The 141,509-nt window shown below is 44.2% G+C and overlaps 12 protein-coding genes and 3 long non-coding RNA genes across 25 annotated transcripts in view; 3 read left to right on the top strand and 12 right to left on the bottom strand.

Annotated features, from left to right (window-relative positions):
- Positions 1-2,878, top strand: part of LOC112569160 (endoglucanase E-4-like) — a 9,269-nt gene extending 6,391 nt beyond the window's left edge. The window contains exons 8-12 of the mRNA XM_025246879.1: positions 1-139; positions 723-864; positions 1,225-1,405; positions 2,006-2,199; positions 2,459-2,878. The exon at positions 1-139 is cut by the window's left edge and continues 12 nt beyond it. Coding sequence (XP_025102664.1) covers positions 1-139; positions 723-864; positions 1,225-1,405; positions 2,006-2,199; positions 2,459-2,526 — 724 coding nt within the window. The 3' untranslated portion in view covers positions 2,527-2,878. The remainder of the gene's footprint in view (positions 140-722; positions 865-1,224; positions 1,406-2,005; positions 2,200-2,458) is intronic.
- A 1,074-nt stretch (positions 2,879-3,952) lies between these two features.
- On the bottom strand, positions 3,953-13,263 carry LOC112569163 (microfibril-associated glycoprotein 4-like). The gene is made up of 10 exons (XM_025246885.1): positions 13,209-13,263; positions 11,730-11,818; positions 11,318-11,388; positions 10,677-10,817; positions 9,780-9,932; positions 8,977-9,084; positions 7,460-7,512; positions 7,046-7,142; positions 5,844-6,008; positions 3,953-4,576 (listed from the first exon to the last, which is right to left on the bottom strand). The coding sequence occupies exons 1-10, from the start codon at positions 13,215-13,217 to the stop codon at positions 4,485-4,487; spliced, it is 978 nt and encodes a 325-aa protein (XP_025102670.1). The 5' UTR covers positions 13,218-13,263; the 3' UTR covers positions 3,953-4,484.
- Positions 13,264-15,008: 1,745 nt separating this feature from the next.
- LOC112569162 lies at positions 15,009-23,945 on the top strand. 3 transcript variants are annotated; one of them, XM_025246884.1, is made up of 9 exons: positions 15,010-15,253; positions 16,598-16,720; positions 17,127-17,450; positions 17,930-17,965; positions 19,002-19,055; positions 20,214-20,303; positions 20,684-20,911; positions 21,394-21,498; positions 23,320-23,945. In XM_025246884.1, exons 2-9 carry the CDS (start codon positions 16,666-16,668, stop codon positions 23,379-23,381), a joined length of 954 nt encoding a protein of 317 aa, XP_025102669.1. In that variant the 5' UTR covers positions 15,010-15,253; positions 16,598-16,665; the 3' UTR covers positions 23,382-23,945. The 3 variants fall into 3 exon arrangements, with proteins under 3 accessions (XP_025102667.1, XP_025102669.1, XP_025102668.1); XM_025246882.1 differs by lacking the exon at positions 23,320-23,945 and having other exon boundaries at positions 15,009-15,253; positions 21,394-22,108; XM_025246883.1 differs by lacking the exons at positions 15,010-15,253; positions 23,320-23,945 and adding an exon at positions 16,060-16,325 and having other exon boundaries at positions 21,394-22,108.
- A 4,878-nt stretch (positions 23,946-28,823) lies between these two features.
- On the bottom strand, positions 28,824-36,009 carry LOC112569165. Its single transcript, XM_025246888.1, has 7 exons — positions 35,748-36,009; positions 34,905-35,216; positions 33,812-33,844; positions 32,515-32,574; positions 31,999-32,088; positions 30,933-31,139; positions 28,824-30,143 (listed from the first exon to the last, which is right to left on the bottom strand). Exons 1-7 carry the CDS (start codon positions 35,815-35,817, stop codon positions 29,968-29,970), a joined length of 948 nt encoding a protein of 315 aa, XP_025102673.1. The 5' UTR covers positions 35,818-36,009; the 3' UTR covers positions 28,824-29,967.
- A 17,744-nt stretch (positions 36,010-53,753) lies between these two features.
- LOC112569167 lies at positions 53,754-57,272 on the bottom strand. The gene is made up of 7 exons (XM_025246891.1): positions 57,157-57,272; positions 56,752-56,874; positions 56,190-56,507; positions 55,788-55,829; positions 55,600-55,644; positions 54,815-54,904; positions 53,754-54,472 (listed from the first exon to the last, which is right to left on the bottom strand). Exons 2-7 carry the CDS (start codon positions 56,870-56,872, stop codon positions 54,312-54,314), a joined length of 777 nt encoding a protein of 258 aa, XP_025102676.1. The 5' UTR covers positions 56,873-56,874; positions 57,157-57,272; the 3' UTR covers positions 53,754-54,311.
- Positions 57,273-60,212: 2,940 nt separating this feature from the next.
- On the bottom strand, positions 60,213-64,295 carry LOC112569168. Its single transcript, XR_003100318.1, has 4 exons — positions 64,256-64,295; positions 63,902-63,998; positions 62,798-62,962; positions 60,213-62,457 (listed from the first exon to the last, which is right to left on the bottom strand). It is a non-coding gene; the product is annotated as an uncharacterized LOC112569168 (long non-coding RNA).
- Positions 64,296-64,624: 329 nt separating this feature from the next.
- Positions 64,625-70,325, bottom strand: LOC112569164. 2 transcript variants are annotated; one of them, XM_025246886.1, is made up of 8 exons: positions 70,121-70,325; positions 69,068-69,947; positions 68,840-68,896; positions 68,276-68,343; positions 67,747-67,808; positions 65,557-67,223; positions 65,082-65,234; positions 64,625-64,849 (listed from the first exon to the last, which is right to left on the bottom strand). In XM_025246886.1, exons 3-6 carry the CDS (start codon positions 68,858-68,860, stop codon positions 66,415-66,417), a joined length of 960 nt encoding a protein of 319 aa, XP_025102671.1. In that variant the 5' UTR covers positions 68,861-68,896; positions 69,068-69,947; positions 70,121-70,325; the 3' UTR covers positions 64,625-64,849; positions 65,082-65,234; positions 65,557-66,414. The 2 variants fall into 2 exon arrangements, with proteins under 2 accessions (XP_025102671.1, XP_025102672.1); XM_025246887.1 differs by having other exon boundaries at positions 68,840-68,878.
- Positions 70,326-74,117: 3,792 nt separating this feature from the next.
- Positions 74,118-80,590, bottom strand: LOC112569555. Of its 2 annotated transcripts, XM_025247365.1 has the most exons (7): positions 80,444-80,590; positions 77,820-78,137; positions 77,114-77,155; positions 76,605-76,658; positions 76,088-76,177; positions 75,221-75,418; positions 74,118-74,830 (listed from the first exon to the last, which is right to left on the bottom strand). In XM_025247365.1, exons 1-6 carry the CDS (start codon positions 80,526-80,528, stop codon positions 75,225-75,227), a joined length of 783 nt encoding a protein of 260 aa, XP_025103150.1. In that variant the 5' UTR covers positions 80,529-80,590; the 3' UTR covers positions 74,118-74,830; positions 75,221-75,224. The 2 variants fall into 2 exon arrangements, with proteins under 2 accessions (XP_025103150.1, XP_025103151.1); XM_025247366.1 differs by lacking the exon at positions 76,088-76,177.
- A 4,016-nt stretch (positions 80,591-84,606) lies between these two features.
- Positions 84,607-91,925, bottom strand: LOC112568772 (15-hydroxyprostaglandin dehydrogenase [NAD(+)]-like). The gene is made up of 7 exons (XM_025246250.1): positions 91,441-91,925; positions 88,203-88,326; positions 87,572-87,678; positions 86,966-87,062; positions 86,551-86,627; positions 86,044-86,186; positions 84,607-85,604 (listed from the first exon to the last, which is right to left on the bottom strand). Exons 1-7 carry the CDS (start codon positions 91,531-91,533, stop codon positions 85,406-85,408), a joined length of 840 nt encoding a protein of 279 aa, XP_025102035.1. The 5' UTR covers positions 91,534-91,925; the 3' UTR covers positions 84,607-85,405.
- A 7,917-nt stretch (positions 91,926-99,842) lies between these two features.
- On the bottom strand, positions 99,843-103,128 carry LOC112569258. 2 transcript variants are annotated; one of them, XM_025246999.1, is made up of 3 exons: positions 102,940-103,128; positions 102,162-102,508; positions 99,843-100,588 (listed from the first exon to the last, which is right to left on the bottom strand). In XM_025246999.1, exons 2-3 carry the CDS (start codon positions 102,223-102,225, stop codon positions 100,041-100,043), a joined length of 612 nt encoding a protein of 203 aa, XP_025102784.1. In that variant the 5' UTR covers positions 102,226-102,508; positions 102,940-103,128; the 3' UTR covers positions 99,843-100,040. The 2 variants fall into 2 exon arrangements, with proteins under 2 accessions (XP_025102784.1, XP_025102783.1); XM_025246998.1 differs by lacking the exon at positions 102,940-103,128 and having other exon boundaries at positions 102,162-102,609.
- Positions 103,129-104,013: 885 nt separating this feature from the next.
- On the bottom strand, positions 104,014-109,696 carry LOC112568572. Its single transcript, XM_025245904.1, has 5 exons — positions 109,594-109,696; positions 106,401-106,718; positions 105,965-106,027; positions 104,732-104,824; positions 104,014-104,467 (listed from the first exon to the last, which is right to left on the bottom strand). Exons 1-4 carry the CDS (start codon positions 109,673-109,675, stop codon positions 104,739-104,741), a joined length of 549 nt encoding a protein of 182 aa, XP_025101689.1. The 5' UTR covers positions 109,676-109,696; the 3' UTR covers positions 104,014-104,467; positions 104,732-104,738.
- A 3,544-nt stretch (positions 109,697-113,240) lies between these two features.
- LOC112568829 lies at positions 113,241-120,875 on the bottom strand. Of its 5 annotated transcripts, none has more exons than XM_025246333.1 (4): positions 120,169-120,875; positions 119,338-119,574; positions 117,755-118,319; positions 113,241-117,621 (listed from the first exon to the last, which is right to left on the bottom strand). In XM_025246333.1, exons 2-4 carry the CDS (start codon positions 119,417-119,419, stop codon positions 117,174-117,176), a joined length of 1,095 nt encoding a protein of 364 aa, XP_025102118.1. In that variant the 5' UTR covers positions 119,420-119,574; positions 120,169-120,875; the 3' UTR covers positions 113,241-117,173. The 5 variants fall into 5 exon arrangements, with proteins under 5 accessions (XP_025102118.1, XP_025102117.1, XP_025102120.1 ...); XM_025246332.1 differs by having other exon boundaries at positions 120,174-120,875; XM_025246335.1 differs by having other exon boundaries at positions 120,190-120,875.
- Positions 120,876-123,643: 2,768 nt separating this feature from the next.
- LOC112568751 lies at positions 123,644-139,075 on the bottom strand. Of its 2 annotated transcripts, XM_025246220.1 has the most exons (6): positions 138,820-139,075; positions 134,427-134,741; positions 132,996-133,046; positions 127,570-127,659; positions 126,506-126,614; positions 123,644-125,920 (listed from the first exon to the last, which is right to left on the bottom strand). In XM_025246220.1, the coding sequence occupies exons 1-4, from the start codon at positions 138,923-138,925 to the stop codon at positions 127,571-127,573; spliced, it is 561 nt and encodes a 186-aa protein (XP_025102005.1). In that variant the 5' UTR covers positions 138,926-139,075; the 3' UTR covers positions 123,644-125,920; positions 126,506-126,614; position 127,570. The 2 variants fall into 2 exon arrangements, 1 of the variants encoding a protein (XP_025102005.1); XR_003100169.1 differs by lacking the exon at positions 134,427-134,741 and having other exon boundaries at positions 138,820-139,063.
- LOC112568753 lies at positions 127,806-129,723 on the top strand. The gene is made up of 2 exons (XR_003100170.1): positions 127,806-128,163; positions 129,292-129,723. It is a non-coding gene; the product is annotated as an uncharacterized LOC112568753 (long non-coding RNA).
- On the bottom strand, positions 129,807-132,972 carry LOC112568754. Its single transcript, XR_003100171.1, has 3 exons — positions 131,629-132,972; positions 130,982-131,178; positions 129,807-130,656 (listed from the first exon to the last, which is right to left on the bottom strand). It is a non-coding gene; the product is annotated as an uncharacterized LOC112568754 (long non-coding RNA).
- Positions 139,076-141,509: the final 2,434 nt, after the last annotated feature.

Genomic DNA, 141,509 nt, shown 5'->3' with positions numbered 1-141,509 from the left:
CAAGGACGAGATGTGTGAAGGAGGTATATGGCTGTATCGCGCCACCAACGACACCCAGTACCTGGTGGACGCCAAGTCTTACTACGAGAACAACATCGCCTGGGCACTCTTCTACGAGTACAAACAGACAGCCTGTCAGGTGGGTGACAGTCAGTCTTGTATTAGGACAGACAGACAGACAGACAGACAGACAGACAGCTTGTCAGGTGGGTCACAGTCTTGTATTAGGACAGACAGACAGACAGACAAACAGACAGACAGACAGACATGTGGGTCACAGTCTTGTATGAGTACAGACAGACAGACAGACAGACAGACAGACAGACATGTGGGTCACAGTCTTGTATGAGTACAGACAGACAGACAGACAGACAGACAGCTTGTCAGGTGGGTCACAGTCTTGTATTAGGACAGACAGACAGACAGACAGACAGACAAACAGACAGACAGACAGACATGTGGGTCACAGTCTTGTATGAGTACAGACAGACAGACAGACAGACAGACAGACAGACAGACAGACAGCTTGTCAGGTGGGTCACAGCCAAAGTCTTGTATGAGTACAGACAGACAGCAAGAACGACAAAATATGTGTAAAGGCTTGTAAGGCAACAACAATCAACTGACAAATGTTTTGTTTTCTATTTCATTGTGTCGTCTACACATTGTTTGTGTGGCTTGACACTTACCTGTGTGTATCACCGTTTGGTTTCTATTGGCAGCTGCTGCTGTACGAGGAGACCGGTGACCGTTCATATAAAGATGTGGTGGTGCAGTTCATGGACAGCTACATGCCGGACCAGATGGACTACACGCCGTGTGGCATGGCCTTCAGAAACGAGTGGGGCTCCAACAGATATGCTGGTAGTACACAATCAGTCTTGCTTTCTGTAAAGTTATCTTACTATCTACATGCATCATCACACTACAGGTACACGCAGCCTCATCCACTGCATGAGGCAGCCCCACACCACGTGTAAGCATGTCCTCCACGTGGCTCTCTACAGTGGTCTCTACAGTGGTCTCTACAGTAGTCTCTACAGTAGTCTCTAGAGTAGTCTCTACAGTAGTCTCTAGAGTAGTCTCTACAGTAGTCTCTAGAGTAGTCTCTACAGTAGTCTCTAGAGTAGTCTCTACAGTAGTCTCTACAGTGGTCTCTACAGTAGTCTCTACAGTAGTCTCTACAGTGGTCTCTACAGTAGAAGTATTTTGTGATGTTTGCAGGCAACACGGCCTTCGCAGCTCTGGCAGCAGCCGAGGCGGGAATCAATGTGGCGGAGTATCGCAGGTGGGCAGTGGAGCAGATCAACGTGTTGCTAGGAGACAACCGCCATGATGGGGGCTGCTTTAGCTACCAGATTGGCTATGGAACCAAGTACCCCTTGAGGCCGCACCATAGGGCTTCGTAAGTAGTAGTAGTAATAATAATAATACAGTACAAACTCAAGCTACACACCGAAGTGTTCTTAGCGCTCAAGGTAAGAACAAGTCTTGGTCTACACAGCAGGGAACGGAAAGATGAGCAACAACACGGAAGACTAATGAGAGACAGAAAAGTAAAGAGAAACAGAACTAACGGTGTCGTGATTCAGAAGAGCAAAGCAAGTAGCAATACATGGAAAGGGGTGGAGGGAACAGAAACAGTAGCATTATGTGGACTGTTGTTAGGACTGACAGTTGTCACTTGTTTATTATAATAGGTAGACTGACAGAAAGGTAGAAGTTTTTTTATCACAAAAGACAGACTGACAGACAGCTGTCACTGGTGTAGCAAGAGTCATGTCTGTAGTGACAGTGACAGTCAATCCTAGGTTCCTGATGGAGGACGTGTGGGTGATGTTGGTTTTGCCCACAGTAACGGGCTGAGTTGTCTGACGGGGCTACTGAATCTGTTCACTGTGGTGATGTTCACTGTTATTAGCTTCTCTCCTGGTGTTCACTATTATCAACTCCTGTGGTGATGTTCACTGTTGTCAGCTCCTGTGGTGATGTTCACTGTTCTCAGCTCCTGTCCTGACGTGCCGTTGCCCTGTTCATACGACAACCTGCGCTCTCCTGACCCCAGTCCGCACGTGCTGGTGGGGGCGCTGGTTGGAGGACCAAAGGATGCTCAGGGTAACTACGTGGACAACCGCGAGGACTACGTGGGCAATGAGGTCGCCATTGACTACAACTCTGGATTCCAGTCGGCGCTGGCAGGTAACATTATCAAGATAATACAGGGTCGACCTGCTTGATTTACTTTACTGATGAATGAGATGTATGTAAGTATCGTATGTCACAAAGTCTAGCTCACAAAGGTAAGATTAAATGGTTTTTCATTTTTTTCTACTGCCTTTTCACAAACTGATGCCAGTTGAGGAGCCTGAGAGTTCTTTTGAATGTAAGTGTTATCCATATGATGCATTAATACATACATAAGCAGTAGCTAAGAAACCGTTCATATTGTTGTTTGCAGGCATTATTCACCTGATAGCGACTAACAACTTTCCATCAACAAACAATACCTGCCCCTGTGAGAATTAGTCATCCAGGGATTGTCTTGTCTACAGTGACAGTTGATGTAACAATGTGACAGTTTGTTACAGTTCAAACATGAATTCTTCTAACTAGTAACAAGACTTTCTATCTTTAACAAAAATGTACTTAAGAACTTTTCACTAAAGTTCATTAAAAGAAATTTTTGAAATCTCAGGTCACAAGATATCGCTAGCCCGCTGTTTAAAAGATTTAAATGTTCTGAAATCATTCTTACTTGTGAATGGAATCTCGTGTAGCTATGTTTATTGATGTCATCAGTATAACAAATAAAAACTCTGTGAAAAACTCAAATTTAGTTTTAATAAATGTGAAGCAAGGAAGAAGTCAAAACAAAATAGTAGAGTGAAACATACCTGAGATGCGAACAACTGACAAACTTTGGGGAGAAAAAGGGAAGGAAAGACAGGAGCACAGTAGTGGTTTACTTTCTTGTCATACAGTGTGTACCAGTGTCCATCAGTGTGTACCAGTGTCCTCCTGTCTGTCAGTGTCTACCAGTATGTGCTTGTCTGTGAGTGTGTACCAGTGTCCATCAGTGTGTACCAGTGTGTGTCTGTGTGTAAATGTCAGGATTTTTTTCTGTTGGCTTCTTCTTTCAAATGTTTATCAAAGCATGACATAAGATCCCTTGTTTGGGATTTGTGTACAAAATTACAAGGTATCTGGATCATCTAACATGTCCTCCAATGTGAGGGTTGGTCTCTCTGTAGAAAAACACTGCTTAGTAAATTACAGGATAAACCTTGATATTAGCATATTGTTCTACATCCAGTTTATTTCAATGAAACCAAGCTAGTACAATGTTAACACAGTGGGTGAAGGTAGTACAATGTTCACAGTCTGAGGAGCGAGTACAATGTTAACACACAATACTAGTACAATGTTCACAGAGTGAAGCTAGCACAATGTTCACTGTGTGCTTGTTGACAAACTAGTTCTAAACAAATACAAACAAACTAATTTTACAATCCTATCTCCAGACTACTAAACTGGAAGGTTAAGGTCAGTAGGAGGAGAGAATGTAAGTGGTTTACTGTGTGCAGGTGGTGAGGTGTGGACAGCAGAACTTATATATATATATACTTTATCTCTCATCATTACCTCCCTTCCATGAATAAGTTAGTTGTGTTTGTCACCTTTGACCCCACCCCTTGCTTTCCACTCTTTTTGTTTGACCTCTTCATTCCCTTCTTTGCATTTTTGTCAGTTTTGCTCAGACTTTGTGTTTGCTGTAGATGTGTAGTGTACTCTGTCAATGCTTACTGATCTGGCTTCATAAAGTGTTTGTTCCTATAACAAGACTATTTCTGTTCAGTTTGCAATGCAGGCAGTGATTGTTGCATTTCTACTACAGATAATTGGACTATTTTATGTAATTAAAATATCTACTTTTGAACTCTTTAGCAATGGGTGTGTGAAAGGCAGTTTATTACCGCCATGTTGCGGGGTAAAAACAAGTGTACAGCTCCACCTAAGAGTCACCAGAGGACCAGTAATTATTTCTGTATTTGTCACAAGAATACTTATTGTCACATTTGTTTACAGCCGGGTATTACCAGACATTTTCTCTGGAGTCAACCGTTGGGGAACTCAAGCAAGAAGTATTTATTGTAGTCAGTCAGATACCTACGAATGAAGTGTTAACTCCCAGTCAGGGAGACACTCAGGCAGGAGGTGCTGTTCATTTCCAAACACTACTTTGGAGTAATGTTACTTGAAAGTCTTTCAAACAGTCGTATTGAGTAATGTTTACTTCCGGTGGTTCTAACACTTCTTAGAACAAGAATCTAGGCTGGTTTCACTTTCATCTCGGCAAACACAAAGCTTCTGTTGTTACCCTTGCCTTGAAACCAAACCACTCCGTCAGCCCCGTCCGCCCCGTCCGCCTTGTAGCGACCGTTGAGGTTACTATGGTGACAGGCCTTGTACCACCAGGCGCCGTGTCACTTGATGGCGCAGTTCTCCGAGGGCTCCTTGTCGTGCTCCTGGTCGTAGGTGGAGAAGGCCATGCTGTTGTGCGGCGACAGGCTGTCACCTGTAGTAATAGTCCATGTGAGCAAGCGACACACACACACAAACACAAGCACACAAACACACAAGCACACAAACACACACACAAACACACACACACACACACACACACACACAAACACAAGCACACAAACACACACACACACAACACACACACAAACAACACACAAACACACACACACACACAAAACACAGACAACACACACACACACACAACACACACACACACACACACACACACACACACACAAACACACACACAAACACACACACACACACACACACAAACACACACAAACACACACAAACACACACACAAACACACACAAACACAGACAGAAACACACAAACACACACACACACACACACAAACACACACACAAACACACACACAAACACACACACACACAAACACACAAACACACACAAACACACACACAAACACACACACACACACACACAAACACACACACACAAACACACACATACAAACACACACACACACACAAACACACACACACAAACACACACATACAAACACACACACACACACACACACACACAGAATCACGTGTCCACATGTCAAGATACTAGCATTAAATGCTAAATATTTGACAGTCCAACACATGGCCCTTCACCTTGAGTGGACGACTGCAATCATCTCAGGTACATTTTCTCAAGTGAATTAATAATACTTAAACTTTCCTTCCTCTAAATACAAAGTCAACACAAAATCAAACAAGCCTACATATATATATATGACTGTATTTGAGTATGTGTGTTTGTTGTTATTGTCCAATCCACAGTCTACAAAACTCGCGCCAGTACACGTATTTAGAGGTCATACACATGTTCCACCTTAGCGTGAGTTGAACCTGCCTTACCATCACCTTCACAGGTCAAAGGTCAGAGCAACCAAAAGCTAGTCACTCAATAAGAGAAGATGTCCTGTGCTACCAAGGCCGTTGTAGTTTCCAAGCTTTCCTTACAAAAACATAAACAGTGTCTGACATAAATATGATGTTGCAGACACTCCATAAGGTGAAGATCGTGTCTATGTGATGTAGACTGTCTACACTCTGTCTACACTGTCTACACTAGGCGATGCAAGTAGCATGCCGCTTGTCTCAAGCCACACCTGTACGTCCATGTCTACCTCCCCACAAAGAAAATGTTTGGCCGGGTTACTATAGCTTTGTATTGGTGGACACGCGTACCTGGGGTACCCGAGTAGCCGGACACAGTCAGGGTGTAGTTTGCTAGACACATACCCGCGGTACCCGAGTAGCCGGACACGGTCAGGGTGTAGTTTGTCTCAGGACCGTCCACCCTGAATGTCGAGTACTCAGCGTAGAACTGATGTCCATCCACGTCGCCGAGGTCAATGCGCAGGATGTGGGGTCTGGTCTTGGTGATATTGTGCAGTGTGCCCAAACCTGAAGTGGCGAGTGAAGACAAGACATTCAAATAAAAGTGTCGTTACACCAAACCATGTCTCAGTCTCTGGCCGTGTCGGGGGACAAAACATTGCCAACATGTGTTATTGTATGAGGACAATGATTCATTAAAGTGCACTTATTTCACAGCTATGTTGGATGTCGTAAATAAACAGATCAACAACAGACAATGCAATCAAAACTCTCATCTGGAACTAATGACACCAAAGGCCCACCAGCCGCCATCTTGTCACGTGATAGCAAGAGCCTCTGTCTCATGTGTTTGTGGATACTGCATAATGATTCTTTGTATCCTTTTGTTATCTTAACTACTTTAGCTCTTTGACTTAAGGATGTAGTTGTTGTTGTTGTTCATATTGGCTGTTAGTGTGTTGGTGTGTATATACATGTCAGGCTTGCAATTCTAACGGCAGGCTGAGTAGTGCTCACTCGACCTGCATGTCATTCTAGGATGTTTGGGGTTTCGCTAAGTTTTCAATTTTGTATTTATTTATTTAGAATGTAGATTGTTTGCTAATAAACCTCGACAATAGTCATCTAACTTTGAGTTGTTTACATTTTCACCATTGTCAGGGATTAGTAAAGATCTTCGACTGTCTCACTACTATTGTCACGATCCCTCTCAGTTGCTAATAGTTACTGGCTTGTCGGAAAAGTCATGTCGTATTTTTCTGTGATTTTAGGGCATTTATGTCTACAAAGATTACAGAGCAATGAATGATACATTGCCCGCTTTGTGCGATGAGCTTTTCAACTCATTCAGTGAGCTTCAGCCATCTGCTGCAAACATGCTTCATGACATTTCCGACAACCCAACATGCTGAGTAGTCTGCCCCGCTAGGTACTGAGAGGACAAAATACAGAATTAATGATAATAAGACCAGACATCTCTTTGTTTGATGTGTCCGATCTCTATTGTATCTTACGAAAGCAATGTCAATGTTTTGCGACAACAGAGGAGAGATGTCAAGTAGACAGGACTGACAAAGACACTTTACATTCCAACAAACACTCACCCAGCCAGAACTCGCCATCCACCTCACCAAAGCCTGTCTCGTACTCTGTCCAGTTCCTGTAGAAGTCCACAGACCCGTTGTAGCGTCTCTGAAACACCTGTTGGAGAGGTCAGAGGTCACAAAGTGTCACCGCATTAATAGTTTTAGCTGATACAAAGTGTGACTTGTGGTTTGCACTGCTTTGAGCAAATGTTTGTCAACAGAGAACATTTAGTAACTGAGAGAAACACGCAGCTCGCCTTCAACACGAAATGTTAGCAGAGGTCAGCATGCAATTCACTTAGAAACATGTGTTTGTGTCTGTATGTGTGTGTGTGTGAACATGTCAGACATGATGGCACTGCCTATGCAGAGTGTAGAGGTAGAGCGGCCACAGCTGTAGTTTCCATAGCAACCAATCTGAGGTAAACCTACCGTCCACGTATTTTCCACAGATGCTGTCACTGTACTGTTACTTGTACTTTTCTCTGAAACAGTAAAAACGGACAAACAATATATTGTACATACCTTTCACTTTGGCTTCACTATCACACACTTTTATCGCTTTTTGTGTTATTTTTGACAACAACAGGGGCTGCTCCTCAATAACAAGGGCCCACAGGCTTTGCACTGTCTATCTTACGAAAACTGAATGTGAGCAAACTCCACCGATGGATGTTGCTGACTGAGCTTCAAGTCTACGAGAGACAGAAGAAAAACACCGACTAATATTTAATAATGTTTAAACTTGTAATTGTTTTCAGGGGGCAGTGGGAGGGGGGGCACATGTTTGTGATGGAGGAAACCTCGACAGCCCCAACAGCCCTACAGCAGAACCTACGGCGCACGGCGGACTACGTGCATGTCGACAAGATTAGCAGCAACATTGTAGTAAACGTTGTTAAGTATGACTTGAAATATGTTTAAACACCAAGAGTTTGCCGTCCAGTTGTTTGCAGCGCCATGTAACAAAGTTAGACAACTCTGTCATGTACAGTCCTCAACTGACTAAACTGCCCTTTGGCTGCAATAGAGATGGTGTGAGCTTCACGTGCTTTTACACTACGAGACAATGGTGTAGTGAGTGTGTGAGACAATAGAGTAGTGAGTGTGTGAGACAATAGGGTAGTGAGTGTGTGAGACAATGAGGTAGTGAGTGTGTGAGACAATGAGGTAGTGAGTGTGTGAGACAATGGTGTAGTGAGTGTGTGAGACAATAGGGTAGTGAGTGTGTGAGACAATAGGGTAGTGAGTGTGTGAGACAATGGTGTAGTGAGTGTGTGAGACAATGGTGTAGTGAGTGTGTGAGACAATAGAGTAGTGAGTGTGTGAGACAATCGGGTAGAGAGTGTGTGAGACAATGAGGTAGTGAGTGTGTGAGACAATGAGGTAGTGAGTGTGTGAGACAATGAGGTAGTGAGTGTGTGAGACAATGAGGTAGTGAGTGTGTGAGACAATGAGGTAGTGAGTGTGTGAGACAATGGTGTAGTGAGTGTGTGAGACAAAAGAGTAGTGAGTGTGTGAGACAATAGGGTAGTGAGTGTGTGAGACAATGAGGTAGTGAGTGTGTGAGACAATGAGGTAGTGAGTGTGTGAGACAATAGGGTAGTGAGTGTGTGAGACAATGGTGTAGTGAGTGTGTGAGACAATGGTGTAGTGAGTGTGTGAGACAATAGAGTAGTGAGTGTGTGAGACAATCGGGTAGAGAGTGTGTGAGACAATGAGGTAGTGAGTGTGTGAGACAATAGAGTAGTGAGTGTGTGAGACAATCGGGTAGAGAGTGTGTGAGACAATGAGGTAGTGAGTGTGTGAGACAATAGAGTAGTGAGTGTGTGAGACAATCGGGTAGTGAGTGTGTGAGACAATAGGGTAGTGAGTGTGTGAGACAATGGGGTAGTGAGTGATGGGGTAGGTTCTCTGTACACTAGGAGGCAAGTCTGAGGACCACTCACCATTACACACTCGCTGGAAGTACGACCAGCCTTCACTGCTCATCGGACACCACAGAGACGGGTCGTCCAGTGCTGTGGCCTCGTGTGGCAGACATCTTCCTCCTTCAGCTGCAGACAGGAGTGACAGCAGTCAGACGACAGCAAAAGTCAGCCGCTCATAACAACTAGTGTGTGTATAGCAAAGGTGGATTAGTTCCATCAGTTTTGTACCAACAGGCAGTCGTGCTGATTGAACACCCGCCTGCAACAGCGACCCTTACTCTGTCCGACACACCACCCGACTCTTGAAAATGAATTCTCGGCGAGTGTGTGAGGTTTAAGAAGGTAAGGGAACGACAGAACCCCCTTCACAAAACCTTATCACTGGGGTACGATCTCTAAAGTATATATTCAACCACAGAGTCGTTAGACAACTACCACTACCTTTCTGTTTAGCTTTCAAAACCAATTTTAGCAATTTGTTCCAAAGCATAACTTTTTATAAAGAGACTTGATTGTGTTTAGAGAAAAAGACACACCACGAAAAAAATAAAAACAAACAAAAAGAAGCAAACTTACACGCGTTACGACAACCATCTCCAATGAAGCAGAAAAACTACAGAAGGTAATAAACGCAATGTTTATGGATGCTTTGATGTGTGTAGACCAAGCTGCTTCACTGCCCTACTTGTTTGTCAACAATGTTTATTGATACGAGCGTTCGACTAGTGCTCCCCAAACTGAAAAGCCCACTGTAAGTAGCAGTAACCATGACAACAACAGCAGCAAGTACAACAACAACATCGCAACATGCGAGACCAGACCTCGGAAGCTGAAGGCGACACAGTCGCTGGTGTTGACACACAGATCCATGCAGTCCTGGAGGGTGAGGCCGACATGAACATGTAGGTAGTATCCATGGAGGACACTCTGTGGATACTTCACAAACTCGTTGACTAAGTCAGACGCATTGCATGCTGGGACAAACAAGGGTTACTTAAGTAAATGCACAGGAGATGTCCCCAGACATTAGACGGGACCTTTGTTTATTTATTTATTTATTTATTTATCTATCTTAAAATCTTACTAACGGGAGAGACTGACCTCGTGCACCTCCTTCAAATAAAAAGAAGGATAGAAAATGTTTTTATAGTCAGACCGTCAACATGTATTGATGAAGATAATTAGACGACAGACTTCCACCCTCGGCATCTGTTACATAAACATTTTGTTGTGCAAACTGCCAGTAAAACCTCGTTATTACACCTGTTCTTTATTCACACCTTTAACACCTGTTCACAAGACAAACCTTTTTTCCGACTCAAACAGAGAGCGTGTTTGTCTGTCTGGTATTTATGTATTCATCCATTGCTCTTACCTTCAGAAATCGTTTCCCTACAAAAGTTGAGTGTAGCCTAACGATGACAGAACAAGTATGACCAAGTCAAAGCAAAAACGACAAAAGACATGAAGATATTAGACAAGTATTCCAACATGTAAATAAATATAGTTTCAAGTGTTTGAAGTGATAGTAAAAAGAAAGCAGACTAGTGGATCACCCTGCTACGACCCCTGTAAGTAAGGACTTTAGCTGGAAATGAGCAAGTCTTAACAGAGAGGTCTCACTGTAAAACTACAACCATTCAGTAATCATGGGATGGGGACACGTGACGTCCACAACATGTGACACAAGGCCTGTGACATGTCACCACCAGACTCACCAGCCAGACAACTCTCATTATTCCAGCTCAGGAAGAGCCCCGCCTGGCAGAGACACTTGTACATGAAGCAATGGTAGTTGAGTAGTCGACAGTCCGAGTCCTTGTCACAGTCCGTGCCGTCCACCTTGTGCTCCGGCGGCCCTGCAACCTCAGTCAACACAAGCTGAACTGTTTGTTTGTTTGTTTGTTTGTTTGTTTGTTTGTTTGTTTGTACCATGATTTCAGTGACACTGCTTTCATACACCCAGTTAAGCGAAATAAGTCATTTGGGGGATACAGACAACAGTAAATCATTGCAAGTGACAGCAAATCATTGGCAACAACATTTTTTTCTCATTTGAAAAAGATTTCAAGATGCAAAGCAAGAAGTCAGGAGCAGCACAACATCACGTGAAAGTGTGACACTCTTTCTGTCTTTTGTTATCAACAAACATAGACTCCAGGCAAGTGAGCAGCGACCTGGTGTGACACAAGCTCCCGACAGTCGCCATGGAGCCTGGGTGGACACGTGGCCGGACCGCTTGTCTGTGATGATGGCGACTTGTGCATATGTATGGATGGACGGATGTCTGTATGTATGTATACATGCGTACGTTCAGAAATGTTAGCGGCAAGTACTTTGCTGACAAACAGTTGCTTACGAGATTCCCAGTCACTGCTTTCCTCCGCAAAGATGGCAGCTGACTTACGCGAGGTCTTGCTGAACTGTGACCTGTGAATGGATCAGACCACGTGATCTTGGTGAACATAAGTAAACACTGACACACAGCGACAGGTCTTCACAAACACGCATGAGGAACCACAGGAGGTGCAGGCAAAACGAACGGATACACTGGTGTAACCTCGTTTGTTATGTTGGGTGTATCATTTGCAATAATTCGGTTATCCTCCTCCTCATCATCATCATCATCACCCTCATCATCATCATCATCGTGTGTAGTAAAGACCTCTATGCCCTCCCTGCGACGCCTGTCCGAGATAAGTCTGAGGTAAGTGTACATACACTGAGTGTACATAAGTGTACATACACTGAGTGTACATAAGTGTACATACACGTTTCCGCTGGTTGACGACACCATTGACGTCGGAGACAAGATGAGCGGGGAGAAGCACACCATCCACAGCAAGACAACAAAGAGATGCTGATGGCAGAGACAGAGACAGAGACAGAGACAGCAGGTGAAGTCTTTGTTTGCGAGGTTAATGTCGGTGTTATTGAAGTCGATAACATACCTTAGGTAATGTTAGTAACAGCCATTTACACGTGTATGTCTATGTGTATGTCTATGTGTATGTCTACGTGTATGTCTACGTGTATGTCTATGTGTATGTCTATGTGTACGTCTACGTGTACGTCTACGTGTATGTCTATGTGTATGTCTATGTGTATGTCTATGTGTATGTCTATGGGCCCTGCTACGACATTCGTAGTGTTTTAGCATGTGAGCTTATTCCCTGAAACCTGCCCCTGTGACCTGCACTGTGACCTGCACTGTGACCTGCACTGTGACCTGCCCCTGACCTGTGGGCACCACGTGCGGTCAGTGACGTCTGTGCTGTGTGCGCGAGATTGTGGCCGAAGCATCCCACCCGACCAACGGTCTGTTCTGTCTCTTGCCCTCTGGGAGCGGGTATAGACGCTTCCCGTCCACAATTGCCAGCTGTGCTACAGTTTCTTTGTGGAAGCAACATCCTCCCTAAAGCCCCAGTAGAGCTTGTGTCCGGACTAACAGCATTTGAATGTGTCACTTCCGGTCTTTGAGGTCACATACAGCAAGTGTGCCGGCGAGATTCCAGGTGTCTGCTGGCGTGTGTGATTGGTATCTATGGCGACTGTCACGTGTGTGGGTAATGTACAGACAGTGTGGTCAGTGTGTGTGTGAATAGTGTCCACTCGATGTTAGCAGTGTGTGTGTGTGAAAGAGGAAGTTAGGAAAAAAAACAAAGAGAAAGAGATATACTAAGTACAGGTAGTACATGCACTGTGTACGTGTGTACGTGTGGACTGTGTATCTGCGTGCACTGTGTGTACGTACATAAGTCAAACTACAATCAATGTACTGATAGTGTGTGTACACTGTGTGGTAGTGAGAGTGAGGCTGTGTAAGTAGACAGCAGTGTATCGCACGCTGAGTGGTGTAGAGCTGACAGCATCCTACACGTGCAGCATCCTCCACTCATACACGGCATGCTTCCAGACGTGCTGCCTGACAGTCTGACAGTCTGACAGTTTGTGAGCCTGACAGTCTGACAGTCTGTGAGTCTGACAGTCTGTGAGTCTGTGAGCCTGTGAGTCTGACAGTCTGTGAGTCTGTGAGCCTGTGAGCCTGACAGTCTGTGAGTCTGTGAGTCTGACAGTCTGACAGTCTGTGAGTCTGTGAGTCTGTGAGTCTGACAGTCTGACAGTCTGTGAGTCTGTGAGTCTGTGAGTCTGACAGTCTGTGAGTCTGACAGTCTGTGAGTCTGTGAGTGTGACAGTCTGCCTCACGTGTGACATAGTGTACACTTGCTGTATGTCTCACATTCACTTACCAGCTCCATGGCGCAGTCGACACCACGCACAGTTGGAAGCGAAGTGGATGACAACCACGACGTCAACATCATCACGTAGTTTATCAACAGCGAAATATTTCATGTCGTCATTTGTTATCATCTACCCCCTCCCCGGCCCTGAGACAGACGACGACTGTTTACCTTCGTTAATAGACGACTAACACTGTACTGTCGTTGTACTGTCGTTAATAGATGACTAACACTGTACTGTCGTTGTACTGCCGTTGTACTGTCGTTAATAGACGACTAACACTGTACTGTCGTTGTACTGTCGTTAATAGACGACTAACACTGTACTGTCGTTGTACTGTCGTTAATAGACGACTAACACTGTACTGTCGTTGTACTGTCGTTAATAGATGACTAACACTGTACTGTCGTTAATAGATGACTAACACTGTACTGTCGTTGTACTGTCGTTAATAGATGACTAACACTGTACTGTCGTTAATAGATGACTAACACTGTACTGTCGTTGTACTGTCGTTAATAGATGACTAACAACTGTACTGTCGTTAATAGATGACTAACACTGTACTGTCGTTGTACTGTCGTTAATAGATGACTAACACTGTACTGTCGTTATAGACGACTAACACTGTACTGTCGTTGTACTGTCGTTAATAGATGACTAACACTGTACTGTCGTTAATAGATGACTAACACTGTACTGTCGTTGTACTGTCGTTAATAGATGACTAACACTGTACTGTCGTTAATAGATGACTAACACTGTACTGTCGTTGTACTGTCGTTAATAGATGACTAACACTGTACTGTCGTTAATAGATGACTAACACTGTACTGTCGTTGTACTGTCGTTAATAGACGACTAACACTGTACTGCCGTTGTACTGTCGTTAATAGATGACTAACACTGTACTGTCGTTGTACTGTCGTTAATAGACGACTAACACTGTACTGTCGTTGTACTGTCGTTGATAGACGACTAACACTGTACTGTCGTTGTACTGTCGTTAATAGACGACTAACACTGTACTGTCGTTGTACTGTCGTTAATAGACGACTAACACTGTACTGTCGTTGTACTGTCGTTAATAGATAACCAACACTGTACTGTCGTTGTATTGGATAAAGGACTCTGTGCATCCAAACAGAGAGACTGTAACTGAACCATCATTGCTCACCGATGACACAAATAAAACTCTAAGTGTAATTTAGTCTACACAGAAAGGTGCACGACTGTATTATGATAAAATGGTTGATACACCTGTACCTACCTGCTGCCCAAAATAACTAATAACTAATATCTAACTGCTGCCCAAAAGACTTAACAGAAATGTTCATTATCTTCAGAAAAGTAACCGAGCTAGGAGAGGATGACCCTACCCTGACATCAGTGTACCTACAGGCCACCCACAAACCACAAGACAGTCTAGAGAGGGTACAGACAATGACATGGGGTGGTGTACAGAGACAGACGACAGACCTTTACAGTCATCGTCCACCAAAAAGACAGATTTTCACCACTGTGCCACCAGGCGGCGCCAGGAAGTGCGGTTTGGGGTGAGAGGTTATCACGCGGGTCACGGGGACACGGGTACAGTAGTCAAGTTGAATAAGTGCAAAGTTCTCTCTTTTCCCCCACAAATCTCGCTTTCCTCTACCCTTCCTTACTCTCGGGGTTAGAAGCATAGTGGGTAGGAGGTAGTGGGGCTCGAGGGCTTGGGGGGCTCGGTGTACGGGTGGGAAAGTTGACAAGTAGGTCAGTGAGCAGAGCGGGGGAGGAGGTGTGGAGGAGGGAGGGGCAGGAGGGACTTGCACACACGCCGTCAGGTGGGAGGGGACAGGAACTGGTGGCTAGCACGCCTGTTAGTGCACGTGTGTGCATGCATGAAGGTAGTCAAGCTACACATGCGCACACACACGCACGCACGGATCTAGCGAGTGCAGGAAGTGTGTGAGGCAGGAAGGGGACAGCACCAGGGACACGGTGCAGGAGGTGACACACGCTGGCGACTCACCTCGGCGGGCAGAGGAGGACATTTCTACCTTTTGAACAGGTGAGTTGCTGACTATTGTAGTCTACAAGTCACTCACTCAATATTACCGCAAAGCCTCATTTTCTTGTTTTGACCATTTGCGCTCAGGTCACAGGCCAGGGTCACTACAACTGGACACAAACAGGTCACGTGGCTAGAACTATTGCATGTTCGTGTTGTCGTGTGATTTCGCTTTGATAAGGTTGTATCGATGTTTGACTACAGTTTTATATCATTGGTGAGAATACAGTGTACGAGTGTGTGTAGATGTTGTTGTAGTGTGCTTGTTGTGTGCAGTCAGGTGTGTGACTGTGTGACCTACATGGGAGGCGTCCTGTGACAGGAGACCCCCCCCCCAATACTAAAATCGTCGCCGGAGTCGAGTTTCACGCAGCACGTCGCTGCCGACGCCCCTGTGACCCGGATGTGCGTGGGTTACGAGGCGATTAACGGGTTTTTCTAAGAGGCCACCTCTCCCAGTGCTACCCACCCCACTCACACCTCCCACCTTCCTCGTCTTGCGCCTTCCCCTTCACCTCCCGACCTCTAGTGACGCCACACAACCTCTCGCTGTTGAGAGGACGGCAAGGACACAGTTCACACACAGCTCACACACAGTACACAGGTCATATACACCACACAGCTCACAGACATCTCACACAGAGCACACAGTTCACACAGCTCACACACAGCTCATACAAACACACAGAGCACACAGCATACAACTCAAAGCTCACTGACAGCACACAGCTCACACACAGCTCACGACAGACACAGCTCTAAGCTAAGCTCGGTATCACGTGACTTGCGAGGGGGCTTGTGGACTGGGGGATGTCTTCGGTAACAGTTGGTCACGTGCACCAGACGACTGCACTCACTGAAATCAGCCGATGAAAGCAAACTGCAGGAGAGGGTGACCTCAAAGTCACGTGACCCACACGATTCACGCGGTGTACAGGAAGTTGCTCGTCTCCCTGAAGTCCTCACACGTTGGACAAACTCTCGCTTTTCTATACAAGTGATCACAATTCTTACATTCACACGACTTCTTGTGAATCTTAGACTAAACAAGTTGTAGTTGACGCAGGCACAGGTGTGTTCGTACGTGTGTGTGTGTGGGTAAGCGTGTGTGTTTGTGTGCGTGTGTGAGTGGGATGGAAAGCGTGTTTGTGTGTGTGTTAGCACGTATGTGATTACATGAACGAGCGTGTTCAACAACTTGACATGGTTGAGAGCGAGAGAGAGGGAAGACGAGAGGGTGTGAGAGCACTCTGGAGGGTGTGAGAGTGAGAGAGGGCCAAGGGGCTGGTGACGAGGAAGGGAATTGTTGTCCTACACTAACACATCTCACACTGACTGTCACAGCGACGACTTCAACAGTCGATGTATGTCGTGCCGGCGACAGCAACTTGTGGGTCTCTCACCTCCTCATCATGCGACACGTCGTCCTCGTCATCGCCATCGTCGTCTGCTGTGTGCGAGCTGAAGGTAACTGGTCTGTCTATTAGCTTCAGTCGATGGACAAAAGAGAGAGTGAGTGATAAAAAAAGTGAGATGAGGAGGCAGACAGTTGATCAGCTGACACAACATGAAGGCTGACTGACGTGTAGAGTGGTAGCACTGTTTACAGCGACCGGGTGTTGATGGTGCGATGTGTTAAAATAATCTAGAGAAACAATTCTGCTTCCTACGCGCGTGTGCACCCACACAAACACAAACACACAAACAGACACACACAGACACAGACGTACGTGACCACACACACACAGACACACAGACGCGAGCACACACACACACACGTGTATTACGGGTATCGTTGATGGACGAGAGAGAGGAGCCTGTTCCCCATGACCACTCACCACCCACTCACTCACCGCCTTGTGTCCTGCTGCAGACTCCTACATCCGGGAGCTGGAGGTGCTGCGGGATGTTCGCCAGGTGAAGTGTGTGTACAGTGACCCCAACCTCGTCATCGTCAAGTTGAGAGAGATGACAGACGACAACCGGATAGGGTGGGGCTCCGTCACCCAGAAGAACTGTAGCGGCAACATCACCTTCCTGGCCTGCGTCATCAGCGCCTCTAGCATCGCACTGCACGCCCTCGTCACCGACATCAGGGACGGCGAGGCTCGCACCTTCACCTGTGAGGCCTCGGTCCTCAGCGGCCCAGGTAACTTCGAGACGAGACAGCTTGGTGACATCAACGTCAGTAAAGAAGGTAAGACATCGCTCTTCGTATGCTGCTAGTCATCCATCAGACATCTTAGTATGCTGCTAGTGACATCCATCACACAGTATGCTGCTAGTGACATCTATCAGATAACTTAGCATGCTACAACTTTCTGTTTTTTGTTTGTTGTTCTCCCCACCACGCTAAGTTCAACCAGTGACAGATGTCACACAAAGCTGTTTTCTCTTTTCACTGAAGCCATTGATAGTCGGCAAGCGACCACGACTTACCCTCCGGTTTCTGACAACTTTTCGCAGCATAATATATAAAGCATGATGTAACAGTATCGTGTAACATTCTGTAACAGCATCGTGTAACAGCATCGTGTAACACTCTGTAACACTACTGTATTGTGCAGCATGTCAAAGTGTTATGTAGCGTGTGCTGCAGGCTTTGTCACACTGTACAAACCTCAGACATTGATGCACAAGTCAGATATTTAAGTGACCTTTCACCTGGTGTTTCAGTGCTGTCCACCAGGTCACAGCCTCAGACAGTGACAGGTAAGTAACTTTATTTCTTACAGTAAGAGACAAGGACAGTTGGCTACATGTGTAGGAACTATATTACACGTGTGTGTTACACATACTTCATTCTTTGACTAAGCATCTCTCAACTTTGTGTAAGGTGTGTTACACAGTGTGTGTTACCTGTAACTCATGTCAGGGTCATGTTTCAGAAGATTCACACACACACACACTACACATCGACATGTACCAACGGGCAAATGCATGAACAGACGTACTTACACATATTTTAACGTGTTTACATATTTACACACACACATGCACACGGGTCACACATCCACATAGCGTTTATGTGTAAATAATTATGCTTCAGTACACGTGCACGCACACACTTACAGGCATGACTACACACACACACTTAGTAACAACAAAACGTCATCCTCAGAATGTTGAGCGAAGTGACATCACTCTCATTTGCATACACAGACACATACATAGTTACTGTGATGTCACGTATGTGCTGTGTAAGAGAGAGGAGCAGACACACTGTCACCTTCCTGGTCCCTGGCAGTAAATATATTAGTACTTACAGTAAGTACTGACAGTAAATATATTAGTACTTACAGTAAATATATTAGTACTTACAGTAAGTACTTACAGTACAGTAAATACATTAGTACTTACAGTAAATATATTAGTGCTTACAGTAAGTACTGACAGTAAATATATTAGTACTTACAGTAAATATATTAGTACTTACAGTAAGTACTTACAGTACAGTAAATACATTAGTACTTACAGTAAATATATTACTACTTACAGTAAGTACTGGCAGTAAATACATTTGTACTGACACTCGCCTCAGATGCTCAATGGCTTTACACTTACTCCGATCTGTGTTACTGTGGATCCCTTGCTCTGTAACACTGTGTGTGTTACTGTGTCACGTGATCTGATACCCTGTATGACCGTGTGTGTGTGTATATACATGTGTGTGTGTGTGTGTGTACGTGTGTGTGTGTGTTACTTTGTCACGTGAGCTGATACCCTGTATGTCCGTGTGTGTGTGTAGCTACGATGCCCGACTTCACCCTGGAGGCTCACAGCAGTCAGCAAGTCGACAGATGTAAGTATCGCTGTTGTTATTGCTTTCCTTAGTTTTCTTTTTAATTTTCTTCTTTCTCTTCTTGCTGTTCTTTAAAATAATGTGAGAAAGGCAATAGATTGTTTTAGTTGTGACTAACTGTGATTCCCACTAACCCTGTTGTTGTTTCACGCGTCATCGTCATCCATGGATGCTAAGGCAGGCAGTTACTGTAGTAATCTGCAGGCCTACATCACATCGCTAGGTGTTAGCTGAGAGTGCTAACTCCATGGCTAGATATTAGCTGAGTGCTAACTCCATGGCTAGACATTAGCTGAGTGCCAGCTCTATGGCTAGACACTAGCTGAGTGCTAACTCCCTGGCTAGACACTAGCTGAGTGCTAGCTCTATGGCTAGACACTAGCTGAGTGCTAACTCCATGGTTAGACATTAGCTGAGTGCTATCTCTATGGCTAGACACTAGCTGAGTGCTAACTCCATGGCTAGACATTAGCTGAGTGCTAGCTCTATGGCTAGACACTAGCTGAGTGCTAACTCCATGGCTAGACATTAGCTGAGTGCTAACTCCATGGCTAGACATTAGCTGAGTGCTAGCTCCATTGCTAGACGTTAGCTGGGTTGTAACTCTATGGCTAAATGTTAGCTGAGTGCTAATACCATGGTTACACATTAGCTGGGTTGTAACTCTATGGCTAGATGTTAGCTGAATACTAACTCCATGCCGTCAGCTGGGTGTCCAACCGTCTGTAGGTACTTTAGCGGAAAGCCTGACCTAGCAGCGTGCTATGCCCTGATGCCACCCGTGTTGATGTCTGAGTTGTGCCAAGGGCTGAAAGGTCTGCAGTCTCAGGGTCTCTACCTGTACACCCACCTGTACACCCACCTGTACACCCACCTGTACTGCGCCGTTTATAATTCTTGCCACCTGTGCTGCTGATGTTTGTTGTTTGTGTCAACTGCACTGGGGACAAGGTCTTGACATGTTTGATACTACCTGACGAACGAAGGCTTGCACACAGGTCATCTGTTAAAACGTCTGACAGCATTTTACGAGTGAGGTATGAATAAGGTATGAGTGAGGTATGAATGAGGTATGAGGTATGAGGTATGAGGTATGAGTGAGGTAACAGTGAACGTCAGCAGACGGCAGCACCTGTTGCTATCAAGGTGTCGTTGCAGGTGAGCTCTCGGATGTCCTCATCATCGTCATTGTCTTCCTCGCTGTCTCAGGCCTGCTTATCATCATCCTGCTAGTCCTCTACCTCAGAGGTAGGTTTGTTCACTCGCTCTCTCTGTCCATCCATTCAAATCTCACTCACACTGTTCAGTGGCCACCAGGCTCCTTGCACTTTGTAGAGCGGCCAGCACGTGCAACAGCTCTGAGCATGCGCAGAAACTTGTTTACAAACGACTGCAACAGAGACTGTTGATTGTTGTTCATCCAGTGTGGCTTTAATTGCATGGGTACAATAAACTGATTCCACAATCAATCTATAAATATATATATATAATTATAATTATAGGAAATATATAATTTAAATAAATATATAATAATATATAATTATAGGAAAGATGAAAACCTGGAAAAGAACGAGAAACCTGATGAGTAAACAACCAATAGTTGATGTGAAGCGCATGTCTGTTGACAGCCCGGAGGGAAGTGCTGTCATCACGTGATCAGGTCAAGCCAGCCAAACTGAACGGTCACGTGACTAACGGTGTGGGAGGTCAACAGGTCACGCGAGGCAGCTTGTACCTCAACTCACGCTTCCCTCCCCCTGACTGCCAGGCGCCCGACGCCCCAAGAAAGGTTTCTGTCATGCAGTACCAGAGGCCCCTGCCCTTGTCCTCCGGGGGTCGACTGGCTCAGGCCTCAGGTGAGAAGCTGCAATTAATTGCATACAGGTGTTGATTGCCAGGTACTGAGGTAGCTCATTAGTGCAGCACGTGCGTGTCTGCTAACACACGCAGTATTCTGACACCTGAACATCTCACCTGCTCGTACATCAGCCACCTTGTCCATGTCGGCGCAGGTAGACGTGAGTTGATAGAGGTATGTGCTAAGTAAAGTACATGCTGTAGGTATGTGAGCCACAAAACACAAATACACAGGTACACAAGTACATATGTAAACAGGTACACACCTACACAAAACACACCTACACACGACAGATTATATCTCACTGCTGTGGGGGATACACAACCTTCTAGAGTGTAGAGAAAGCTGATGACGGCAGACATGACATCGTAGACATTGTATCACCTACTGTGTGGAACAACAACACCTGGCCCACTGTAGTGATAGAGGGAGCTGCCATCACTCAATAAACACTCAGCAATGATCACTTCCTGTCAACAGATGCTGAAGGCCAAGGGCAGAGAGGGGCGGCCCCATACCAGGAGCCCTGGAGTCGTCTGGATGAGGAGATCTCCGCCAGTCTGGCCGCCCTCCGCCCCAACCCCCGTATGTGTCACGTGCCTGGCTTTCAGGCGAAACCGGACATTACAGACATTACAGACATTACACACGCTACACACATTACAGGCGTTACACACGTTACAGACATTTCACACAAACCTATCTCCTCTACTATTTGCAATTTATCTTAATGATCTGAAAACTCATCTCTTAGCAGACTCTGTTAGTGGTCTCCCAGAACTAGCCAAACTGACACCAAATAACCTCACCCCCCAAGAAACTGATGTGCTTCTTAAATTATTCATACTCCTATATGCAGATGATACTGTCATTTTATCCGAAACACCAGAAATCTACAGAATGCTTTAGACAGCATGAAAAATACTGTGACAAGTGGAACCTGACAATTAACTCAGACAAAACAAAAATAGTTATTTTCTCTAGAGGTAAAATAAGAAAGAAACCAACATTTGTTTATAACGGTGAGAAACTTGAAATAGTAGATTATTACTCCTATCTTGGCCTGAAACTAAACTACAATAACAAATTTCTAGTAGCACAAAAAGACCTATATGACAGAGCCTCAAGAGCCATGTTTGCTTTACTGAAAAAATGTAAAAAGTCACAGCTACCACTAGATATTCAACTTGACATGTTTGACAGAATTGTTCTTCCAGTACTTACCTATGGTTGTGAAATATGGGCATCAGGAATTAGTGACATTTGTGGTAAACTACAGCTAAGATTTTATAAAATGGTCCTCAAAATAAGAAAGTCCACCCCATCTTGTATAGTGCTTGGAGAGTGTGGTCGCTTCCCTGTTAGTCTTCTTATTAAAAGTAGGATGCTTAGCTTTTGGTTTAAATTGATTAGCAACAGTAATAAACTATCAAGCACTACATATAGAATGCTCTTAAATCTACACGAAACAAACATTCTTAAGTCTAGCTATATCAGTACTATCCAGACAACGCTGCAAGACCTTGGCCTAAGTGAATATGGATAAACCAGAAAAGCATAAACATAACAGGTGATTGGTTCAAGAAGAAAGTAGATTGTGTCCTACAGGACCAGTATATCCAGAATTGGTTAGGGGAACTAGACTCCAAACAAATATACTCAAATTATAGAATGTTTAAAAGCAGCTTCTTACTAGAACCCTACTTAAAAATCCTACCCCCACATGATTACCTCCCTTTAATAAAATTTAGGTCATTGAATAACCACTTTCCAGTGAATAAAGGTAGACAAACAGATATCCCTAGAAATGAAAGGTTCTGTAGACTCTGCAACACCAAGGACATAGGGATGAATTCCATTATCTTTTTAATTGTAACAAATTTGATACCCAGCGCAAAAAATACTTACCAAGCTACTATACTCGTAACCCAAATGCTTACAAATTCCAATCCTTATTAGCCTCAAAAAATAAAAAGACCCTCAGTAGACTATCTCAATTTGTAAAGATATTACTAAGAACAGTAAATTAGTTAAATTGATAAAACGTGTGTGTGTGTGTGGGATATATTGTACACAGGGATGGATGGGAGTGCATTACCCCTGTGATAAAGAAATTGTAAAGAATACAGAACACCTGTGAAAGAGAGTGAGGGAGAACAAGAGAGTGGTTATCCTATGTTCTGATATGTCCAGATGCTTTAACCTACTCGATTACAATATCCAAGTTCACACGAAGTGACTGGAAAAAGGAAAGAATGAGTGGATGATTTTGAATATATGTGAATGAGAGACACCCTATATGTAATGATAAGAATGTGAATGTATATGCATTGATACTTCCTAATTTCTCAATACCCCCTGGAGGGCGACAGAATAAAAGAATCTTGAATCTTGAATCTCTGGCAGTACACGAGGACAGCACCAAGCCCTCGCTCAACTTGCACTCTGACGAGGCCTCGATGGCTTGACACAGACCACTGGACACCTTGCCTTGAAGTACTGTGTGTGTGTGAGTGTGTGTGTATATGGTGTATATGTGTGTGTGTCAGTATGTATGTATGAGTGAGTGTGTATATGTGTGTGTGAGGATCTGTGTGTCAGTGAGACAGAGAGCTCGCTTGCCGTTGTTAGAAGTCTTGTCCTCTGTGATACCATTGCTCTACCCACCCCACAATCCTCCCTGTGATGTCATAGGTCATGTTATGGTTGTTATGTTGGTTGAGGTGTTTTTTACCCTCCGCAGGGTGTTACAAATGTAGCCTCGGGCTAATGTCTGTTGTTACAGTCTGTGACAGCAAACACTTCTCTTGATTCCCTGGTGGCATTGGTATGTACACACTATGTATATATATAGAGAGAGAGAGACAGAGAGAGCTGTCAGGTGGTGCTACATTGTGTTGTTATGTTACAAATCCTCTCTAGCCTAACTCGGTACACGGACTTTTCGCCGACGGACGTTTCGCCGCCGGACGTTTCGGAGCCGGACGTTTTGCCGACTGGACGTTTCGCCGCCGGACGTTTTGGAGTCGGACGTTTAGTCGACCGGCGTTTCGCCGCCGGACGTTTCGGCGCGGGGCACTTCATTTCGGCATTTCACGCGGGACCTTTAGCCGAAGTCAAGTGTGTGACGCCCCTTAGCTCACACATTTCTCTCGCCATTGTATCAATGTATCAGTGAACTCTCTCTCACTATCCCTCCTCATGTGAACCGTTAGCTCACACATTTCTCTCGCCATTGTATCAATGTTTTTTCTCAAAGCTGTTGCGCATAATCTGTGACAATCAAAGTGAACTGTCTGTGAAGTCTGTGTGTAAAATTTGTTTGAAATAAAGAATTATTGTGTAATCTAGTAGTTACTTTCATTCTTTGAGAAGTAAGTAAGCTCTCTCTCTCTCTGACATAATGCGGTGAAACGTCCGGCGGCGAAACGCCGGTCGGCAAAACGTCCGACTCCGAAACGTCCGTTGGTGAAACGTCCGGTCGGCAAAACGTCCGGCTCCGAAACGTCCGGCGGCGAAACGTCCGTCGGCAAAAAGTCCGCACACGGCCTAAATCAGTTTTATATATATATCTGGCATTTGAGACAATGTAATTGCTGGATTACATGTTACACACAGCGCCTGAAGTGTTCATGTTTATATATTTGTGCTCAACAAGTACGAGTTTTTAAAAAAAAATATGCTTTGTGTTCTTTATTTATTTTTCTTTGGTTTTTTGGTTGTTGTTGTTGATTGAAGTGCTACTTTACATTCACTTGCCACACTTGTGTTGCCAACCAGCAAAATATAGTTTATTGTACTTTGCTGGTAAACCGCAGTTAAACATTACAAATGTGAAATGTCAGTTTGTAGTTTCTGTCTTTAGACTAAGCAGCGCCTCACAGTGGTGAGCAGTTGAAGGCTGTGTAAACATTGATAAACAGTTGAAGGCTGTGTAAACATTGTTAGACAGCTGAACTGTGTGTAAACATTGATAAACAGTTGAAGGCTGTGTAAACATTGTAAACATTGATAAACAGTGTCAAAGGTCGTGCAACTCTACGTTTACCGTGTAGAAGTGGATTTCCAGGTGAGGAGCAGTTTAAAGGTGTAATGGCGGCTGTTTCAATGTCACACTCCATGCCTGCAGATGTCGATGTAAAATCCACTTCAACATGTTTTGTTTATTCCTCCATGAGTGCAGTTACTTGCAGTGGTGTCCCTTTGCCCGCCAGGCTGGAGGGAGGCAACTCTCCGCTTGTTATCATCTGCTTGAGTTGTTTGTTGTGTTGGTGGCCAGTGCACGGTCCGGTGCTTTCTGTGTTCATCGTCAGTGAGCGGAACTGTGACTGTGACTGTTGACACCCACCGCACATATCTGTGTAGCCATGTGTGTGAGGCACGTGTCTCCCCCTACATCAGCCTACACCAGCCTACATCAGCCTACACCAGCCTACATCAGCCTACATCAGCCTACACCACCATGTCATGTCCACGGAACCTAAAGCATTTGTCACACAACTGTTACAACCTCCAGCGACTCCCACAACATGTTGTGTCCACCTCACGGCTCTCGCCACGTGTACGTCACATCCGCTCTCGGTGCTTCACGTTTGTTCTTTGAGATTTTTCACAGAACATGGCAGCTGAAATCCCTGCAAATGGCAGCAACATGTTGCACAGGGAATAAATACATTTTATTGCATTCCTTTATGAAGTCCAGTGTGTTCAGCTTGAGTTTCTGAGTTTGTCTTGTAGTCGCAATCAGGGTTTGTGTATTGAGTTAGCTTTGTGTAGAGTGTAGTTTGGGTTAGTAGAGGCTGTGTTATATAAACGCCGTGACACTGTGTGTAGACCTGAGCTGATGTCATCTTAGTGTCATCTACAGGCCTCACGTAGTGTCGTCTACAGGCCTCTCAGTGCCATCTACAGGCCTCAGTGTCATCTACAGGCCTTACTTAGTGTCATCTACAGGTCTCACTTATTGTCATCTACAGGTCTCACTTATTGTCATCTACAAGGCTCAGTGTCATCTACAGGCCTGATGCCGTTTTTACTGTTTATTTCTCTCTCTTTGAGATTGTTTTTCCTTCTGGTGCTGACAAAGAGACTGACAGGTCCTTGCCAGTATTTAGCTTACTTTGCTTTGTTAGTTGTTTGCTTGTGCCTAACAAATAAAGATTTTAAGTTTAGTTTTTGTGTTTCATTATGTGTGTTTGTATTTTTTGCTGATAGTTTGTCCTTTCTTACTTTTTGTACTTTTGTGTGTATCGCTGTTTTCATTGCACACACACACACACACACAAACACACAGATTGGGTTTTAAGAATACAATCTGAAAGACAAAGTAAACTATGAGAATTTTCTAAATTGTTATATTTACTGAAATGTCGTTATAGTCATGAATAAAAAATATAGAGAGAGAAAAGATGTCGAAACAACCCAGTCGTAAAAACATTTTGTAATATTCACACCTTGAAGTGCATCTAGAAGTAAAAATAAATCAAATCGTACTTCAAAAAAAATAAAATAAATAAATAAATAAATAAACAGAGAAAGCCCAGACAGTTTACTTCTATAATTGGTCGACACGAAAGTCCACAAACTGCTTCTTGTACAGCGACATCAAAGTCCGCACTGTCCACGGACAACACAACTCATACACTACACACCAACATCAGTCCGCGACATCATCATCAACATCAGACTAGCACCACATCGACTTCAGAGCCCGTGATATCCGACATCAACATCGATATCAGTCCGCAACATCAACATCAGTCCGTGACATCAACATCAACATCAGAGCCTGTGACGCAGCAAAAGCGACTACATCCGGGCATCCTCAGCATGTACATGTACGTACATAAAGTTCTAAGTTCGCCGCAATGCTGTACAACCACAGGTGTATATCTACACAAGTATATATACATGTATATACACACACAGTACATTTGATCGTTCGTTTCCACACACACAAAGTTCACATCACAGTCGCTCAATGAAACAAGTATCTGTGAGTATATCGGTGTTTACCAGATGTTGACAGTAAACATACAAGTGTTGTTGTTGTTGGTGTGTTGCTGCAGATTGAATGGAAGAGAACTTTTGAGAGTCTGCTAAGGCGGCTTACTGTCTTACTATGATACTGTCTTAGTGTCTTACTGTCTTACTATGATACTGTCTTAGTGTCTTACTGTCTTACTATGATACTGTCTTAGTGTCTTACTGTCTTACTATGATACTGTCTTGGTGTCATACTGTCTTACTATGATACTGTCTTAGTGTCATACTGTCTTACTATGATACTGTCTTAGTGTCTTACTGTCTTACTATGATACTGTCTTAGTGTCTTACTGTCTTACTATGATACTGTCTTAGTGTCTTACTGTCTTACTATGATACTGTCTTAGTGTCTTACTATGATACTGTCTTGGTGTCATACTGTCTTACTATGATACTGTCTTAGTGTCATACTGTCTTACTATGATACTGTCTTAGTGTCATACTGTCTTACTATGATACTGTCTTAGTGTCATACTGTCTTACTATGATACTGTCTTAGTGTCTTACTGTCTTACTATGATACTGTCTTAGTGTCATACTGTCTTACTATGATACTGTCTTACTATGATACTGTCTTAGTGTCTTACTGTCTTACTATGATACTGTCTTAGTGTCTTACTGTCTTACTATGATACTGTCTTGGTGTCTACTGTCTACTATGATACTGTCTTAGTGTCATACTGTCTTACTATAGATACTGTCTTAGTGTCATACTGTACTATGATACTGTCTTAGTGATACTGTCTTACTATGATACTGTCTTAGTGTCATACTGTCTTACTATGATACTGTCTTATGTCATACTGTACTATGATACTGGTCTTACTATGATACTGTCTTAGTGTCATACTGTCTTACTATGATACTGTCTTAGTGTCATACTGTCTTACTATGATACTGTCTTAGTGTCATACTGTCTTACTATGATACTGTCTTAGTGTCATACTGTCTTACTATGATACTGTCTTAGTGTCATACTGTCTTACTATGATACTGTCTTAGTGTCATACTGTCTTACTATGATACTGTCTTAGTGTCATACTGTCTTACTATGATACTGTCTTAGTGTCATACTGTCTTACTATGATACTGTCTTAGTGTCATACTGTCTTACTATGATACTGTCTTAGTGTCATACTGTCTTAGTGTCATACTGTCTTACTATGATACTGTCTTAGTGTCATACTGTCTTACTATGATACTGTCTTAGTGTCATACTGTCTTACTATGATACTGTCTTAGTGTCATACTGTCTTAGTGTCATACTGTCTTACTATGATACTGTCTTAGTGTCATACCTTATCATATTGTCTTACTATGATACTGTCTTAGTGTCATATAGTGTCATATTGTCTACTATGATACTGTCTTAGTGTCATACTGTCTGTCTTACTATGATACTGTCTTATGTCATACTGTCTTAGTGTCATATTGTCTTACTATGATACTGTACTGTCTTACTGTCATCTGTCTTACTTACTGATACTGTCTTAGTGTCATACTGTCTTACTATGATACTGTCTTAGTGTCATACTGTCTTAGTGTCATATTGTCTTACTATGATACTGTCTTAGTGTCATATTGTCTTACTATGATACTGTCTTAGTGTCATACTGTCTTGCTGTCTCACCACGACACTTAGTGTCATAGAGTCTTGTTGTCTTACTGTCTTTCTGTCACCCAGGCTTGTTGCTTTAGTATCTTACTGTCTTGAGACTCTGAACACACTGATAATATCAAGAGACATCAATGACCTATAAGCACATGTGTCCACACCTCGGTACTCGTGGCACGCACACACACACACAAACACACACACAAACACACTCACGCACTCTCTCTCTCAGACACACGCACACAGGTAATGATGATGGCGATATTACTTTTCCAAACCATTTTGTTGTTACCCTGACAAACATTGGAGACAAACTGTCATTGAGAGAATGTCAAATGGCGAGTAGGACTGACAAGAGAAAATAATGAACACAAGTACACATCCAGTGACCAGAGTTCACCCCCCAGTACTAGTACTCAGTACTTGCCAGCCCCCCTCTCCTCCCGCGGCAGCAATCAGCATCAGCATGGCAACAGTAAGAGCAGTGATGATGAGGCTACACTACCCCGGGTCACAGCCAAGCCCTCAGGCTTATGACAGTGTGTACAAGTCACGTGCACTGTCAACCCTACTGAGTGCACTCAGCCAGTGAGGGGAGGACAGTCCAGCCACTGGACAGCAACTGGCTGAGGAGGCTGCTGAGGGCCTCACACAGAGAATACAGAGCCACGGACACCAGCAGCTCTACCTGCAACAGTCCAGCCACGTCAGCTGGTCACGTGACCCACACAACACTCTACACACGACTGTCGGACAGGGCTCCTTGGATGGTGAGGGACGCTGCGATGTCAGACAAGAAGAAACTGGCTGAGGATCGTCAGTGAGTGGAGTGGTCGTCCTGGGCAACACCTGCTGACTAGCACCTACAGACAGGCGAGAGTTGCGGGCCTTGTCACCTGTCACGTGAATCCATGGGTTCGACCTTCGACTGGACGAATGAGTGTCAGATGACTGGCTGATGACTGTCAAATGACTGGCTGATGACTGGCTGACGACTGGCTGATGACTGGCTGATGACTGGCTGACATTAACAGTCCATGCCAGGTCCTCTCGACTCATGTTCTCCACTGTGTACAGCGTGTTTACTACAAGCAGGCTTACTACTACCCCACTACCACTACCCCACCACCACTACCCCACCACCACTATCCCACTACCACTACCCCACAAGGCACGTGACTGTTATTGTAAAGATCGTCTGCTCTGACTCGACCCCCTCCCACCATATTTAATGTAACGGCGATGACTGAGCAGGTGAGCTAGACTCAGGTGTAGCGATGTGCTCATGACAGTTTGCGAGAGACTTTCATTTAACCGTTCTTTGGTCAGTGACGTCACTCCCATCTTCTTTACCGTCGAGGAATTCCTCGGTGACGTCAGTCGGTAGCGGGGCGTTATTCGTTATCGTCCTTCTCGTCAGGTAGCTTCTCGCTGACGTCAGCAGGTCTCTGGAAGCCGGGCACGAGACACATGCGGGGGTTGGGGCGGAAGGTGGCCAGCTTCTCGGAAATCTCATCGTCCAGTTGACCCCAGGGCTCCTGGTATTGCAGTAACCCTTGACCTTCATTATCTGCACACGTAGGAATTATTTATCATTACTCTCCTGCTAAACATCTTTCTTCATCACATCCACACAGAGAGAAATGAGGATTTGTCGCCTACTGACACCCATCATGGAGTTTACAGTTTATACACTACGCCCCTCACACCATCACGAAGGATAACTCCCACGTCTACAAAAGTAATAACATTTGTGTAGGATACAGGATGTGAATACATGTCAACATGTCAAACAGCCGCCAGAGACGTTTTCTACCACACAGTAGATTATTTCACATTACAGTTGGTATCCACTCTCATTGTGCAGGTTTTTCCCAGCATGCACTTCTCGCCACTTGATGAGTCATCAACGACAGGACATCATCATCCGGCTTGAGCGGCGCCACAGCAACACAGCAAACTCTTTCCCAGAATGCTGTGCGGAACTGAGGAGACATGCGCAGACAGCACAACGGAAACACAGGACTGAAGCATTGTGGTCTGTCTCAGTGTCACAGACAGACAAGTCTGTCTCGGTGTCACATGTCTCCGTGTCACATGTCTCCATGTCACAGACAGACAAGGTGCAACGACCAAGCAACACACTCCAGTGCCGCAACTAAGACCTTCAGGTGAATAACCAAGTAGCAGGCGGTGATGTAGTGCACAGTGGCGACACCACTCGAAGAGCCTGGTGTTGTTGTAAAGATTCTAGCATACAGGTGTGTTGCTGTGAACTACTGTCATTAGTGGCTGCACCACGTGACTGTGTGTAAGCATGTTTGTCTTCTGTAACACACCTGGGTGTGTGCAACCTCACCTGTGGCTGGGACCAGGGTGCCGCCAGACGACAGGGGCACTGGCTTCTGGTACTGCATCACCAACCCCCTCCCGGGGGCGTCCGGCGCCTGACCCGCTGGGGGAGGAAGGCGGGAAGACTGGTACTCATTCGTCATCCTGACCTTTTGAACTTTGACCTCGCTAGTGTCCAGACCGGATACAGTTCCTGGAGGGATTCTATTGCGGGCTGTCAACAAAAACAATGAGAAACGAACCAACTACAGCGTCGAGTTTGTCAGGTCAAGTGGTCTGCCCTTGACGGAAGTTGCCCGAGTATTTGTTCTTCACTTCAGCTTCCCTCCCACATTCGCACGTCCACACCATCGAGACACACTGTCGGCAGACAATCCATCAAACACTCTCTTCAAAAACATACCACAGTGACCAAGATGACCTCAGCCCAGCTGATCGTGGTGACCATCACAAACTACCCAGGGTAGCGGGGATGATGTGGGAGCTTTCTTCTTGCAACTCTGAGTGGCAAAAGGTGTCGGGTGCTTTCTGCTACCCGCCCTCAACGATTCCTCAAACACTGAGGTTCCCCGTGCAAAGCCTCGGATGTCTGACTGAAGTGTCTCGGACTACTGTCGGACTGTATACCAGTGTGGACTGGCATCACGTGACCACACAGCCGGGTGTTTACACGTGTAGCTACAGACATCGCCAGTCAGTCAGCTCTTCTAAACACTGTAACGACCGTTACGGGTAGTCATCAGTCCTTCCTGAGGTCTGGTGTTAGACGACATGTGAGGCCATCAGCTCTCTTCACTTGCCTACCCTCCACACACACACACACGAACGCATGCACGGACACATGCTATGTACACGTATTTCACATAGTAAGGCGCTAGGCCCACACACTACTGACTGTCATGCAGTGAAGTGTTCTCCACAAAACTTGTATAAATACTTTATGTCACATCTACATCACGAGTTGTGTAGACGGGTAGTCTGGTCATTGTCAAACACGATACCTGTCTCTAGCAGTCGATGTGACTGAAGGTTTCTGTAGGTGCGAGTGTGAACACCTGTGTGCGCGTGCTTACCTCTGATGTAAACAACAAACAAGACGAAGGTGATCACTCCAAAGATCAAAAGAAGAATAATCAAAACGATCAAGGTAGGAGTCCTCTCACCTGCACAAACACACAGACTGACTTTGTGAACATCATCTGTGACTAGCAAAGATGTTGCAAGACTATGACGTAGAAAGTCAATCGTTATCTCTCCCTCACTACGTCACTTCCTGTAAAGCCGGAAAATGTAAACATTAGACAACAACAGAAATAGCCAAAAAAATTTGAAACACCCAATGAAAATTGTAGCCTGTGGATTGTAATGTGTACAAAGGTTGTAAAGGTTGTCACGGTGAGCAGCGACACAGCATCTGGCGTGTGAGGCAAAGTGAGCAGCCTTGTATGTACAAGATATAGCACTCAGGTAGACACATTGTATGTACAAGATATAACACTCACATAGACATATGTCCAGATAACACTCAGGTGATACGAAAGTCCAAGAAGTAAACTAAGCTGAAAGATCAAACAAAAAGATTTACTTACGAGCGCACTGCTCCTGGTGCACGCTGGTCTGTGAGTGTACATCGCTGTCGTTGATGTTACCTGCACACACCTACACCTTCATTTCAACTTCCCTGGAGATACACGCGCACTCACAGCCACACACTCATAGCGACACACACACACACTCATAACCTCACATACACCCACGGCCACAAACACACACACTCACAGCCACACACACACTCACAACATCACACACAGCCACACACACAGTCACACCCACACACAGCCACACACTCATAGCGACACACACACACTCATAACCTCACATACACCCACGGCCACAAACACACACACTCACAGCCACACACTCACTCACAACATCACACACAGCCACACACTCATAGCGACACACTCTCAACCACACACACTCAGCATCACACACACACACACTCTCAACCACACACACATACATCCATGAATGCACTCGTCCACTTACACACGCTTTGTGTTGTGTTTGGGGAGAAAACTACTTCCACCTATAGACGATGGGGCACTATTGAGGGGAATCTTGAGGGAATATGGGAGGGACGTGAGGGGGAGAGGTTAGGGTAGGTGTGACGTGTGGTGGAGGTCGCTGCTGTGTGGCAGGTGTTGGTGAGTGATGTTGATGTTGACATCCTCTTCCAGTTGTTAACTTCAGGTCTGGGTGCTCAGTGTCTAGCATCCACCTGCCAGGTGTCTTGTGTTGTCCTAACTGTATTCTATAATTCCATTTAATATTTACTTATTATGTTTATTTATCGTGTTCATTGCAAAGGCCCTGTACACATCTCTTTGACATTGTTTTTGTTTTTATCAATCTTCATTAAGCGTTTGAATCAATTTTACACTTTGTGTATTTGATGTATACTTTACTGTATGTTTACTTGCAAAATGTTTTCTTTTACTTCTGGTTATGGATGAAGAGAATCCATGGCTTTAGCTAACTTAAAATATTAAAAATTGAATTCCTGGTTAAAATAAGCTATTAGGTAATTATTTAATTCACGGCCATGCTTATGGTTTCTGTTGGTTTAATTGTAATAGTTTGTAAGGGAACGTGTTCTCCAGTTTGTTCTCTTTGTCTCTTCATGTGAGTTTAGAGTTCAAGAAGCTCTCTAAGCACGTGACACAGTGTGGCTGCGCCCTCTAGCGACCACACATCGGTGTCTTGCAGGCTATAGGACTAAAGGTCAAAGTGCAGATTGTGGAAGTGTTTATTGTCTGTCTGCACGAAGTGAATATCTTCAGTCACACATCAGGACACACGCTGCACCCAGACCTTCCTACTTACCTCGAGTAGTGATGTCTACTGTGGTGGTCTCCCCTGTGACAACAAGTTACAGAGTTACTCCGTCTGATTTTGAACCATCTACCCTCAAGTATGTAAACGACTGAAGAAATAAATTATCTACGTTGTTTTCACTTTATTTGTCCCAAATAAAGCATGCAATCACCATACCATATTGAGAAAAAGAAGAATGTAATTAAAATAGATAATTTAAACGTCTTCATTCTGTAGATATATACACAGTAACTGTCAGACATACAGTATACAGAAAACCAGATGATCACATCACCATTAAAAGCCAGTTTCAAAAGAGTCTGCTGGATGTCAGTGTAAGGGAGGCGCAGATGCTGCCACAGACCAACACCTGCGTGTGGCAACCATGAAGACAAAGCTGAGGTCTGTCCACGACACACCAGACAGACCGCACCACAAGTTCAACGTGCAGTTGCTTAGAGACCGTAAACAGCAAGAAGAGTTCAACTGCGAAGTTAAAAACACTTTTGAGACACTGGAGGGACTCGTGTAAGAAACAGTGGCCATCCACTGGACAGGATTACAAGAGACCTGGAAGATTACCTGCACACAAGTTGTGGGAAAAAGGAAAAGAGCACAATGATTGGCTGACTCTAGGGACCTGGCGAAGGATAGAGAAAACTTTTTTCCTACAAGGGTCATTTTGATTTTTATAAAATCACTCGCGAGCGATACACAATTATCTACTTAGAAAGTATCCAGGTCTATTGGGTCAAGCTGTAGTTCCGCCTCAGTGAGTAAACAACTTTGTGACGTGTACAGTCCCAGCATGCCTCTGCTGACCTCTGGGGGACAGGCACCACGGGCATACAAGCTCTCTCCTAAATAAGATAGTATCCTAAGAAATTAGCCCCCTACGACTGGGAAGTCACGTGACCTTTTTTGGAAGTTACGTATGCTTTGAACCAAGTGTCTCAGGCCTTACTATGATAAGAAACAATATGTTGACGAAAATAAGAGACGACAGGTCAATGAGTTTTTAAATGCCGTGGACAAGGCATCAAGGAGAGCATGAAGAGAGGACAGAAGGAGTCATTACAATAAAGGTGAGAGGCTGTCCTACCTGTCTTTGTGACATTCACCACGGCGATGACGTCAGTGTGGGTGTGACCACCTGTAAGTGTGGTGGCGACACAGGTGAAGGTGCGGAGGTCGCCGTCCTGTAGGTCTGTGATGACGACCTGCACGCTGGCAGCACTGATGTTACAGGCGTGGAATGTGATGTTGCCACTACAGGTCTTGTCCAGCAGGTTGACCACCGCCGTCCGTGTGACGTCACCCAGCTCTTGAAGTCTCAGTACCACCAGGCCAGTAGGCGGGTGTTGACACGTCACCTGGCGGGCGTCCTGGACAGGTCCTTCTCGGAGAAAGTCATCTGCGATGTAGGGAGCAATGTAACTTCTATGTGTTCGTTATGCAGAAACAAATAAAGGTCAAGACAGACAGTATGACTACAGTAGGCAGACTCTGTTACTTCCTTATTTGTGGGGATCGGATGAAACGGAACTCATCGTCTTCCTCTTCTTCTTGTTCGTTTTTCGGTCTTTTTTTCCACTGCTTCTCTTTTCATTTTGTTCCTTATGGTCACAACAGAAATCATCAGACAAGACACACACCCGAGTTGAGAACACCCAGATACCCAGATACAGTTTAACAGTTTAATACAAGACGATGTTCATGGGGTTCTTCACTGTCCCTCCACTTGGTGAGTTTAAATGTGATGTACGCCGTTACATAACATGGCGGTAAGACAATTACAGTGTGATGCTTTGGTGATGAGATTGTGAATGTGATCTTTGTGGTCTGATTATTTCTTAATAAAGTGTTATATCAAGATCAAATACACAATGTAAACATATATATATATAAAGCTCTAAGATAATGGGATGAGAAGGAAGGTGATTACCTTGCGCGTGAATGTCCAGAGCGATGATGATGACGACGACGAATGCGAGTCTAGAGACGAGAAGTGTCATGATGTGACGACGACAGAGGGTGACGAGTGTCACAGACGGGAGTGAAGCACAAAGTGAACAGAACCTCCACAGGCCGCTCCCCCACTTAAACCCTTGTGTCCCAGCTTCCTTCCTGCTTGTAGCACCACGCACACAGCAGCACGTGCATCAACGTGCAGTCACACGATGTCAGTGTTTGGCAACTGCTTCACGCGTGGGTGAGCAGCACACCACACACTCCACACACTGTGTCTGTCTACTTGCACGTCCCCGCGTCACAGTCGCACTACTACAAGTCGCTAGGAACTACATTTTCAAGGAATCCCAACAGGATGCGATTATCAGGCTGCGACATCAGTGATGAGGCTCCACGCGACATTTGACCCTCGAGGACCCATTGTGTAGCACGAGGACTGAGTGAGCTCCTACATGGTGTGAATGGTGTGTTACAGATGTGAGTGTTACAGATGTGTTACAGATGTTGTGTGTTACAGATGTGTGTTACAGATGTTTGTGTTACAGATGTTGTGTGTGCAAATCTGTTGTCAACGCATTGAGCAGTTAATGCAACATTACTAAAGTGCAAACTCACACCTAAGAATTAAAAAGGAAACATGGACAGCACACGAGGGACAGGAACACAAACAAAAAGCATAAGAGCTATAGACAAGCAACCGTATATAACAAGCAAACGTACTAAACGACGAATAAAATCAAATACAGAAAAGACAAAAGCAACCAAATAACAAGAACGAATAACATGACCACCTTGACCTTCTATCGTCTATTAACATTTTCATTTGTTTCTTGATATTTTATTAAATTATAAATCTTGTCTCAAAGTCGCAGTCTTAAGTCTCTTGTTAATAATATTTGTTGATGTGCCAGCAGTTTGTGTGTTACCCAGGACAACGCTTGTCCAGTGGCAGGCCCCGCAATTGTTGACTTGAAAGTTCTTTGACTTTTGGCGCATTGACTGTGCCAGCCTGTGACTGTGGCAGACTGTGTCAATCAGTTCACTGAGTGGTCATCGCACACGTCACACCTCCCCAGGTGTCTAGGAGTCTGGTAACCTCCTCTCAGCTCGGGGACGTTGATGGGGATGAGGGAATCACCAGGGGACAGCAGCTGACAAAGTTCCCCAATGATTACAGTCTTAAAGTTCAATTTCTGAAAAAAGAAATGGTCGCGAGCGTTTCGTGAGAGAAACACGAGTGTGGGCGACAGGGATGTGACGTGGTTAGCGGCAAGTGGAGGCCAGGTTGACATTCGTGACGTGTCGGGACGTCACATCCAGGTCATGACCTCTGTGAAGACTGTTACAGACTCCATCCAAGATTCTCTCTGAGCTCGGGCAGCTAACGCTACATCTGTACTGAGCGCGGAGTGATCACGTGACCACATGTGGGGGTCTGGGGACAATGTGTGAAGTGACGATGTTAGTTTGTTGGGTGACATCCTTACACTAGACCTTGAACTTCCGGTGTAAAATCATTGGTCTGTCGTGATGCAGGAAGCTGTAGAGATGCTGTCTGCTGGCGGCTGTCACGTGTTTGACAAGCAGTCTCTTGCGCACGTCCTCTTTGTATCTCCATCTCATTGTAGCCTTGTAAGCAGCGGTGTGCTGGGTATCACCACACAACATCCTCTTCGGCGTGTGTAGCAGAGCCTGCCAGCCAGCCAGCCAGCCAACCTCACAGTCAACGGGGTTTTCTTCTCTTAAAACATTTCTGATGAACCGTCGTCTCTGCTCCCTGAGACACCTGCACACACTCCTCCACTCACCACTGATACGCCAAGAGAACAGATGGAAGGGCGAAAAGAAAGACGGAAAGAAAATGTAATAAATACAGGAAATATAAAAGACGAAGAAAAATGAAAGCTAGCAATAGGAATGTTTGAGATTCACACACACACACACACACACACACACAAATATCTCTCTGTCTCACTCTTTACCACACTAATGTCCACATTCCTTCATGACAACAAGATCTCACGACTGCCATTGACTGCACTGTGCTTCAGACAAGTTTATTACAAGTGTACTCTCACAAAAATCTCGTTTTTTCAATTGCAGCATCGGAACATGTAAACACCTGAAAAGAAATGGACTAGCATTAGCATCTTGTAGTAAAGCAACCAACATGAATGTAAATAACATGTTATCCACTAGCAGATAAACAAAATTAATGTTCAGTGCTGTACACAGCTTTTATTGTCAATGTTGTCTTTCTCTTCACAAATATTACACAGTCTTCTTGGTTACTGTAGGCTACGAAGAACAACATGGGGGACACATCATGATATATGGATAGTCATCCAAGTTTCTTGTTAGAAATGTCAAAGTCGGCAAATGGTGGCTGTGTACTCCAGTTACAATTGATGTAAAAGTTAGAAGCCAGAGGAACAAAACCTGACCTGCCTTGACTTTTATCAAAATAGAAAAGTATTCAGTTGTCTTTGCAAACATGTCACATCTGGAAAACCAAAACAAGTGTCATCAAAGGTAGAAGGATATGTAGCATCAGTGATACCTTGCTCTGTTTACACAGTTATCCTTGAAACGAAGATTTATATGTGTGTGTATGTGTGTGTGTGTATGTATGTGTGTGTATGTGTGTATATGTGTGTATGTATGTGTGTGTATGTGTATGTATGTGTGTGTATGTGTGTATATGTGTGTATGTATGTGTGTATGTGTATGTGTGTGTATGTGTGTGTATGTCTTGTGGTGGAAGAGAGCTGAGCAGTCATTTGCACTTAAAGACGTTTTCAGAGTAATAAAATAACAAAATATTAAAAGAAAATAGAAATGAATTAGCTGATAATACTTGAAACAGTGAACAACAGTGTAGACAACTCACTTTACCGCAAGTCCGTGTTTGTAAGTACAACATGCAAGCATCACGTGATCTGTCAAAGCTGACTACAGTGTACATAGCTCAGCCAGTAGTTAAGTTACCTTCAAGCAGGTGGCGAGGTTGTGGAGGTCAACATCGTTGCCGACGATAAGTAAAGTAGATGAGAAGATGTGCTTCAGGCACAAACAACATTTTCAGAAAGTATCGAGGAAGGTAGTGTCGGACACAAATACAGTGAAACCTCGGTTAACAAACTTAATCCGTTCTGGAAAGTTGTTCGTTATCCGGAATTTTGTTCGCTATCCGAGACAAATTTTGTTCGTTATCCGAAAAATTCTCTATCCGAGGTTCCACTGTAGTACCAGAGAGTATACCAGTATCAGACATGGTACTCTTCACACATGTACATTATTTCACGATCTCATCTCTTTTCTTGAAAAGATGGAATTGTCGCGTCTGACATCGGAACAGTCGACTCCATTGTCAATGCTTTCCTCCTTGTAGTGTCACATAACTTTGCTAAAGAAAATCAAGTGTCTTGGTGGTGTCTTGAGTGCAACTTTAGTCCACAGAATATTCAGAATATTCAGAATATTGAGTGTATGGATGTACTCCTGTGTATGTTGTTATCATATGAGCACCTAGATATCACACCTGTACTTGCTCTTGCGGGACAAATGTCTCACATTATATGTACAAATAAATAAATCTCGACGATTACGAATGTGAATACCAAAAAAACACATAAACTTACATACCAACGCACTCATATATATATATATACGTACTCGCATGTACACACACGCATACACACGTGCTCATACAGGTGAGGCGCGTGATTGTACTCACCCAGTGGTACATTGGTAAAGGATTGAGTGGTCTCCCCTGCAAGAACAAGTAAATAAACATTGATTATTTTTTCTTATCCTCACGCAATAAATGTAAGTAAGAACTAAGCCCTCAGTTATTGTCCAATGGTCTGTAGGTTGTTGCTTTCCTGTAACAGCTCGAGGAATGTTTGTCAAACAGAAAAAAGAAAAGGAGAGGATACAGAAGATACCAACTGCTTAGCTCTTCAGAGTTGTGACAAGCAAGGCCAGTCATACAGTCATTTCATGTCTGTTAACCAGCTAGAAACTTCCAACCGCACACACACACACACGCAGACACAGACACACACACACACAGAACACAAGTAATGACGAGCGCGAAGACGACAGTAGAGTGACAATAGAGAGAAAAGTTTTTTCTGTTGTTCATCAGGGTGTTGTTCAGTTAAGTAGTTTAAATATTGTTGAAAGCCTTAAACTATCCGCAAAGAGGGAACAGAAGGAGACATTACAATAAAGATGAGAGGCTGTCCTACCTGTCTTTGTGACATTCACCTCGGCGATGACGTCGATGTGAGGGACACCATTTTTAAGTGTGGTGGCGACACAGGTGAAGGTGCGGAGGTCGCCGTCCTGTAGGTCTGTGATGACGACCTGCACGCTGGCAGCTACTGTGTTACAGGCGTGGAATGTGATGTTGCCACTACAGGTCTTGTCCAGCAGGTTGACCACCGCGTCCGTGTGACGTCACCCACTTCTTGAAGTCTCAGTACCACCAGGCCAGTGGCGGGGTGTTGAACACGTCACCTGGCGGGCGTTCCTGGACAGGTCCTTGCGGAGAAAGTCATCTGCGATGTGACCTGACCGCATGTTGAGTACATTTGTCATAATAAGAAATAATGGGAAAATGATACACATTCTTCCATACACGCATAATAACAAATACAATGCAATAGCTGGCCATCTTTTTGATTTTTACCGTTTTGCATCTTTGTGAGAGTTTTGTTATGATTATGATGATAATCATGATGACGATTATTACTTTTATTTATTATTTTAAAATGCTTATACTATCGTGATAATATGTGTGAATAAATTTGTTTTGTCTGGTAGACATAAAAGTAAGAGTGTGTGTGTGTTAAGACCTAGTCAGAATTGTTTTCTGTAAATACACCGACATCGGAAAGACAACCCTGTGATGTGGAGGAACGGCAAAGTGAACGGAAGTTGGCGTCGCAGTTTTTTTTTTTTTTTTTTTGTTTGTTCACAAAGTCAGCAGACAAAACCCATGTTTAAGTTATTAGCACTCAGCCACTGGGCTGTGCAATGGAGGGACAACAGGTGGTCAAGCGGCTACAGCCAGCGACTCAATCACTAAAGGGAAGTAACTGTCACGTTCACTTCACACACACTCGTCACAATGTTGCATTCTGTCAACAAATCACAAAGACGACCTTGTGCGATAGTGATTGTGGATTTGTTACCTCTCTCTTATTACTGGACCATGGAGGAGCCAAGAATTTGTTGTCTCCGACTGTTAGTAGTCAGCACTATCAGTCATGTTGAAAACACAACAAGAGCTAACCTGTAGCAGCTCTGTACATCACGAGTAAACAATTCTTGAAAAATAACTGCTGCATCCATACAAAAACACACAGTCGTATTGTACTTGTAACCTCATCATTCTGTATCTATATACAAAGAAGAGGTCAAAGTCTCTTTAGACGTGCTTGGTAGTGAAAATATGGGAACACCTCAAACTTCATTACAGATCTTAATTTTTCTAGAAAGAGTAGTTATTGTTTCACTACCAGGACTCACAAGTCAACAACACTCAAAAATAAGGAACTTCTAATGACCTTTTGAGGGACTGAAAACCCTATCATTAAGGACATAAAACCTATTCTAACAGAGGACTATTTCGAGGATCCTGTCAATGAAGTGAAGACAGGTCACTTGTCATATTCATTTTAATGTCAGTTATGAGACATTTAGAGATAAAGAAAAAGAATATAACATTGTTGGGGCACATTTTGATAGCAATTTTCTTCTCATGTTCTACTTTGGCTCTGGGCAGTTTCTTTACTTTTTTAAGGGAAATTTTATGATTGTAATATTCCCTGATTATTTTCCACTACCAAAATGCTGATTACCTCATAATAGCATTATGTAGCTTGTGCCACACAATTTGTTAGTATCTCCACATGATACTTTATTCACTAAGTTCTGTCTTTAACAGGCATGACTTCTTCCAATCTGAGACACAATGATGCTTTCTTTCTTTCATGATTCTGTTTCCTTCATGAGGGTCTCTTTTTACTTTCTCTCTCGCTCACTAACTTTTTTGTGTTTGTGAGAGAGAGAGTGAAGAGATGAGAGAACAGCTAAAGTTCAATCTTTTAAACAAGGTGAATAATTGTTTTCTTTAGTCAATAAATTGCATCTAGCCAAGCATCCAAGAAAGATCTTTTTTTACAAATATTAGTTTGCGAATCCATGGAAAGAAGCGTTTTTTGGCCATAAACCATTCGTTGTAACTACATTCATGCTGATTAGGAAGTTACTTCTTGCAACCGTTCCTAACATGAATTTAAAGAAATACCCTCTGTTTCAAATAAACTATATACAGAGGCAGAATAAGTCAGCAGTGTGTGGAATAGACACTTAAGCACAGGTCAAACATGACACACCTAATTTGACTTGTATTTGACACTGACTACACCCATCACGACAATACGCTGCCAAAAGCATTTGTTAAGAAACAGAACAAAGTAGTCACCAATTGTAACTTTTTGTTCTCTATTGGTGGAACCTTTCCTGTTGAGTACTTCTATCTTGTTTCTCTCATCAACTGTGTGATTTTATTAACCCTTGAGGACAGTTCACGATGTATTCATGACAATGTTTTAGTTATTCGTGACATATTTTAGGGGTAAAATGTGTAGATTCCAAAAATGTTTGTTTGAAACTGATATTCTCAAATGTTTCTGAGTCACAGCAGGGACAATATGTCCTCACAGGGGAAAGGAAAACTGTCTTAAACATATGCGAGCCATTGTTTAGTCAATATTTTTATCCGAAACTTGTAAACGTTGTATGTGTTATGGCAAGATGACAAAAATATGACACTGTGACTGTAACAACGTAATGATGCAATCTTTTGTCAAGATGCCTTAATGTAGTTTATGAATGGTACTATGCACACAGCTAAGTTGCTGTGTCTGGTAACACGGGCCATTATACAGACACACGGCGTCTACAGACTGGTCACACCATATGTCACGCTCGCGTCTTCTACTTTGTTCCATGTACACTATCCACTCTTTAACGACAGTTTCTGACAGTTTAAGTATTGTTGAGCGTCTTGAAACATCCGCAAAGAGAAGGAACAAGAAGGAGTAATTAAAGATAAAGTAAGCCGAAGCTGTCCCTACCTGTCTTTTGTGACATTCACCACGTGCGATGACTCAAGTGTGGTGACATCAACTGTAAGATGAGGTGGGCGACACAGTGAAGGTGCGGAGTCCCGCGCTGTAGGGTCTGTGATACGAACTGCACGCGGCACCACTGTGTTCAAACAGGCGTGAATGTGAATTGGTGCACTACAGTCTTTCCAGCCAGGTGACCACCGCCGTCCGTGTGACGTCTGCCATTCTTGAAGTTCAGTACCCACCAGGGCCAGTGGTCGAGTGTTGAAGACGGTCCCGTGCGGGCGTCCTGGACAGTCCTTGTCGGTAGAAAGCCTGTTCATTGTGACGTTTAACCATTTCGATACATTTGTCATATCAAGATAAAATGGGCAACGTATAAACAACAAATTTCGACTGTAATACGCATAGTAAAACGGGAAATGAAATACAGACAGTATTAGGTGTATTACAATGCAAGTTTTAAATATATTTATACTGTTTTCTCGTATGAAGTTATTCAATTTTATTACTGAATCAATGCTTTATTATTTTTAATATTTAGGTTAGCAATTGTTTTGTGAACTTCTTCAGCGGTAAAAGTGTTTAAGTACCTTGTGAGGTACCAGGAGCCAGCTTTTTAATCCAAATCAGGCAATTTTTTCAATAAAGTAAATCAAAGTGAATATTTGTGACTATATGAATTGATTTCTAGACAATGATTCATTGGAAGCAAACACATATCAAATCATGCAACTCCATTGTTTTCTGTATTGCTGTGTCATTCCAAGTACGCTTGCTTATTTTATGTGCCCTTTACCTCTCTTCCTCTAGCCTTGCACACCTTCACTTCAAACGCTCGTAGCCCTTCAGTCGCGGTGCGGAATTTGGGGAGAACTGGTTAACTCTTGACTCCTAACATCGTTTGGGACGGTGACGGACAGAGACAATGGGGATTACAACTTGTACTACGACACTGAGACCTGTGATAACTGTCTTCCTGCGGCCGTCCTTTTGTTCACAATTAAGTTAACTGTTTACTGCCAGTCGCATCTGAAAACAGTGCAGAACTTAAACCACGGCCCAATCTAACAGACATACAGGCATTACAAGGACATGGTCACTCTGAGTACCATGAGTCATTGTGAAAAGTGAGTGGCCTCCAAGTAAGCCAATTAATTAAGACACTGGAGGACGGAAGACCAGTTCTGTCTGAGTGAGTTGGAAAGTAACACTGAAGTATAATAAATGTTGAAGCATCTACGGCGCCCCACTTTGGATCACGAGAAGGATGGAGGCGGTGAAATCCCCAAAAAGAAAATTGGGGGGGCAAAAACAACGTGAACCCTCACTTCCGGTTTTTGCTAACAAGGTCAGCAACGCATTGCGCGACAGTCGAGGACGAACCTCCAAGGTTACATAGAATTTGCTTTAAGCAGATCCTGGTGGGACTGGTAACAGACCCCAAAGGAGGGTTTGAGTGAGAAGACAACTACTGGACAGGTGATGCCATGAAGGCGAGAAGCCAGGTGTCGGCGGCATTGACAGGACCAAAACATGAATCTGGCAAGAAGGAAGAGGGACATAAAGGAGGGCAGAGGGATCAACAACTGTCAACACAAAGACATGACACTGATCATCTAAAAATACAACAGAAGCTGAGTCCACAGCCAGCCTCTAGCAAGCCGGCAGCACTCTCTTCATAGAATGAAAACATCAATGTCATGCACAAATTATATCAGCTACTAACGGCATTTCAATGTTCTCCTCATTTTCTTTCTCTCTACCGTTAGTGAGTAGCAGAGAGAAATGTAGAATCGAAGAGACAGAGAAAGACAGAGAGAGGAGATGCTGACATTTGTAACAAGACCGCGGTTATAAAGCGAGTGCAAGTCGTCTTCCCGAGGGCAAACTGGAGATCTCACGAGAGTGCTTTGTTTCCCAAGTTATAAAGCAGTGTTCACACCCGCGGGTACAATTTAAAGTTTTTCTACCCCAGGACCCCTTTGTCACCTTGTGACTATGGCTCCAGGGGTGAAACACGTGTGGGGTGTGGACACTACACTAGAGTTACCGCAACAAGTACTTCTGTCCTTTGAGTTCTCCATGTTGTTTCTGGGTAAACACATTACCCTCGTTCATAACTACGGCTCCAGGTGATAACTTGGGCTCGGAGAGTCTGAACGACGAAGATGACAAACATGAGAACAAGAGACGAGCACCGGCCATGTTTACAGTGGTAGACAACTGTGACCGACAGATGTGGCCTGAGCTCCACCATGAGCCTTTTGTTCATTGGACCTTCTCCTTGCCTCGTGACGCTGAGCCCGTGCACAGGACCCAGCAGCTTCCGCGCGTGGGTTCTTTATCTCGTCCATCTCCCTCTCTCTTTCTCCTTTCTTGCCTATCACGCACAACAGCGAGGAAAGCAGGAAGAGAAGCAACAAATTGTCAGAAACTGGCGCTGACAGCCTGTCAGTAGATGGCGGCTTAACAGTAGTGGCACGAGAGGTGAAGAGCCAGGGCACGCCTGAGTGGCTCTGTTGGTGAGAATGATGGGGTGAGAACAATCGTGGGAAAATGTCTTCGCAGGGGAGGTCAGCTCTCCATGTATGTGTGTTACTGTGAGTTACTATTGTGATTGTCCCCTCCGTCTGTCACTCGACAGCGACTCACTTCATTATCCAGGGCTCCAACCTTCTTTCCTCTCCAGCTTTGTCCTTTGTCTTTGGCTGCTTCTTACCCGTCACAAGCTCTTCTCTTGTGTGAAAGTCTCCTGCAGCTGAAGCTGTCTGTGATGTGATGTGGGACTGTGGATGCTGTGTGATGGAAGGGGTGGCGATGGAAGCCGTCTGGTACCCGGTGAAGACTGTCCGTGAGATAAATAACGGGGTGTCCTGTGTAGACCAGACAGACCTACACCTCATGGAGTCGAAATCTGGCATTGATGTCTGATGTCTTTGAAGGTCGTGCTTACTGTTTCACATCTTTTAGTTATAAAATCGGTGCAAAATATAAAAGGATGAGTGTGGTGACACATTAATCCATTAATTCTAATTAATGTACTTTATGTCTATTATTCCTTGAGGCAGCTTTCAGTTTGTAAAACTTTTTGGACGTCTTTCAGGAGTCTGGTAGAATGTGATCAAAAAATTATTGTTTTTTATTTGCCTGATACTTGAGCTGAGAGTATGGCTGTAGAGTCTTTGTCACCATTGTTTTCAAGACATGTCACTGGAACATCATGTGCAAGTGTTGCCACACTAATGTAGTGAGAACAGCTACAAACAGGCGTAAATACATCTAGCAGATGTGATGGAACGGGGGATGGCGCGTCTGTAAAGGGGATGGTGTTACCACTCCGCCCTTAGGGAAAAGGTCCTCTGGCTGGCTCGCTTCGCCCGCTTCACAACCTCACACTCAGACACCCGTCCGTTCCACACGTCAGCACGCCTCACTACTGACAGTTCGCTCTCCTCGCGTGCGCAAAACACACAACTGACAAAACAGCGTACAAAATAAAAGATTATAATTAAACAAAAGCAAACAAATCAGGTTGACACATACGGCGAGACGTATTCTAGTCTCCAAATACCATGGACATCATTTGGTCACAAAACTAGAAAAAATGTAAATATAAACAACACACTTTCCTTCTAGCACTCTGAATCTTCATACGGGCGAACGCTCCCCCTGAAGCTTACAGTTCGTCAGTCTCAGACGTTCTTGTATGGCAGCGTCGTTCACGACAGACGGCCTCTAGACAACCAGTAGTGGACAGCCCAGACACTGAGCTCTTGGCACACCTACTAGTCATCCGGACTGGCTGAGTTGACAAGTCAACACCTGATGCCCCTGGCAATGATGATGGCGACGACGTTGGAAGTGAGTTTCCTGACGCACTGTCCTAGCTCACGTGGCATTTACTGCTCCTCTGGTTGCAGGCAACGGAGCAGATGCGTGCGAAGATTTCAGGCGACAGTCGGTCCGGCACCGGGCTCCAGACGTCCTAAGACCCCAGAGGTACACAGGAACAACAATCACTACTCCCGGCGGTTACCCCAGACAACGGTGGCAGAGTTGCTGTAGCAGGTTCTGACGGTGTACTCTTCTTGACGTCTGCGAGGACGGAGACCCCTTTCTCACTCTCACGATTCCAGACTGTAAGTGCCAGCAAGTAGCGCGATACGTTCGGTAGAACGGGCCTCCCCTACCAGACTTTGCTGCCTACAGCTGATACGACGCTCAGAGATGGTAGTCCTTCTGCTGGTATTTTGGGAAAAAGCCCCGACTAACCATCTAGCCCTAACTATATACAATCAAACACGTGATATACTCGTCCCTAATCTACTGTACCTGGAACGCTATCGCTCTAGTACTAATGCTACTGTACTGCCTACCGTGCGCTAGTCCGTACCTACTACATCTGCCACCCCAGCTCTAGTTCTCGCTCCCCTCCTAAGGTCACGGCGCCCTGTCAAGTCGTAAAATCGGACAGAAAGGTTTCCCCACTGTCCGCTTTCACTGATCCCGCCTACCTATAATTACTTCCACCCTGATTCGGCTGTTGTTCTGGCCTTGAACCAGGCTGGTTCATGACACCCCCCTACTCAAGAGTAAAACCTGGGGTTTTGCTTAAAAATCAGGCCAGAACAACAGTGAAGCCTAAAACTATCATCAAAACTTTCATACATTACGAGCGACACGCTTCCAGTAACACATTCTTCCGGTTTAATGAAACAACAAACTACTGGGTACTCTGCCTACTGTAGAGAGATACCACAAACGCAAATTCTCAAAATTATATACATGAATGAATATTTACACGTTCTGACCCAAGCACTTAGGCAATCTGATCGAGTTTAAAGCTTATTATTTGCCAATTCCTCGTCACACGGCAGGCTTCTGCTCATGTAATCAGCCCCTACGTTATCTTTTCCTGGGATATATTTAATGCGGGCGTGGTACTGCTGAAGGAACAGCGACCACCTCATTAACCGGCTATTAGCATGCGCGGTTTGACTTAAAAAGGCCAAGGGTTGGTGATCACATTCGAGCAGGAAGTCCCGACCATACAAATACTGCTCAAACTTCGACAAGGCCCAGACCAGAGCTAAACACTCCTTTTCTGTGACTGAATATGCCTGCTCAGCTTTGGATAATTTCCTGCTTGCAAAGGCCACGGGGCACTTAATATCATCGTGGTCTTGCAGAAGGACAGCGCCGACGCCTCTGTCGCTCGCGTCAGTTCGCAACGTAAACGGCCTCGAGAGGTCGGGTAGCTTCGTGACGACACCCGACGCCAGGCTTTGCTTCAAGGTGTCAAAAGCCTTTTGGCAAGCGTCTGTCCATCGTACTACTGTCGGTTGGTCCTTCCGTGTCAAATCAGTCAAGGGGCAAGCTATTGTGCTATAGTTGGGGATGTAACGTCTGTAGAAGCCCGCTAGTCCCAAGAAACTACGGACCTGCGTCTTTGTCACCGGCCGTGCTGCGCCAAGGAGCTGCGCCACTTTGCTGTCTGCCGGTGCGATCACCCCTTCACTTACCTTGTGACCTAAAAAGTCGAGTGAGCGAAAGCCTATCTCGCACTTTGTTGGCCGAGCAGTCAGATTAACCTCTTGTAGTCGGGAGAGCACGTCGATTAGCAATTGTACGTGGGCTTCCCATGTCTCAGTGGCTATCAGTAGATCGTCCATGAAGTTATGGACTCCTCTCCCTTCCAGCGGTTTGAGTAATTCTCTCATCATGCGGGTGAAAATGCTCGGTGCATTTTGGACCCCAAAGGGCATGACTTTCCATTGGTAACACCCGATGGGGGACACAAAGGCAAGTTTTGGTCTGTCCTCGGGTCTTACGGGGATCTGCCAATAACCTTTGGCCAAGTCTATCTTGGTAAAGAACTTGGCTTCCGAAAGTTGGGCGAAGATAGTGTCCGGGTCAGGCAAAGGCTCTGCGATGAATTCGGTGATCTGGTTTAGTTTCCTGTAGTCAACGCAGAACCGGTGGCTGCCATCTTTCTTTCTGACGAGTACAATCGGGGAGCTGTACGCCCCCTCCGCCCTCTCGATAACGCCCAGCTTCAGCATCTCGTAAATCTCCGTCTTGATGGTTTCTAGTTTGGTATGTGGGATGGGGTATGGTCGTAATCTGACCGGGGTGTCTGAAGTCAATTTAAGCGTGAACTCCGTCAGTGAGGTCAGTCCCGGTCTGTCCGTAAGTGTCTCTGCGAAAGGGAGCAATTTGTTCCTCAGGTCGTCTTGCTCGGTTGGTGACAGGTCAGGATTTATACGTACGTCTCGATAGGTCTCTGTCGGCGTGGTGGGGTAGTTGGGAAGGGTGTCTGCGGCTCCTGTTACCGGCTCCGCCTCCTCAGCCACTATGGTCGCCACCACTAGGGGTTCCCCTCCTTCCCCCTCCCTTTCCACGTAGCGCTTTAGGAGGTTGGCGTGGAATATCTTCTCTTGCCGCTCGAGTTTCACCCGGTAATTGAGACCGGACAGGCGACTCGTCACCTCGTAGGGTCCCCTCCACTTGAGCTCCAATTTGTTGTGGGTGGTTGGTAATAATAACAGCACTTTATCCCCCGCCTGAAACTCGCGTGGTTTCGCTCGCGCGTTGAAGTGTCGGTTTTGCACCTTCCGAGCCTCCTTCAAGTTCTCGCGCGCCAGCTTGCCAATGAATTCGAGCCTATTGCGTAAGTCAGTGACGTATTGGTATGTGGTCTTAACCGCTTCTCCGGTCTGTTCATCCGTCCACAAAGCCTTGAGGACCGCCAGGGGTCCTCTCACTGTCCTTCATAAAAACCAATTCAAAGGGTGAGAAGCCTAACGAGCTCTGCGGCACCTCACGATATGCGAAAAGAAGGGCCGGAGGTACTGGTCCAGTCTCTCGTCTCTCTGCAGTAAGTTTCCTCAGCGACGACTTCAGCGTCACGTTGAACCGTTCTACCAGTCCGTTTGCACTGTGGTGATAGGCGTGGTTGTGTGGTGTTGCACGACAGGAGGCGGTTGACTTCGGCCATTACATGGCTCATAAACTGTGTCCCTTGATCTGTCATTATTTCCTCAGTATTCCGACTCGTGACCATATCCCCAGCAAGGCCTCGGCTACTGCTTCAGTGTCGGCGCACTTCAAAGGCGTGCCTCTGCGAAGCGCGTGGCGTAGTCGACGATGGTAAGAATGAACGGTGACTCGTCTCAGATCGCCGGTTTTAGCGGGACCTACCAGGTCCATCGCTACCCGCTTGAATGGTTCGTCAATCAGGGGGACCACGCCCAGCGGGGCGGGGTGGCGGTCCGCTCTCATAGTCTTCTGACAAATGTCGCATGACCTCACATAGCGCCTAATATCACCAGAAATACCTGGCCAGTGGAACTGCGCGGTGATTCTGTCAGTGGTTTTGGTTATGCCCATGTGCGCGCCAAGTAAACCCTCGTGAGCGAGTCTCATCACCTCTTCACGCTTAGTGGTCGGCACGCACAGTTGCTTGTACACTTGTTCCCCTTTTGTCAAGTGCCGGTACAGCATGCCCTTCTTGAAGAGGAATTTCACCTCACCGTTTTTCATCGTCTGTACTTCGTTTCGCTGTGCCAGTTCCCTTAGCTTTGTCAGACTGGTGTCCCGTTCCTGCAGATCCATTATCTCTTGCGGTGTTGAATTTCCGACCGCTTGTGTAGCTCCTAGAGGTTTGGGTTTCTTCGAAGTTGCTTGAGCCCTGGTGACTGCGCTGACGTGGTTTGCTGGTACATCCGGATTAGGGCATGGCAAAACATAGCGACATCCCAAAATGAAGTCATGTGTTGGTCGTTCTAAAACGGCCGCCTCGATTTTTCCTGACACATATTTGCAGTCCACCTCCAGGGCGGCTCGCGAGCGTTTCTGGAGCGTGGCTGAAGAGCTATCAGCGAACTTTGGCCTGAACCGTTCCGCCTGTCAGTCTTCGGAACGGACGAGCTCCTGGCGCTACTGATTGCGGTAGGTCGCAGCCGGAATCTAACAAAATGGCGCACTCTTGACCGTTTACGTGTCCCGTCGTCATGGTTAGGCTTTGACCGTCTGGAGTGGAGACAGCGTTAACGGTCCCCGCCCTACTTCCTGCAGTCCGCTTGCGTAATGCCCTTTTCTGTTACGTTGTAGCAGACAACGGCTTTCGCGTGTTCGTCGTTCAGTCACCGTCGTGTTGTGTCTGTCGTACTTTAGCCCAGTCTCGCCCATTGATTGTGGGCGGTTAACCGCAGTCGCTCGCTTTGACACCGTCAATGTGTTTGTCCTTTATGTCGGTCGTCCATGTTTGAAATACCTGTGTGTGGGCGGTGTCTGTAGGAACTGTCCGGTCTGTAATACTTGCTAGCTTCGTCAAAACCTCTCCGCGGCTTGGCTGATGTCGTCAAGGTTACAAATCCGCCTGTCAACAAATGTCGGCTTACCGTGCTGCCGCGGGTATGCTCCCAAAAATCACTTCCTTAACCATTTCTTGCCTAATGCTGGCATAGTTAGCTTTATCAACCCCTGCAAGCTCAAGCCACTTGTCGAAGTAGTTGCAGACTCGCACATGGTACCGCGCATGGGTTTCATCTACCCTCTTACTCGCTTTCCTGAACTTATCGCGGTAAGATCGGGCGGTCAGTTCGTAGTGTTTGTATAATGCTTTCTTAAGTGTGGGGAAGTCCTGGGCTTCCTCGTCAGACAGACCCCTGCACACCTCTGTGGCCGAACCTTGCAGCAAGGCGGCAAGTTGAAGAGCCCAATCCCTCTCAGGGAGGTGGTTCCTTTTTGCCCACCTTTCAAACATGTCAATATAGTCCCCTATATCGACTTGTTTCTCGTCAAAGGCGTTGATGTGCAGCGGGTGTCCCGGCCCCCTGCCCCTGGACCTATTGGAGCCACCCTCCGAGTCCGATTCGCTACCGCTTAACCTACCCTCGTCTGTCCCTGTGCCTAGTCGGCGCATTTCTCTTTGAAATTCTCTTTCTTTCTCCCGTTCGGCTCTCTCTTTCTCGCGTTCGGCCCTGTCTCTCTCGCGTTCGCGTTCGGCTCTCTCTTTGTCTCGCTCGCGCTCGACTCGATCCTTCTCCTCTTTTTTGTCTTTCTTCCATTCGACCATTTTTCTATCTATATACGCCCATAACTCGTCTCCCACTAACCCGTGCTCTTCTCCGACTTCCTTCAACTCCTTTTCCTTTTCTCGGTCGGTTTGACAGAATTCCCTATTCATCCTATTTACTTCCAGCTCTCTAACTCTATAGCTACTATGTTTACTATTCTTATTCTAGCTACTTGCTGGCCACTTGCAACCTGTTTACAATCGATGTACACCAATGTCAAATCAGCAATTAATTAATCAATTCTGATAGTCACACAAGTTAGCTAGCATAGTAAAATACATCAATACACACAGAATCCTAGGTTCAACAACATGTCATGTATAAAGAGTGATACGACATAGGACGAAAGACAACACTCGCACTTTCGACCTCTTCTTTGGACCTGAAAACAAATGGTCAACCTAAACATTCAGATCCCGGCTCGAGCCCCCATTTGTGATGGAACGGGGGATGGCGCGTCTGTAAAGGGATGGTGTTACCACCCGCCCTTAGGGGAAAGGGGTCCTCTGGCTGGCTCGCTTCGCCCGCTTTCACCCTCACACTCAGACACCCGTCCGTTCCACACGTCCGCACGCTCACTGACTGACAGTCGCTCTCCTCGCGTGCGCAAAACACACAACTGACAAAACAGCGTACAAAATAAAAGATTATAATTAAACAAAAGCAAACAAATCAGGTTGACACATACGAGACGTATTATGAGTCTCCAAATACATGGAGCATCATTTGGTCACAAAACTAAGAAAAAATGTAAATAAAACAACACACTTTCCTTCTAGCACTCTGAATCTTCATACGGCGAACGCTCCCCCTGAAGCTTACAGTTCGTCAGTCTCAGACAGTTCTTGTATGGCAGCGTCGTTCACGACAGACGGCCTCTAGACAACCAGTAGTGGACAGCCACAGACCTGCCTTGGCACACTACTGTCACTACTGGCTGAGTTGACAAGTCACACACCGATGCCCCTGGCAATGACGATGGCGACGACGTTGGAAGTGAGTTTCCTGACGCACTGTCCCTAGCTCACTGGCATTACTGCTCCTCTGGTTGCCCCAGGCAACGGATGCAGATGCGGCGACGAATTTCAGGCGACAGTGGTCCGGCACCGGCTCCAGACGTCCAAGACCCAGAGGTACACAGGAACAACAATCACTACTCCCGGCGGTTACCCCAGACAACGGGTGGCAGAGTTGCTGTAGCCGGTTCTGACGGTGTACCTCCTTCTTGACGTCTGCGAGGACGGAGACCCCTTTCTCACTCTCACGATTCCAGACTGTAAGTGCCAGCAAGTAGCGCGATACGTTCGGTAGAACGGGCCTCCCTACAGACTTGCTGCCTACAGCTGATACGACGCTCAGAGATGGTAGTCTCTGCTGGTATTTTGGGAAAAAGCCCCGACTAACCATCTACCCCTAACTATATACTAATCAAACACGTGACTACTCGTCACCTAATCTACCTGTACCTAACGCTATCGCTCTAGTACTAATGCTACTACTGCCTACCGCGCTATTCCCGTACCTACTACATCTGCCACCCCCAGCTCTAGTTCTCGCTCCCCTCCTAAGTCACGGCGCCCTGTCAAGTCGTAAAATCGGACAGAAAGGTTTCCCCCACTGTCCGCTTTCACTGATCCCCGCCTACCTATAATTACTTCCACCCTGCTTCGGCTGTTGTTCTGGCCTTGAACCAGGCTGGTTCATGACAGCAGACATACATAGCAACTGTAACTAATAATTCACTGAGAAAGTCCTTTAATAACAGTAACAAGTGTTTATGTTCGGCAGAAATACTAGTAACTAATACCAGCAACCTGCATCCACTACATTTTGCAAAAAACACTCAAATTGCATACAAACCTAAATATAAATTTAAAAATTGTTATGTAAGAATGTTTTTTTTAAATTTTGTTTTAAATGAGAAGACATTAATGGATATTGTTAAAAATATTCTTTTATTTCCGTTTACTTTAAAAATCCATTGAGAATGAACTAAAGGTTTGTGTAACGGTGAGCGTATTGTAGCCGTTGAGACACGCGTGAGGACCCACACGTAGTCTACAGAGGAGCAAGTGAGACAACAACAAGCAAGACACATGTCCGTGACACACCTGTATCACCGTTGTTGTTGTGTAAACAATGGCACGCGCTGACCGCCAGTCTGTAGTCAAGGTGTGTGACTGTCACGTTTGTTGTCCAAACGACTTGTATTTGGATGTCTGTACATCGTCTGTACATCGTCTGTACATCGTCCTGCCCCAGACCTGAGGTCACACCAGGCCACACATCACTGGAGGTTGTACACCTGCATCACGTGGCCCCTGTTGTGGGGGTGGAGGGAGTCACGCAGTGAGGGAGGCGCAGCAACGGGTACTTGAGGGTCGATTCAACCTTTTGAACTTTGGCACCGTTAGTCTCCAGACTGGGGGCCGTTACTGAGGCGGTGATGCTCCGGACTGTCCATATCAATTCCGTTAGAGAAAAAATGTACAGTTTATCGTACATTAGAGACAGACTGTCATAGAGTGTTGTACACACAATGTCTACATCAACAGGACCTTTAGTTCTATTGCCTCTATAGACATTTAATACTCATGTGTGTATGCACGGACAAGCATTGTCTTTTAAGTGTGTGTGTCTGTGTGTCTGTGTGTCTGTGTGTCTCTGTGTGTGTGTGTGTGTGTGTGTGTGTGTGTGTGTGTGTGTGTGTGTGTGTGTGTGTGTGTGTGTGTGTGTGTGTGTGTGTGTGGGTGTGTGTGGGTGTGTGTCTGTGTGTCTGTGGGACTGTGTGTTCGTGTGTGTTGCACGCTCACCTCTAAGATAAAGAACTATGAGGATGATACTAATGATACCGAAGATAACAATCACGACGATGAGGATGGCGAACCCCGCAGTTGGTCCCCCTGAAAAAGAACTTAGATGGTTTTGACATAACAACCGAGCTTGAACATCTAGACAACAGTTGTGAATTTTGAAGACAGCACAGTGAAAACTTAAAGAGCAAGTCACTCTCAACAAGCCGCAATGACAGAATCGCACCTGCTGGTGTCACTGGACAGAAGTGACACAGTTACAGTGTGATTATAGAGGATGATTTGTTACTATGACATGCTTTACTAATGTGTCATGATGGCATGTGAGGAGACATGAGGGATCAGAACTAAGAGCAGACATGGAACTAAGAACTCAGCTCCTTCTCCTTCTCCTTCTCCTTCTCCTTCTCCTTCTCCTTCTCCTTCTCCAGCCCGTGTCTGGGATGCCTGGCGCAGTCTCTCCCCACAGATGTAGCTACATGTCTTCTGATGTGGACTTGAACCACATGTCTTTGTACACACCCAGTGGAACTCGTCCACAATGTCGTCCTGTCTTCCCCATGCTCCCATCTTCTTCCTTTATCTCCTTGTCTATCTGATACATGTTTGCTTATGTGTGTTGTTTGTTTGTACTCAGTTGTGACATCACACGGACTCCACTGACCCTGGTGTCGGGTCAAACGTATTACTATTACAGCAACTACGACTACGGCATCAAGGCGGCGACATAGCTTGAGAAAGCTGTGTGGAAGGTCAAGGGTTAAATCATAAAGCTATATACTTACCAGAACACTGTTCCGAAGATTTCATAAATTTCTCAAAAAGTCTGTCTGCAAAATAAAAAAAGAAATTACAAAGCGGAACACAATAATCTAAGCACACACGCTGAACTAAACAGTCTCACCAGACAAACTGTTCATTAGGACTGATAATAAACAAACAAACAAAGCGCACGTGCGACTGTTGTCCTCACCCAGAGACTCAGTAGCTGCTGACGTGGTGTTTGCGGCTGGACCTGAAGACAACAAGTGAGACTATAGAGTGTCCATCCAGATGTTTACAAACATAAAATTATTTCCTGTGTTACTCTGTTAGCATCACAAACAACCGTTTGAATGAAGTCTCTTCACTTCGACCTTTTGGTAAAATTTGTTTGGCTTCTGTTTAAGGCATAACATAGGGTTCTCTGTTGTTGTTGTTGTTTTTGTGTTGTGGTTGTTTTGGTTTGTTTTTTGGTTTTGTTTTGTTACTTTTTGGTTTTCTATTGTTTTCGTGGTTTTTTTGTTGTTTTGTTTTGTTTTTTTACAACAGATGTATGCATGGAAAGTGGTGTGTGTATGTGTGTGTCTGTCATCATCATCGTCATCATCATCACCTGTTTTCGTGACGTTGACCTGGCCGAGGACTTTGGTCTCAGTACCAGTCTCGCCCTCCATGGATGCCAGACACGTGAAGGTGCGGAGTTCTCCCTCCTGCAAGTCCGTGATGACGGCCTTCACCTCAATGACGACCTCGTTGATGAGGCAGGCGTAGAAGGTGAGTGTTCCCACACAGCTCTTGCGCAGTCTGTTGGCCACGACGGTGCGCGAGGTGTTCCTGGCGTCCTGCAGCGTCAGCAGCACGAGACCGTCAGCCGAGCGCTGACACGCCACCTGGTGGGCGTCAGTAATGACGCCTTCTGTGAGCGCAGCCCCTGCAGCCAGTGTCGACAAGCGGTTAGTGGGGTGTCTATGTGTGTAGGTAGTTAGTTGTACTGCCTTCAGTATGATAAGTCATAATGGGAACTTCTGCTGTAACTACACTTTGCTCAGCGGGTCTGACAGTCGGGACGACTAACACGTTAGTAAACACGGACCTCGATAGCATGAGGACAGGAAGTCACAGTGACAAACACCACCACATGGGGACAGAAGGCGATAGCAGACCACGAGGGTTACCTTCAGTGACCTGACGGTGGGTGACCACCATGACGACGACTGCGAGCGAAAGTCGTGACAGGAGGAAGTGACGACACACCCGGGCCGCCATCTTGCAGATACAGCAGTCTCTGACTGACATTGCTGGCGGACAAACAATTGTGAATAAACTGCTTACACAAGGTAGATATTGTGCACACACAGACACACACACACACCTGTAATATGTCTGAGAACACGAGCTTACGGACACATCCGGAAGACTGGACGAGAACGAAGACCCGGACATGAAGCTCCATGGCGCTAGGAGTAGGAGGAGTGAGAAAGCTTCCCGACTGTTAGGTTGCACGCTTGACAGTCTACATCTACACCATGACCACAGACCACGATGACATGACATGACAGCACACGGTCACCAGAACTCACCTATCACAACTGCCGACACAACCACAGCGTCAGTCACCACCACCGCGGGGGGAGAGGAGGAGGAGGAGGAGGACAGGCAGACATGTTTCTCTAGGATGTGCAGAAGAAGCGGAAGACTTACTGGTTCTCACCTGTCCACTGGACAGTTAAAAATAGTAACACAGGAAGGGATGACGTAATATAGACGTAAATAGATGGGGTTGACGTAATACCAAACGTCATATGACGATGTTTGATTGACGTCATCAGAAGGGAGACAGGAGCGCGTGCGATTTCGACTAATATTAGCGTGTAGGAGGAATGAATGTCACGTGTGCTGATGACTCGGACCGGACCCTAACCCTAACCCTGAAAAATAAGAGAAAAGCAGAAAGAATCCACACTTGAAAAGCGATCAAAAAGAAAAAAAATTACATTGACAAAATGGAGGCAACCTTTCAGATATTTACATCTACAAAACAAATCAAAACTGGTGTTACTAGTCCTTGTATGGGTCGGCGTTATTCTGCGAGTCTTCCTTCCGTGGGTGCGTGTACTTTGTTTTGTGTGCGTGTACTTTGTTTTGTGTGCGTGTACTTTGTTTTGTGTGCGTGTACTTTGTTTTGTGTGCGTCATCCATTGCAGCAACACTAATTCTGTTGACGAAGATGACGAGATGAAGGAAACATTCTATTAGACTAAGGAGACAAAAGTCACATGGCTTCCTTTTATTGGATTGGTGTGATGAGTGACTGCGTACATTCTGTATGCCCTTCTTTTTCCCTCACTCTTCGGCACAGAATCTCTGACAGGCATCCCTGGTAGTCCGGATCCTCCTCTACTGATGTGACACGTGGACTCTGCTCACCGAAACGGAAAGTTGAATCAAGGTATTTGAGAACGATTGCCTGTAAAGGCTGCTTTGGATCTCATACAGAGAACACAGAGACAAGAAGTAGATGGCCACACATGTCAGACACCAGGAATCTCTACTGTCAGCAGTCATACGACGTAAGCTGGTCTCTGGCCACGTGACCCGACACGACAACCTGTTGCAGACTGCCCCTCAAGACACCCTGGAGGTGGTGGAGGCCGCGGTGGTGAGAGGAAGAACTGACTGACGAAGGTCATAGACTGGACTGTCGTCGTGTACAGGACTGCTGACTGTCGCCCACAGTTCACAAGATGGCGGCCTGTCAGCTGCTCGTCTATCCTTCTTATGAAAGCTATTTCAGTCAGAGACCGTAAGCCGCAAAACTGTAACTTGATAAAAATAAAAAAAATAAGTAAAAGTAAACTAAAAGTCCCAGTTGCTTAGTTTTTTAGCTATTGTACTTACAGCAAATATTTTGGTATCTAATTTATCTTTCATACTGTAAGCACAAAATAATATTAATATGAAATTTAACAAAAAAAGAAGAAAATGAAGAAGTAATTTATTTTCCATTAAAAAGACATTTTTGCAATCAATATTTTCCTTTCTTTAATGGCCAGCGTCAAGCAGGATGAAAACAATAATAGCAATGGAAAGATTGGTACACATGTAAAAAATAGCCATCCACGTTACAATAATCGTACGTTGCAAAAATACTGATATAAGGAAACGAAATTTTATTGCAAATTCAGTGTAAAGCAGAATCAAAAAGACAACTACGCGGGAAAGATAAATTAACATGCACAAATAATAAGTAATGTTAAAATAATCGTACATGGTCAAGCAAAGTATACATGGAAACTATAGTTTATTGCCGAAAAGGCACAACATAAAACCAACACCAAGCGCCCACTAAATTCATGTGACACTAACTTGTGCCGGTCTTCGTGCTGTTTGATGTTTTACAGATTGTTACAGCGAAATGTGGTTGAAAATAAACAGAGATAGAGAGTAAGTGTCAAAAGCAAACAAGACAAAAAGTCTAACCGTTAAGTGACTCTATCAGACTCCATGTCTGGATCCAGACTGAGCTTCCACTGATGATTTAATTTTCTTCATCAGCAGGACCTTTGGCTACATGGTGACAAGAGATGTCTCTCGACTACTTTGCTCCTTGTGTCCACAGAACTGAACATTGTGTTTAATGATGTCAGCGTGATCCCTCAGGTCTTTTCACTATTCAAACTGTCAATGTCCTCGTCCTTTGTGGGTTAACACTCCTGTACATACACTAGACATCATTAATACTTCTGTACAGATTCATGTTCCTGTACACACTTTTCCTCAGACTTTTCCGTTATATTGCATATTATCTACCGTTGTCTTCATAAATAACTCTTTTTTTGGTTGAAATCATCTTTTACCCGAAACTTAGCTCTCTTGTTTATTTTAAACAGGCTGGTGACCCCGCGTTTATTATTGAAATAAACGTGAACTGGTTAATATGGTGCAATACAGCGCCATAGATGTAGGTAATAGGGTGTTTTCTGTCAGTTTCTTGTTGCCATGAGGCATCAAAATACGTTTGTTGGTTTTTTAAAGCGGCATCTATGGTTCCTTTGGTTTTCATGACAACGTCGGTGTACGATCCGGACAGTAAAACAAAGGCTATCAGTCATACCGGAAGTCAGGAACTGACGTGGAAATACCTAATGTCTAATCAAATTAAGGATAAACTGTCATGCTGCCATGTTTTCTATCTATACAAATCCATATGCTTTCAGTCACTTATTTTTCTAAGTGTTTGTGACTTTAAATGTTTGCATGATAGCTCTTGTAGAATTAAAGTACTAACATAGTGTTTGCTGCAGACTTCTACAATATATTGATAGGCACTACACAGTCGTGTAGCGGTCCGGTGGCGCAACGGTTAGCGCTGTTAGCGCCTGTCACCAATACAGTGAAGGTTGGCTGCCCTGAGTTCATTTCTCGACTCGGGCACGCTGTTCTTTTCCTGCAAGTGGCATCTGTTTACAGGGCTTGCCGCCCTCCGCCAAGGACGGTCCCAAGCCCGGCTGAAAAAAGGAGGAGGGTTGGGCGTAAAACAAATCCTTGCTACCAAAACATCGACAACAGTCAAGACTGTAGTCGATGGCCTATGCCCCAGGAGGGGCGAAGGGCCTTTAAAAAAAACAACAACAACAAAAAAAAACTACACAGTCGTCCTCTTTAAATTTAGACACGCACGCACAGACACAATACAGTCATTTTCATAACAGAGAAATCATATCATCGCCCGCAGTAGGTAGATGATTTTTGTAAAAGAAAAACGGATATGCGGAAAGTTAGAAGATCAAGTTTGCCAACCACTGTATCCGCTGGGGGCGAGAGAGAGTGTGTGTGTGTGTTGTTATAATTACACAATACCACAACTTTACATAGAGCAGCTACAGAACTCTATCTCACACACAAACATTAATACATGTTGTTATTTATTAATGAGACCCACTGGTCCAAGACAAAACTAGTTATGACTGTGCGAGCACACACATTGACATTATATTAACCACACAATATTGAAAATATCATATAAGTAAACACTTCACAAGTTGACACTAAATATAATGTTGTGCAAACAATTCATCGCATAGAATGTTGTGTTTAGTCGCTGACACATCTAATGAAGACACTGAGTCTGTTGAATAAACACCGCCTCTGCCATCCGGACTTGTTGGTCAGTGTGTCCAAACACTGAGGGGAGGACAGGAGGATGCGAGGGCCTGCTACAACACACGAGCCGTCACACCGGTCTTGATGGGGGTGTACAAACCTCACCATTGGCCTCAACTCGCGGTCTCAGGGGTCAAGGCTTCTGCTGATGTTGTGAAGACACAACAAGCAAAAAGACAAGAAACATGTGACAAGACGACGACAGCATTAGCAGTGTGCCCCCTCTATTTTCTCTCAAAGTATCTAACCCTGCTCATCAAAACACAAAAGATGATTTTCTTTAACTGAACCTCATTCATTGTCGTCTTTCTCCTCATGGTATTTCTTAGTGACGTCAGCAGGTCTCTTGAAGCTAAGCACGAGACATATGCGGGGGGCTGGGGCGGAGGGCGGCCAGTCTCTCGGAAATCTTATCGTCCAGCTAACCCCAGGGTTCCTGGTATTGTAGTAACCCTTGACTGTGATCAGCGCCATTTGTGCACACGGAAACACACACAAAGTATACCAGTCACGTGGTTTGGTCCTCGTGTATAAACAATTAAAGTTGTGTGGAACTGATCGCTCACCATTTTCTGTGTCTGTTTCCGTGTGTTTTGTATTTCTGAGGACATATTTTCCCACACAACAACTTATGAGAGATTATGAGCATCAAACACACGTCACATGGCAACCAAGACACCAACGAAGAAACAAGAGACTGCTTTAACAGAGTGACGTGTAGGTAGTGTGACCCAGCAACGGTCACCGCACTTGTACCCTCAGTGGGAGACAACACGGACAGTTAGTTATCTGAATTACGATGTCGGCCATGATTTATAACTAATACTGAAACCACTTTTCAACAGAATCCGATTAACAGATGCCCCGTACAAACCCACAGAATTTATTGAGTCACGTGTAACCATGATACCAAGTTCACACCATCTACCCGGGAAGGTGCTGTTTTCTGCGTCATGTCACGTACCCCATACTAGTAGACGGTCTTGTGCATGACAACAACCATCAAACTCGGTTGTGTACAGAAACAGGTTCATTTAGGGCTAACGATCGTCATCACGTAGCTGCTCATTCACGTAGCAGGAGCACCCTCACTCTACCCTCAAACGAGCTCTGACTCAGAAACAGACCCACACTTTGAACAGACTCATACAAGTCGTGTTTGCAACTGGTGGAGACTGGATTCTATTTGTTAGAGGTGTGAATGAAACTGTTCCATAGGATGCTACCTGAATATTTCAGGCTCGTCTTCAATTAGTCGATTGTTAGCTTGGGAGTGATGAGTTTGAGGAAACCTAATATTAGTTGAGAAGAAAATAGTGTAGAAAGTGTAGACATCTGTAGAAGAGAAAGACAGAGAGATAAAGATAGAGATGTCGGAATTGAGATACAAATATGTGATTCATTACGAAGTGCGAAAAAAAGGGGAGAGAGAGAGAGAAATGACAAATCTTTTTATACAGGAGACAAGGCGGTGTTACACTGGTTGTACTTTCATCTCGCTGAAGGTGAAGCTCGTGTAGTCACTGTGGGTGTGATACCAGTTGATGCCGTCCCACATATCGGTCCTCGTCGGCTTGTATCGGCCGTTGAGGTTAGAGTCGTGACAGTCTATGTACCACCAGGCGCCGTGACGATCAACGGCACAGTTGACAGAGTCCTTGTCGTTGTCTCTGTCAACGTTGAAAACCTCTGGTTGTTGTGACGACTCATGCTGTCTCCTGTAAACACACACACAAACACACTCAATTATGTTTAATCAAACACAGGGTCAGCTGCCGTAACTCATTTCCTAGCAAAGGTCACAGCTTGTGTGAGGGGCGGGGTCACGTGGTGCATCTCGGGCAAGTCGAGGTTTGTGTGCTTTTGTGCCTTGGTGACTACGGACGGTGACCGGGGGTCAGTCAGTGATGTCCGCCACACCCAATTGCTGTAAGTCTTCACGTGCTGCTCACCTTCATGTCTGTGTCCTGCTCTAAGTTCCTGGAATACCGGGAGATACCCGACTAGCTAGACAGCTGCATGCGACTAAGTTTATCTTACTGTCTAAAGGTCACATACCCGCGTCACCCGAGTAGCCGGACACGGTCAGTGTGTAGTTTGTCTCAGGACCGTCCACACTGAATGTCGAGTACTCAGCGTAGTGACGATGTCCATCCACATCGCCGAGGTCTACACGCAGTCGGGTGGGTCTCCCTTTGGTCAGGGTGTGAAGCCTTGATAAACCTGAGACATGCGATTATGTCACGTGATTTTACTTCATCTTTTCTTCCTCAAGAGTATTCCAGAACCATAGAGGTATATCCGGGTTAAACCTCTATCCGTGTATTCTAGGGGACAGTTACTTGATGAGATATATAACATTTTATATCAAGAGACAGCGAGAGATGTGTGACATCACTCGGTCCATCATTTCTGTGGCTCCTTACAGAGTAGACACGAGTAGCTAGTGAAATAAATATTGCGTTGAGAGATTGTGTTAGTATTATACAGTGTTGTATTTATACAGGATCCGACACAGATACATGTACTCTTATGGAATTCTAAATACAACAAAATAGTTGAATGTGTATACATATAAAGAGCAATATTTGTAGACATTAGACGTAGACACATTTAATCTCAAAGACTAAAGACAGGGTTTCACAGCCTGTATGGTGTTACATCACACAATATCACTCCCGCTAAAGTGTTAGGAAAACGTTTATTATTTACAACTGCTGTACATGTTTGGTTGTATTAGTGACTAATGCTTGTTTCTTCTTCCTCTGCCTCTATAAATGTGTTTAACATCGAACGGCATTGACGTTTGTACAGACAGGGACTCAACTGGACAGTCCATGTGTTACAGGTGGTTGATAGACCTTCATGTCGGGTTCAGCAACAAATAGCGGCACACATCACACGAACACAGCGCATTATAAGCACAAAGCGAGTGCATCATAGGGACAATACACTTCACTTGGAACAACATACATCATGGAAACACTACAGGTCAAAGTGACCAACACATGTAAGTGACATATAAAACTCGACATATCACACTAAACAACCTACATCACGGACACAACAGCATAGTAAACAAACAACAAGAGCCCGTGAGTGTAATACAAACACCGAAATGTTAAATGTTGGATAGAAAGAAAGACAGACTCAACAACCTACCCAGCCAGAACTCCCCGCTGACGTCACCAAAGCCGTCTTCATACTGAGTCCAGTTCCTGTAGAAGTCCACTGACCCGTCACGACGTCTCTGGAACACCTGACGACAGGTTCAAAGGTCATTCGCAAAGTCACTGACAGGTCAAGTATTGTGCAAAGTATTTATGGTTTGATGTTTATCTTGCTAAGTCCTTACTCGCTCTTCAGCAGTGGAATTTAAAGAAAATACCGTCTTCATCCTAACGGCTACGATGCCAGCGCCATGTGCTTCATTACCGACTCTCAGGTGAGTGCAAGCTGTTACCTGTCGGTGTTTGTGTCATGTTTGTCACACACTTATAACTGCAGACAACGTACCAGCCAACCTCCGCCACTGGAGTCCATGTCACACCACACTCTACTCGTCTCCTTCTTGTCTTTCAGTCGAATGAAGTGCGCACCAGACTTGGCTCCTGCTTTCTGCCATTCGCCGCACGACTCTGTTCCCATGGCAACAAAGCATTTCACTCACAAGACAAAAGTTGTACAGGAGATGACAGTCGTTACTTGTAAGTAACCAACGGTACTACTACAAATCCGGGATAAACATTACACGACAAAGTCTTTGCGATCTTCAGAAATAAGACATGATCTTAAGGGGTTTTTTCTTCTTTACAATGCAATTCTAAAGTATTTCTCAACCTACCTGCAGCAGGACACGTGACTTCCTGTTCAGAAGAAATGGCGCCCAGTTTACACACAGACACCTGCCCAACGAACAGAGGCTGAATGGGTCAGGACAGTCCGTGTCTTGGGTACAAGACGAGTTGTACCAGGCTGGACCCGGGTAGGAGGCGGCTGACTTCAGGCAAGTTCTCTGGTAGTGAGTCCACCCTGTACTGGTCAGAGGAAACCATCCTGACACAGCCTCACGTGACGTCACATCATGAAGCACACAGCGCCCTCCTGTGTCTAGAACATGAAGCTATATTTAAAGTAGGAAAATATCTTTGTGCAAAGCCAAGTAGAAAACTTAAATAACCAATATTTATAAACGAGAATCAGAGATGAAAAGAACTTTAACACAAGAGAAGACGTAGAGTGTTAAAGGACGAGTTAAGACATTTAAAGGGAGAACAAGTCACCAGGGACAAGTCTCTCGTACACACATCGCTATGTTGATAAAAAAAGTCATCATACACACCTCTGAAGTCAAAGGTTAAGCAATGATCAGTACTGACACACAGTTTCTTGCATGTTTTCAGATTTATTCCATCTTGAATGGCAAGAATATGTCCTTTAATTTCGCTTTCAGAATACTCCATGAAGGTGTCTTGTAGGTCACGTGGTCTGCATGCTATGACAGACCATTGTCATCAATCAGTTACTGAATTACACACTTACCCTCTATATTATTGTTTCGAATTACTCCTACTACATGTGTAAAACGCTCAATTTAGCCAATCGGAAACAAAGAAAACATCTTCTTTCATCTCGTTCTCTTTCTTTTGATCTTGATCCTTTGCTCTTGTCTCTCTTATTATTCATTATCCTTAGAAAACGATTCAGTATCAGTCTTTGGGTCTTTATCAGCCATTCGTCATTCACCAACTGATGAGTGGTGTAAATAGTTTTATTGTTTTGTTGTCTGCTTCATAAATCGCTGTTTTGATACTCACTAGTCAGACATGTGTTGTCACGTGATGAGAAGAAGAAACCAGGAAGACAGAGGCACCTGCCAATAGAACACATCGCGTTCTCATTGGAGCAATCGTCGTCGATGACACAGTCTGTTAACAAGTCCTTCGTCAAGGAGGATGTAGGAAAACTGTTAGTTTGTGTAATTCTTGAGATACTTTTGTGATGCCATGCGAGGAAAAACACATTATTCTCTGTTGACTGTTTGACGGACAGAAGAAGAGAGTCCGAGTGGAGAGTACATGTCATGTGGGGCTCGGGACTGTCACTCAGGGTGAAGGCCACACACAAGTCATCTTCACTGCACGAGGTCATGCACTCACGCGCTGAGGTCACGGTGAAGTTGTCAGACTCAGCAACAGTCGAGATGTTGTGCAGCATCAGAAGTGTTTGTAGTTTGTCGGTCAAGATGGTCGTCTGCCGCTGAGGGTCGGTCACGGTGCTGTGGATGTCGTCAGCACTGAACATGTGACAGTCCTTGTTTCCTACCTCGTTGTTGTCACACTCAGCACAATACGTGACAGCCACGCAGCCCGGAAGTTGATAACATTTCTCCACACACTGGTTAGCTGAGGTCACGTGTCTCAGTCTCGAGCGCCCGATGAGCTTTGTTTGAAGCAGCTTTACCCTCGCAACGTCTTCACAGTCCAGCACCAGGCCCTCTCTCTTCAGCTTCTGACAATATTTGTCCTTCATAGCCGCGAGCTTGGCCTTGACCCTGACGTGATCAATGGCGTAGCGCTGTAGACGACTGTCTTCACCTATCAAGGGATCGGAAAAGAGGCTCTCCACAGAGGTCAGGTCATAACTGATGGCCATAGGGTTCTCCCTCACTGACGTCAGCCACGTGAGACTCGTGAGGTCAGCAGGTGGAGGAACCCAACAGCGATCGTCGTTGTCTCCACTTCATTTGCAAACTTGTCCGCTGCTTGCTGCTGATGAGGGGTCAAGGTCAGGGAGTGTCCAAGTCGCGCAGCAGCGAAGTAGGTGGCGGCCGCCGTCACGTGACTCGGTGTTTGCCGCTGGTAGTCGCTGTCCTTCATGGTGTGCACGAGAGTTAACGACGCCCCGAAGCGGGCCCGTGACACGAAGTGTGTGCCGAAGGTGTGGAGGAACTCCAGGTACACATCGTCGTCGTCAGTGTCAGTGAGTTTGAGGATCCAGTGGAGAAACACCGAGCTAAATGGCGGCGGTTCTAGCGGTGAAAGTGTCACGTGGTACGAACTGCACGTGGCTGTTGAGACGACCAAGATGTTGTCTCGCAGTTTGTGGGAGAGGGTCCTGAAGTCGTCACTTGCCGAGAATGAAGGCCCCCACCCGACATCACCAACGTGCGCGGTGACAGTCAGCAGCTTGGTCAGGTCGTACGGCGTCGCCACCACCTTGGTGGTGAAGGATGTGACACATGACACATCTGATGACACAATCACACCTTCCGGTACGTTGGAGCGACAGTCTGGAGTCACGTGACCGCTGTTGTACTCAGTAGAAAAGATGGGGAGGGTGAAGCCGGGGTCACGACCTGACCTTAGAGGGTTTCCCTTGAGGCTGTTGTAGCCGAGCAGCAGATAGTCAGCCACAAACGCATCCTGAGTGATTTGTTGACCAGAGCATTCTGGAACCTTCTGGTCAGCTTGAGAATCTTGTGCTTTACACAGCAGAAGAGGTCAGCATTTATCTGAGATTATTTTTGTGTTTAAATCAAGTAACTAGAATATTGTGTTATTTATTCCTAGAAATGTACTGAACTTGATATTAATCTCTTGTAGCAGCCTCCCTACAGTGGATCACACATACACTTACACACACACACTAAAACACACTAACACACACACACACTAACACACACACACTAACACACACAGACACTAACACACATACACACACTAACACACACTAACACACACACACTAACACACACTAACACACACTAACACACACAGACACTAACACACATACACACACTAACACACACACACAAAGACACACACACACACACACACAAAGACACACACACACACACAAAGACACTGGTACAAGGATGCTGTGTACTGACATGATGGGTGCTGACAAATGTGTTTAGTGTGTCACTGGTGTTGTGTGTGTCATGTTATAGTTTACAATGTGTCATGTTACAGTGTTGTGATGTGTGTAGTACTGTTGCTACTCACAGACTATGTTTAAGAGTGTCGACCGTTGTTTGCCTTCAGTCAACTTGTGAGTCACCTCCTGGCTGTGAGTGATTGTAGTGATGATGATACAGACCGACAGTCACGTGAGTAAAATAACAACTGATCATCTGAATGCTGACAGTTGATTTGTTATGCTTTTTATTTCAGAAAATATTTTCCTTTTTTGTCATAAATCAACAAGAATATGACATTAGTATATATATACAAACACTTCTAGTTATGCTGTAAAATAGATAAGTAGCTTTCAATCTCTTTTATTATTATGATAATAATAATCATAATAATCATCATCATCATATCATCACCAGCATCGCTATCACATTCATCAGCAGCAGCAGCTACGCATAATAAAGCATCCATCATCAGAATAATAATAACTAAGATAATGCAACAACTAATAAATATTGATTACAGAAAAGCAAAACTGTGTGTTTGTGCCTATTGTGCCTACAATCATGAAATCAAACATGTAAACATTTATTGTCCAAGACTATGACCAGCAACATACCTGTGTGACAGCTGTGGCAACGAGTTTGTCCTCGAGTACAGACTGAAGGCCAGTGTCACAGTCAGAACCTAAAAATACCAAAAAATATCAAAAATAACTAACAAGTAAATAAAACAAAATTAATCTTGAAAAATTTAAACATCAATAAATATTGTCAAAATAATATAAAGAAACAATAAGTCCTCTGGATTAATTTTGACGACAAATCTTGGAAAAAACTACAAATGTGTGTAACTCTTAATTTAAAGGAAAAATTTGAGTTTTGTTTAGAATGCTAGTGAATATAATAAAACACTTCTACATAATGTTACTGAGAAGTGCACATATTTAACCCTAACTGTTTATATCTAATGATGACAGAGACATGTCATCAGGTGTTGACAGTATCACATCCCTGTTGTTAGTCAAGCTAGTAATTCAAGTGACACGATGAGACAGTGAGGTGTGTAAATGTACTGTAGGCTACACTACAGTAACAAAGATGTGTGACAGTAAATACATGTGTACATTAGTCAACACAATGTGTCAGAACACAGATAATGTGATAATGTGGAGGATAATTACCGTTACAGACACGGCGCCCATCGCGAGGCTCAGCTGCTCCTGTAAAACACACGAAGACTTGTGAAACAAACAAACAAACAAAAGTTGTAAACAAAGCGACAACAATCAGAGACACGTGGTCTCAGTCAAGTACACAGACTGACACAACCATGCGGTGAACTCACTGTCCACTCACTAAATAATTTGAAGTTCGCCAAGAGGCCGTCTGTTGACTGGTATCATACTTACCTGTAAATGGTAACAAATCCTTCAGTACAACCTGTGGACAACAAACACACTGGCACGTGGGCATCAGAGTAGGTTTCAGTTGGAGTTTCCATCATTTAAATACTCTCTGGGGGCTGCCACCACTTGCAGAATGTCGGCTAATTGCTTAGAAACAGAGCAGAAAACAAGGACCTCGTGTATGGGGAGCCACTCAGGTCATAATTAGTGAGTTGTAGACACAGGTGGACGTGTTGATTATCTCAGTACAAAGCTGTGAGTTCAATAGCCAGACACGGACATGACACTGAGTTGTGTTTGTAAGTGTGACCAGAGTATATTCAAGGTGAGTAGTTGTGTTTAAGTTGTTATTGCATCACGTGCTAGATGATAGATGTCAGCTGTGACGTCACCAGCAGCAACATACGGACGTTTACTGTGAAGCGTGTGGTCTACAGACTCGCCTGCACTTGAACACAATGCCAGTGACAAGGGATGTAAGTGGCTAGCAAGACAAGGGCCACTGTTGTGTAATAGGTCAAGACACTCAACACGGGTCACGGCGGCCCTTCATGAACTCACTCACACGAGAGCCTCACTTCCGCTTCCTCCTGAGGCCGGCCTTGACCCTGCATGGTGTGGAGTCTTGAGGTCAGTGAGAAAGTGGAGTGGCTGGCATGGCAGTGACACCTTGAACACACAGACACACTCACAGACACACTCACAGTCAGTAACACACAGGCGTTGGCAACTTCACAGACATTTGTTTCTTGTATACATGTACACACACTCCCTCCTTCTCCAGCTCACACCCTCCTGCTGGTGTGTCTTTCTTCTCTCTCTCTTCATCTCCTTTAGTCTGTTTACATCTTGACAGTGTCGCGTGGCCAGGCAGCATCAGTATCTGTTAACATTGTCCAAAGCAAGCTTTGCCTTTGTTTTAAAACCGATCTTTGCATATAAAATTTTTTCCCTTCATGCTGATATATTCGATGCGTTTTCCAGGTGAATTATTCGTTTTTTTTATGGATTATCGTATTTTAATACACTTAGCTTAAAGGAAAAAAATACTTTTACCAAGAAGAACTTCCGGTAGAAGTGTTCAGACAAGGCCGCTGTAACCAAAGTAGCGAGAGAAGGCTGTAGCTGTTCCCGTGTGTCTTCCTGTCTGCCTCCTTCCTTCCTCTGTTGCCAGTGTGTTCAAGAGCAATGTCGCCCACTTGTTATCAGGAGTCTCATTGTGCAGCGGACTGTAGTGTCGACCTTTTCTACTCTTGTCGTCTGTTGTGTGGTGAACACAGGGAAAACACTTTTCCTTCTCTCCATCGTGTGTGCAGTGGCATGATGCTGATGTGCGCCTTTCTCCCTATTTTGATAATTCAAATTAAAACTTCGATCATGCAATTTTTTTTATTAGCTCTTTTTTTTATATTTTCAGAGTGGTGTTCCTACGCCTTGTGATAATTGTACAACTGGTCGGGAAAGCGGTTAGTACAAGTGAAAAATTGTTACCCTACAGTGCCTACACCTTCATTGGGGCGATTATTACTTCCACAATTAAGTTACCACGTGACAGATGGCCCGTGCTACACCCTGTATACACCCTTTACACACCCACCCAGTCGCATCGCTCGCTCTTTCACAGAAAGTTCCATCAATTCTCGCCTGCCGCTGCCTCGCATCAATTGATTCAAGCACCAAACGACAGCGGCGATGACGAAGGTGATCCGATAGTTGTCTCCCGCAGACGACAAGTTGGTCCAGCGGTACGATGGCGTCACCGGCCACTGCCTCGCATCGCTTGCTGCCGTCGAGGAACGACAGTTGACAGTTGTTGTGACACAGTTGACTGGTGTCGCCACACTTCACTTCTTCACTGTTCGTCCGGGAGACGCGACGATACACTCTTGCAACTTTCTTTGTTTCTCTGAGAAAACCAGACCACAAGTCCCAACAGGTAGGCATCTACGGTCATGTACGGTCCCTCCTCACACCCGCTGCCCTCGGCCGTTCACACACTCAGGGACCGTTGTCTTCTGCTGTAGTACGAAAAAAGTCACATAATGTTAATGCAATCACGTGACCGCCACATGAGGTGACCAGACGTCCCGCTTTTGACCTCGTGTCCCGCCTGCTCATCGGGCAGGACGCCCAATGTCCCGCTTTCTGGCTTTCTGGCAAGTCCATCAAATGTCCCGGTTGTCTTTAAAAATCGGAATACCGTACGCCGATTCGGCGTTCTTTGACGGTGACGACACCATCATCGGCACGTGACCCGCTTTCGCCCCCGAAACTTCTGGTCACCATACCGCCACAGACATTGGTGCTAGTACCTACTACATACATCAAGGAGGCCAAAGATCATCGCTAGCAGATGGCCACAGGATGTTGGAAAAGGACACTCACACTGACAACCTATTATTATTAGTAGTAGCAGTATGAAAAAACACTCTGATACCCTACACCAAGGAAACCAGAGATGAAAGCGAGTGTAGATGAAGGTGAGGGCGGAGGACACTGACAGCCGCAGTCCCCCTTCTCTTCTCTATCAACATGCTGTGCTGTGTGCTGGTCTACACACCAGTAGTCGTGACACTAACGACACATCTCTGGCTGACATCCGTCCATCATAGCGACATCTTTAGACGACAAACGACTGTCACATGACACAGACACAGGGCCGCCAACAGGGGGCAGCAGCGTCGCTAGATGACAGATGAGTACATCGGTCAAGGACCTACTGGTCAAGAAACTACACAGGTGTTGTACCCAGGGTCGGGTCTACATTTACGTGGACTACACAGAGGCATAGGGGGAAATGACGGAGGGGGGGGGGCAAAAATAGCCTGCACTTTTTTTTAAAGAACAATGTTAGGGCTAACTATCATTTTCATAGAAAGGCAAGAGCAGGACACCTTACCTCTGCCTGTAGGCTCACTTCACACGCGAGTTTCTCAAATCATGTTACAGGAAAACTCAATTACTTGAGGGCGCACTTGAAGTGACCAGCTAACGAGCGGTGGGGGAGATGGAGGGACGGTAGAAGAGTGTGACTGGGAAGGGGGACACGTTTGTGGATGAGGAAGGAGCTGGTTGGGGCGGACTGGAAAAGGATGGATGGGACCACATGCCAGCCTCACCTTCTCTCCTCTGTCCTCAGTCAGAAGAAGTTCCACACTATTTCATAGGAAACACTGAAGCTGAGTTCAGGGAAACAACATGACTTCACTTTGCTACCATGTTTCTGTTTGGTTGTACAATACAATACAATACAATACAATACAATACAATACAATACAATACAATACAATACAATACAATACAATACAATACAATACAATACAATGCATCTTTATTGTCTATGTCTGGTTGCAACAGAGATAGAAATTTTGCTTTGTTGCTGGGAGCTCCCACAGTCAACTGAGAACTGACAAATGTTTGATGCTTAGTATTCTGTATGCTTACGAACTTTGAACCCGACTGACCTTAGCTAATGTAACGATCGCGTTGTTAGATAATATGAGTATTAAAGCCTTTAACAAACAAATATTATATTTAGCTGAACTTTAATAAGATATCTTTGTTTTTTGTCAAATTTCAGATCAGTTTATTTATTTAATTTACTGTCACTGTGTCGTTATTGCTGTGTACAGCTGTAATGTTTTGTGAAGAGTGTGTTACAAATGTATGCGAGCGTGTATAAACATCTGCATGTCAAAACTCGCTCGCTGCACTCTTCTTCCTTTTTCACACAAAAAGGTCCGTCCTGTCTGCCGTCCGTAGAAAGTTCATAATTCTCCCGACACTTGACACTCCGCTCTTCAGGTAACCTGATGCCACCAGTGAGATGACTCGGTGTCCACACACACACTGTCGGTATGGAAGTCCGCTGAGCAGACGATCATAGAGTTATAACCAAGTCGTGGAATCGTCGTCACGGACGTTACGGATGTTCCCACGGACTGTTGACCGACGAATGATATCCAAGGCAGCTGTTAACACAGTGGAGCCAATGTTTGGTCGGTTATTGAAATAAATTCCAAGCGGGTTATGTCCAAGCGTGTCCAAATGGGCGAAACGTTAATGATGGAAATCAAAATGCTCGAAGTCCAAGACAACACGGCTTCGGTTCACGACTTTGTAGGTCAGCTTTGTCACGGGTAATTTCCCAGGGAAAACAGTGGATCGTGACTACCCTTCGGTAGCGAAGATGGCGATTCAACACTACCCTATGTCAGGAGCGGTGTTACCGTCCCTTTCTTCACGTGCCGCTAATACAGTGGAGGGTCTGTCCACAGGCACAGATGTCCACTGCATGACTCTCAGACCGCAGTGAGTGTCTGTCGTCCCCGTGTCGTACTGCTCACCTCCATCTCTCACCGCTGAATCCACGCGTGAGGTCACTGTGTCGGAGGTCTGTCCCCTCAGGCAGCTCAGCTCTGACTGTAGTGGGAAACGTTCGTTCACTAACTTAACTTTGCCCTCCATTTGTTGACCAATCAGCCCATTAGAAACTAGGTAAGAAAATCTACGATTCTTACTGCGTCACGACGTGATGTCGTATGTAAGCTTACGTCACACGTCACGTGTCCACAAGAAAATCTACGGTTCTTACTGCGTCACGATGTGACGTGATGTCATATGTAAGCTTACGTCACACATCACGTGGCTTTCCCAGAACGTGCCGCTATTCTACCCGTGGTAGAGCATGCGATTTTACCGAATGTGAAAAAATACAGCAGCCATTGGGATTTGAACCGTGAATCGTTACAACAGCAGTGACACTACTGGGGATGGAGACTTGACGACCTGTAGTTTAGTACTAACTGTTGTTTGTCACGGTTGTGAATATTTTACTTCTTTATTCAGTTACTGAATTTAATATTATTCTCAGTCCAACGGGTGCATTCGGCTTTCTTTAGTTGTCAAATTGTAATATTTGTTTACTTTTATTTATTTTTATTATCTGAGAGTCAGCCTGTGCATGATTTCTGTTATTTTTTTTTACAAAACATGTACAACACAGGCAATGATACACATTTTATTAAGTCCATAAAACTACCGAAGGCCTTGATGTTGTCCTTAAACGTTTATTATACAGAAACCGCTTTAAAGAAATATGTAAACCCTACTCAAAACTGCTTTTCTAACATATTAAAGACTAACATATAAGACTACACACAGCTAGATTACATCATTTCTCTCGGCAAGCAACAGGTTTTAATGAAAGGCTTGACAGAAAAATGATCATATTAGAGAACGAAAACATCCCAAAGCAAAAAGAAAAAAAAAACCACCCCAAGTTTCGAAGATAACAACTGTCAATCTTCAGACTTCTTTGGTAACCACTAGGATACAGAGGCGTAGCTCACGGAGCTGTCTACTGTAAGCTACTTGTAGTTGAACATTGTCTGTGTTGTGTTGGACCCTCATTTATTTCACCTTTACCTGTCATCAGTTGTAGGCCTTTAGGTATTTTGACTGTCACAATTAACTTTATGCAGCCATTCATAGTATTTAAAAGTTGTAGAATAAGCCCCAGAACAAGTTTCCCGCTTTCAAAGAGTGAAGCAAAGGTTGGCTTGGCACGGAAGTGTGAAGGTCGCTGACGTCACGCTTCCGAAGGCTTCCGATGTTTTTCCCTTCAGTGAGACCTTTAGGAAAAAAAAAATCAGCGGCCAGGCACGAGACACATGCGGGGGTTGGGGCGGAGGGCGGAAATCTCATTGTCCAGTTGACCCCAGGGTTGCTGGTATCCTAGTAACCCTTGTGTTTGACCTTTACCATCTGCACACATACAAACAGAAGAACCAGAGAACAAATAAATAACATGTGACTTGCATTTCATCAGAAGTGACGGCCGGTAGTGTAGTAACTTAAACATTGGCTTGTTACCCCTGCACTCAGAGGTTTACAACTCATGTCGGGGCTCTCTGTATGTGACACCTGTTCACAGAGTGGGGGTCGGGGTTTTCTCCCGGTACTTCAGTTTCCTTCCCCTCCCCTCGCTCTTGCCCCCATAGTGCAAAATCACCTCAAAGTGCTTTCACTTTCATACTAAACCTACTAAGCAATCAACCATTCAATCAAAACTTAAAATTTTAGTTTATAAAACTTCGAGCTTTAGGAGGACTATATCTTTGCTCCCCACTGATATCATAGTTAGCTGTCACCTACCCGTCTAAGGACCCTCAGACGAAAAGTTGTCGGGTGTCCAGTACTGCATAACCAAACCGTTCACGGGCGCGTCCGGGGCGCGGACCTCTGGAGGAGGAAGGTGGGAAGGTTGGCATTGGCTGACCTGCTTGACCTGTTGAACATGGACTTCACTGACCTCCAGACTAGGGGCTGTTGTTGAGATAATTCTATTTCGGGCTGTCAACAGAAAACGTAGCTATTAAATCAGAGACATTAAAGTCTTAAAGTCCAGCTACTAACGACTTAGATGTACATGCATACGCTTGAAGCTGGACTGTCATGAAGGCCGATACACACCTGGTCACTAGGACTGACGTGCAGATGTCTGATGGCCTCTGCAACATTGGGTACAACACTCCAGACACACCTGCTTGGTTCACGTTTCTGGTAGATATCGGTATATACAGGCGATCTAAACCTACCTGTACATGTCACCCTTCAACACCCACCCGTTATTAAATATTCGCTATCAGTGTACTACGTCACGCTAACAATCTATTACATCACGCTAGCACTGTACTACGTCACGTTAACAATCTATTACGTCACGCTAGCAGTGTACTACGTCACGTTCACTGTACTACGTCAAACTAGTGCACCGTTGCCCATAGTTAACCACCACACACACAGATTGACCCCAGGTCGGGTTATCCGGTCGTTGATAGTCGCCATGTCTCGTGCTAAGGCAGCAGCTTGTCACCACCACGAACACACAAAACTCACGTGACCATAAAGTTTTACACTTTGGACCACTTCTCTGTGTTCTCTCTGTCTGTTGAATGAATTATATATGAAACACTAAAGACAAAATGTGTGAATATTGTGTCTATCTGTATGCCTGCTTACCTCTGAGATAGAGAACACACAGGACGATACTGATGACACCAAAGATGACAGTGAGGACAACGACGACGGTTAAGCCAGCAGTCGAGTTCCCTGCACAAACATCCTGCTGACCATCGTTGGCATGCTACATACAATGACCTAGTGGGTACTAATGACATAGACACAGTCTCAGATGGCTTCAGGTGAGAAAGTGGTCCTTACACACACTAAGCAAAGAATAGCAGTGAGTTGATGTCATGATGTCATGTCACATACTTTCTGTCAAACCAAGTTCATGTCTTTGAGACCAAAACCTTTCTGTCTACAAGTTACTTTTCAGTCCGTTAGAATAACCAAACGTAGACATCAAGAAGAATTTCGCTGTCTACAGGCGATGTCCAGTCTGATGTAGATACATTCTGTTGTATTCATGGCATTACAAGTGCACTTGCTGGCGTGGATAATCACGTGTACACAATATTATCAAACTAGTCAGTGTATTATAACAAGGTCATAGGTGAAAAAAAAACAAACGTACCAGCACATTCTTCTTGACTGGTTTGATGGTTTTGAAGTTTCTTACCGTGTTTGTCTGCACAAAGTCACACTGTACCATTGAACTCATACTTATCGGACTGAAATATCACACAGTATGGGTATGCTTAAGTTATCCATAAACAAACAAACATTATAGCTTCCCACCTAGACAATGTACATTCATTATCTGTACCCATTAATAACAACTTCATAGAAATAAAGAAAGAGAGACAGAAGCGTGATTTGCATTCAGTAAGAAATGTCTGCCCATCACCTGAGGGGTCTCTGGCATTCGATGACATAAAGACAGCGACCTCTACACAACCAAAGAGCACAAACACGCGATGGGCTAAACACTGAGGGACTGTAAACATGTGACAAACAATCTCCATGTTCTAGAATGTATTTGTCTTTCTCAATATCATGTCTTCGCGCTAACAATCATTTTCACACCCACACATGTTCTTTCTCTCCTGTCTCTTTATACCAACAGTGTCCAGTGTGTCTTACCTACAGACTCGTCACTTGATGACTTACTGTCCAAAGGTTTATCTGGAAATAAAGACAAGAACTCCTCTGGTCAGGAAACGATTGTGTTGAACAGACGTCGATTCTAACGCAAAACATTTATCAAATAAACTGTTGATAATCATGGTTGGACTACTGACGGTTAAAAACAAAGCAAGAACACAACTTCCAAGATAAAAAAAATAATGTACTGTAGTTTGTTTATGTATAAACATTGTAGTTATTATACTCATGTGAAAACGTGTTATAATATACTCATATTAAAATATATAGTAATGATATTTGCTTCCAAGATTCGGTGACCTGTTGGCCTAGCCCATTGAGGCTCAGCTCTCGGCCCTCTTATAGGTTAAAGGACATTTTGTATGCAATATCTATGACATGATGTAATATTTATGATATTAAGAATGTATTATCTATAATATAAACAAAATAGTGAACATGACATGGAGTCTAATCATCGATCACATGATATAAGCATATATAATATCTACATTCCAAGTAATAATGTTGGAAGAGGAGGCACACAAAGAAGTGTTTATTTCTCTTTACGTCGCCTTCTAGTATGTCATCATAATAATGATGATGATAATGAGATGAAGAAGAAAGAAGGAAGAAGAAGAAGAAAAAGAAGACATAAAAACACAACATAAAGAGGAGACTAAGTCAAATAAAACTAGTGGTGCACCTGTATTGGTGACATTCACAGATCCAACAGTTTTGATGTCAGTGCCATGTTGACTATCAATTGTTGCGGTGCAGATGAATGTGGTGAGCTCCTCCTGTGGGACGTCAATAAGGACCTTCACCTCCACAGCTGTGTCCTTGAAAAAACAACCATGGTAGGTGATGTTTCCAACACAACTTTTCAGACGTGGGTTGGTCACCACAGTTCTTCTGGTGTTTGCTGCCTCCTGGAGTGTCAGCGCCACGAGACCATTCATTGGGTGTTGGCACGCCACCTGGCGGACATTTTGAAGAATATTTACTTCTCTGAAAGTACCATCTGCAACAAAAGCAACAAAATTTAGTGCTATAAAGTTAAGGATTAAATCATGTATTTGTTACTTTTTACATAAACAGTAATAAAGATAACAACATATAGTCACTGGGTAAGTAAACTTGAAGTGGTTCACTTGACCTACGACAGATCAAGTGGTCGCCTTGTCCTCTTGCTATCATTATTTACCCTCTATGAAACACTTTACACCATTTGCACAGTTGGTTTTAGGTTAAGACATCTAATCATCAAAAAACATGAAGTAGTGATGCTTTTACAAGTTGTCTACTGGAGTCACTTTTGTACTTGATTTTGGTACAAGATTCAAGTTTTAGTACAAGACATTAAATGTGCACAGAAAAGTAATATTCAGGCGTCAAGGGACTTTTTTCACTTTTCCATAATAGAGGAGCATTGTTAATGTGAATTATGATTGATATCCCTTGTCCATGTATAATGATGTTGTTTTGAATTATGATATCAGACTATGGTCATAGTGTGTGCATACAGGCTACTTAATATAAATATGTATTGTATGTACAATAGGGATGAGATGGTTATGAATGGACAGGTGGTTGGATGAGTGGATGAATGAGAGGACTGTTGTATAGTGTGTATGTATAAATTGTTGGTATGTATGATAGGAACGAGAGGTATATGAATGGATAGGTGATTGGATGAGTGAGAGGATGGGTTTTTTTAAATGCTTACCTTGTCAAAGTAACAATGGATGTAATGGCAATAAGTCAATAAAAATGTCGAACTCCTGTGCCACTCTCTCTATTTACTAGAAACAATGAAATTTATTTCCACATTTCTCAGTAACATAGTTCTTTCGTTTCTCATAGTGTTTTATTAACCCATTAACCGGAAAATACCTTTTTAAGTGCGATATTGTAATAAATGGAGATAAAAGATAACAACAATTTTTAAGTAATGTCTTATAATCAATTGTTTTCTAACATTCTGTAAGTTTCCAGTTCTGCAAGATAGCTTTGAATATATCAAACCTACAGCAAGCACCTACCTTTCTTTTAAAGCGTTTACCAGTGATACTTCCATTTGACTGATCAGCTTACAGTCAATGTGTACTAAAGTCTTCAGTAATAAAAGTAACAGCGCAAGTAAAACTAGAGGGATGGCTTCTATTTTCGTAAAAACTAAAATAAAAATGTTGTACTGAATACTTTGCGATTTGTTTTGATTTTGCTCACAATTTTAGTCACTTGCATAATATTCCATTTCCCACACTGAGTGCCACACATGATGGGTTCACTTCCTTCATGGAAGTATTAGTCTGTTAAATATGGTTTACAATCTTAGTTGCAGTTTCACTCTCAGTTCAGTTATTGTTGTTGCCCAGACCTCACAGCCGTGAGCGAGTCACGTGTCTGTATTAAATAAGTTCATTTTAAAGGAATACATGTACTTCCTTACATATTTTCACCAGTGTAAGCAGTGCTTGGGATGTGTTACAGTGTGTTGTATTGTATGTGTTGTATTGAACGTATTGCTATAACTCATCCATTAAAGCGAGGTGACAGACGATATAGTCTATGTTTCTCACGCGTCTGCTAAAACATAGTTTTACTGTTCTTCTGAAGATAGTCACTAAAGCGACTAACCCTAACATATTGTAACTAACATATTGTAACTAACACGTTGTAACTAACATATTGTAACTAACACGTTGTAACTAACACGTTGTAACTAACATATTGTAACTAACACGTTGTAACAAACACGTTGTAACAAACACGTTGTAACTAACACGTTGTAACAAACACGTTGTAACTAACATATTGTAACTAACACGTTGTAACTAACATATTGTAACTAACACGTTGTAACTAACACGTTGTAACTAACACGTTGTAACTAACATATTGTAACTAACATATTGTAACTAACACGTTGTAACTAACACGTTGTAACTAACACGTTGTAACTAACATATTGTAACTAACATATTGTAACTAACACGCTGTAACTAACACGCTGTAACTAACACGTTGTAACTAACATATTGTAACTAACATATTGTAACTAACACGTTGTAACAAACACGTTATAACTAACATATTGTAACTAACATATTGTAACTAACACGTTGTAACAAACACGTTGTAACTAACATATTGTAACTAACATATTGTAACTAACACGCTGTAACTAACACGTTGTAACTAACACGCTGTAACTAATACGTTCTAACAAGTTATTACTGACCCATGCGCAGAGTAAGCGACTTGAGGAAACAAAAGACAAAACAAAGTCAACGTCAACGATTGACGACAGAAGCCGATGATTACCTTCAGCGCGGAGACAGTGAGCGACGACGACAGCAATGAGTGAGAGACGTGAAAGGAGCGAGTGACGACAGACCCCAGCCGCCATCTTGTGGAAACAACGAAACGACTTTGGTGACAGACGGCAAACTGCGAGTAGACAGACTTCCTTCCCAGTTGTTGGTACTCACACCTCCACCCCCCACGCGACACGCACACACACAAACACTTCATCTCTGCCCGTGAGTAATGAGATTACAGGGAAGTGGACAAAGCGGTCATTAAGATATTAGCTTCACTGGGGATACAGAGTCGTCTGCTCTCTAGCAATCGAAACATATTTTTTTCTTTTATTGCCAGGTGTCCACCATGGTCTCACAACTGTTATCAACAACGTGAAGTAAATATACTGTCACTGGACTGAGGTGTTGGCATGACTGACTAAACACTGTCACTGGTTCATCAGGTAGTCACGACAGTGTCAGTCAGTCCGTTGGTCGGTGTGGTTCGCTGGACAAAGTTTCACAGGTGTGTGATGGCTCCTGTCGACTGTCCGCCTCACTCTCCCTCCTCTGCCTCATCTGTCTTCTGGACGTCACCAGACATCTTGAAACTCAGTCAACACATCCCTTAGAGTTCTTTGTGAAGTTCTGGTGACAGTAAATTCTCAATGTGGCTCAAAAGCACTTCTTAACTCCTAAGCTTCGTAGAATATTGTGGACCGTGAGCTTAAGAACGGTTAGAAGTCAGTATTTCCAAGCAATGGAAGCGATGTCCTCAGGTCTTACTTCCACTGTTTTATGTGAGAGGTTTGTTACAGGAACGATCAAATCTTTCTTTTCTACCTCACTTACACATTAGGACCATCTATACCTCCTTCTTTCTTTTAAACAAATGAAGCTTTCTAACAATCCAACCACCTCGTCTTCTGTACACTGCCACATTACCTTGCCTTCGAGAAGCGCTTGTTACAGTAAGCCACTTTGGTAATATGACAAATGTTTGGAATTAAACTCCCCTGTCCACCTTCCAGTTTCTAGAATACTTTGGCCTACATCTGGCACACCGCCATGTTTCTGTATAAATCAGTTCCAAGAGTACGAGGACGGCCACGGACGATAATAAAGTAGACACAAGTGAATTAGCAACTGATGGGGGAGTGGGACAGAGCATCACTTGCATCACTGGTGGGGAACATCCAGCCTGCAACATGGTGCCAACACCATTCCCTGCAGCCCACCATGGCAGCTGCATATGACAGTAAATCTGTGAGCTCTGTTCATTGCAGCACAAATGTATTTAGCAAAGTACAATCACAACATAAAGTTTGAGGGACGAGCAGGGAACATCCATTACAGGACAGACAGGACACAATGAGTACATTACATGACAGACACGTGCTTCTCGTGAGCTGCTCGTGGCCTGTGTCGACGATTTGCAGAATTATTCATGTGACCTTGACCCCAAGCCCATGGTGGACCACCCAGGTTGAAGGTCGGCTGTTGAGACGTGTAGCGCTCTTCGACCACGTGACCTCATACAATAATAGCAACAAATGATTGTTGACATTGCTGTGTACATCAGTGATCAGCTTGTACTAACAACTGTTCAGATATGCTCTTTCTTTGATTCCAGACAGATTAGTGAGTTGAAAAGCTTTGTCTAGCAAACCTTCATCTGAGTTTATAAGCTCATCAGTGCACGTGCAAGCATGAGTGTGTGTAGCATGTGTGAGACACTTTGTAAGTGCCTTCAACTCCCTCGTCAGAAGGAGATAAGTGTGTACTAAACACTTATATAATTATGATTAACATACTTTTACTACTCAACCACAAATAAAAGAGTGTGCATTAGGAATCAAAGTTGTGTTTCTCTATATGTCGTCTCTACAAGCATTTTAATTATGAATGTGTTTTAAGACTAAGTTCTGCTATGCTTTTGATAGGAGCATATCATAGTTTTAGCAAAGCTTATTAAAAAAAGTGGATTGTGGTGACTTAAATGAGGGCAGAGTCAGGTAGGGTGGTGGTGTTCACACACGGGGTCACTCTACAGTCTGACCGAGTGGAGCAGACGAACCTCTCAACAAAGAACTGTGTTCTGTCCGCCAATGATGCTATAAATACCACAATGAACTTTGGAAGGACAAAGGTTCCCGACCCCTAGGTTACATGAACAACGCGATCAAATGAACAGCGAACATGATACTGAACAAACTATAATGTCCAAAGAGAAATGCGCTAACGGGTATCGCCATAGTGAACACGCTCACTCAACAGCTTCACGTTGTGAACAGCGGAATAACGACGAACAGAACTGATGAAATGTTGAGACCTTGTCGGCAAGTATCAATACCGGCCCCCATATTCACTCCGTCGTAGTTTTTTTTTTTTTTTTTAACTACCCAACGATGTCAGCAACAGGAGAGACAATCCAGTCAATTAGCTACAAGAAGATTTGAACGGAGTTACAGCCCTTAATAATTAGACGGGCAAGGAAGTTCATTAAACGATCTGATTATTTGCAGACATACCTTTCTACTGTGACAAAAAAACCTGTTGAGGCTCTTTCTGACAATAAGGTTGTTGTGTGTCATCATAAGTTATGTTAATTAATCTGCATTTCTACAGACAGGGTTAGTTCCCTTGGCGGATATGACTTCAGCTGCTGACTCGGAGTAAAGCACCAAAACTTTCCTTTCCGACATTTCGACATTTCTCCATCGTCTGTGACCATTAAAATCTACTCACTGCAGGAGTAGAAATCTTATAAACTTAAACTTTAATTATAATTTGTATTTATGGTTATATCATTAAGAGTTTTTTTTTTAATTTTTCTTTATGACAAATACTCTAAATTCGTGAGTATTTGGGATGATAATCAATGTTTGTGTGAAATTGTCCACGTGGGTAAGCAAAGTCAGTCACCATGAACGACATGCACCACAGAGAAAGCAAACATCATCAAGCACACAACTAGTGAACACGCTGTGTGAACGCCGTGTCACTTGTGGATCGTCAGACAATGGCAGGGGAAGGAAATAAAGCAAATGTGACTGATGTGTTTAAAACTATTACACAGCCAAACCTCCTGTGACATCAAGTATATCATCCTGTGTCAAAAATATTCTTGAAGAGAACTGAGCCGTCATCACGTTCTGGAAACCTGACCCTGGCATTGACCCCGGCAGACGAGTTCAAAAGGCATTTACAGGGTCACAGAGGGTCTACACCAAGTAGCTATTGTCAATATTCATCTCAATAATAATAATGAAGGGCAGTGCTATCTGACTAATAACTAACAATACAGTATCCATCATCCAACACATCTATGAAAAGTGTATAAATTATGTAAACATCTCTGAGGAGAAGAGGGATGACCAGAGATGTGTGAACGGCCGGCGACACAGTTGATGGGAGAAGATTTCAATGTTACATGTCTTGACTTTGGATATCAAGTTTCAGTACAAAGAAATTGTCTGGCTACATCCAGACTTTTTTTTAATTCTTTTATCGTCATTTTCAACAAGATATTTCAAAAGTGGAGGATGTACGATAAAGAACATTCGTTTCATTATTCAAATACAACACAGATAATGCATAAGGCTTTCAAGTATTGCCCCAAACACTAAGACACTCCGGATCATCGCTACTTTGCTGAGAAATAAAAGTGTTTAAAGGGTTACACTCTGCCATTTTGTTCAGGGAAGATAAGGTCGAATTCACACCAGCTTAAACAAGATTTATAACATCGATTCTAATATCTATCCTTTACTATGATCGTGATCCCTACCACAGCCATCGTCGTCATCTTCATGAACTTATGATCGACTGCTTTGAAACATGTCCGGGAAATAGAGTTTCAGTAATGATCTCAGCCGTGTGTTACATGTAGCATCATCTGATTGTGAATAAATCACCTGTATCTGTGTATTCTTTCAGACTTTTAAACCGCCAGTGTTTATTTTTGATGACGACATCGCAACTAAATGTTTACATCTCGCGCAACGATTGAGCACGAGGTACCCGGCGTCCTGCGGGAGGAAAACAACAAGTGAAGCACCTTCCTTTGGTTCCTCCCTCCTCAGCTAGTGACCAGAGTTATCCTCCACACACTTACACTCACTTGCACACACACACAACTACACACGTGAACACACAATTTCAAAGCATGACAAGTGACAGGAAGACAGGTAAAGTAAATGTTTATTGAGTACAAACTGTCCACAGACGATACATCACGATGTCACAACATGGCGCTAAATGCTGTCGATGTGTCTATACTGTATACTCAGCAATCATCATCAGACTACCCGGCCCCCCCCCCCTACCCTGCCTGTCGCTTACAAAAGCAGCCGATGCTCACAGAATATCAAATACAGGACCTTTCAGTGCCACAGTTACATTTCCGGTACAATGACCCTTAACCTGCTCCTGCTACAGTTTGTAGTCCCCATAGCACTGTCTACATTGTTAAGGCATCTTACTTTGGTGTTGTAGAATATTTCACGTGTCTGTAAAAACTTTGAGTCACTTCGCTTCTGTTTATAATGTTTGTGAAGTTATTTTCACCTGGCTAGCTCTGTGTGCTTCAAGTCTTGTTATAAGCAAAGGACAGGTAGAAGTAGCAGGTAGAAGTAGCAGGTAGAAGCAACAGGTAGAAGCAACAGGTAGAAGTAGCAGATAGAAGTAACAGGTAGAAGCAACAGGTAATTTAACGCCAAAGAAAGAAATTAATGATGTCTGTCGTCACCGCTCGACAACAACGAGGAGTGTGACAGGATGTGGGAGGGACCATCGTTACACAGTAGACTACACGTCCTGCTAAGTGATTATACTCAGGTATACATAATAAGCAAAGCCAACCAATGTCGCCCTGTCGCCGCAGTGTTGTCGCTGATGGTGTGCTGTAGAGGTGACGTGTACTGTCGTCACAGGTCAGCTGACTGGTCACGTGCGCCAGGTGTGTCGCTACAGAGCACGTGACTCACTTGTCCGGCCAGTAGGGCAGACTGGTCTCCTTCTCGGGTGTGTCCACCAGGAACGGCTCCGACACTCCGTCGGCGTTCACGATGATGCGCTTGCGGTAGCGACCGTTCCTGTGGGCGGCCGTCACCTCCATGATGGAACCGTTGTTCCCTTCGTCCTGCAGCAGCCGCAGGAAAGCCGAGACCACGTCTTCCGGTCTGCAAGAAGAGGGAATGATATGAACTAACTGGTTGGCAGGTACAACTCAGCTTCCTCTCTCTTTGTAGGGTTGACGTCGACACCACTCACCTGTCACCATCCGCCCGAGACTTCGATCAGTTTGATGATGTCCTAATTACTTTGACCATCCACCCGTGACTTTAATTACTTTTATTACCTATATGACTTCTACGCCTCTTGTGTTCTGTCTTCACGGCGATGTTTAGTCGATATTCATTTTTGTAGGAAAAGAGAAGAAAATACAGGCAATATAAAAACGCTGAATGCTGTATCGCACTGACATTAGTTTTCCACTCAGGAACAGAAAAAACTAAGTATAAGGTAAAAACCTCAACACCAAATGTCATTGAGTATAATGTCGCCCACTAGCAAGAAAAAAACAAATGTCAGTGAAGAACAGAAAAGACGATTTCTCACTCAATGATAGTGGCCTTGACGTAGACCCTGAACTCATCAAGGTCGATGACCTTGTCCTCGGCGACGACCATGAGGTCAGTGTTGACGGGCATGGGGCACAGACTGCACCAGCGCACGCCGTACTCCTTGTTGTGAGGGTCAGCCTGATGGACAGACAACAGACAGCCTGATGGACAGACAACAGACAGCCTGATGGACAGACAACAGACAGCCTGATGGACAGACAACAGACAGCCTGATGGACAGACAACACACAGCCTGATGGACAGACAACAGACAGCCTGATGGACAGACAGGAGGAGAGACAATGACATGTCTGTAACTATCGTCAGTCCTGTCATGCCAGGAGGACTGTCAGTACAGACTGTGTGCCGAGTTCCTCCCATCGCAGCTTGTGGTTCCTCCACCTCCGGGTGTCAAGATGGCGGCCTATGTCTCGTGATCAAAGTCAGGCAAAGTCTGTTTTATTTCAAATTAAATAAACATCGTATGTTGGGCGCCACTTACCGCCCTGCTCTGTGTGAAGCCAAGCATGGCGTGCTTCGTGCCGACATAGATGGGCATGTGATACCAGTTGGTCATACCTGCAACACAAACAGGGGAGGTAAGTCACCGATACCTGGTCGTCACACCTGCAACACAAACAGGGGAGGTAAGTCACCGATACCAGGTGGCCACACCTGCAGGAGGAAACAGGGAGGTAAATCTTTGCCACTGACAGTCAAGTAACCAGTCACCTAGAGTGGAACTTTCTGTTGTCATGGACACGGAGTTGCGTGCACAGCCAAGGGAAGCAAGTCCGACAACCGTGAGGACAGAGGACCAGCAGAGTTCAGATGCCAGAGGTCAGTGAGCACGACAAACATCGACCCTGCACTGGCAGGACACTGAGGACAATGTGAGGAGGAAGAGGAGTCCTTACCCACGATGGACACCGTGTTGAGGATGACACCACCGCGGCCTCCCTTGTCACGCCGCATGTGCTCTAGTGCGATCATGCTACCCCGGATGGGCGCCGTCTGTAGACACACCCCGGGTATACACGAGCTTTTAAATATTGTGTGTAGACAAGAAGTATTCACACTGTTTATAGATACTACATCATGCACAGTTGTATTTATATATATAAAACTATGTAACTACTGTATGGTGATGTCTACTCCTCGTCTTTCTCAGCGTGGCAACGTCTACTCATTCTGGTGATGCCTGTAAACTGTGCTAATGTCTGATGAGAGAAGTGATGTCTACTTACTGTGCTGATGTCTGATGAGACTAGTGATGTCTACTTACTGTGCTGATGTCTGATGAGACTAGTGATGTCTACTTACTGTGATGATGGACACTAACCTTGCGATCTGAGCTCAGAGTGTGTTGTGGAATGTGTACTGACTTCTACCCATCATGGAGTTGATTATTTATTGTGGTTACATCGACTTTGAGGGTGTTGGGTCGTGTATTGATGTCTACTCACGGTGTTGATGTCTACTCACAATGTGGATGTCTACTCACAGTGTGGATGTCTACTCACAGTGTTGATGGCCAACATTCTCTCCCAGATGCTCTCGTCGAGGATGCCGGCGTTGTTGCAGCAGATGTCGACGTTGCCAAAAGCAGCCACGGCGGCGTCGAATGAGGCTGTGGGGAGGAAAAGGCACGTGCACTGTCATGACAACGACACGTCATTCAAACACAAGGTCAGCATCACTGACTGGACCCACACCTCAACACTCGACACTAAGCACTAAGCACTATGTTGACACTAAACACCATGTTGACACTAAAGACACTGGGTCGCCATCACACATCCCAGACAAGGATGCAAACAGTTTTCAGGACACACCCTATGAGTCTTGCATTATGTTTACCAGACTATAAATATGTCAGTGTCATCAGTAGACACCTCCGTGTATGTCATATCGTTATCAGAGACACTAGGTAATGTCACTGTCATCACTAGCACCACAAGACATCTATTAGGGCCCTCGCAGTGTGTCTGTTAGAGAGTGTGTGTGTGTCTGTTAGAGAGTGTGTGTGTGTGTTTGTGTGTATGTTTGTCTGTGTGTTGGTTGTGCTGAAGTTATTGGTGTGTACACGTGTCCATGGCACTGTCCTGTGTATGTGTGTACAGCTGACAATATAGAGAACAAAGCCACGAGCACCTTTCAGTGCGTCACCATCCGTCACGTCACACTCGCGGAAGATGACCACCTTGGCGCCATACTTCTTCTGCAGGTCAGCCTCCAGCTCCTTGCCCTTCGCCACGTTGATGTCGATGAAGAACACCTGGCCACAAATCACACAATGTCTTGACACAGGCACAGTAAACACTGACACAGCATTGACATCACAGTAAACACTGACACAGCATTGACATCACAATAAACACTGACACAGCATTGACGTCACAATAAACACTGACACCACAGTAAACACTGACACAGCATTGACATCACAATAAACACTGACACAGCATTGACACCACAGTAAACACTGACACAGCATTGACATCACAATAAACACTGACACAGCATTGACACCACAGTAAACACTGACACAGCATTGACATCACAATAAACACTGACACAGCATTGACGTCACAATAAACACTGACACCACAGTAAACACTGACACAGCATTGACATCACAATAAACACTGACACAGCATTGACACCACAGTAAACACTGACACAGCATTGACATCACAATAAACACTGACACAGCATTGACACCACAGTAAACACTGACACAGCATTGACACCACAGTAAACACTGACACAGCATTGACACCACAGTAAACACTGACACAGCATTGACATCACAATAAACACTGACACCACAGTAAACACTGACACAGCATTGACATCACAATAAACACTGACACAGCATTGACACCACAGTAAACACTGACACAGCATTGACATCACAATAAACACTGACACAGCATTGACACCACAGTAAACACTGACACAGCATTGACACCACAGTAAACACTGACACAGCATTGACACCACAGTAAACACTGACACAGCATTGACATCACAATAAACACTGACACAGCATTGACGTCACAATAAACACTGACACCACAGTAAACACTGACACAGCATTGACATCACAATAAACACTGACACCACAGTAAACACTGACACAGCATTGACATCACAATAAACACTGACACAGCAAGGCAGGATTTGTGTGCATGTGTGTGTGTTAGTGTGTGTAAGTGCGTGTGTGTGTGTGCGTGTTGGGGAGCGGGAGGCACTAATGTCTTCCTGTGTTTTGCTGCAAGGAAGGACACGTAGGAAGAAAGGAACATTCCAGAGAGTGGAGTTGGTCTCCAGGCAGAATGAAGACCCTGTCAAGGCTCGGTGCCAAACTCATAAACACAAACAGCCTTGACCTTGTTTGGCTTGTACGACTGCACCACTTTCACCAGCAGGTGCAGACAACCGCTACTAGCCCACCTAGTGACGTCATCACCGCCCTGCCCCAGCTTCTCTCCCCTTGAAACTTTGTTAACCTCCCTTAGACTCCAGCTGTTTATCTAACGAACCCTGGCTTACAAACAAAGTGTAGTTGATGTAGCATGCTCGCCTGGGTCACGACAGCCTTGGCCTCCAGCCTCCTCCTGCCACCAGCCTCCAGCCTCCAGCATCCAACCGAATTTCGCAAACTGCAGCACTCCCCCCTTATCTCGCCTCCCGACTGTGACTCACAGTCAGATAGTGACAAGTGTTCATCTCACACAGAAATAGCTCCCTCCGATGTGCCAGGTAAGATAACTCCTGAGGAGGAGCACAAATCTCACATAAAATTCTTTCTGTCCGACTGACAAGGAAAGAATGAAATAAAGAAAGAACGAAAACAAAAACGAGCGAGCAAAATAAAGAAAGAAAACTGCTGTCGCTGCATTCTCTATTCCTCAAATGTTATTATCGTCTCCTAGAGTGTCAGCTGTTCATCCTAAACGCTTAGGATTTGTTTACAAACATTAATGTTGTTTATCGCGTTTCAAGAGATGTTTAGAGCAGGGAGACGTGTTCACAAGTATGTGGCGATATTTTCAGCCGCGCTGCCAGCAACATTCCTGAGTTCAGCCAGCAGGTCATCAGCCTCCCCGTCGTGGCCTTGGGCGGCAGCGAGGTTAAAATTAAAATGGAAATATTGCACGTGTCTCCTTAGTGGGCCACAGGGAGGGGGAGCTGTTTACCGCACTAACCCTGGTCTTGTCTTTACCTGCCGCTGCGTGCCGCTTGCCGCCTGCCGCCTAACTGCCGCATGTAAGTTCAGGCAGTCAACACGTAGATTCGTAGAACGTTAGTCCGCGAGCTGCACGTGCACAGAAACTAGGACAAGGCCACCATCTTGTTCTGACACACTTCAGGTTCTGGAAAACTTGCTCCTCCCTGTCTCTGTTCCTCCCTCTCTTCTTGTCTTCCTCTCTCTCTCCCTCTCTCTCCCACGTTGTTGTGCATGTCACGTGTGTTGTTTCCCTTATTTATTATCTCCCTTTAAAACTCTCTGTCGTTGCCGCCTCATCAGTTGCCCCTTGACTGTGGCTGTCCCCCTTCCTTTCAGAGGGTTAGCTGACGACAACATGTAGGTGATAAGGGCTGTGATGTGATGTGGGCTGTGATGTGAGCTGTGATGTAATGTGGGCTGTGATGTGGGCTATGATGTGAGCTGTGATGTAATGTGAGCTGTGATGTGGGCTGTGATGTGAGCTGTGATGTAATGTGGGCTGTGATGTGATGTGGGCTGTGATGTGAGCTGTGATGTAATGTGGGCTGTGATGTGGGCTGTGATGAGGGCTGTGATGTGGGCTGTGATGTGGGCTGTGATGAGGGCTGTGATGTGGGCTGTGATGTGGGCTGTGATGTGGGCTGTGATGTGGGCTAATATGTGGGCTAATATGTGGGCTGGGATGTGGGCTGGGATGTGGGCTGTGGTGATGGTCAAGAAAGTTTGACCTGCTTCTTAACGAGGGGCTACACAGCCTCGCAGCTCTACAACCAACTGTGGGGCACCAAGGAGAAGTTCCCCTCCTTCACTGTTACACTTTCAATGCCTCACCCTTCTACTTCACGGCCCGGTCTCTCTTTGAACGAAGTGACAAAACGTTGGAAATGTTTTGTTAATCAAGTATACTAGTATACATGCATATAACTAAGCAGAATTTCCATCATTAAACGCTAATGAAGAAAGAAAACAACGAACAGACAGGTCTCGGACAGACCAGAATCACGTGACGGATCCTGAATGTTGACTGGACCATTGTCTGCCGGACATCAGGCAAAGAGAAGGAGTGAGAAAGGAGGAGAATGTCGGTGGATGTGGAGAGTGTCAGAGGACACGCAAGGTGCTCTGGGCGGACGGCTGTCCGGTCGCAACACTCACCTTAGCGCCTCTAGCGGCCAGAGCGCTGACCATGCCGCGGCCGATACCCAGCGAGCCACCCGTCACGAACGCGGTCTTGCCGGCGATGTTCATGATGTCGACGTCAGCTGCTGATGAAGATGTCGGTGATGTTGTTTGTGGAGGCGGTGGCCTGGAGTCAGACGATTGTCGTCAAGGACGTGTCGTCAAGCGGACAGGGTACGAAGCTGCTGACGAGGGACAAAACTGAGCGGACAAGTCGAGAGCTCGGGTCTGTGGGAAGCAGTGGAACTCGGTGTGCGGCGCCGGCGGTGAGGGGCTGGCCTTATAAAGGACGACAACGAGGCGCGTGTGTCCAGGCCAGGTCACGTGACTGCCTTCATGCTTACACACGCGCTTTCTCCAGAATCCCAAAAACTGCTTCGTGCACAGGCGGCGCCACGAGGCGTCAACCGGCAATTAATGACTTCTTTAGCTGCTTAATACCTGCATAGTTGGTCGGTCAGTCGGTCGGTCGGTCGGTCACCTCAAGCACGAGACCAGTGTGATGTCCGGCAAGACTGCATCATCATTGTCTGTCACCACAGAGAGAAAAACAACAACGATAATCAAGGACAGTTCGAGGAGGTGAAGGACAAGTGGCGTTGTTTTACTTGTTGTTATCATCACGTGCGATAACTGTCTGACCTTTGACCCTGGGGCCTGTAGACAGTGCAGCTGTACTACAACAGCATTCAACGTGTTATTCATGAAGATTTGGAGTTGATTGCATACATCACAAAGACATACAACAGAGTGACTCTCAACTCCACTATGGTGCTGTCATTTTGTTTGATGTCACTATAGAACATGGGATAGCAAGTCTACACTAGTGTGATGTCACTTAAAGAGCATGGGATAGAAGTGTGCACTAGTGTGATGTCACTTAAAGAGCATGGGATAGAAGTCTACGCTAGAGTGATGTCACTTAAAGAGCATGGGATAGAAGTGTGCACTAGAGTGATGTCACTTAAGAGCATGGGATAGAAGTGTGCACTAGAGTGATGTCACTTAAAGAGCATGGGATAGAAGTGTGCACTAGAGTGATGTCACTTAAAGAGCATGGGATAGAAGTGTGCACTAGAGTGATGTCACTTAAGAGCATGGGATAGAAGTGTGCACTAGAGTGATGTCACTTAAGAGCATGGGATAGAAGTGTGCACTAGAGTGATGTCACTTAAGAGCATGGGATAGAAGTGTGCACTAGTGTGATGCCACTTAAGAACATGGGATAGACGTTCAGATTGGTATGCGAGAGGGAGAGTGTCAAGCTCGGGTTAGTATAAGCGAGTATACAAACGGACTAACGCACAATGATTGAGGAAGTCAAGTGAGGACAGGACATCACAGTATGTCACTACAGGTGTCTCAAGGTAACTCAGCGTTAGTTTGTCTCAGGATGTGACATCACAGAATGACAGAAGACAAGGGCGCGGGTGATCCACAGCCCCATACACCCTGAGGCCAACAGGCGGCAGCACCTTGTTGATTCACGTGAGCTACGTCACCGAGTGCAGCCAGCAGTCAACGGTGTTGTAGTCGGTGTTGTAGTCGCCCACCGGTGCCAGACTCGGCCATACGTCATTGTGACAGTCGAGTCACGTGGGCAGCAAACATGAATCACCTGGTGATAGCCGGACTTTCACTGTTTGTTGACAAACGTCACTTGTTTGTAAACATCTGCTGTGGACGTTGTCAATAATTAACATTCTTTGACATTAATCTGAGTTCTTTATCTGGCACCTCCACTGGCGACTCGGAGATAATTAAGATTTTGCTTATTAATTGTTACTAATTAGCAGTTTGATGTGTGAATCGTGTACACGTCGGGTGGAGGGTGGAGTAGTGGGGAGGGTAATTACCAAAAGTTAATTGCTCAATTACCGCGACTTGGCGAGAAAGTGGAATGTTGGGATATGACAGCGAGTGTGGCTGAAACAAAAATTCTTTGTTTTCTTCATCTGCTGATGAAGATGATAATCGTCAAATGGTCGTCTCGGCTCTTCTCGCAGCCCCTCGTCCAATGTGCTGAGTGCGCATGCTCCCTTTCCTCCCTCGGTCAGCAGGCGGCGTGGTTACTGATGTCGTCTCTTTGTCCTGTAACTGGCGCGTGCAGACAGCGTGGTGTGTTCGTCACATGTTCCCTCCCGGTGTCTGCTGACAGGGCCAGGGTGTCACGTGTCACGTGACGTGGGAGGTCCGTTGCTGATTGTACCACATCTCGTATTTCTGACAAATTATCTCCGCACTCATAGCGACCTGTGGAATTTTTTATGGTCTGCATTTCGTTTTCTCCCTTTTTCTGCATTCCTTCCTTGTTTTTTCTTTTATTCCGTCCTTCCTTCCATAATTTCTGTCTGTCTTGCCGTCTTGTCAGGAACTACCATCTGTGATTTAAGCCTGAGAGTGTAAAGGTTGTGTTGCACGTGCGTGTGCACGCGTGTACAGACAGTTGCTGGAAATAGCCGGCAGTGCATATCTCTGCCACGAGGTGTCGCTGTCCTCCATAATTATCAACACACGTAAACAAGTCGGTGAGCAGTGCGTGCGTCCGCGCCTCGTGTCATGGCGGCCTGCAGTGCTGCTGGGAAGTGGTACACTGGGTCAACTAAAGACTTCGACACACAGTGCGATCACACACGCTGCATCCCGTGCCGTCTGGTGTGGAGTCCATCACACACTGGTCGTGCAGTGTGAAGCAGGCTTTAGTGAGACAGAATGGACAAGAGTGTGTGACGGGTGTGTGACAGCAGTGTGTGACAGGTGTGTGACAGTAGTGTGTGACAGGTGTGTGACAGCAGTGTGTGACAGGTGTGTGACAGTAGTGTGTGACAGGTGTGTGACAGCAGTGTGTGACAGAGGGTGTGACAGAGGGTGTGACGGGTGTGTGACAGCAGTGTGTGACAGAGGGTGTGATGGGTGTGTGACAGTAGTGTGTGACAGAGGGTGTGACGGGTGTGTGACAGCCACGTATGACTGCAGTTTCGTTTGTAGGCGTGGTTTAATCTGTGATTACCTTGTTGAATTAGTTTCTTTGAAGTAACGGCACGAGAAGCAAACTTGTATTAAACATCAACACTTGTCAGATAAACAAACCAAAAGTCAGTTTGTCAGCTTCCCATGATTGAGTCCACAATCAACTGTCTGTTGCTAGGGTCTCGCAGGCTGACAGTATTTGTAACGAGCAGAAATTTTAAGCTTTGTGTTTTCTGTGTGTCGCGGCCTTTAGCCAATGCAAGTGCGGTGGATGCAAGTAACCTTGACACGAAGGAGGAACAATCAGTGAACACAGGGTCAAGGTCATGCCCCAGGGCACACGTCTTATGCTTTTAATCTTGACTACAGCTGATCGCCACATGTCAGGTCATTACAACATGTCTGATCATTACAACATGTAGACACCAGTCGACTGGACCCTCTGTCTAACCTTTGAACTCTCTGACCTTGTGATGCAGACTTCCCACAAAGTAGGCAGAACACAATAATTCTGCAAAATCTCGCTACACAGGGGATGACTCCAGCAGCTGTTCCAGGTGAGTTGGTGCTTCCAGTGAAATCCCAGGAGGACGTGAGTCAAGTGGAGGAGGAGTTAATGGATAAAGAGTTCAGGACTAAAGTGGTGTGTTCAATGTTGTGTTGGTAGCAGACTCACTTTTTAGCCCCCATGTCTAACTGTACCGTTAGCAACACATGACAAATTAATTGTGATGCTATAGTCTTGATAAATTATTCACAAAGTATCTAGTCATTCTAGTGAGTGGCATTTCTATGGTCGGTTTCAACATTATGGAAACATTTTTTTTTTCTTTTTTTCAGATTCAGCACCTCTCCTGCACTGGGAGGGGGGGGGTGGGATTCTGTGCGCTCCCTTGTGAGGAAAATTTTTGGAAGAATAATAAGCTGAGAGCTTGCCTTAACATGTAATTTCAGTGGTGTAGAAGGGAAAAACAGTTTCCACGTTCCAAGTTAAAAGGGAATCATCAATTACTAATTTCAGATTTTTACAGAAAAAAGTTCATGGTGCACTAGAAATAACTTGGCTGTAGGCAGATAGCAGCCAAACTTTATTTGCAACCTTCAGAAAAGACTACTCAGTTGAGAATAATTAGAATTGTCTTTATTTCTAACTTGTTGCTAAAGCTTTTTATTCCGCATTTTTTTTTTTTTTTTTTTTTTTTGTGCAACAAATAGCCGGAAGAGTTTGAAGATTGAAATTCTTTATTGTAAATATATTTTTTTTTTTTTTGGTCAGGCATTGGCGGCAACTAACCTGAAGACCTTCAAGATTGTTGTAAATAAATATTAAAACCAAGTTTATTTTTTCCTTGAATGTTTTCCTGTAATTGATGTATATGATAAATTGTTTTCAAGATTGTAATTATTTTTTTCTTTTCTTTTTTCTGGTCAGGCATTGGCGTTTTTAGGATGGGGCTTTGGAGGGCTGATAGGTTTGAAGGGTTAGTTCTCCCAAAACCCGCAAGTGATGATGCAGATAACACTTCTATTCGCTGTCAGGCGCCGATGAACTCTTGCAGCTCGGAATGGTTTCACCACAGAGAACATTTTTTAACGCAGTTCACTTGGTGTCGTCTTCTACACGTTTGGGTCTCATTTCTTATCGCATAATTTGTAATTTTATTCATTATTTTTCTCTGGGACTTACTTGACTCCAAACTGCACACACATGCACGGTGGGCGCCAGCAAGAACCAGCACTCTGCAGTGAATGCCTCGTAACTTAGTAAATTACCGCCCCTGACCTTAGTCTGTCCTCATCACAGCATCTGTCCTGTTTCGGGGAAGGACGATGAGCTACACTCAGGCCGCTTGACGGCGCTTGCAGCGGCACGTGACCGACACGTAAACACGTGTGTACAGCTGCTTGGTGTCGACGCTGGGAGGTGACAGCATCTCTCAGCCCAGCTGCTCCTACACCACACACTGAGCTGCTCCTACACCACACACTGAGCTGCTCCTACACCACACACTGAGCTGCTCCTACACCACACACTGGGCTGCTCCTACACCACACACTGAGCTGCTCCTACACCACACACTGAGCTGCTCCTACACCACACACTGAGCTGCTCCTACACCACACACTGAGCTGCTCCTACACCACACACTGAGCTGCTCCTACACCACACACTGAGCTCACACAAACCATCGCCGCCATCTCACCAGCTACACAGGTCAAGCTTACATCGCGCTAGTTTGCAGGAATCGTATGTGTAAAACAACAACAACAACAACAACAACAGAAACAAAGAAAGACAAAGGCTTCCTGTCTGCGGACAAATAATGTGACATAAAATGTATGCACAAGCATGTGGACTGGGTTGTTAAAATAGCGATTCAGCGACACTGCCATAAAACATTACCAGTAATGAATATGTTGCGGACTTCCCTACATCGTTCAGTATATTTAAAAGGTTTCTGAGTGTTTTTTATGCGATAAACACATTAAACATTGCAAACAATAAGATTTGAAAGCCAAAATAAATAAATACTTGACTAAATCTCTCCCTTCACTGCCTATAGTAGATACTTCCTATTGTCACCGCGATGTCCATGTAATCACGTGACCATGTAATCATGTAATCACGTGACCATGTAATCACAGCTGATGTAGCTGAGTGGGGCAGAAGAGAAAATTAACGAGCGAAGACTAGCGCCGCCTTCACAAGCATCCTAGGTCCATGTGTGACCCCAAACATCTCTTTTCCCTCCAACCGAAAGTGACGAAACTATTGTTGTTGTTGTTGTTGTTGTTTTGTTTGGTTTTTCCTTTTTCAATGTGGGGAGTAATAATAAAGCTTGAAGCACTGTCACGTGAGAATAATGTGCAGTTGAAGACACTGAGCAGTGAGAAAACTTTCTTACAGACACTACACAGTGAATAACCTGTGTCTGCAGACACTGTCACGTGAGAATAAGACTTGATGAAAGACATGGCGACTACTTACTGACAGTACATGCCTCGTGTCACTGTCACTGTCACTATCACTGACCACCTGTCCCTGTACATGCTGCAGGAAAATGAAGCGAGAGGAGGGGAGAGCACCGCTGGTAGACATGTGATCAGTGCAGTTATGCCCCTTGCTCACAGGTGTGACGCAGGTTGTGCCAGAAGTTACAGGTAACAATAGACAGGGACCAACCACTGGTCCCTGAGTAATGAGAGATTGCAAGTGTTTGTGTGCTCAGTGATGTGTGTGTGTGTGCTCAGTGTGTGATTACTAATTGTCTACACTGTGTTGTTATTAGTTTCTTTAGTTGTAGAATTCATTCCTTTCTGCAGCTTACCGAGAAGCACCAGAGAGTTGAATATTTTTGAGCCTTGTTTTATATCTCTCCCCACCCTTTCTGTGTTTGTAGTGAAATTAACTTTGATAAGTGCAACAAAACTAATCAGATTAAGATAATTGGATGAGAGCACAACTAAGAACTCATGATTCAATCAAGGCGGAAGGCTGTACACTCATCTCTTGGCTTGTCGGCTCCACATGGGATTGTCTTGGTGGCTACAGACTTTGTCCTACTTTCAGTCCAAGTGTCCATTCTCGATGATCCACTGTGAACAGTGCTCACACTCTCCATAGCTTGCACAGGCAGAAAGCAAACGATGTGAAGTGGGAGGTTTTGTACAGTTTATTTCACATCCATGTTATCGTTAACCAGTACAGTTTCAGTTTATTTATAATTGGACATATTTTGAAACAAATGTACACTGACAAAAATAAAGACAACCAGTTAAAGGTGGATAAGATGGTGGAAGTGGATACAAGGAGTTATCTAAAAATAGTAACCACACTCTATTTCATGCATGACTATAATGACTGAAAGACAGACACACACACTAACACACACACACACACACACATGCACACACACGCACACACTAATGCCCACACTTACACACACACTAACACACACACACAGTAGAACACTACACTGATGGCAGCTGATAAAGTAAATAACCAAGTGCCCCTAAATTCCAAGATAGCTTACAAATATTGCATTAGTAAAATTGATTCTACCATATTATTGTACAATTTTTTTCTAGTGGAAACAACTTTGATTGATTTGAATAATTACTTTTGACTGACATCAAGAAGTTATGCTGATTCTGTTTTGTTCAGCAACAGAGGCAGTGTCAATGAATGAACAATAATGAAATCAGCCTCGATAGAGTGTTATATACATAATAGTGAAGTCAGTCTCAATAGATTGTTATATACAACAATGAAATCAGCCTCAGTAGGTTGTGATATACATAATTGTGAAGTCAGTCTCAGTAGATTGTTATATACAACAATGAAATCAGCCTCAGTAGGTTGTGATATACATAATTGTGAAGTCAGTCTCAATAGATTGTTATTACAATAATGAAATCAGCCTCAGTAGGTTGTGTTATACAATAATGAAGTCATTCTCAGTAGACAGTTATATACAGTGATGAAGTCAGTCTCAGTTCGTTGTGTTATATACCATAATAAGCCTTTGTGTATCACATTTAACAAAAGACACAGCAAATGTCATTATATGCACAACAAACTGTGTGATAAGTCAATGTTTATATTGAAAGGGAATGGGTTTCTCGGCCACAAAGCACTGAGCTACAGGAGGCAGTACAGGTGTTCACATAAAGCTCTTAGCAGATGTACAATCCACTCTCTCACCTGTTGTGACCTCAGTGACTGTACTGTAAATATTTACCTCGCCTGCGTCATCGCCGTTTTCCTCAACCATCCTTGTTGTCTGCCTCGCTCTGGGCTCCATGCAAGGATTACCTTGCTGCGGCCACTGGTCAGTGGTCAGGCCACAGGACTGGAGGGTGAGTGGTGAGGTGGAGCAGGAGGAGGAGGTCCTTGGAGTCAGGTACACGTCACCATAGCTACCAGGGACCGGGTGGCTGCGCACCGCCAGATGGCGGTAGAGGTAGGAACTGCTGCGGCGACAGGGCGTCTGTCGGCTGGACGCGCCTTCGTGCGGGTTGAAAGGTGAGCAGGAGGGAACAGAGGGGAGGTAACTGTTGCTGTCTACAGGCGGGCGGGAGGTATGCAGGGGCAACGACTCGGGTATTCGGTACATCAGTTTGTGGCAATGTCGCTTCTCTCTTCTGAAAACAACAAAACTCGAACTCAGACAGACAGACAGCCAGCCAGCCAGCCAGGTGGAATACGTCCTGCTGTGTGTGAGCATTTCTAACACAACAAACGTACGTGACATGCTTTACTACTTGCGTCATCAGCTGTCAACTGACAGAGAGAGAGAGATCATCCGGAAGAAAGAAAGACAGAGATGCCGGCCTAAAGAGAAGCAGTACAGAGAGAGAACTTACGAAGGTTCAAAGGCAGGAGCGCAGCAAGACGGCCACAGCAAGCACCAGCCCGCACTCACTGCACCCAGCATCCACACCGTCAGTGTGACGTCACAGGCACGTGCGGCGAGTCCTGTCGCGCTCCGCACCAGTAGACGGACCTCGTGTCTCAGTTCGTTTCAAGTTGACCTGCATGACCTTATTTGTAGACACCCCCTAGAGCATCAGATGTGACGATGTTCTCTTGTTTACCACTCGCCTCAGATGGAGATGTGTGATGGCGGGCATGTATCACGTAGCTGGTCACGCAGGGGGGACTGGACAGTGGTGCTGCTGATACCCTGTGCTTGTAGCCCCTGTGCCTGTGGCCCCTGTAGCCCCTGTGTGTGTAGGCCCTGTACCTGTAGCCCCTGTGTGTGTAGCCCCTGTGTGTGTAGACCTTGTGTGTGTAGCCCCTGTACCTGTAGACCCTGTGTAGTCTCGGTCCTTGATGTCCTGTCAGGTGTGGTAATGTTGACAGCCCCTATATACTTGTGGACAACATATCTACCCTGTTTGACGTAGGCATGACAACGTATAGTTTGGTTCCGACCTTCATCCACCACGGCCTTGACCTTCACTTCACGGTCAGTGGAGCATGCGTAGAGAGTGAAGTTTCCCAAACAACTATTTTCGATCTCGTTGAATGCGGCGATGTTACCTTCCTCACCTGCCTCGAACACCTTCAGCAACACCAGGTTGGTCCTCTCGTGCGTGCACGTCACTAGTGTCACGTGGTCAGATTCCAGGAAAGGGACACTTGTAGTACCTGTGACACAAGACAGCAGTACAATGTATGTATTATGTACAGTATTATGTACATTGTAGAACAGTGTTTGTGTACTGTGTACACTGTAGTACAATGTTTATGTATTATGTACACTGTAGTACAATTATCACGGAACGGTGCACAACAATACCCTGCTGGAGGAAGTATACAGAGTACGAGTATCGGGCACTGTGTACAGTAGGTATGGCTGTTGTATAAAGTACAAGTATGGCTGCTGTGTACAGTACAAGTATGGCTGCTGTATACGGTACAAGTATGGCTGTTGTATACAGTACAAGTATGGCTGTTGTATACAGTACAAGTATGGCTGCTGTATACAGTACAAGTATGGCTGTTGTATACAGTACAAGTATGGCTATTGTATACAGTACAAGTATGGCTGTTGTATACAGTACAAGTATGGCTGTTGTATACAGTACAAGTATGGCTGTTGTATACAGTACAAGTATGGCTGCTGTATACAGTACAAGTATGGGTGATATGTACAGTACAAGTATGGCTGTTGTATACAGTACACGTATGGCTGTTGTATACAGTACAAGTATGGCTGTTGTATACAGTACAAGTATGGCTATTGTATACAGTACAAGTATGGATGATATGTACAGTACAAGTATGGCTGTTGTATACAGTACAAGTATGGCTATTGTATACAGTACAAGTATGGCTATTGTATACAGTACAAGTATGGATGATATGTACAGTACAAGTATGGCTGTTGTATACAGTACAAGTATGGCTATTGTATACAGTACAAGTATGGATGATATGTACAGTACAAGTATGGCTGTTGTATACAGTACACGTATGGCTGTTGTATACAGTACAAGTATGGATGATATGTACAGTACACGTATGGCTGTTGTATACAGTACAAGTATGGCTGCTGTGTACAGTAGGTACAATGATGACGGAGGCAGTACAGTACACTGCAGCTATCAGGAACTACAGTAAGTGCAATTATTAAAGAACTATACAGAACAAAAATATTTTATGAGAAAACATTGACACGATGAAACTTGTCTCCTCACTGCTATTACTATAAATTTGAAAATTGTGACTATTCATCTCTCCATATCTCTATCATACATATTGCTCATACATAACATTGTCATATTGACTTTGCAGTCCTCCTCCACAACTGCTCCGCTGGTATGTTTGTATAAACACTTTATTATTTACTCTTCTTACTTGTGAAACTTGTATGTTTACGAATGGTGTTGTTTGTTTTATTTGTATAATTAAACGTCTCGTCAAGTTGTTATTGTTTTCTGAATAACACCACGTCGCTTACAACTGTCTGCAGTAGTCCACAACACTAAACAAATTCTACTTGAATAATTTAAACCCTCAATAAGTAAAATGTAAGCTGTGTAGTTGCACTTTGTACAGCTCATCAGATGACACAGGCAGATGGCGATATTGTAACGAGGCTCATCTACACTCCTCGAGCTTTGTTGACAATGTCAGGAGTAAGGCCAGGTGCTCACCTGCAGACAACATCAAGTCAATAAACAAGACCTCGAGTCTCACACATCGACAGACTCCTCACCTGATGTGACGAACAGAAGACAGACCAGTGCCGAGGTCAGCCCCGGGAGACAGACTGGAGACATCTTGTGTCACGTGCTGGTGTCGGAGTTGATGGAAGAAGTCGGAGTTGATGGAAGAAGAACACCACCTGACTGCTGACCAGGTGTAGCTGTGTGTCCAGTAGTGCACCTGAAGATCCAGTAAGTAACGGGGCCAGAGACTCCAGGAGCTGAGGGTCCAACCTGCAGGCGGTTCGCTACCCACCTTCTCTGTGATTGTTGCCGGGCGGGGCGCGTCCAGTGTTAAAGCCGATCTCTCAGACCGGAAACTGGCGATTGAGTTGTATTAGGGAGCTCGCCCCTAACCCTAGGAAATATCAGGTCTCATCTCAACAAGACATTTCCTTTCCCACAAGGCAGCAGAGCTGTCTTGACTTCCGTCGCTGGAGGCTTCGTCAACAGCATGGGACTTACAGAGTGTAACTGGTGTATGTGCTCTAACATGTCTGTCTCTCTGTCTGTCTGTCTGCCTGCCTGTCTGTCTGTCTGTCTGCCTGTCTCTCTGTGTGTCTGTCTGTCTGCCTGCCTGCTTGTCTGTCTGCCTGTCTGTCTGTCTGTCTGAGCAGTATAACCTACAAAGGTGTGTAGGACAGACATAAGATTGTGTGGGACAGACAGACGGACGGACATAAGATTGTGTGGGACAGACAGACGGACGGACATAAGATTCTGCAGGACAGACAGACGGACTAAGTGGACAGACACAGCAGTAAGCAGTGTAAGCAGCGGTCTGCTCACAGGTGTCAAGGACACAGTCCATCTGTCAAGGACGCAGTGTCACGACCTTTAAGCATGGCGGCTGGAAGGAGAGAAAATACTCAAAGTATTTTTTTTGGGTGCACAGGTTCGGACGGTGAGAAAGTCTCCCCTTCTCCTCTCATCCGTGGTAGCGTGACTAGAGTTAGCCACGGGTCCCTTGAGGTGGTCTTGCTCTTGTTCACTTTATTTAGTTCATTAGATTGATTAATAATCAGTTGACAGTTGACTGGAGGGAGCTGGATGTGGTCATCAAACGGTTTTTCCAGTGTCAACTACAAAGTGTAAGAGGCAAAGAAATTTGCAAGACACTTCTCGGTAACTTTGAACTCTCCATACCTCTACAGCTTTCTCTGGAACCAAGGGAACTGAGAAATCTTGCACACAGGAGACAGACTGGACCAGGAGACAGACTCCGGAGAAGACTGGGTTAGAGAACCTGGACACAAGTCAACACGTGTCTGTCTCCTCCACACCTGCAAGGCTCGCTCTCTGACTTTCACCTGTGATGTGACCAGACTTTCACCTGTGATGTGACCAGACTTTCACAATTGTCTTTGTCCTCCATGGACAGACGAGGGCTTTAGTTGCTTCCCCTTGACCTAGCCAGGTGCTTCCATGAATCAGCAAGAAGTTACCTCCCTTGGCATGCAATCATTCCTCTCTTTGTGTTACCGACCCTTACTCAGCACGCGGCTCCCCTGGGGTAGCATGCAGTTGCCAGGCAACATTGCATCCACGTGACTGAGTTATTATCAGACAGCGCCATCTTGAACACAATATTCACCTCGCAGACACAATCATGGGAAGGACAAGGAAAGGGAGCTTATTCGTATTTATTTTTCTCTGTTCAAATAATTAATAGTAGATTGCTGTCAAGCATGGCATCAAGGAATCAGCCTGTTGCTAAGGTAAATATCAACCTTAGTGTCGTCAATCGTCAGTGATGATGAACATGGAGTGTGTGTCTCAACTTAAAGACTTCCAACGCCACCAAGACTTTGACAACAGGCGGCAAGTACAACTGTGGGTGTGGACAGCAAATAAACTGAACACAGGTATGATGTACTCTTACTACTGACTGTCAAACATCCAGCATGATTACATACAGGTGACAGGTGACATGTTCAGCTGTCAGTGTGTCTGTAACTCTGTGGACACAGAGGGAGGTGGTGTGTACATGGGGAGGTTTGGTCTCTTCATTCTTCTTCTATGGTCACTAGCATGAGTAGTAGTAGCAGCAGTAGTGGCATTGAGTGGACATGAGAGACGGACTGCACACCTGTAGTTGATGTGACCAACATGGACTAGTCATGTCTGCTGACTGACACAGTTGTTGTGAACATACAAACATACAAACATACAAACATACAAACATACAAACATACAAACAATACAACTGTTGCCCAGGCTGTGCTGTGGCCTCCTGCTTCTTCATCTCATGGTGGCTTGGTGGGCAGGTTGCTGAAGGTGGCCTCCTCTTGGTTTGCTGGACCTGAGATCTGAAACACTACAGGTAGACATGTGTGACTAGTCATTGTCACTACTGTCACCAGTGTCACCACATCAAACCGTTGGTGCAAGTGCATATGACAATAGCAACAGCTAAATCCAACTGACTACACTTGACACAAGGATGTCAAATATACATCGCAGCTACAAACATGCAATCAGTCAGTTTACTTATGTTTGCTGACAAACTCAGTGTTACAACTGTGGTATGGCAATCAGTGCAGTGTGTTACAACTATGCTGACATACACACAGATACTCACATTGTTGCTATGGAGACAGAAGGATGTGAGGTACAAGCAGTGCGGGGACCCCGATGACAGCAAGAAACATGGCGCTGACCGACGATTGAAGCGCTACAGACAGAGAAAGTGTGTAAGTGTGTAGGTCTGTAAGTGTGTAAGTGTGTAAGTCTGTAAGTGTGTAAGTGTGTAAGTGTGTAAGTGTGTAAGTATATCAACGACTGTAAGAGGACGATGGTCTTTGCAAGAAGTTCGTTCATAGCCCTGTCACCTTGTACTTATTTGTACACTGTCCCTAGTCTCTGGAAAACTATTTCAAGTGTTGTCAAAAATAGAGATCCTGGGTATCACACAGGACTGATTACCGACACTGCATCATGTCGAATTATTTGTCATGTACCTGAGTTAATAGCACAACATGCTTCAATATTAGTCCTGTAATTAGCTAATTATCAAAGTTCACGGGGCTAATCGTTCCTTGCGAATAAAGCAGACAAATAACAACAGCATTGACCTCCCCTTATAGCAGGGGTCTCAAACTCATATTAGCATGTGGGCCGCAGTGGAAAGTAACAGCCAGTCAGCGGGCCGCACCACGAAAAGAAAATGTTTTTTCAGTAAATTTTACGAACACTACGGTCACTGCATTAAATGCTAAATAAAGTTTTTATAATTATAATTACATTTAGTGTAGTTTATTACATGCACAGGCAGTTTAGTTTATTAAAATAGGTTGACATTGTCTCTGTCACTAATAACGGGGGTAATTTTCACTGCGGGAGTTAATCACCAAGCACAACATACATATACACCGCGGACGTGGCCACGGGCCGCACAAAAATGTTTCGCGGGCCGCATTCGGCCCGCGGGCCGCGTGTTTGAGACCCCTGCCTTATTGGCTCCTGAGAGCAGGATCCAGGATCACAACCGATACAGCGACACAGCCACACAGGGGAGCCCCACTACAGCCCCACTACATCCACACCACAGCCCCACTACAGCCACACAGGGCGAGCCCCACTACAGCCCCACTACAGCCACCCCGGGTATATCAATCAATGAGAAGAAGAAGGACAAGAATAACAGCAGTTGACGTGTGCGCGATGGTCCATCAGAGAGGCAGGCCCACTGCGCATGACACTGCGCATGACTTCCCACTCAACATCACGCCATAGCTCACCTTGACCCTCACAGGTCACCACGGACAGAGAGGGAAAGACAGATGAGAGCGGGGGAGAAACAAAATATACTTACCTGTGTTTGGTGGACATGTCTTGGAAGATGTCTGCTGTGAGTGGGCGTTCTCAGTGTTGTGTGCTTTAAACACAGACGTACACACACACGTACACACACACGTACACACACACGTACACACACACACACGTACACACACACACACACACACACACACACACACACACACGTACACGTACACACACATGTTTTTGTACTCAAAACATTGGGAGCTCAGTGTGTATGTTTGATCAATGCTTATCTGCGCTCGGAATACTTTGTGTTCCATGTATGTTTTCTACCTAATTATTCCGTATAAAAAATAAAAAAAAAATGTTGATATACATGAGGAGACAGAGACAAGCCGTGAGGAGACAGAGACAGGCCATGAGGAGACAGAGACAGGCCGTGAGGAGACAGAGACAGGCCGTGAGAGGCAAGCTTGTCATCGTCTCACCTGTCAAGGTGATGTTTAGAGATGTGTGCACGATCTCAGTCTTGACCGCCGTGGAACTGTTGCAGAAGACGGTGTGGACATCCTCCAGTGTCTCCCTCAGGACGACCGCCCACACGGTGACGTAGTCCTCCTGGAAGGAGCAGCCGTAGAGGAAAGTGTTTCCGCTGCAGCTGCTGCTGCTGACGTCGGCGTGCAGTGTGCGCGTGGAGCCGTTGGATGACATGTCTGACATGTTGATGAGAACCAAACCTTGCTTTCGGAAGCGACACTCCACCAGCTCTGCTTCCTTTGGCATGGACACCCGGTTCAAATGGCCGCCTGCAACTCACGTCACGTGATGTCCTGCTAGTGACGTCACAGAACCACGAGGGTCAAATGCCACACGACCTTTGAGTGTGGTTGTACATTTGTCATCTGAACAGCACCGACTCAGCACGTGAAACAATATTCTGGTGTTTGTGCCCATGTTTTCATTTTAATTTTAAAATTAGAAAAAAGTGTTAACGTCTCTTGACATCGGTTAATCCCTGTTTCTATTTATATATTATGATAAAATAATTGTGAGACAAAACGAATCCTACAAAGTTTTTATTTGTTTGTCAAACGTCGTCCTGTTGAATCCACTTTGTTCAGAAGACGACAAATATTATCTTCCATCTTGTTCAGCGTACCACACTTTATTATTAAAGCCTCAATCCGCTTCTCGATGGTCGAGCTGTCCAGTCCACGCAGCCGCTGCTTGCAAGTCGACCACAAGTTCTCAATGGGGTTGAGATCACAAGAGTTTCCAGACCACTTTAGTATGTTTGATTATTCTTGAAATATTTCTTTACTTCTCTGACAGTATGACATGGGAACAGATCTTTCTGGAAAATTCCAGATCCGCCAGGGAATAACATCTTCAGGTCTGGAACAAGTCTTCTGTCGAGCAGCTCGAGGACTTGCTTCGAGTGCATCATGCCAGTGACTGGGTGCAAGGAACCAACATCATAATAGCTACAACATCCCCAAACATCTTCTTTGGTGATTGTTCCACACAGTGGTCGATGTGACCTCCGAACTTCGCTTCCTCAGGACAGTAGAAGGACTTCCATCACAGAAAACAAGTATTCTCTCATCTCCCAGAGTCCACTCCTAGCATTTCAGCTCCATGTAGCCATTGACTTTCATCGCTTTGGTCAGATGCTTTATCACTGGTCTGTAGGATGTTTTGTCTGCCTCCAAGAGGCATCTTCAAACGATGAGTGAACTAATTTCTGTTGCCTTAGTTCTCAGATCACAGTGCAGGGCATTCGCTGGTCCTTGTAGTATCCCTGATGCTGCCCCTGGTCAAGATGGTGTCATCCCTCCGCGTGCTTTTCCTCTTTCGTCCACATTTGCCGGGCTACTTTGGCTCAACAGACCCTGCTTTATTCTTCATTGTGATGATAATGGTGACAGTGACTAAGCTGACAACAACTGTCTGTGGGTTTTTCCACTGTGTTCATGTAAAGTCACACTACTTGCACCTCTTTTGGGTGTAACATCCACGTTGTTAGCTTCTTCCTGCCGAGTTCTTTAAGCCTATCTTATGTCAGAGTTGTTACATTAGTTGTCCTACATACAGCATAGCCCAGTGTTACTTCAGTAGACCTACATATAACATATCCCAGTGTTACTTTAGCCTACTTGTAATAAAAAGCTTTGTACGGTAGCAACTGGGTGGCCATTGAAAAAGCGCGGGTTTTTTTTCATTTTTTGTTCACCAGTCGTTGGATTGTACATAGCAAAGCAGACATCATCCTGAGTGATTGTAAATGGCCAAAACTCTAACAGGTTCAGTTAAAGAAAAGACTTCCAGCAAAACAATTCAACTATTCGCCTTTTATGTCCTTAAGTTTTCATTGAAATAATGTCACTAATATTTCTAACGATAGATTAAGGGGATCGATGTAAAATAAAAGTAGATACTGTTGTCTCTGTTTGTAGATGACACATCCGTGTTCATACATCACTCTTCTTAATTCATCAAAAGAATTTTTTAAGGCATACACATCATTGACACTTTCTCTGAAATGTCGGCTTGAAAAGCTATCAAAGGCGGAAGACAGTTTTAAAATGGAGTACAAGAAATTCTCAAGTAAGGCACGTGACCGACTGGAAGTTCCTCTGGGATCCTGGTATTTTTGTGTTCTTGGAACAACCGTTATTCTTGTAGGCATACATGCAAACCTATTTATAAAGCACTACTTAAACAAGAATGAAATTTAATATCTTGATTAGAAAAAGCAGATATCATTCGTAAAAATACTGTGATGAAAGGTCTTACTATATGTAAGTGTGACTTAGTCATGTCATCAATGATGAAAGGTCTTACTATATGTAAGTGTGACTTACTCATGTCATCAAATCGGTAATTCTATGTGTGGCCTTGTTGTCGCTGTCCTCAGACAAAGTTTGTTTGGACCTAAAGTAGCCGTCTGGCAACATACAGAGATTGATGTCTCGTACACTGTGTAAAGCATTTAATGAAAAACATTTACATCACCCTTTTAAAGGAGAATGAAAGTCTTTTAAGATTTGTTTAATGATGCATGTTCAATTACCACTTGTCGTGTGATAAATTTCAGAGGAAAACGAAGCTCCTCTACGATTTAAAGTCTACAGTTGATCACGTGTTCCCAACAAGAGACTAAGTCCGTAAAAAAAAGGTTTTGTTAAGAAAAGGTTTGTATGAAATCATTATGTCAGACAGACAACTTCAAGGGCTGATGAGGACCAATTCCAGATCTCGTTCTTGTCACGTGCACGCTCCTAGGCAGGGTATACAAGCAAGATATATATATATAAGGTTGCATTGGATACATTTTAAAATGTCTTTGACACAAACTACAGGAAATAGCGGGTTCATTCACTCAGGACTAGTAAACCCATTTTTCATTGGCACGCAGTACACACACCCACATTCTCTCGCGAGACAAGGGATTGAATCATTTCCCTGACAAGCAGACACAAAACTGAAGGTGAAGACCCTCAGACTGTCTCGGCAGTGTTTGTCCACGTGTACCAGCGCACCTGTCGGTGAGTGAGGGAAGGTGTGACTACAGAAGCCATCGCAGCAACTGAAGATAAAAACCCTGATAATCACAAGGATACAACAAGAAGACATGGAGACATCACAAGAGACCAACGCCCTTCGAAAGCCCTCACCTACCTTGTGCACCTGTCGTGGTGAAGCTGTTGCTGGCGGTGATGATGACGACGACAATGATGGCGACAGGCGCGAGTGACGGCATCTCGTAAGTGAACAACAACTCTTGAGTGAACTTTTTTGGCAGCCGCCAGCCTTTTATTTGCCTTTCACGGGACTGGTGCTGATAGTCTTCACACACACACACCGCATATGCACACACACACACACACGCACACACGCACCACACACGCACCACACACGCACACACACACCACACACACACACACCACCCGCACATGCACACACACACGCACACACACACACACACACACCACACACGCACACACACACCACACACGCACACACAACCCGCACATGCACACACACACCACACGCACATCAATGCAGCCTTCAGCACTGCGCTACAAAAACACTTCATCAGGTGTCTTTCTTATGCATTTCCGTTCTTGAATTCCCTTGAATATCATAGCCTCTACTCCACTGATCTCACTTTTCACATGCACTTTGTCTGTTTTTCACACCACCACCACCACCACCACCACCACCACCACCACCACCACCACCAGTGCATGATGTCATTCGATTTGTGTGGACGAGCCCACAACACAACTCTGTTAGCCCACAAGGGCCATTCCTGACACTGCTCTCACTTCTATACAGCATTGTGAGCCAATCTTTGAAAGAGCGCTATAAATGTTCATCATCATCAATCGTCAATCTATCACAAATCTATCATCCCTCCATCTATCATCTCTCATCCATCCATGTATCATAATCAATCATCCATCATCTCAATGAATCATCCACCATCACCAATCATTAATCAATACCAATCATCATCATCACAATCATCATGTGTTCAATGCAGTTTCACGATTTCGCCGTGCTCGTAGCGCCAGATGTCGGATGTCGGGATCCATTCTAACGGCCGCTACAAGGGACACAACTCGCTGCAGCAGGTCCCGAGACAGTTTCCTCCACAAACACAATGTTTACAGCCTCTCCGCAAGTTGCAGCCCTTAAGCCCACCCCACTCTGACAGGGAGCTTTACTTTCAGTTTATTTATGGTTTTTCGTTTGATGCCAGACCTCGCTGGGCTTGTTTAGGGGCCGCAACTCTCACAGGCTGCGTGGTTCCTTCTGCTGTGCACTCGCTGATCTCCCTTGTGCCTTGTGTGCGGGCATCACCAGTTCTCGCCTGGTGTTCTGCTAGTTCTCACAGTCCCAAACTCCTGGCCGCCTCTTCCTTTCTTGATAAGAGTTGCAGGAATTGTTCACTCAAAAAACACATCACTTCCCTTTTATCAAAGATTTGTTTAACTTGTTCTCTCTCCTCTCCCTTGGCTCAGCGCCTGACTCAACACCGGACACCGACTTTCATCTATTGTTTGCGTAATTAGAGGCCTAATCAGACCGGAAAATACTGTGTTTAAGCTTTTAAAATAAGACTATTACTATTATACGATTACTGTTATTATTATTTCTTCATCCTCATCATTATATTACACATGTAGGTGTGTAAACTTTTACATAAATCGCTGATCTGTGGTACAGGAATAATCGCCCAGCCCGAGAGGAACACAGAAAAATGTAAAAGATAAACAGATGTAATCAAGGCAATAAAAAGAGCGCCCCCACATCTCCATCTTTGATGGTATCACAATTATTTACCTTTACAGAAAATTTATTGCTCCATTTCCATCTCGATTCTCTTCTCTTCTTTGTATTTGAGTAACATGCACACACAGTGTCTTTCACACAGTCAGCGAAACTTCGCGGTCTTCAAAGTAAACATCCGTCCAGAGGAAACGAGGTTGTTCATGATAACATAGACAAACTTCAAAGATACGGTTTGTGGTCTTGTGTGTGCGAACACACTTCATGTCCGTCTCAACCGTCGGGGCTGTCATCGCTGTTGCTCACCAACAACTACAAAAAAGCCGACAACCGCTACAAGAACGACGACAGCCCGGTGACAACATCAGGGCAACGTCCGGTGCCAAGTGCTAAGTGCCAAGTGCACCAAGACAAAAATCTGAAGTGTGAAGAGAGCAGTGCTGTTGGCTGTGGCAGATGTTATAGACAGGTGTTATGGCCGGCAGTTGAAGGCTTTCAACATCAACACACATCAAACACAAGTAGATAACATGTCGGCGACACCTACAAGGGGCAGCAATACGATGTCTTCCGTTTGGTGTGTGACACACAGACAGGAGGAACTCAAACAGGAGGAACACACAGACAGGAGGAACACAAACAGGAGGAACACACAGACAGGAGGAACACAAACAGGAGGAACACACGGACAGGAAGAGCACACAGACAGGATGGACACACAGACAAGAGGAACACACAGACAAGAGGAACAAACAGGAGGAACACACAGACAGGAGGGACACACAGACAAGAGGAACACACGGACAGGACGGGCACACAGACAGAAGGATCACACGGACAGGAGGTGAACAAACCTGAGAGATACTATAATATACGAGCTTACATCGCACAAAAATTATCAGGGGGCTAACAATGTAGTAATTAGCTCACAGAGCTAGACCAGTGTGGTCTCTAGCTCACACTGTAACGTATGAATGATACTTCCATACTAGGCAATCATTACCCTAGAGGTAAAAGTACCGAGCTCTGAGGGTAAAGGAGCGTCTACCCATTTAATACCATCAGGAGAGACCTGCTGAAGCTGACCAAATTGTGAGATGGAGACCTACCCCTTCCTTTATCAGCGATATAGTGGATAGGTTCAGGACTACCCTTACCTTTATCAGCAGAAAACTCTGTAGGTTAAGGAACTTAAATTACCCGAGGTGAGGATCGGCAGGGTGTATCCAAGGCGGGGTTAAATCCCAAACGAGTGAGCGGTTAATACAGCGGCTCACCCGAGACGATGAACAGCGGGTTATCCTCAGTGAGTGAATGGTGAATAATCAGCAAATTATCCTCAGTGAGTGAATCTGTGAATGGTTAATAATCAGCAAATTATCCTCAGTGAGTGAATGGTGAATAATCAGCAAATTATCCTCAGTGAGTGAATGGTGAATACAGAAGTTTACCCAAGACGATGAACTGACGATCATAGAGTTATACAAGGGAGTGGATGGCCGGCACAGGTGTTGGCACTGAGGAACTGAGGAAGAATCAAGGTGGGTGAACCGTTAACGCTGCTGTTCACCCAAACTGACGAATTGATAAATTAAAATACAACACCACCAGTGTGGTTCACAGCTGACACAGCAACACTGGTCTGGTCAGTTCTCCAGCAACAAAATATCGTTTCAATGCTGCCCTCAAAAAACTCACATAAAAGTATAGAGTGGTGTTGATCCCCAATATCATTAAAATGGCTTTTTTTTACACAAACACACATTTTACATAAGATAATTCTCTTAAATGTTCTGTACTCAATTTGGATATCCTGCATGAGAGTAGAGATTAGGTAAGTGTCCATCAATAGGACTTTAAACTTTACACTTTATCTTTAGTTATTGAGTAAATGTTTCCTAATCTGCTATGAATGTGGATTAAGTATTGGAATTTTTTTCTCGTTATCAGAATGATTCAGAACAATTTTAATCTCTGCAATCACACTCCAACAAACAGAAGTCATGCCATAAAAATAAATCTAGAATAAATTAGTTTTGTTTCTTCATTGAAAAAAGCATACATTAAAAAACATGCAACAGTGCAAACAAGTAGGTTTTTTTTTAAATTTGTTTCTTCGATATCTTTTTCTGGCTGGACATAATGGTGTGCTTGTAAAATCACTGATCTGAAGTGAAGACATACAATGACAATTCTTCAATTACAAGAGGTAAAATAAGCAAGAAAAAATGTGTTTTCCTATTTATTCCTCGCCTTTTACGGGGAAAGAATAAACTAAGTAAGTGAAGTAATTAAGTTCTATCCAATAATTAGTATAAACATCAGTAAGGTATCAAAGGAGAGTGGAAGGTGCATATGTACAAAAATGGCGATTTACAAAAACATATTTACAAGGTTTCCTGGAGTTGGGGGGGGGGGGAGGTACCTCTAGAAGCCTCATCTATTTTTCTTGAATGTATTTAGGTAGATGGCGCTGAAAGCAGTTCACGGAGGTCAGTTAGTAAAGATGGAGAGGTCTTGTCTAGGAATGGGAATATTCAGTTTTAGCCAGGTTCTAGAGTTATTGGAGGAAAATAATAGAGAGAGTCTTGGCGATAGTTTACCCCTCAGTATTTTGTACATGAAAACGCATTTATTAAATTTAGGAGGGGAGGAAGTATAGTAAATGGTAGACTGACTGACGGTAGTATAGATGACTTTTCTTGTGTCTAGCAAATTTCTAATTCTTGCCAGCTGATAGTTGGAGATGCTTTTGCTTGTGGCTGAGATGTGTTGGGCCACCAATATGTTACTGTCGATGGTGACACCCATGTGTTTGTGAAGCTGTACTTCCATGATTGACTGAGCGCCATATGGATACTTGCAAATGGGTTGGCTAGGTTTGTTTTGTTTTGTTTTTGTTTGTTTTGTTTTTTTCTGGTCGTCAGAAGCATGACTTCAGTTTTCTGGGGGTTGAGGGACTTGTGGTTTGAATCGGCCCAAGCCTGAAGTTTGTCGGCGCTCATCTGTAGGATGGAAGCAGGAGGCTCAATCTGTTGGTGGTAGTGGTGGTGGTGGTGGTGTGCCTGTATTGTGGCTTTGTCTGAAAATATTTCACATGATTCGGATATGTGAAGAGGAAGATCATTCATGTATATGAAGAAAAGAAGAGCTTATAATACTGAGCCTTGAGGAACAGCAAATTTAACTTCAAAAGGATCAGACAGTTGGTTATTTACAGCGACTCTCTGAGTTCGATTATCGAGAAAGGAGGTAAGGAGTTTGGTGCTGCCAGTCCTTAGTTTATATAATTTTTTTAGTTTTTTGATAAGCAGATTATGATCCATAGCATCAAAGGCTTTGGCAAAGTGAACAAATAAGGTATCAGAAAATTATTGTCATTAATATTATTTAGCCATTGTTCCACAAAAGGCAGACAGCTACATGCCACCATGGTCAGCAGAGCTGGGAAATGGGTACCAGACCCATTAGAGTGTTGAGGAGTGTTAGGGCAGTGAAGAAGAGATGGGTACCACCCTCTGAAAACAATGAACCCTTTAATGTTTTCTTTACCAATGACCGAAATGTGAGAGGAGTCTACAACTATAGCAGAGTACAGCAGCTTACTATGTAGCAGTCTATCAGTGATATAGACTAGTCTACAGTAGTGTGTCATCTGCAAATATATCAGATATAAATTAGAATACAATAGTGTATCGTGTACAAATATATCAGACTACAATAGTTTATAATGTACAAGCAGTTCAAACTACAATACTGTATCATACACAACTATTTCAGAGATAAAACATCACTGCAGTAGTGCATCATGTACAAATATATCAGTGAAATATTCACAAACATTGGTCATTGTCATTTTTTACACAAAGAAAGGTTTGCAAAATGATATTCTAAATACTTGTATGGTGATGACATGTCGCAAGTAAGTACATTCTATACACTTATCTGGTAAGATTTTATAAGGTGGTGCATTCTATAAACCTATATGGTAAAACACTTCAAGATGGTACACTCTATACAGCTTTGTTGTAATGACATATCATAAAGTTACACTTATATCTCTTTGCGGTAATTATAGGTGGTACATTTTGTCTAGGTGAAAATGCATCACAGTATACATACTGATGTGATAGTGACATATTGAAAGATAATCCATTCTCTATACACATGTGGTGATGTCATAACATAAGGTAATACAATCAATATATCCATGCACTGATGACATCAGACATGTCCTTGTGTCACTCATTTTATTCAGTTAACTATGTGTCACCCTATACTAGTTGTGTGATGTGTCACATGTGTCCCTACTTTCATTTTTGCCACATGAAATGACAGGCGCACGTGACACTGTGACTGTGGAAAGGAGCCAGCTTGAAGACACTGTGGCTGTGAACAGACCTTGCTTAAAGACACTGTCAATTGAAAGACACTGTTTCGTGTGAGCCACGTTAAATACAGCGTTAAGTGAGAATAATCTGTTAGTTGAAAGAAACTTTATTTTATAAACTGTATGAAAGAGAGTGATAAGTGCCAATAGGCTGTGACTGAAGGCATGTTAATGAGGTAATCAACGTTTTGAAGAGTTCTAATAGCGTTTAAACTACTTTTGTTAAAACTGTACTCATCATCGTATTTAAAAAACTATTAAAGTATGTTTTTCTGTTGTGTACTGTACCACATCCATTGATTTATTTTTCAATCGTTCCCTTGTTCATGGTAAAATAGATATCCCGATAAACTTCACTTACCATTCTTGTTGTTGTACAGGGTAAAAGTATTATTTTATACAGTGGACATTGCTGTCAGGGACTGTGGACATGTCCTGGAGTGGGAACATGTTGTCTTGTATTGGGGACATGCCGTGTACTGAGGATGCATTACCTTCTATCATAGACACATTGTCTTGTAATGGGAAGGGGAGGCGTTTATTTATTTTATACAGTGGACATTTTGCCCTGCACTGGGGACACGTGACTGTCTTTACTGGGATTGTGGACTGTGGACTCAGTGTAATCCTGTCAAATGTATGCATTCATGTAGGACTTTTAAATTCTGGGAAAGTGTTATGCTTGGTTAACAACAAGACACAACGAATGTGTGTTCATCTAGAATAAGCAATGTTATCGATGCATGTAATAAATTATGCTATCAATGCATGTTAGAAATACATATTTTTATATTTACAATATTCCCTGTGGTATGTGTGTGATGTCTCTTTCTGATTGTTTTGTTTCGTGTGTACTTTCTTGTCTGTTCCTAATCTAGCTTTTATGTTTATATTGTATGCTGCTGACACATGTGTTGATGGTGTGATACTTTTATTAAAAATCCCAGTGCATTTGTATGCAGTTATTAATATTATGTTACTTGTCTTGACAATATGAATGCATACTTTTATACGTGTGTTTATAATTAGTTGTCTACAGTATTAATCTTGTGCCATTGTAGTGTTTGTGTTCACAGTATTCGTTGTTTACTTGTGCATATGTAGCAATATTTATGTGTTCATATTATACTGCTGGTGTCTATTATATCTGTGTTTATGATGTAATGGTTATGTTAATCCATTGTGCAGTACATAGCAACAGGTATCCTTGTGTTGATACATCGTATGTATGTCACAATTTTCATGTTTTCAAATTGCAGTATTTGTGTTCACAGAAGATCGTGTGTTTATATAAGGTGACCAGAGGTTTCGGGGGCGAAAGCGGGACACGTGCCGATGATGGTGTCGTCACCGACAAAGAACGCCGAATCAGCGTACGGTATTTTGATTTTTAAAGACAACCGGGACATTTGATGGACTTGTCAGAAAGCCAGAAAGCGGGACATTGGGCGTACCGCCCGATATTCAGGCGGGACACGAGGTCAAAAGCGGGACGTCTGGTCACCTTAGTTTATAAGGTATTACTTGTGTTCACTGCATCATGTGTTCACAATGTAGTCCACTGTAGGTGTGCTCAGTAAAAACTGTTAATGTAGATTGAACTGACTTTCTCACCCTGCTCCCCAATACAGTCTAGGACAGAGCTGTAAGGGTTGTTGTCGTCTAGGTCATTGCTGCATCTCTCTGGTAGGTTGGTTCTGCTTTCCTCTTCAGTGCCCCATGATCTCACCTCTTCTGACCTGCACTCGGTGTAATGGTCAGAGGTCAAGGGGCAACACTCCGGGGTGCGCGGGGTCAAGTAGACATCATCGTGATCTGTAGGGAGCGAGTGTCTGCGAACAGCCAGATGGCGTCGGCGGGCCAAGAGTCTGGGAGCAGGTGGAGTCTGGTTGCCATTGACAACCGAGCAGGCACGAGGAGAAGGGAGGTAACTGTTCGCGTTTACAGGCAGGCGAGAGTTATGCAGGGGCAAATCCATGGGCATTCGGTACAGCAGGCTGTGAGACCTTCGCTTTTCTCTTCTGAAACAAGTATAGGAAGGGATACTTTCTCTTTCTCATCCCTGAGAGATGTACATGAACAGACAGACAGACAGACAGACAGACAGACAGACTAACAGGCAGAAGTCGGGTATGTGAATGGCAGATGACTTACCGCAGCATAAGAGCGAGGAGGAGAGCGAGACCAGCCAGCAGCATCAGCCCCACAATCACCGCCGTCAACACCGACACACTCAGTGGCGACGTGACACGTGTGTCACGCTGTCCTGGATCCACGCAGTTTGATGTGACAGGTGTGGTTTGGTTTCCATGGTTATCACGTGTCACATCAGTTGGCCGTGCCTCGACGGCACCTGTTGTGAGAGTGTGGGTGCTGGGTGTCGTCTCCACCCACCTGGATGTTGTCGCAGGTCCTGTAATGGTGACATTGCCGAGGGTTTCGTTCACATAGGTTTGGTCTTGTAAAATCTCAGCCACACAGGTGAGGACTCGGCCACGTCCTGCCTCCACATCACTGATGACGGCCTTGACACTGGTGTACTCGGACATCGACAAACAGTCCGAGAATTTGGAGGACCTTAAACACTTTTCGGAATTGTTGTTGTAAGTGACGATGGAAGCAGAGTGTTGTGCCTCTAGCAGCCTCAGGTAACTAAGTGACGTGCCGTGATAAGTGCACGTCACCTGGTGAACAAGTGTAACGTCCAGTGGTGAGACAGCTGCACAAACAATACACCAGTATATACATAGATACTAAAATGGAAACCCTTCACACACAATTCACATAACAAAAATGCTTACAGTTGGGTGGAAAACCTTCACATTTCGCTAATTCCTTTTTTCTACATTTCATAAACTGGTAAACGTACATGTTAATACTTATGTGCCTCCTGTAGATACTAAACTGATAAACATACAAGTCTTGAACTTAAGGTCCTCCTATAGACGATGATCTATCAAGCTTGCAAGCAGCGGAGGTCAATTTTCAGATGATCAGCAATCTGGGAAAGTGGGGTGGGACACTTGCTGTCACGTGAACTGTAGAGGGGCGGTGTGTGTGTGTGTGTGTGTGTGTGTGTGTGTGTGTGTGTGTGTGTGTGTGTGTGTGTGTGTGTGTGTGTGTGTGTGTGTGTGTGTGTGTGTCTGTCAGTGTTTTTCCAAATATGAATATGTGTGTGTGTGTGTGTGTGTGTGTGTGTGTGTGTGTGTGTGTGTGTCTGTCTGTGTTTTTCCAAATATGAATATGTGTGTGTGAGAGAGAGAGAGAGAGAGAGAGAGAGGCGGCAGAGCCGTGACTAATCTTCGAGTTATATGCTGTGTGTGTAAATACAAACATGTCTACTGTGATTGTAGAGACAAACATACATAGCACATTGTACCTACATAGCTTACTGTAATCTGAGTATGGGATATGCTATAAAAGTAACTTTCAACTTATATACAATTCTGTCCATTGTGTAATTGCTTAGCGCCCAGTGCTTGCTGACAAGGCTATGGGGGCCACATTTACCAGGTAAGAAGGTTGACAGGCTTCACAGGCTTCACCTTTGTACAGAACATGGCCTTCACATCCTAACGTCTCATCTCACATTTAATCTCACATCTCATCTTACATCTTATCTCACATCTCAGTGTCAAATCTCTTCCACTCTCCCCCAGCCATTCCACTTTCAGCATCCAGAACTAGAGAGACAGAGAGAGAGAGGATCCTGGGAAGTATGATGACCCCGTCCTCACCTGTAGTGACGTCAGACTGAAGACACACCATCCACACCAGCCACAGGTTGATTAAGTGACCTTTCTGACCCTGTGGTGCCATTGTGTGTTTGCGGACTTGGTGCCGAAGAGATGACTCCTTGTTGTCCAGCAGACTGCCGTCCTCGTACACCAGTGACAGGACAGGACAGGACTATCCAGTGACAGGACAGGACTATCCACTGACAGGACAGGGCTATCCAGTGGGCTGAAGATGGGCTGAGTGCAGAGGGAAAGTTCCAGACATTGTCCAAAGATAACACAGAGCATACAAAACTACAGAGAGGACACCTTCAGGATGTTGCACACATCACTCAAAAACACAGACAGGACAGCATCATATTGTACACAGTAGACAAACATGTAGACAACATTATCACATCATCTACATCCCTCACAACTGATGTCTTCACTCTGTCTGTTCTCTAGAAGTTCCACACTGGTCCTTAACCTGTACAGTCTCACAACCTGGGGTCACAGTTCAAACTGGACTGTTTGGCAATTCTCTCCTCTTGTGTCAGTGAAGTCCTGCTGGCTTCAACTTGTTTGCTGTAGAATCCTCACATAAACTATAGTATAAACTTGTATTGCAATAGGATCCTACAGTAAACTATATAACAATCGCCATGCCATGATCAGCTACGATTTATGACCTGCTGCACTTACCTCAGGGTCAGTGCCGAGTGATGAAGAAGAAAAAAAAACAATAATAGAGCAGAAAAGAAAAGTTAAGCCAAAGAAATGGACGACAAAACAAGAACCAAAAGTAGGCGAGGCCAAAGGTGAAAGACCAAAGAAATGATAAAATGGTACCACACATGTGAAAGTACAAACGTGAGGTGAGCAGGTGGACTGTGTACCCACACCACTCAATGTACAGTCACCAGCCTGTCGTCTGCTTGCGGGCCTCAACTCTGGGCGCCGCCTGCTGAGCCGCAGTTACCTCCCCGACAGGACGATGGCTCATACAAGGAGATGGCATGGCTCCCAGATAAAAACACAACATTTCCTGATCTACAAAAGCAGGTCTTCATCTTTTCCTGATCGTCACTGACAGGCTTGGGTGTGACTGTCAAGGCTGCGCCAGCACATGTCAGTGTCAGCAGCGTGTCAGTGTCAGCAGCGTGTCAGTGTCAGCACATGGCAGTGTCAGCAGCGTGTCAGTGTCAGCAGCGTGTCAGTGTCAGCACATGGCAGTGTCAGCAGCGTGTCAGTGTCAGCAGCGTGTCAGTGCCGGCAGCTTGTCAGTGTCAGCAGCGTGGCAGTGTCAGCAGCAAACGTTTGGCTTTGTTACAAAGACACGTCACAAAGGACGAACTGTGTCACCGTTCGGCAACAGTTGTCCAAGTTTTGCTTCCAAATTGCAGGCCTGCGAAGAAGTTTGTCCCTAACACATTTCAACCTTCATGCCAAGACATTTTACGAAAGCTGTTACTTATCTATTGGTTACTTCAGCCACATCACATTTTGTAGTCGACATTCAGGCAGTTGAATATGTTTGCGGCTCTATGAACACCAGATTCAAGAGCTTTGCATTTTCCTGCGGACAGAGAATTAATTTATTAGTTGTGAGGATGGAGTGGGCGCTAAGGTCAAGTAGGTGTTTAGTGTAACGCCAGACATGTGGATGTGTGTGTAGCATCTCTTTGCTAACCAGTGAAAGAAAATATTTTATTTGAACTTTTCCCTGACTTCTGTGTGCAGCACGCAATGGCGTGGTTTTCCACTTTCTGTTTCTATTGTATGCTTTGACTTTGAAGGACAGTCGCCACGTGGCAGGCATCTTTTCCACAGGGTGAAAACCAAACGTGGATGGTGTGATGCATGCACATCTGTGGTGAGATTCGAACTGTATGTGTGTGGTGTGTATGTTCGTCTCTTTGAGCGGGACTTGATCCTCGTCTTCCGGAATTTGCATATCAGCGAGAACTGTATTCCATCAGTGACTGTAAATACTGATGAAACATTGACCCTTGTGTCACCAGATTCCCCTTGGAGATAAAAAAGCGGGCGGTGGAGCAATACGTGTAAAATATAGAGAGATATACCTCGGTGGGATGAGCGAGATCGAATTTATGGTCTAGTATCTAGTGACATACTCATAGATACGTACTGACATGTACTCTGAGCAATTCTTCTTTCTTCTTTTACTCGTACACACTTTCACACTAGTACTCGCACTCACTAACACACACACACACACACACCATCATACTCACACTAGAACAAACACACTAACACACTCATACTCACACTAGCACTAACATACTCACACAATCATACTCACACTAGCACAAACACACTCACACACACTCATGCTCACACTAGCATAAACATACACACACTCATACTTACACTAGCACAAACACACTCACACACACTCATACTCACACTAGCACAAACACACTAACACACACTCATACTCACACTAGCACAACACCACTAACACACACTCATACTCACACTAGCACAAACACACTCACACACACTCATACTCACACTAGCACAAACACACTAACACACACTCATACTCACACTAGCACAAACACACTCACACACACTCATACTCACACTAGCACAAACACACTAACACACACTCATACTCACACTAGCACAAACACACTCACACACACTCATACTCACACTAGCACAAACACACTAACACACACTCATACTCACACTAACACAAATACACTAACACACACTCATACTCACACTAGCACAAACACACTCACACACACTCATACTCACACTAGCACAAACACACTAACACACACTCATACTCACACTAACACAAATACACTAACACACACTCATACTCACACTAGCACAAATACACTAACACACACTCATACTCACACTAGCACAAACACACTAACACACACTCATACTCACACTAGCACAAATACACTAACACACACTCATACTCACACTAACACAAACACACTCACACTAGCACAAACACACTCACACACTCACTCATACACTAACACTAACACACTCACACACTCCTTTGTGCACAAATGTCAGTCGCGACACCAGTCTTCCAGCAGCTGCACATTCAAACCGAGAAATAACCCTCAGCTTCAATAATTCCGATTTTTGAAAAATGTCCAGTAAGGAAAAATATGTTTCCATAAAAAGACATAATCACAGGGACTGCCGCGCAGCGAGCTACAACAACAGCAGAGTGTTCAGTGCATGTTCAGAAGTGTGTTCAGTGCATGTTCAGAAGAGTGTTCAGTGCATGTTCAGAAGTGTGTTCAGGGCATGTTCAGAAGTGTGTTCAGTGCATGTTCAGAAGAGTGTTCAGTGCATGTTCAGAAGTGTGTTCAGAAGTGTGTTCATGGCATGTTCAGAAGTGTGTTCATGGCATGTTCAGAAGTGTGTTCATGGCATGTTCAGAAGTGTGTTCATGGCATGTTCAGAAGTGTGTTCATGACATGTTCAGAAGTGTGTTCATGTCATGTTCAGAAGTGTGTTCAGGGCATGTTGAGAAGTGTGTTCATGGCATGTTCAGAAGTGTGTTCATGGCATGTTGAGAAGTGTGTTCAGCAGTGTGTTCAGGGCATGTTCAGAAGTGTGTTCATGGCATGTTCAGAAGTGTGTTCATGGCATGTTCAGAAGTGTGTTCATGACATGTTCAGAAGTGTGTTCATGTCATGTTCAGAAGTGTGTTCAGGGCATGTTGAGAAGTGTGTTCATGGCATGTTCAGAAGTGTGTTCATGGCATGTTCAGCAGTGTGTTCAGCAGTGTGTTCAGGGCATGTTCAGAAGTGTGTTCAGGGCATGTTTAGTTCTGTGTTCATGACACTATGTTCATCAGTCTGTTTATGAGACTGTGTTTACTAGTGTGTTAGTGACACTGCATTTAGCAGTTTTTGTCGCTGTGTTCATCACACTATGTTCAGCAGTGTGTTTGTCGCTGTGTTCATCACACTATTTTCAGCAGTGTGTTTGTCACTGTGTTCATCACACTATGTTCAGCAGTGTGTTTGTCCCACTGGGTTCTGAGTTTAGTTCTGTGTTCATAAATCACAATGGTATGTGCATGACTGTGTTCACTAGTGTGTTCATGGCACTATGTTTAGCTCTGTGTTCATCACATTCTGTTCAGTTGTGTGTTTCTCACATCCTGTTTCTCTTATTATTGTTGCATTCGACTCTAGCGCAGAGTAGGAATGGACCTCGGCCTCCCTTTATCCGCGGGTTGTATAAATTGTGAAAAGACATCACGAGCGTAGCCTTCTCTCACAGACAAATCCTGACAACTGAAATGAATAAGACAATTGTTTTCACATTTATTTTTACATTCTTTGATACAAATTGTCTACTGTTCAATTATTAATGATTGACAACAAGTGAACACAATGTTAGTCATCAAAGAAATAATTGTTGTCACATCACAAGGCGATCAGTGAAGAATACTAGTCAGTCCCACTGGAGCTCATCACTAAGAACATTGCGATGGAGAAACCTCTACAATAAAAGACCTTACACCTTCTTGACACCTGCTTTACTTTGAAGCTGGTGAGTGTTGGTACAAACACTCGATAAGAACGAGAACACGTAGACATGCACACACAGGGTGTCAAAGGTTAAGTCGAGCGCTCAGCAAACATCGATGGAAGTAGAGCACAAAGTATCACAAAATTATATTCTGGTGGTAATTTATGACAAAGAGGAACGAAAAATTTAATACTTCTTTCTCTTTATCACACCTGGAATAGTCAAGAAAGCAGGAAGTGACGACATGGTTGTATGTCTAAATATAGTGTTGTCTTCATGAGCTGACTTCAAGCATTGAATGTGACAAACCTCAGAGGACCTGACACTAAAGGTGAGCACGTGCACACAGGTAACACACAGCAATGGGCAGGTGACAACAGCACCATGGCTCTGCTTATTCATCCAAACGATAATTGAAGTATATATATATGTAAACATTGAGAACTAATAAATACGTTTGCAGAATTTAAAACTCACTGTGTATAGACTTAGACCACTGATGTGTGAGTGTTTGCTTGTCATGATTTGTTGACTTTGCTGCTGAGTGCAATGTCGGCCATTAAGTCGCGGTGGTTGGGGTCCAAACATTAACCGCGGCTTACCTGGTCCGCGGGCTAAACACATTTTGATAATGCATAAATTACAATGAATAATGAAAAACATTTTTATCACAATCCGTTTTTCTTAACTTTTCAGCATTGTGAGGTGTGAATCTGTTACAATGGCGGCCTCCATAACCCTGATACTCAGCGTGAATAAAACAGATTCATATTTGAATATCATCGTAAGGTATGTTATTGTTTAGTGATAAAGAAAGTACTAATCTTCTATAAATAAGTATTTAAAATTATAAGCAAGTATTTAAATATTTAATCCGTGATAGTGCATGGCATGACAGTCATGGACATTGGAAATGCCAAAATGACAGCTGTCAACACCTGTCAACACCTGTGTCGAGTGTTTGAGAGGGTTACTCTGATATTGTTACGAACTTGATGCATATCATAATATACAGCTCGTTTATCCCAGAAGGCAGTTAGTAGCAGCTTTATCAGAAAACAAGGGTTATAAGCACAGAGTGCAGTAACATCAATCAACAATACCATCAAATGTTTATACAATAGACATCATTAACATTCATTCACACATAGTAGCATTAGTATCTAAAAGTAGCCTCAGCCTGTTGTCCTTGCATGTAGGGGTACACAGTAGACAGACACGGCCATACCTCTTACCATGTACAATAGCAGTAAATATATATACATGTATACACACAATAGACAGCCACTGGCCTACCCCATTACCATGCACAATAGCAGTATATATATATACACACAATAGTATATATACACAATAGTATATACACACAATAGTATATATACACAGTATATATACACACACACACAATAGACAGCCACGGGCATACCCCATTACAATGGCAATGATTCAATAGTACCACATGCAGTAGACAGACATGTGTAATAGCAGTATATATATACAATAGACAGGCACTAGCCTACCCCATTACCATGTACAATAGCAGTATATATATATATACACAATAGACAGCCACGGGCCTACCCTCTTACCATGTACAATAGCAGTATATATCTATATATATATAGACAATAGACAGGCACTGGCCTACCCCATTACCATGTACAATAGCAGCACACACACACACACAGAGTAGACAGACACGGGCACACCCGTTAACAAGTACAACAGCAGTATATAAATATATGTACACAGTAGACAGGCACAATCTGAGAGGCAGGCTTTATCGCCCCTGTCACTATGGTGCAGGTAGATGACAGTACATCACAAGATGACTGACAGTGTCGTCAGCGTGTTGACATATTCTCAATCCTTGACAGATTATTTAATACGTGCAAAGGCCTACCAGTGTAGCTTTAAAGATGATCTTTGGCGAAGTTATATTAGTAACAGCAAAGCAGCACTACATGTAGACCATCTTCTACTCAGTATGGACACGACACGCTTTGTTTGAGCTGCGTGACCTCTAAATGTCAACTGTTTGGATGATTTGTGTAGACTGTAGAGAATAAAATATCTGCTATTACAATATAGTTGAATATTAAAATAGTTTTGTACAACAAATGGTACTTTGAGCAGACTATAGTCAATATTTATAAAACTAATTGCATAAACCCAAAACACAACAGCATGCAATATGTCTGGTGGTTGCCATTGTTGCTAATGATAGTCAGTCCAGTCTGACCTGCTGGTGACAAACAGTTCCTTCAGGTCTGGCACTGGACATGATGCCCACGTCTACCTACACTTCAATCATTCACATACACGTCCTCGGGCATTGCTTCCACTCCAGATTATCACTTTCACAGTTATAGTGCGCACGCGTATACACTCGCACACACGCTCACATTCACATGGACACACACAAACACACTCGCACACACACATGGACACACACATGGATACACACACACATGGTCGCACACATGGATACACACACACACATGGACACACACACATGGATACACACACACACATGGACACACACACATGGATACACACACACACATGGACACACACAAACACACTCACACACACATGGACACACACATGAACACAGACATGGTTGCACACGCACACATACAGTGTGTTGGTTGTTGCTAGGGCAACTCTTCCCCGCAGCGTTTGGAAACATGGCGCCGGCCTGTGGTCAGCCCTGACGACCGCTGTACACATGTGACGTCCGTAGAGAACTGAAACAGTCAGCAGAAACGAACCAAATGTCTGTTGACATCAAGGTAAACAATGTCCTCGCATCATGACCTGAGTGGAGTAACTGTTTTACCTGTTTGTTTCTGTCTTACATCACTGTCCCCTGTCCAGCTCTTCCATTAGCAGACAGCAGTTTGGCATCATGGCGGTTGGTTTGCTTGTTTGTTTGTTTGTGTTTAATGCCATGCCAGCAGCTAATGCTATATCACGGCAAGCCATCATGGTGCAACCAATGTCTGTGCCATTAATTGTAATGTGTTACAGTAATCGCAGGTGTTACTCGCTACTTTCTCCAAAATTGTGTGTGCTTTTTGTCTGTGGTCTTTTTGGCGGTCGTCAAACATGACAATTTTAATTACTGTAAGATGAAGAAAATAGTAGGAAGCCCAGTCAAGAAAAAATGACCTGGTGTATGCCTTCCTAATCTAATTTTTGTCAAGTATTTATCGCCATGATTGGAGAAGATTCTGAGATAATAGAAAAATAGTGAAGAACATTCTTTGTCAGACACTTGTCACTTCCATCATGGTCAACAGAGTAACATATTTCTTGTTGAAATTTTGCAGACGCAAATGATAAGTTTTGGCTGCATATTTTATAAGTGTTCATACTTTCTGCCTCAGGTTCAAACCATCTATATCAGCGCGTGTAGCCGTGTACATTATACAGCACTAAATATAACTGAATAAATCAAAAGACAACACGTTTTCAGCAACAATGTCGAACTCTTATCAACACCAGAAAGAAATATTTCAAGCTCAGAGGAGAGGCTACAACTGCTTCCGTCTGAACTAGAGATAAATATTTACCTTCGCTGCAAGTCCCGCAACAAGTAAAAACAGAAAAATGACCTTCGTGGTGCAGGTCAGGCTACAAATATTAATACAGAGTAAGTATTTACCTTGATTGTAGGTCACCCTACAAATAAATACTTACATCACTCGCACGATAAACGTTGATGTGATGAGACGACTGCCTGGAGCACGACGGCATCAACAACCAGTATGATCACCCACGACACCGAATCTAAGCAGAAAAATGTAAGTTAAGGGAGAATACTCATGCTTGCACGTAGCTTAACCCGTAGTTATTTCCCTTTACTTGTTCGCCCATCGCGGCTGATTCATTGGCATCTGTCTGGGGTGGATTTCATGTTCAGCGCTTAACTTACCTCCGAATAAAACCCGCAGCCCCTATTAGCTACTCGCTGGTAAAGCCAGCGCGTCCCGCGCATTTCGTGTTTCCGACTTTACCCGACAATAGCTAACTGGCGATGCAAATTTAGAACTGCGACCTACATTCTTTGTTCCGGGGGATTCCCTATTTGTGCGCATGTCCAGAAGACGTTAATATGTCTTCCGGGAAAAACAAACAGGTGTGCTCACAGATTTACTATACAACTCTGTGGATATACTCTTCTCGCGGAACAAACTTTGTCAGCCTACTTTTTTTATAATAATGGAGCCGACGTCTTCCAAACGCCAGCGACGAGCAAACTGGTCCAGCAGGGAAGTACGGGCATTATTAGAGGTTTGTTCTATTATGATTATTTATATCAGTTTTTGAACTTCGGTAATTGTGATCACTGATGTAAAAACTACTTTTACTGATTTTATTTAAAATATTTAGTATAAACTTAATTTCATTAGAGTACTTATATTTAACTATTATTTGTATCTATTATTTTCTCTTTTTTCCTATGCCATAGATAACAATATTAGTATTTTAGAGCTTCGAATTCACCATTAATTATGAAGTGGTAGTGTCACAGTCTTTGCTGCTCTGTGTTGGGGTGAGAGTGGGTGGGTCGATGAGGCAAAATAAACATTTCTTTATTTCTTTTTAACTCTTTTCAGTTACATTTTGTTTTAAAACAATACTGCATAGACATTGAACTTTCTTCAGTTTAAGAGAGAGAGGTTTTTGAGATAACTCTAGTCAGCAGCTGCCCAGGTATGGTTTATTAAGAATTAACAATGAGTTCAGTTTGATACCAAATGATTTTTTCTCCTTAATATACCTCCACCCCACAGGTCTCTTGAATTAAAAGGTTCATGGTGTAGTTTTGTCTTTTCTTTAGGAAAGAGGGGAAGATGACTAGGGGTAGTACTATATGAAAATACATCATTCTACCACCCCCAAAAAAAATCACTGGCATGATCTGAAAGTGAATTTTATGTCTAAATGTCAGTAAATCTAATGCAAGTGTTAATAACATACAGTTGACTCATACAGCTGGTTGAATGATAGACAGTTTACAGTGCATGGCTATATCACTTAAGTTGATTCAGTGAATTTATCATAAGAACAATATTTATGTTTTGCACACAAATAAAATGTACTTGTGCTCATAAAGCCATAAATTAAATTGAAAAGCAAAGGTACATACACAATCATGAATATTTTGCTGTGCAAAAATCACTTCTTCATCACTATTGTGCATGACTGTCATAAAAGAATATTACTATGCTTTCACTACATTAAATATTTATGCTTGTGGTTTGATGACACATTGAAAAAAAATAATGTTGTCCTTCTCAGGAGATCCGTCATAGTGTTATGTACTATGCATCACATTACCCATGGCATGTTCCTTGTATATCTGTTTTGCACACTTTGCCATTACTATACATGAAACAGTTTGGATGTTTGTTACAGATTTGCCTTCATATGCACCTGTTCCTGATTCTGGCCTAACAAAGGAAGTGTTCCCTAGTGTAGATGTCCATGATACAAATAGTTTAAGATGTACTCTCAATATATATTCTGAGAAAATTAGTGTCAAGCAGAATTTAAGTTCAGGTCAGCTTTATGCTATACCTAACGCTGTTTGCAGAAATGACAAGTACTGTTAATAGTTTGTAACCTCAGCAGTCCTGTCCAACCTTAAATGAATTTTCAGTAGGATGCATGTGTGGAAGTGTAATGTATCTTAAGAGTGATATACAATCTAAGATTGCATATTTTTGTGGTGCACAACTTGTGAACCAAATATTGAAACTTGCACTGGTTTTTCATTGTTGTTGTTTTGGGATGAGCAGACATTTAGAGTTGCATGCTGGAATTAATAAAGTTGATCATTCATTTTCATTGTATTTTCTGCCTGTTCCTTAACTGAGAATGTCTAATGCTGATATACTTTAGTCTTCTTCAGAATTTTGCTTCAAAGTGAGTGGAAGCCTCAAACATTTATTCCAAAGAGTTGCACATGTAAAATATTGTTCAAGAAGAATATAAGATTTTAATAGGCAAGTGACAGCATTAAGAAAATGTCTTAGTGATGACCACTACTCTTGACAAACACTTGCAGAGGCCACCACATGCACTACTGTCTGCAAGCCTATGTTGAAATTTTCCCATGTAATAATTTCATAAAGGAAACCTCATACATTTTTTAAAATGTCCTGTCCAAGAAAAACTGCATCTTTCATTTATTAAAGTTAAAATGCATTTGCTACTTTCTAAAGAGATCTGTATGAATGAACAGCTACTAAGTTTCATAAGAATGAAAATTTAACTATTTCTACAGTCACGTAGTTCTGATATTGTGAACTCTACAGAAAAGTATAAAATTATGATATATTCACAAGAAAAATCTACTTAAAAACTGGATACTAGCAGCTTGACCTGTTGTAACACATGTTGGGCCTACATCTAAACTGTTGACTATGTCTATTGTTGATGTTCTAACTTCGTTATCAAAATAGTTCTGACACTATGAACTGTACAGAAATGTATAAAATTACGGTTTAACATATTTACAAGACAAGTCTATAAACAGATTGGTTCCTGACAGCTTGGCCTGCTGCAACATGGGCTCTTTCTGTGGGAGCATCATGTATTGAAACAGTGTCATTGATTTTATTGTAGTGATTTTCCTTATTTAAATCATTGTTATGTCCAAACATCATGATTGTCGCCATCATTGTCTGGCTCTCCCCAATTGAAGATCACAGTCACTTCACATGCCTGATCTGGTTCCATCTTCAGACCCAGAGTAATGCCTTTTTTTTTTAGCTATGCCTGAAATACAAACATCATCACCATCTGTAGAAATTTATACTGACAGCTGGGATGTAATGCTATACCACAATACAATAACTACATTCACTGTGATTTAAATGAACTACTAGCTGAACATATTGGCATTGTCATTTACAAATAGTATACACATTACATGTAAACAGGTTTCAATCAAACCAGTATTATTTCCATATAAAACTATTCAATGTATACACATACTGGGAAAAATATTTAAATGTGTTAAAGTCTGACTTTACTATACATAGATATAGTTAATGTGACCAACATGAACATTTGGTGAAAACTTTGATGCAAACTCACATACCAGTTGCACGTACAGCTATGTGCTGTGTTGTATTTCCTTTCCTGCAAGGGTGCAGGATGCTGAAATGGTGTCAACAATCACTCTCCTATCATGCAGCCACTGTCACCTAGCATAACCCGGTCCAATAGTCTACAGTTGCTTCCAAAGGCTGCGAACACCCTGGATGCCACTTTGCAAGCATGTTGATAAACATTAACCTGTTCAAATATATATAAACATGCATATCAACAGCAACATTAAGTTTTGAGTATATGGATTATCAATGCATTAGCAGATGACATTTTGAAATTCTTTGACATGAGCCACACTAAATATAAAACAAAACATGCTTATTAATCGTGATGATAAGAAAGTTTTGGGTAATGGTATGAGAGTGTTTTTTTAATTCCTCATATCTTAATTGGGATTGTGTAGTAGCAGTCTATTTTCTGCTTTCACAAAAATGTTTAACAGATATTAAAGTGATTAAATGTTATCTGCAAAATTTTCCAAGAGAGAATATTTTAGTCTATGGGGAAAATATAAAATGCTTGTATTTATCCTGATTTGGCATTGGAGAAGAGTCTATACTGCAACAATTTATGGCACTTTGAATGGTTTAGTCATATGTGAATAAAAAGGCAACTATACTGATTATAAAGTATTACCTGAACATTCAGTGAATGAAAATATTTTCCATTCACGTATTGGTGCTCATTATTTTCGGCGAAAAGTGGGTATGCCGATGTATCCAACAACACTCGGAAAAACCACCGCTGGCATAGAACTTTCTCTTCTGTCTGCCTCTCGCTAGTCGGGAAAGACGATCTATCGTTGAGCATGTCGTAGTAGCGTTTGGTCACTCTCCTCACGAGGTGACTTTTCTCTTCGGAAACTCCGACCAAATCGCCGCACACACACACACGTAAAAATGTTCTCGTTGCGAAGTGCAAAGCATACTCGTCTGCTTTAGCGAACATTGTTCCCTCGATTCGACATTTCCAATTCACCTTCTACCTCATAGACAATAGACATTTTATCAACTCCACGAAATTCAAATTTCGTGTACACTTCTACATCATTGTAAAGATATAATTGTCCCTAAATATTCTGTTTCGACGAAGATTTTGCCTGTTTAACGAGAGCACAGCTACTACAGTCGCCATTTTTCTGTGCTAATAGCCGCGTAAAGGCGGGTCCCCCCTGACCATAACTTACCCCGCGATAAGGCCGACTTATTCGCTAATAATTTCGACGTGGGAGCCACTTTTTGCGCTTAAGGGCTGATAAGCTAGTTATTCGCTGGTAAGTGGGATAAAGGCGCAACATGAAATCCACCCCTGATCTGTATTTAGCGGCGTCCACAAAGAGTGCGAAGCAGATGATCTGTTGTAAGGGGAAGTAACCACAACTGAATCCAATGTGTGTGCGAAGATACATTACTTCCCCTGACGCTTTATGTCCCGCTACTACTGACATACTCTCTCTGATATTTACTGTACCACACACACACACGGAGACACCTACAGGACTGTGGCACATATATTTACAGTATAATAAATAACAACAACACTGGCACCTAGAGTACATTCAGTACAATAGCACTGGTATTTACAGTACAAGACAGACACCTACAGGACTGAGGCACATATATTTACAGTATAATAAATAACAACAACACTGGCACCTAGAGTACATTCAGTACAATAGCACTGGTATTTACAGTACAAGACAGACACCTACAGGACTGAGGCACATATATTTACAGTATAATAAATAACAACAACACTGGCACCTAGAGTACATTCAGTACAATAGCACTGGTATTTACAGTACAATGGTATTTACAGTACAAGACAGACACCTACAGGACTGTGGCACATTACATTTCAGTAACACAGCTGCTTACAGTATAATGGATCTCATTTTACTGCAAGAGGTCTCTATTTCACGCACACACACCCCCCTAAACAAACTATAATGTCGTCTTATATATATATACACACAAGAAAGTAAACGCCATTAGTATACTCACTTTTATTAGATGAGCTTGTGCAGCCTTTACTGGGTTCGTGCTTGACTTGCTCTGTATTAAACACACACACAAGTGAAACATGTTTGCTTATTTTGTTCTTGTGATAACACTTTTTCTTTGGTAGCCGTACACAAATACAGTGTTTGACATCATCAAACATTGCGAGTGCAAAATGCTAATCCAGCATCCGTGAATAAATAGAAGTAGACTAACCTTCAGCTTGTTATGTACACCAACCTTCTCCATCAGGTTATTTGCTTGATGACCTGACTGGCTTTCGCAGTGTGACAATGTGACAGTGTGACAATGTTTCAGTGTGACAATGTGGAAAAATTGTTCTGCAGCTTGAACCTTACACCTAGTCATGCCAAAGCTAACATATCCCAACTCAGGAGACTATTTCTGAAGAAAATTGAAATTTCACGCCTCATGGAGTGGAAGAAAGGTTAAAATCAGTGAAAAGAATGCTGCATGTCAACAAGGCATCAAACGGACCACTAAAGGGTTCACATAACATTATGCTGAAAATCATTTGGTGAAGATTATTATCACACATTATCCCAGTGTAACTGTACTTGTATCCTATATTAGATGATTTACACGTGGGTTTTGACAAAGAGTGTTTTGATACTTAAAATACTGATTACAGTTTAGAACTTTATAGAATTCTGTCTATTATATCTTATAATTACATCAGTTATCAGGTTCTTTGTCATAAGAAAGAATGTTGACTTCTGCTTTGCTTGAAACATGTTGGGAAAAATACAGTTGGTCGCCTGCTATGGCAATTGTTTGTTTATCCTAGCAAGATGCCCTTTTGACATAAAAATACTTTAAAATATTTATTTTCTTTTAAAAAATCTTATCATAGTAATAATAGAATTGATTTTTATTTTAGCTAATTTTATAAAAGTGTGAAGATGACTGTTACCAACTTTACTGGTCTCAAAAGTGTAAATATTAAATAAAACTTGTATCTACAACTTGTATGTAGAGAGGCATGGGTTTGTAACAATACTCAATGAGATGGTGAGAATGCTACATTCAGCCACAGTTGTTGTAATTTAATTAACTTCAAAAGAAGTATTTTCGTATTGATACTAAGTTACTGACTACAGCGAAGTCATGCAATTATATGAATTTTAATTTTAAAAATTGCTTTGTAGCCAATCATCATTCCTCCTTGAGAAAGAGGAAGCAGCAGCCGGAAAAGCAGGTCTGATAAAGTCTGACCTCCTACAGTGATGTTGAGACAGGTGTGATAGTCTGACCTCCTACAGTGATGTTGAGACAGGTGTGATAGTCTGACCTCCTACAGTGATACTGAGAGACAGGTGTGCTAGCCTTACCTACTACAGTGATACTGCGAGAAAGGTCTGATAAAGTCTGACCTCCTACAGTGATACTGCGAGACAGGTGCGATAGTCTTACCTCCTAAAGTGATGTTGAAAGATTCAAATGTGCGATACTGGCCAGCATCTGTCGTCCGGTTACAGAAGACAGTGCGCCTGTTTGTGCCAGTGACGTTCATAACGACTGCCCAGATGGTGACATAATCGTGTGTCGGTTGGCAGTGTGCAAACATGTGTGGCCTGACACACTTCTCCGGCTTGTTCTGAAAGAAGACGTTGGCAGGGTTGCCCTTCTCCGACATGTTGACAACCATCAGGTTGGTCCTGCTGAACCGACACTCAACTATCACCGCGTCCCTCGGCATCTCAAGACTCAGCTGCCTCAGAGGGTTTTCTGAAAAATGGGCCATACATAGGACTGCAGCGCCATCTACTGTCAAGTACAAGCATCATTACACCAACCATTACCCCGGTGAGTTTCCGCAGTTCACTCACAAAACAAAGATGGGTAACGGGTCCTCAGGTAGCCCCAGGGTACCAGAAGCCCAGAAGGAAATGTGCCGCCACCTGCCAGTCAGTTCACCTGGCTGTGAACACAGTTGGTAAATAAATATGTTGCAGCCTATGGCTGTACAGGTGAAAGAGATAAGAAAAAGATAACGAGGGGGTGGAGGGGCTGAAGGTGAGGAATCGGCGTGTTTGTGTTTGTGTGTGTGTTTGTATGCGTGTGTGTTTGTGTGTGTTTGTATGTGTGTGTGTTTGTGTGTGTTTGTATGTGTGTGTGTTTGTGTGTGTTTGTATGTGTGTGTGTTTGTGTGTGTTTGTATGTGTGTGTTTGTGTGTGTTTGTATGTGTGTGTGTTTGTGTGTGTTTGTATGTGTGTGTTTGTATGTGTGTGTGTTTGTGTGTGTTTGTATGTGTGTGTTTGTATGTGTGTGTTTGTATGTGTGTGTGTTTGTGTGTGTTTGTTTGTGTTTGTATGTGTGTGTTTGTGTGTGCCTGTGTATGTATATGTATGTGTGTGTTTGCATGTGTGTGTGCTGAGTATTAGATGGCAAGAATTCACAATGAAGAGTTGTGTAACGGACGAAATGGGAAGGGCAGGGAAAATAAAAAGAGTTGTGTTGTGCTTTGTGTTGTCCGTGTGGTGGTTCCTCCCTTGACTTGGGGGGAGGAATTTGAAAGTCGTGTGGGTGTGTAACAGTCCTGACCCCACTTTAGAGGGAAAATGTGTCAAATTGAACCTGCATCCACGTCTATTTTCAAGTTTGTGTCGCCACAGTCCATCTTTACCGAGTCTATGTGCGCAGACGAACCAACAACTACTAGGGGGGGGGGGGGGGGGGGCATAACTCGTATCCTGTGATAACCCAGGGTGATAACAAAAAACACCTTGCACACGTTACCTCTCCTTCTCTCCCCCTTTCGTCTTCTCTCACCCACCCCCATCACCCTCTCTCTCTCTGCTCCTCAGTGTGAGTGAGGTGTCACAACACACGATGCTGGGTGTTGGCACAGATCACGAGTGTTGGTGACAACAAACTTCAACCCTGTAACCCCTGACGTCACCCACTACCTCCTGCATCACCTTACCCACCTCCTACCACCACCACAGCCCCTCAACCACGACATGTCAAACCTGCGCTGCTACTGTATCACACTATGTTATTATAGTTATTATATATCACACCTTGCTACTGTAATACCATCACACTATGGAATATCACACTATAGAATATCACACCCTGCTACTGTACACACCATCACACTATACAATATCACACTATGTAATATCACACCCTGCCACGGCAAGTGACTTGTGGATGTGCGCGCTGGTTTACAGTCTCACAGTGTGACGGTGAAAAGTGTGAAACGTGGACTGCTCAGTGACCAGGATGTCAGGGCTGCTGGACTAATGGCAAAGCTACTGAGGGACGACAGCTAGTAGAGGGGGGAGCGGGAGGGGATAGAAAACACTTGTGTGCACCATGAGGGTGGGCACGTGACTAGAAACGCAAGTCTTACAACAAGAGGGAAGCAGGCCTTGAAGGGGAGGGGAGGGTGATTGTCGCCAGAGTGAATCTTATGTGAATCTTTCTTCTCTCTCCTCTTGGTTTTGCTTGTCTGTGTTTGTTAATTAGTTTTGATGGCTGTCTCGCTGTCTCGCTGTTTCTTTTCCTGTTTGGGAGTCTGTTAATAATGTCGCAATGGTCGTATCTTGTGAAGCTGCTTTGATTGGAGTTTTATGTCTGCCAGGTGTTTGTCTGCTGTAAGTGTAGTACACAGTAGAGGGCAATTGATTCAAGTTCACAGTTCACTCCCATTTCGTCTGAAGGTTTATCTCAACACAGAAGTTCATCTTCCTGCCCTTCCTAGAGTGTGGTTGTCGATGTTGGTGACGTCACCACACAAAGGGACGCTGTAGTAGCAGCTGTGAGCTAATTTGATTATCATCCCCCCTCTCACTGTGCTGCCCCCCACCAGCTCGGATATGAACCAGGAGGGTTGGGGTGATGCATACTCACTCTCATCTCTCATGATCTGCTTGTACACAAAGTCTCTCCCGCCACCCCGCCTTCGCTCCAGATCCCCATCCATCCTCGCCAACCTCACTTAACCCCTTGACTTCAAGCAGCAACCATCCATTCTGTCAGACAGTTTCATTAACTTCTTGTGGTAGAGGGGGGTGTCCTCGGCACTCACACGGACAGGCCCTCCACCAGCCTTCCAGAAGGGACTATAGTGGAGGTCAGAGGTGAGCGATGACGTCACAAATAACCACGCTCCAGTTGTTGACGATAAACATTTCCAAGGTCGTCAGTCGGACACATCGTGTGTCACGTGTCACGTCCCTGTCTTCCGTCGTCTCGTCGTGAATATCGTGACAAGTTAGCATCGGTCATATGGCAAATAGCAAGCTCTTTCTCGCCATGCTCTGTTCTACTCTCTGTTGTACTCTACTCTTTGTTATACTCTACTCTCTGTTCTACGCTGTTCTACTCTATGCTCAGCCGAAAAGGGGGGACAGACCCTCGTCTGACCCGGTTCGTCACAGTAACACCAGTAAGCAGATAACGGTTAGTAGGGCCCAGACACGGGTGTGCGTCTACCCGTATACCGTAGGTATGTAGAGAGACAAGTTGTCTCCCCAGAGTGGAATGTGGAGATCAAGGCCAAGCGTGTTGTTTCTGAAGTGTCCAGACCCCACGGACACCATGTTTCTTGACCCCAGGGCAAAACAACATCTACAGGATGTGAACACCGCTTAATAACTTTGGAAACAAGAAACAAGACGTGTGTCTGAATGTTCTATAGAGAGACGACTTACCATCACTGTATAACCTGCATCACTCAGGCCCCACATGTCCCCACTTGCCTCCCCAGCCACTGCTCGGCCCCAGAAGGGAAAATGGGGACTGCGGGAAAAGGTGTCGCTGCGAACGTGTTAGTTTATTAGTTAGAGCAAGGATATGAGTGAGGCATCTAAGACAGTCAGTTGCTGGAGACTCCTGGCAGGACACTGTGATGACCTCTCATCACTGACGTCATCTGTCAGCTGACTAGACGAGGTCTCTACTCCAAGCTGCACAAGTCTAAACATGTCAGTGGCCGTCTTGGAGAAGATGCACTGATTACAGTTTGTGGCACGAAATACAGATGGCAGACCTCTTGACCATTTGGAACACACACAAACACACACAAACACAAACACACAAACACACACACAAATACAAACACAAACACACAAACACACAAACACAAACACACACAAACACACACAAACACAAACACACACAAACACACACAAACACACACACACCGCGATTACCAAACGGATTATGTAACTAACCGCCAGGTACAGTACCAGGGTTAGTGTGGGTAGAGGTGTGTGTCTTCTCTCTCTCACACACACACACGGCGCCTACACACAAACCAAGGTGCACACAAGGAGGGGGATGTGCACAGACAAAAGACAAACGACAAAGCCTCCAGCTACTTACATAGAAGGAAAGGTTTGACTTCCCGAGGTCACTGGCTAGTGAGGTGCTGGAGACTTTGTCACAAACAATGTTTGTCAACAAGGGCCTCGCCCCTCTCTCTGGCTGCCTCACCCTCCCAGCCCCACAAGGACCAGTAACCAATAAGGTCAACGGAGGTTCTCTGAGGGAATTATTCCTGTGGCTGGTGGCAGTTGATGCAGCCAGTGTTGGTGCCTGTAGCTGTGTTTGCATCTGTGCGTCCATGATGTTGGCAAGAAAATGAAGTTAAAAAGCTGTGGTGGCAAAGCATGACGTGTCCAAGTCACAAAGGACCAGACACTAACCCTGACATTGACCCTGACACTAACCCTGACACTGACCCTGACACTGACCCTGACACTAACATTGACACTAACCCTGACACTGACCCTGACACTAACCCTGACACTGACCCTGACACTAACCCTGACACTATATAATCAAAACGCTTACCCTGTTCATTCACCGTGATGATGTTACTGGTGCTGAGGGCGATGATGATGATGATGATGACGATGACTGTACTGTCGACAGCAGTTAGTCCCATGAGTGGCGCCATCTACTGTGTGGATACCTGAGGCAGGAGACTGATGTCTACTTGCAAGTCAGACTACTTATATTTGTCCTGCGGTAATTTCCCAAACTATTTTAACCTCCACGTCATCAGTACAACGGCTGAGTTGTGGCGACAAGAACAAACTATTCGCCATTCTCTGTCGGCAAGTAACTCATTCTCACTCCGCTCTTTCAAGTACTTCCCTCCCTTGGTGACGTCAGTCGACCCCTGATAGGCTCCCCCCATCTCCCCAGGGGCTGATAACGCCGCTCCACCTCGTTTACAGAAAAACTACTCTCACAGCTTTCAATGAACATAATTTCCCTTGTCTGTGTAGATAGACTACTCTACAGACAGCGCCACGTGTCAGTACTCTACTGACTCATTTGACTGTGCTCACTCTACTCATCTCTCCTCAGCTACTCTACTCACTCATTTACTGTACTCGTCCTCTCACCTCAGCTACTCTACTCTCTCTACTTAGTGCCAGCTACGCCCTCCATTGTGATATCATTTTCCTCTCAACTCCTCCTCCAGCCCACCCCTATCTCAGCCCAGAGTTAACCAAATACAAGAGACTCAGAGATTCCGTCGTCTGTCGAAGGAACTATTTTCTATCTCTGCCATCACGTGCAGGAATATGAAATGTGAACTGTGGACTGGGGCACAACAGGAGTCTTGTTTTTGCCTCCAAAAGTACTTGCTTATAGAGACTCCCTTCCTTTGTCTAACGTGTTAGGAATTCGGGTCCTCGACCCCACCACCGGCACTCTCTCTGTTATTTTCTGTCTCACACACGTCAAGACAAAGACACACCCCACCTGACCCCCACACTACACTCAAGTGGGACACGCTGAGGATAGAAGGAAGAAAAGAGATTAAAAGGTCCGCTGCTACCAACATCACTGTGTATAGACATTGTGAGTGAATGTACATATGATCTGACTTCTGACCTCTAACCTTTACACGTGCACTCAACACGCACCTCTTCCGTAAACATGACTCCTAACACCCTATCCCATAATGCTAGTCCTTGTCACACCCTCCCTTTTGTAATATGTTGCTCTCAGCTCTTGTCATTTGGTTCCTCTTTGTGTTTTCTATATTTGATTTTATTCTTCGTTTAGTACGATTGTTTATTAATTTACAGCTCATATGTTATTTGTTTGTTTTCCTGTCCCTCGTGTGCTGTCCGTGTTTCCTTCTTGTTTTTAGGCGCTAGGCGCATGGTCCGTAGGAGTGTGAGTAAGTGCTTTACACATTTTGCAATTATTATTATACACAAACCACTTTTTTGAGCGGAGCGCTGGCGAGCGGAGGTCCTTCTGGAGGAGAGGTTAAGATGTGCTGGACCAGACCCTCGTGCTTGTGCACAGGTGTGACTGTCCTCGCCCTTGTGAGCCGTGGGCTAGCCAGGGACTGAGTGAGTGACATGAACTGGAGATACAGACTGTGCGACATGTGCATTCACACACGGATAAGGACCGAACCCAGACTGTGTGTGTGTGAGTGGTGTTCACTCAGAGGCACCTGTCCTGACACATGGTGTCCAGCAGGGATCTGTATGAAGCCCAATACTTTCTGTTATACACCTCCACTCTGAGGTCAGGTCACGCCATGTCATGTCACATGACTCATGGTGACGATGCACAGCTTTGTCAGTCAGCTCCACTCACCGAAGTCCAGGCACGGACACAGGAATGTACAGATGATGTAGAGAACAGGGATGCTACAAAACAAACTCCGACTGAGCGAGGATGAGACTGAAATCCTCCTACTTGTCGAAAGAAATTTCTGAGTCATCCTTCTCTCCTTCTCTCTTAGTCTATAAAAACCTCAATTATTCTTTTCTGCACATCTGTCTTCCGCATGAGTGTCATTCTCGATCCGAGTTGCACTTTTCATCAGCATACTTGTCATGTCTGCAGAGCTGCTTACCTTGAACATCGTGTGAGGAGCACCGTTCCTCATCATCTCACCTGTGATGCAACTGAGACTCTCATCTGTGTCTTTGTGCTGTCACGATGAACTGTTGTCATTCTCCTTTACCTGGAGTTTCCACAGTATGTGGAGGACAGACCTCAAACGATCCAGAACAATGCTGCTCGCCTCACCATCAGACCCTCAGTGTGAACGTGTCACCTACCGAACCGTCTAGGTGTGAACATGCATCACACATCAGACCTTAGATGTGAACATGTCACCTATCGGACCGTCTAGGTGTGAACACATATCCTAAATCTACATTTCTGTTGGCGAGTTGATTTAGCGTGTGTGGCTGTAGACAAGTTTCAACTGACACAACAGGTACACGAGGTTTCAAAGCAACCCTGAGGCATTTGCAGACCTGAGACAATGAATGGCACAAGTTCCCGACCCACCGGCAGTCGCTAGCCTCCATCCCACTGAACTGATTTCTTGGTTGTTGTGTTTGAATTATCTGCAGCTCACAGCAGAAGCGAAGACGATTTTTTGCTGTCCAGTCGCTGATCTTCCCTTGTCTGGAAGTCGTCAGGGGCCTCGGAGGGCCAGTCCTCGCCAGTCCTCGCACAGACGCCATGTGGACCTCAGGAAACGCGACTTATTT

Source organism: Pomacea canaliculata, linkage group LG7 (assembly GCF_003073045.1).
Source record: "Pomacea canaliculata isolate SZHN2017 linkage group LG7, ASM307304v1, whole genome shotgun sequence".
In the NCBI taxonomy this organism is placed as follows: Eukaryota; Metazoa; Mollusca; class Gastropoda; order Architaenioglossa; family Ampullariidae; genus Pomacea; species Pomacea canaliculata.
The sequence above is the reverse complement of the archived record's forward strand: the minus strand, read 5'-3'. Positions and strand labels throughout refer to the sequence as shown.

Bases quoted from the DNA above. Each gene is read 5' to 3' on its own strand.
- LOC112569163 (XM_025246885.1), bottom strand. The intron at 11,389-11,729 runs GTATGTACACTT...ATCCATTCACAG, and splicing joins TCGTCAACCAGCGGAAACGT to GTCACAGTTCAGCAAGACCT. The intron at 7,513-8,976 runs GTGAGTGGTCCT...TTACTGTTTCAG, and splicing joins CTTCCAGCGAGTGTGTAATG to AGAAAAGTACAAGTAACAGT.
- LOC112569162 (XM_025246882.1), top strand. From the start codon at position 16,666: ATGCGACACGTCGTCCTCGTCATCGCCATCGTCGTCTGCTGTGTGCGA. The intron at 17,966-19,001 runs GTAAGTAACTTT...GTGTGTGTGTAG, and splicing joins ACAGCCTCAGACAGTGACAG to CTACGATGCCCGACTTCACC. The intron at 19,056-20,213 runs GTAAGTATCGCT...GTGTCGTTGCAG, and splicing joins CAGTCAGCAAGTCGACAGAT to GTGAGCTCTCGGATGTCCTC.
- LOC112569165 (XM_025246888.1), bottom strand. From the start codon at position 35,817: ATGACACTTCTCGTCTCTAGACTCGCATTCGTCGTCGTCATCATCATC. The intron at 32,089-32,514 runs GTAAGTAAATCT...GTGTTTGTGCAG, and splicing joins GCACCAGGAGCAGTGCGCTC to GTGAGAGGACTCCTACCTTG. The intron at 31,140-31,998 runs GTAAGCACGCGC...TTTTGTTGACAG, and splicing joins GTTTGTTGTTTACATCAGAG to CCCGCAATAGAATCCCTCCA.
- LOC112569167 (XM_025246891.1), bottom strand. From the start codon at position 56,872: ATGTCAGTCAGAGACTGCTGTATCTGCAAGATGGCGGCCCGGGTGTGT. The intron at 55,830-56,189 runs GTGATGATGATG...TGTTGTCTTCAG, and splicing joins GGTCAACGTCACGAAAACAG to GTCCAGCCGCAAACACCACG. The intron at 55,645-55,787 runs GTGAGGACAACA...TTTATTTTGCAG, and splicing joins AGCAGCTACTGAGTCTCTGG to ACAGACTTTTTGAGAAATTT.
- LOC112569164 (XM_025246886.1), bottom strand. From the start codon at position 68,860: ATGGGCGCCGTGTCTGTAACG. The intron at 68,344-68,839 runs GTAATTATCCTC...TGGTATTTTTAG, and splicing joins TGGGCGCCGTGTCTGTAACG to GTTCTGACTGTGACACTGGC. The intron at 67,809-68,275 runs GTATGTTGCTGG...AATCACTCACAG, and splicing joins TTGCCACAGCTGTCACACAG to CCAGGAGGTGACTCACAAGT.
- LOC112569555 (XM_025247365.1), bottom strand. From the start codon at position 80,528: ATGGCGGCTGGGGTCTGTCGTCACTCGCTCCTTTCACGTCTCTCACTC. The intron at 76,659-77,113 runs GTAAGACACACT...GACTTTGTGCAG, and splicing joins ATCAAGTGACGAGTCTGTAG to ACAAACACGGTAAGAAACTT. The intron at 75,419-76,087 runs GTAAGCAGGCAT...TTCTGTTGACAG, and splicing joins GTGTGTTCTCTATCTCAGAG to CCCGAAATAGAATTATCTCA.
- LOC112568772 (XM_025246250.1), bottom strand. From the start codon at position 91,533: ATGAACATCGCCGGCAAGACCGCGTTCGTGACGGGTGGCTCGCTGGGT. The intron at 86,628-86,965 runs GTAAGGACTCCT...TTTGTGTTGCAG, and splicing joins CAACACGGTGTCCATCGTGG to GTATGACCAACTGGTATCAC. The intron at 86,187-86,550 runs GTAAGTGGCGCC...TCTGTCCATCAG, and splicing joins GCTTCACACAGAGCAGGGCG to GCTGACCCTCACAACAAGGA.
- LOC112569258 (XM_025246999.1), bottom strand. From the start codon at position 102,225: ATGTCTCCAGTCTGTCTCCCGGGGCTGACCTCGGCACTGGTCTGTCTT. The intron at 100,589-102,161 runs GTGAGGAGTCTG...CTTGTGTCACAG, and splicing joins TCTTCTGTTCGTCACATCAG to GTACTACAAGTGTCCCTTTC.
- LOC112568572 (XM_025245904.1), bottom strand. From the start codon at position 109,675: ATGCCGTCACTCGCGCCTGTCGCCATCATTGTCGTCGTCATCATCACC. The intron at 106,028-106,400 runs GTGAGACGATGA...CTGTGTTTAAAG, and splicing joins TCTAAACATCACCTTGACAG to CACACAACACTGAGAACGCC. The intron at 104,825-105,964 runs GTAAGTATATTT...CTCTGTCTGTAG, and splicing joins GACATGTCCACCAAACACAG to CGCTTCAATCGTCGGTCAGC.
- LOC112568829 (XM_025246331.1), bottom strand. From the start codon at position 119,419: ATGGCACCACAGGGTCAGAAAGGTCACTTAATCAACCTGTGGCTGGTG. The intron at 118,320-119,337 runs GTGAGGACGGGG...TTGTTTGTGCAG, and splicing joins TCAGTCTGACGTCACTACAG to CTGTCTCACCACTGGACGTT. The intron at 117,622-117,754 runs GTAAGTCATCTG...TACTTGTTTCAG, and splicing joins CTCCTCGCTCTTATGCTGCG to AAGAGAAAAGCGAAGGTCTC.
- LOC112568751 (XM_025246220.1), bottom strand. From the start codon at position 138,925: ATGGCGCCACTCATGGGACTAACTGCTGTCGACAGTACAGTCATCGTC. The intron at 134,742-138,819 runs GTAAGCGTTTTG...CCCATTTTTCAG, and splicing joins CATCACGGTGAATGAACAGG to AAAACCCTCTGAGGCAGCTG. The intron at 133,047-134,426 runs GTAAGACTATCG...TGTTTAATACAG, and splicing joins TTTCAACATCACTTTAGGAG to AGCAAGTCAAGCACGAACCC.